This window comes from Parasteatoda tepidariorum, chromosome 2 (genome assembly GCF_982258835.1).
Source record: "Parasteatoda tepidariorum strain Cologne lab strain chromosome 2, Ptep-v5.0, whole genome shotgun sequence".
NCBI classification, from domain to species: domain Eukaryota; kingdom Metazoa; phylum Arthropoda; class Arachnida; order Araneae; family Theridiidae; genus Parasteatoda; species Parasteatoda tepidariorum.
In genome coordinates, this window is record NC_141756.1 from 97,444,725 (window position 1) to 97,568,495 (window position 123,771).

A 123,771-nucleotide genomic window follows, 5' to 3' on the forward strand; every position below is an offset into this window, starting at 1 on the left:
AGGGGGCACAAAAAGTGCCAAAATAGATTTTGTTAATTAACCGGAAGGAAGTTCTTTAAGCCATATATTCGTGGAAGCAACGTGTGAGTCGTGGTGTGGATGTAAGCGATATGGGTAAAGAAGTTTGTAGACTCGGTGGTCAGGGGTTCGGTCCTAGTGACGCATTAAATTTTTTTCTTTTTTTTCTATTTAGTTTATTTTATTTTTCAAAATTTATTTTTCGATATTTCAACGTGAATAAAGTGTGATATATATAAAAATAATTATTTTTCTTTGGGAGAGAGGGAATAATAGCTGAAAAACGGATAAATTTCGACTCTGGAGCTACGCACACGACTCAGTCCGTAACTCACTTTAATATTAACTTATAATTTTCAAACTCTGCCAGAAATTAGACTTTTATATGCTAAGCAATCGTAACAAAGGGAATTTTTATACACTAATTAGGGGGCACATAAAGTGCCAAAATAGATTTTGTTAATTAACCGGACGGAAGTTCTTTAAGCAATATATATTCGTGGAAGCAACGTGTGAGTCGTGGTGTGGATGTAAGCGATATGGGTAAAGAAGTTTGAAGACTCGGTGGTCAGGGGTTCGGTTCTAGTGACGCATTAAATTTTTTTCTTTTTTTTCTATTTAGTTTATTTTATTTTTCAAAATTTATTTTTCGATATTTCAACGTGAATAAAGTGTGATATATATAAAAATAATTATTTTTCTTTGGGAAAGAGGGAATAATAGCTGAAAAGCGGATAAATTTCGACTCCGGAGCTACGCACACTACTCTCTTGTATCTCCCTTTAATTTTAACTTATAATTTTCAAACTCTGCCAGAAATAAGACTTTTATATGCTAAACAATCGTACCAAAGGGAGTTTTTATACACTAATTAGGGGGCACATAAAGTGCCAAAATAGATTTTGTTAATTAACCGGAAGGATGTTCTTTAAGCTATATATTCGTGGAAGCAACGTGTGAGTCGTGGTGTGGATGTAAGCGATATGTGTAAAGAAGTTTGTAGACTCGGTGGTCAGGGGTTCGGTCCTAGTCACGCATTAAATTTTTTTCTTTCTTTTTCTATTTAGTTTATTTTATTTTACAAAATTTATTTTTCGATATTTCAACGTGAATAAAGTGTGATATATATAAAAATAATTATTTTTCTTTGGGAAAGAGGGAATAATAGCTGAAAAACGGATAAATTTCGACTCCGGAGCTACGCAAACGACTCAGTCCGTAACTCACTTTAATATTAACTTATAATTTTCAAACTCTGCCAGAAATTAGACTTTTATATGCTAAGCAATCGTAACAAAGGGAATTTTTATACACTAATTAGGGGGCACATAAAGTGCCAAAATAGATTTTGTTAATTAACCGGACGGAAGTTCTTTAAGCAATATATATTCGTGGAAGCAACGTGTGAGTCGTGGTGTGGATGTAAGCGATATGGGTAAAGAAGTTTGTAGACTCGGTGGTCAGGGGTTCGGTCCGAGAGACGCATTAAGTTTTTTTCTTTTTTTTCTATTTAGTTTATTTTATTTTTCAAAATTTATTTTTCGATATTTCAACGTGAATAAAGTGTGATATATATAAAAATAATTATTTTTCTTTGGGAAAGAGGGAATAATAGCTGAAAAGCGGATAAATTTCGACTCCGGAGCTACGCACACTACTCTCTTGTAACTCCCTTTAATATTAACTTATAATTTTCTAAATCTGCCAGAAATAAGACTTTTATATGCAAAACAATCGTACCAAAGGGAATTTTTATACACTAATTAGGGGGCACAAAAAGTGCCAAAATAGATTTTGTTAATTAACCGGAAGGAAGTTCTTTAAGCCATATATTCGTGGAAGCAACGTGTGAGTCGTGGTGTGGATGTAAGCGATATGGGTAAAGAAGTTTGTAGACTCGGTGGTCAGGGGTTCGGTCCTAGTGACGCATTAAATTTTTTTCTTTTTTTTCTATTTAGTTTATTTTATTTTTCAAAATTTATTTTTCGATATTTCAACGTGAATAAAGTGTGATATATATAAAAATAATTATTTTTCTTTGGGAAAGAGGGAATAATAGCTGAAAAACGGATAAATTTCGACTCCGGGGCTACGCACACTACTCTCTTGTTACTCCCTTTAATATTAACTTATAATTTTCAAACTCTGCCAGAAATAAGACTTTTATATGCAAAACAATCGTACCAAAGGGAATTTTTATACACTAATTAGGGGGCACAAAAAGTGCCAAAATAGAATTTGTTAATTAACCGGAAGGAAGTTCTTTAAGCTATATATTCGTGGAAGCAACGTGTGAGTCGTGGTGTGGATGTAAGCGATATGGGTAAAGAAGTTTGTAGACTCGGTGGTCAGGGGTTCGGTCCTAGTGACGCATTAAATTTTTTTCTTTTTTTTCTATTTAGTTTATTTTATTTTTCAAAATTTATTTTTCGATATTTCAACGTGAATAAAGTGTGATATATATAAAAATAATTATTTTTCTTTGGGAAAGAGGGAATAATAGCTGAAAAACGGATAAATTTCGACTCCGGAGCTACGCACACTACTCTCTTGTAACTCCCTTTAATATTAACTTATAATTTTCAAACTCTGCCAGAAATAAGACTTTTATATGCAAAACAATCGTACCAAAGGGAATTTTTATACACTAATTAGGGGGCACAAAAAGTGCCAAAATAGATTTTGTTAATTAACCGGAAGGAAGTTCTTTAAGCCATATATTCGTGGAAGCAACGTGTGAGTCGTGGTGTGGATGTAAGCGATATGGGTAAAGAAGTTTGTAGACTCGGTGGTCAGGGGTTCGGTCCTAGTGACGCATTAAATTTTTTTCTTTTTTTTCTATTTAGTTTATTTTATTTTTCAAAATTTATTTTTCGATATTTCAACGTGAATAAAGTGTGATATATATAAAAATAATTATTTTTCTTTGGGAGAGAGGGAATAATAGCTGAAAAACGGATAAATTTCGACTCCGGAGCTACGCACACGACTCAGTCCGTAACTCCCTTTAATATTAACTTATAATTTTCAAACTCTGCCAGAAATAAGACTTTTATATGCTAAACAATCGTACCAAAGGGAATTTTTATACACTGATTAGGGGGCACATAAAGTGCCAAAATAGATTTTGTTAATTAACCGGAAGGAAGTTCTTTAAGCTATATATTCGTGGAAGCAACGTGTGAGTCGTGGTGTGGATGTAAGCGATATGTGTAAAGAAGTTTGTAGACTCGGTGGTCAGGGGTTCGGTCCTAGTCACGCATTAAATTTTTTTCTTTCTTTTTCTATTTAGTTTATTTTATTTTTCAAAATTTATTTTTCGATATTTCAACGTGAATAAAGTGTGATATATATAAAAATAATTATTTTTCTTTGGGAAAGAGGGAATAATAGCTGAAAAACGGATAAATTTCGACTCCGGAGCTACGCACACTACTCTCTTGTAACTCCCTTTAATATTAACTTATAATTTTCAAACTCTGCCAGAAATAAGACTTTTATATGCTAAACAAACGTACCAAAGGGAAATTTTATACACTAATTAGGGGGCACATAAAGTGCCAAAATAGATTTTGTTAATTAACCGGAAGGAAGTTCTTTAAGCTATAGATTCGTGGAAGCAACGTGTGAGTCTTGGTGTGGATGTAAGCGATATAGGTAAAGAAGTTTGTAGACTCAGTGGTCAGGGGTTCGGTCCTAGTGACGCATTAGAATTTTTTCTTTTTTTTCTATTTAGTTTATTTTATTTTTCAAAATTTATTTTTCGATATTTCAACGTGAATAAAGTGTGATATATATAAAAATAATTATTTTTCTTTGGGAGAGAGGGAATAATAGCTGAAAAACGGATAAATTTCGACTCCGGAGCTACGCACACGACTCAGTCCGTAACTCCCTTTAATATTAACTTATAATTTTCAAACTCTGCTAGAAATAAGACTTTTATATGCTAAACAATCGTACCAAAGGGAATTTTTATACACTAATTAGGGGGCACATAAAGTGCCAAAATAGATTTTGTTAATTAACCGGAAGGAAGTTCTTTAAGCTATATATTCGGGGAAGCAACGTGTGAGTCGTGGTGTGGATGTAAGCGATATGGGTGAAGAAGTTTGTAGACTCGGTGGTCAGGGGTTCGGTCCGAGTGACGCATTAAGTTTTTTTCTTTTTTTTCTATTTAGTTTATTTTATTTTTCAAAATTTATTTTTCGATATTTCAACGTGAATAAAGTGTGATATATATAAAAATAATTATTTTTCTTTGGGAAAGAGGGAATAATAGCTGAAAAACGGATAAATTTCGACTCCGGAGCTACGCACACTATTCTCTTGTAACTCCCTTTAATATTAACTTATAATTTTCAAACTCTGCCAGAAATAAGACTTTTATATGCTAAACAATCGTACCAAAGGGAATTTTTATACACTAATTAGGGGGCACAAAAAGTGCAAAATAGATTTTGTTAATTAACCGGAAGGAAGGTCTTTAAGCTATATATTCGTGGAAGCAACGTGTGAGTCGTGGTGTGGATGTAAGCGATATGTGTAAAGAAGTTTGTAGACTCGGTGGTCAGGGGTTCGGTCCTAGTCACGCATTAAATTTTTTTCTTTCTTTTTCTATTTAGTTTATTTTATTTTTCAAAATTTATTTTTCGATATTTCAACGTGAATAAAGTGTGATATATATAAAAATAATTATTTTTCTTTGGGAAAGGGGGAATAATAGCTGAAAAACGGATAAATTTCGACTCCGGAGCTACGCACACGACTCAGTCCGTAACTCCCTTTAATATTAACTTATAATTTTCAAACTCTGCTAGAAATAAGACTTTTATATGCTAAACAATCGTACCAAAGGGAATTTTTATACACTAATTAGGGGGCACAAAAAGTGCAAAATAGATTTTGTTAATTAACCGGAAGGAAGTTCTTTAAGCTATATATTCGTGGAAGCAACGTGTGAGTCGTGGTGTGGATGTAAGCGATAAGGGTGAAGAAGTTTGTAGATTCGGTGGTCAGGGGTTCGGTCCGAGTGACGCATTAAGTTTTTTTCTTTTTTTTCTATTTAGTTTATTTTATTTTTCAAAATTTATTTTTCGATATTTCAACGTGAATAAAGTGTGATATATATAAAAATAATTATTTTTCTTTGGGAAAGAGGGAATAATAGCTGAAAAACGGATAAATTTCGACTCCGGAGCTACGCACACGACTCAGTCCGTAACTCACTTTAATATTAACTTATAATTTTCAAACTCTGCCAGAAATAAGACCTTTATATGCTAAACAATCGTACCAAAGGGAATTTTTATACACTAATTAGGGGGCACATAAAGTGCCAAAATAGATTTTGTTAATTAACTTGAAGGAAGTTCTTTAAGCTATATATTCGTGGAAGCAACGTGTGAGTCGTGGTGTGGATGTAAGCGATATGGGTAAAGAAGTTTGTAGACTCGGTGGTCAGGGGTTCGGTCCGAGTGACGCATTAAGTTTTTTTCTTTTTTTTCTATTTAGTTTATTTTATTTTTCAAAATTTATTTTTCGATATTTCAACGTGAATAAAGTGTGATATATATAAAAATAATTATTTTTCTTTGGGAAAGAGGGAATAATAGCTGAAAAACGGATAAATTTCGACTCCGGAGCTACGCACACTACTCTCTTGTAACTCCCTTTAATATTAACTTATAATTTTCAAACTCTGCCAGAAATAAGACTTTTATATGCTAAACAAACGTACCAAAGGGAAATTTTATACACTAATTAGGGGGCACATAAAGTGCCAAAATAGATTTTGTTAATTAACCGGAAGGAAGTTCTTTAAGCTATAGATTCGTGGAAGCAACGTGTGAGTCGTGGTGTGGATGTAAGCGATATGGGTGAAGAAGTTTGTAGACTGGGTGGTCAGGGGTTCGGTCCGCGTGACGCATTAAGTTTTTTTCTTTTTTTTCTATTTAGTTTATTTTATTTTTCAAAATTTATTTTTCGATATTTCAACGTGAATAAAGTGTGATATATATAAAAATAATTATTTTTCTTTGGGAAAGAGGGAATAATAGCTGAAAAACGGATAAATTTCGACTCCGCAGCTACGCACACGACTCAGTCCGTAACTCACTTTAATATTAACTTATAATTTTCAAACTCTGCCAGAAATAAGACTTTTATATGCTAAACAATCGTACCAAAGGGAATTTTTATACACTAATTAGGGGGCACATAAAGTGCCAAAATAGATTTTGTTAATTAACCGGAAGGAAGTTCTTTAAGCTATATATTCGTGGAAGCAACGTGCGAGTCGTGGTGTGGATGTAAGCGATATGGGTAAAGAAGTTTGTAGACTCGGTGGTCAGGGGTTCGATCCTAGTGACGCATTAAATTTTTTTCTTTTTTTTCTATTTAGTTTATTTTATTTTTCAAAATTTATTTTTCGATATTTCAACGTGAATAAAGTGTGATATATATAAAAATAATTATTTTTCTTTGGGAAAGAGGGAATAATAGCTGAAAAACGGATAAATTTCGACTCCGGAGCTACGCACACTACTCTCTTGTAACTCCCTTTAATATTAACTTATAATTTTCAAACTCTGCCAGAAATAAGACTTTTATATGCTAAACAAACGTACCAAAGGGAATTTTTATACACTAATTAGGGGGCACATAAAGTGCCAAAATAGATTTTGTTAATTAACCGGAAGGAAGTTCTTTAAGCTATAGATTCGTGGAAGCAACGTGTGAGTCTTGGTGTGGATGTAAGCGATATAGGTAAAGAAGTTTGTAGACTCAGTGGTCAGGGGTTCGGTCCTAGTGACGCATTAGAATTTTTTCTTTTTTTTCTATTTAGTTTATTTTATTTTTCAAAATTTATTTTTCGATATTTCAACGTGAATAAAGTGTGATATATATAAAAATAATTATTTTTCTTTGGGAGAGAGGGAATAATAGCTGAAAAACGGATAAATTTCGACTCCGGAGCTACGCACACGACTCAGTCCGTAACTCCCTTTAATATTAACTTATAATTTTCAAACTCTGCCAGAAATAAGACTTTTATATGCTAAACAATCGTACCAAAGGGAATTTTTATACACTAATTAGGGGGCACAAAAAGTGCAAAATAGATTTTGTTAATTAACCGGAAGGAAGGTCTTTAAGCTATATATTCGTGGAAGCAACGTGTGAGTCTTGGTGTGGATGTAAGCGATATAGGTAAAGAAGTTTGTAGACTCAGTGGTCAGGGGTCCAGTCCTAGTGACGCATTAAATTTTTTTCTATTTAGTTTATTTTATTTTTCAAAATTTATTTTTCGATATTTCAACGTGAATAAAGTGTGATATATATAAAAATAATTATTTTTCTTTGGGAGAGAGGGAATAATAGCTGAAAAACGGATAAATTTCGACTCCGGAGCTACGCACAGGACTCAGTCCGTAACTCCCTTTAATATTAACTTATAATTTTCAAACTCTGCCAGAAATAAGACTTTTATATGCTAAACAATCATACCAAAGGGAATTTTTATACACTGATTAGGGGGCACATAAAGTGCCAAAATAGATTTTGTTAATTAACCGGAAGGAAGTTCTTTAAGCTATATATTCGTGGAAGCAACGTGTGAGTCGTGGTGTGGATGTAAGCGATATGTGTAAAGAAGTTTGTAGACTCGGTGGTCAGGGGTTCGGTCCTAGTCACGCATTAAATTTTTTTCTTTCTTTTTCTATTTAGTTTATTTTATTTTTCAAAATTTATTTTTCAATATTTCAACGTGAATAAAGTGTGATATATATAAAAATAATTATTTTTCTTTGGGAAAGGGGGAATAATAGCTGAAAAACGGATAAATTTCGACTCCGGAGCTACGCACACGACTCAGTCCGTAACTCCCTTTAATATTAACTTATAATTTTCAAACTCTGCCAGAAATAAGACTTTTATATGCTAAACAATCGTACCAAAGGGAATTTTTATACACTAATTAGGGGGCACATAAAGTGCCAAAATAGATTTTGTTAATTAACCGGAAGGATGTTCTTAAAGCTATATATTCGTGGAAGCAACGTGTGAGTCGTGGTGTGGATGTAAGCGATATGGGTAAAGAAGTTTGTAGACTCGGTGGTCAGGGGATCGGTCCTAGTGAAGCATTAAATTTTTTTCTTTTTTTTCTATTTAGTTTATTTTATTTTTCAAAATTTATTTTTCGATATTTCAACGTGAATAAAGTGTGATATATATAAAAATAATTATTTTTCTTTGGGAAAGAGGGAATAATAGCTGAAAAACGGATAAATTTTGACTCCGGAGCTACGCACACGACTCAGTCCGTAACTCCCTTTAATATTAACTTATAATTTTCAAACTCTGCCAGAAATAAGACTTTTATATGCTAAACAATCGTACCAAAGGGAATTTTTATACACTAATTAGGGGGTACATAAAGTGCCAAAATAGATTTTTTTAATTAACCGGAAGGAAGTTCTTTAAGCTATATATTCGTGGAATCAACGTGTCCGCCGTGGTGTGGTCGTTAGCGCCACGGGTAAAGACGTTTGTAGACCCGATGGTCAGGAGTTCGGTGATGATCACGCGTTAATTTTTAATTTTTTTTCTTTTTTTCTTATTTATCTTTATTTATATTTCATTTTTCGATATTTCAACTTGAATAAAGTGTTATATATATAAAAATAATTATTTTTCTTTGGGAAAGAGGGAATATTAGTTATAAAACGAATAAATATCGACTCCGCAGCTACGCACACAACTCACTTCGTAACTCCCTTTAATATTAACTTTTAATTTTCAAACTCTGCCAGAAATTAGAGTTTTATATATCAAACAATCGTACCAAAGGGAATTTTTATACACTATTTAGGGGGCACATGAAGTGCCAAAATAGATTTTGTTATGTAACCGGAAGGAAGTTCTTTAAGTTATATATTCGTGGAAGCAACGTGTGAGTCGTGGTGTGGCTGTTACAACATTAAAAAGATGTTTGTAGATTCGGTGGTTAGGGGTTCGGTCCTGGTCACGGATTAATTAACTTTATTTTTTAAAAATTTTTTTTTGATATTTCAACGTGAATAGAGTGTTATATATATAAAAATAATTATTTTTCTCTGGGAAAGAGGGAATATTAGCTAAAAAACGAATAAATATCGACTCTGGAGCTACGCACACAACTCACTCCGTAACTCCCTTTAATATTAATTTATAATTTTCAAAATCTGCCAGAAATTAGAGTTTTATATATCAAACAATCGTACCAAAGTGAATTTTTATACACTATTTAGGGGGCACATGAAGTGCCAAAATAGATTTTGTTAATTAACCGGAAGGAAGTTCTTTAAGCTCTATATTCGTTGAAGCAACGTGTGAGTCGTGGTGTGGTCGTTAGCGCCATGGGTAAAGAAGTTTGTAGACTCGGTGGTCAGGGGTTCGGTCCTAGTAACGGATTAATTTTATATTTTTTTTTCTATTTACTTTTTTAAAATTTATTTTTCGATATTTCAACGTGAATAAAGTGTTATATATATAAAAATAATTATTTTTCTTTGGGAAAGAGGGAATATTAGCCAAAAAACGAATAAATATCGACTAAGGAGCTACGCACACGACGCACTCCGTAACTCCCTTTAATATTAACTTATAATTTTCAAACTCTGCCAGAAATTACAGTTGTATATACTAAATAACTAACCAAAGGAAATTTGTATACACTAATTAGGCGGCATATAATGGGCCAAAATAGATTTTGTTAATTAACCGGAAGGAAGTTCTTGAAGCTATATATTCGTGGAAGCAACGTGTGAGTCGTGGTGTGGTTGTTAGCTCAATGAGTAAAGAAGTTTGTAGACTCGGTGGTCAGGGATTCGGTCCTAGTCACGGATTAATTTTTAATTTTTTTAAATCTCTAATAGAGAAAAAAAAATTGATAATGTTTAGTTAGTCCCCATAATTAGCAAAAATTTGAGAGATTTTTCGATTCGATTACAGAGGGCGGAAAATGAAGTCTGAAATTGAGAATCTCTTGCAAAATGCAGCAGGGTTACACATGAGAGTCAAAAATCCTTACCACTGAATCCTTCTCAGTATACGTAAGTATTTCATCAAACATGTAAAACAAATGGTGTTTTTATACACTACAGACCGGCGGTACGCCGAAATACAGGGTGTTTCATATTGAATGGGACAAAAAGAATAGTGCAGTGTGACTGCCGTAATGGATTTATGCAGCCGAAACAAATTTATTCTGCAACTGCAATTATACACGTTTTATTTGGCAACAGGGAAAAATCATCGAATGACGAACTCGCCGCTAGAGGCGCTGTTAAACAAAAATCATCCATGCAGGAGAAAGTGTACTGCGTTTTCGAATAAGCCAAAACTTCCTCGGTAACTGTTGTGCAAAGACATTTTTGCACGAAATTTAATAAAGAACCACCGCATTGGCATATCATAAGCAGGTGGGTGAAGCAGTTCCTAGATACTGGCTGCTTATGCAAGAACAAAAGCCCAGGTCGAAAAGAAACTCCATCACAGGGGATATGCTATCACGAGTGTGGTAGGAAGCTTGATTACCGTGTAGACATTTGTCGTGTCACCGGAGGAGCACATATTGAACACTTGTAGAAACTTAAATAAATGTAGTTTTTAAGTAAATTTAAATTTTCTAAATACAGTGGAACATCGTTTATACGATGCCGAAGGGACCACCGAAAAACGTCGTATAATCGATTTTTACTTCTAAAACTGAAACTTACTCTGTTTTCAGTTAATTTTAATGTTTAACGTGTTGATTTACATAAATTTCTAAATTAGACAAAGCAAAACAAACAAATAACCAAAGAAGAATAATTGCAGTGAGCAATTTGAATGTATGTTAGCTTTAATTATATTTTCTTGCTATTAGTCTCTACAATGCTTTGAATAGCGAATTGAACTTATTGCTTTCTACTTGTATGATGCAATTGTAGATTTCTAATCACGGCTGAAGTGCACTTGTGCAATTTGCAGGAAAAAAGAGAGCTTTAACATTTTCCAAAATAATTAGTATCGATGGGTGCGCTGGACATTGGTTGATGAATAGCAAAATTTCTCGTTTTTACCTCTTCATAACATTGTTTAGTTTTTTCAGTCATCTAGTAAAAATTACGGTCGTCATTCAAGCATTCTTGTTGGCACCCTTTTCTGTATCATTCATGTTGGCAAGTTAAGCCCTTTTTCAAAATACCCAAGAAAAAAATTAAATAAACGTGAACTAAATCTAAAAACCGACGTATAACCGATTCTGTGCGTCGTGTAAACGATATATTTTTACATTAAAATGAATAGGAATGATTTGGGACCACACTAAAACGTCGTATAAACGATGCTCCACTGTATATCAATTATAACGTTTACAATCATGTTTTCTTTTTGTCCCATTCAATATGAAAAACCCTGTAGATTGGGGTTGAGTTAATTGTGAAAACGTTGAATAGGAAAATGTCTTTTTGCATAATTTGTGGCAAAAATCAAAAAGCACATTTAAGGGCTTTTAAAAAACGAAAATAAGAACCTTTAAAAGTTTTTAAAAAAGTTACGCACCCTGTCTACAAGTAAAATAATTGATGGCGACCTTTTTCAAGTTTAGGGGTAAAAATCGATCGGAAATAGTAACTCGAAAGTCTTGCGAAGAATTTTAGCCCCTAGCGCTATTTGTGCTTAGCTTTATATGGTTAACTATCCTTAAATTTACGGGTAGTTTTACCATTCATAAGAGATTTTTGTAATTTATAAATTCTAATAGGTCTTGAGACTAAAACAAACTAAAAAAAAATAAATGTCACAGTTTAAATAAAGTGTAAGATTAGTCATGATTAGAATATTAAGAAAAAGGGCTTTAAATCTATTAAGGAATGTTACTAAGAAATGAAAAGCTTCAAATTTATTATTATAAATGAGGCTTAGTTCAAAAATAACTTCAGAAAACAATAAGTAAAAAATGCATTTTAAGAAATAATTTATATTTTTAGAAATTTCCTCAATTTTATAAAATACACAAAAACTTTGATTTCAAAAATCATAATTTATAAATGAGAATCCAATAAGTTTGTCAGCTTTGTATATGCTAGTGCAATAAAAGAAATGGCTTTTTCTTCCATGTAAACTAAAAAAAAATAGCAAGACATTTTATACAGTAGGGAACCGATTATCCGGAACGATCGGGACCATCGCTATTCCGGATAACTGATTTTTCCAGTTGTCTGAATCGCTGTAAAAAGCCGTTTTTTTTATTGTTAAACCCAACTAAAAAAAAAACTTTTTGGAAATAATTTTAAAAAGAAGAAAAAACGATGAAGTAATACACTAATGATTATTTCCGAAATGATGGTAAGGTAAACATCTTTCAAAAAAGAAAGAAAAATACTAAAATCTTATGAGGAAAAAAAAAATTCTTGAAAAAAATGGCGGGAAAATTTATCGAATTTCATTCCGGTTTTCTGATTTCCGGATAACGGGTTTTGTACTGTACAATCAAATTTGTGTAAGTGGTAATAATTTTAAAATGAAAAAACTATTTTGAGTGATTTTTAACTTTATTTACAAAAATATAGTTCTTTTGTATACACAGTAAAAATTATTATCTAGAAACACATGCTAAAACATATGTTCTAAAGTTTGTTGATACACAGCACGTCGAGGAACAGCTACCATAAGCAAAAAACTTTTAATACAAATTATATAAATAATTTTAAAATATCACTATTCGAAATAATTACAAAAACATGGCTTGACAATTATTTACAGAAAAACAACTAACAACTGATTTTATTATAACATAAAAGATGATTTGGCAAAACCAATGAGCAATGACAATTGAATGGCACAACAAAATAAAAATGCATTTTAAGTACGAAGTCGTTTCAGACAATATAAGTCTTGAGTTGTGCTGATTGATACATGTATATATTTTTTTTTTGCCAGTAAAGAGATCATTTTGTTCATATCCTTACACAGCAAATACTTGATACATTAAAAACACTTACACAAGTAAAAGAGCACTTCATCCAAGTTTTATTTTATTCATATATAAAAGAGGAAAAAAAAAAAAGATATATATTTTTTTAGCAGATTTATCTCCATTAATTATCTTTATACTGTAGAAAAATATTTCTAGAAATTCAACTCTTTAAAAGTGCATTATACTCTTTAAAAGTGCATATATTCCTTAACAAGATATCTTATTTTCATTTCATAATTTTTTTTTTTTTTTTAAATCTCAGAGATTTTATGCTTGGAAATCATAGATATTTCTTTTATCATTATTTTGGAAGCATTATTTTTGGAAAAAAAAAAAAACAAGAAAATTTTTCTGATAAAAAAATTTTTGTACAAAAATAATCTTTAAAATTTGAAAGTGACACAAGATCTAAATCTTAATTGCTGAATTTCTCAAATTTTAAGATATGTTTTTATCAACTTACAAGCTTTGCTGTTTACTTTTAAAAAAACAAAGTCTTAAAAAAAAGTAGTTTTCCTTTTTAAAGCATTGCTTTTAAATGAGGCAAACCAAAACAATTTTTTCGTCATTTATAATTGTACAGAAGTAATCTGTAAAATTTGAAAACAGACAAAGGTATAACAAAGGTACATTTTTTTTAAAAATCAATTTACAAACTTAGTTGTTTACTTTTTCAGTAAAGAAAACATAGCAAATTTAAATACATTCAACTTATGACAACTTACATCTGATTAGAAGATATTAAAACAAAAAATATAATTTTGAGAAATATTTTCAACCAAGCATAATTACAGGCTAATTGAAAAGTCCAGCTTCACAATAAGTCTTTATTGTAGGCTAATTACAAACTGCCCAAAAGAAATCGGGCTAATTGAGCAATTAATATGCATTGAAGTTACCATTTAAAAAGTAGTTGCTTCAGTAACCACTAACGTCATAGTCTTAATACAAATCAAATTCTCAGAAATAAATAGTCGTCTAAACAGGATCAACTGATAAAAGAAAAGTAGTACACAAGGTTAAAAAAACTCTAAAAGTGGAAAATATACAGGCATAGCTGCCAACAAGGATAGGGAAAAAATCCAGTAGATTTTACGAAATAATATAAATTTCATGATAATAGTTGCATAATATACTAAATATTCTACACATAGGGAATTTTAAGGATTTTTATAGTCATAAAAATAGAGAAAACGGCAATATTTTCCAGTTATGATGGACATTAAACATGCTTGAAATGTTATGTATTGTGTTTACTCATAATTTTGAATATTCACAGGCATTTAATTTATCAAAGACAGTTAAAAGATTTTTTTAAAATTAATTTTAAAAGAGAGCTATGAATAAAAAGTAAACTGAACATTTGAGAACAAAAAAAAAAGTTTTGAACTGATTTCTATAAATGAGCGCTTCATTATGTATTAGTAATGCATAAATATTCAAGCAATAATCTGTTAAAAAATTTTATTTCTATAGGGATTTTTTTAGGAAATTTAATCAATTTTAGGGAATTTCCTGAAACCAATAGATCAAGAGAAACTGGCAAAATCCAGTAGAGTTGGCAGCTATGTCATTCAACACGGGGCTGAGTAGTATCATTCTACAACCTGCTGCCTTTTTTCTCCTTTTGGTAAAAAAAAAAAAAAAACTTAGTCTCATATGCTTTTCAATCCTTATATATATAAAACAAATGGTGGTCCACTTGTTTTTTTTAATCGCACTTTCAGTAATTGCTAGGTCTAGTATCAAATTTTGATATTTTTTATACAATGTCATCACAAACATGTAAATTTTGAAATTCGTCGTGACTTTTTTAAGAATTTGATTCTCAACTATTTCATTGTCAGTACACATGGATTTTTGATTTTGCATACGGCAACAGCAATTTTTTAAGGTATCTGCCTTTTTGCAAAATTAGTCTCCACTTTTCTGAAAATAGTTGCTACATTAACTATAGCCAGTCATCCCAATGCCCTCCTCTGAAGATTTCTCCACAACGACTTCTGATTTATCTTTAATTTCCAATTATTTTCATTAACTGAAAGAAAATCAGACTCCGCTGAATCAGCCCATCTTAACTGCGACCTTCCCCGATAATAGCAAAAATAGTGATCTCAGTCGCCTTGCCTCAATTGTAGTAGCAAGTAATTGCAATTTAGTTGTCAATAAAGGCCCTGCAAAATATTTGTATAAAAGGTCAGAAGACTTTTCCAAATAGCCTGGCATATTGTAAAATGGTACCAACTCTTTGCAAAGTTTAATTAACCTGAGACATACATAAGCAAAAAATATCCATTTTTAAAATTTGACTATGAGTCATTTTCCTTTATAATCCATCTTTAATGCATATTTTAAATCCTGAGGTGCTATTAAAATATTTTCACTAAAAAAAATTTCTTTATTAAATTTAAACCATCACATGTGTCAACATCAGTAGGATGACACATAGGAAGGTTTTTGCAATAGATCAATATTTCCTGTATTAATTATAGAAAGTATAAACTTTTCATTCAATACAAAAAAGGAAGAAAAGCTAAGTCTAGAAAGTTTAGAAACTAGCTAAAAATGCAAACTTTTTCTTTCAATAAAATTATCTTTTAAAATCCATGTCCTAAATTAATAATTAGGAAATCAAAATTATCATGATAAAACAAACATTGTGATTTATCTTTCATATCCACAATGAATTTTTAAAAAAGCAGTTTAATTTTGTAATGTCTTTTAAGAAATAAATTTTCTTAAAGTTTTTTCTCCACTTTTTTTTAGAAAATAAGAAAAGAACTTTTTACTGTAAAAAAGTTAATCAATAAAAAACTTTTAAACAATTGAAAATGAATGCGCATATTTTGTAATAGTATATTAACATTTATTTAAAAAAAAATAATAGAAACGTAAACAAAAATGTTAATTGTAAATTGTAGCAAACATTAAGAAAAAGCCGACAACCACCATGTTGCAAGAGAGATTCAAAGAAATTAATATGTATTTCATCCAACAACAAAAACATATCATAAAAACAATTTCAACAATTACTTACAAAGTATTTACAAATAGCTAAAATTTCTTTCCGTAAAAATGTACATGAAATATAATCTGTAACATTCATATCCAAAGAAAAAAAAAATATAGTTTTTATGAATATTTATGCAGTTCACATGAAGATGAAAGGAGTGACAACATTCAAGACGTCAAATGTTTAAAAATTCGTTCTTTTTTAAGCTAGAGAGATAAGTGATCACAGATATTTCAAACGTCAGCTGGAGATTCTGAACACATTTCGATGTTACCTAAAACAGCAAAAAATTTAATAAATTTTTAAACTAATACTGCACATTCTGTTGTAAAGTAGACTGCTGAAAAATTTCTAAAATTAAAAAGTCCTGCAGTGGATTGATTGCAAAGAGTAGGACATCGAAGTCAAGCAACACTGGCTGCGGTCAGTGAGCAGGTTGGTGACTACTTTGACCAGCCTGAGTAGGGACTGAGGGTGTGCGGTATCGATCCTCGTTAAACTGCTTGACCATAAAGCGCTAGACTTCATGCGCAGGTCGTTGGGCATGCCTTCGAATCATCCTCTGGGAATCATATACAAATCTTTTGCAGCAGTGTACACAATGAGTAAAACAATGTTTCACTAACAGGGTGACCACAAACACACAGAAAATAAAAATCTTAATCAAATTTTTCTGATTTTTGTAACAGGTGACATAATTGCTATTATTTATTTTTCAGTTAAGCCTCAAGCTTGAATGAAGTATTTTGCAAAAATTGTTTTGTTTCTATTACAATTGAAAACAAAACCTTAAAAAAAAGCTACAGAAAAAATTATTTTTTTAATATATATATAGAAGTTATAGGTACCTAAAACTCAAAGTAATAGATTTTTTCTAACTTTTTGGGTATTTTAATTAAATTACCTATTTTTCGGAAATTGATTATAGTCTATTTTTTTCTGGCCACAATGTTCATCTTTTTGATTCATTCTTCATTTTCACCATTCTGTTTATATCAATAGCGTTTTTGTCATCAATCGTAATATAGATTTCTACATAGATTTAAAAATGTCTAGGTTTTAGTTTTAATAAGACATTAGGTTACCCTGAATTTTGACTCACAAGCCATGATTTCACCCTAAATCAACAGAGTTTTCACTGAGCAAATTTTCAAAGGGTTTTTTAAAATTTCGATGTTTTAATAATACAATATTACACTTTGAAACACGCATTTTAACTCACTTTTTGGACATGAAAGAAAAATACATGAATTTTTCATACTTTTGTGAAATGTCACTGTAGTTTTAAAACCTTAGATATCACTTTTGTCGAATCCAAATTTTGATATATAAGTGGAAATTTAATAAAAAATCATGCAGAACGTAGAAATAGGGAAAAAAATCACAAAAAATAATAATAATAAATAAATAAAGAAGAAGATTTAGATTCCTATCCCTGTTAGTTTTTTTTATAGACCATTTGTACTTTCAGGGTTCCCACTCTATGATGAGATTGAAATTCAAGGACTTTCCAGGACTTTTCAAGGACCTCAACAAAATTTTCAAGGACCTTAATCTAAGACCAATTTTAAAAACTATTCTCTTCTATTTTACTAGAAGCAACACTGCTTGTTGTGGCAATAATTAATTTCAAATGTAATACCTAAATGCTTTGCCTAAATAGAGAGAAGAGAGTATATGTATTATGGACTAAAATTTATATTTTTTTAAAAACAACCCTACTGGTTTTACATATTAATTCACAAAATCATTTTCAGCACAATCTATAACAAATGGTAATGAGGTGTTAATGATGAAATCCTTTAATCCTGTATATTTCCATGTGAAGGCTGCATGAAAGACAGAGCTAAATCTTAGGTATTTCATATTCCATGACTATTCCATAACCCCCCTCCTCTCCTCTATTAAACATCATTTCTGAAATTATTCATCCCTAATTTACACAACCTTCTCTAAATGTTATGCAGCAACAATTCTTTCTGAAAATAAAAATTAGAAGGAACATATCCCTTTTTCACCATGTTTAAAAGCATTATTCGTTATGTGTAATCCCCAACTGCCAATGAATATGACCTGGTGGGAATATTTCTCTTTTAATTCCCACTGAAGCTTCTAATAGAATTTCCAATTGACATAGGGTCCATCCATGGATAATTGAAGTATTTTAGAGAGCTTTTAACCATCATCTATGCATTTGTAAAAAGAGGACAAAATATTTTCTGCAGTTCCATGACCCATAAATTGGGAGGTAAGATACTTAGTGCAAACTTTATTATCAATTCCTTACCATAATGTCCATCTGCTCAGATTGTAGAGACTGATTTAACGTCTCATCAAAGAGTACAGTGTAGCAATCAATATTCTTCAGCTCATTTATAAGAATCCCTTTGAAGTATAGTGCCAATCCAAAGGAGCCCAAATAGGCTCACTTTGTGGCACTACAAAAAAATTGTCTCGCTATACAGCTATTAGCAAACATTTTGGAGAACAATTTATTAATCCCTTCACTGGAGTTACATGAATAATTACTAGTGATGCACTTCAGACTCCAGAGAATTTCAGCATCAAGAACATTTCTTTTGACCAGATAAGAAGACAATGTTACCTCGGCCACTAAAGTTTCTGTTTCACATGGGGCACACGATGTTGAAGGAGTATTTACACCAGATGAATTAGATGTTGATGTCTTTGGAAAAAGAGAACTCAGGGCATGAGACTGCTTTTTTGTTTTACCTTTCTTTCATGTGTGATTTCAGAGCAGATTTTTCCATTTTTGCGATATCGATCTCCTTCATGCATAATCGGCACTTGGCTCGGAACTTCTTTTCGGGCATCGATAAAATTCATTCTTTATAAGCTTGATTATCCATCCATTGGGGATTAAAATAGCACTTCCCAGGCATAACTAGTCTAAACTACATAACACAAATACGAAGCCGTGCCTTTGCGAATATGCTTTACAATAAAGTTTTGAAATGACGCAAACGTAAGGACAAGTGCGGATGGTAAAACGGCAAATTTATTGAAAACTACAAGGTACATATTGTTACGAAATTCGAGAGTATTCCAGTTTCGATAAGAAAAAGAAGATCTAAGCATATGCGACAGAAGATGAAGTGGAGTCTCGCCCTGAAAGCATTGATTGTCTGCTGTGCTCTGCGCGCTTGACAGACACCAAGACGCTAGGCCTTGTTAGAAACGGTGGCGTTAAAAACCACGTGAGAGAGCTCGGGAACAAAACAGAAAGAACGAGAAAGATCTGCGGGTGTTTTATAAAAAGGGCCGCCAGCAGTATTGGACAAATTCAAGGACCTATCAAGTTTTTCATGGACCTAAGACGTTTTTCAAGCACTTTCAAGGACCTAAATTTAGCAAAAAATAATTCAAGGACTTTCAAGGACTCTCAAGGACCGTGGGAACCCTGACTTTAAATTAGAAACAATTCTTTACATTGTATTAAATTTTACACTTTCTTGCTCTTCCCTTATAAGCTAGGGTAAACAAGTTAATCTGCACATCTCTTTTTTAACTCTGCCCTCCCCTTACGTTGGAGAACAAAAAATTGCAGCAAATTTATTTTTGGAAGCTAATCGGTATTAAATATACTAATTATTTTGTCCTGTAGAAAATGAGGACTAGAAAGTACTGGGTTCTACACTAATTGTTGATACAAAAATTAGTGAACTCCATTTCAAATCAAATTGTAGTCAGTCGAAAAGCACTGATTTCTTCCATAGAATTGATTGATTATTTACTTCATCAGTTAATAACTTATAATAAAATTATGTGCCATAGCAATCACAGTTTCTAATAATAACCACAGTCATATGCTAAAAAATCATTTTTCAAAGAATTTGGATGTAGTGATTATATTTATAGACAATTTGTTGCTGGGTTTGCTGACAGTTCTCTATCATTGGGTTTTACTACATAAAAAATATAATTAAGAGATAAAAAAAAACTATGCTTACTTGTCGATATCACAGAAGTTATTTTATCAATTTCACTATTGATGTTATTACGATCCCTTTCAACATCTGAAACACATATATAAAAATTCATACAGAAATGAGTTACACATTGTATACATTATGAACATAATTCATACATTAAGAATTACAAATGAATTTCACAAAATTTAGTTACAGCATATAATTAAAAGTAACTAATAATTCTTATTCTTGGAAATAGAATAGATATAGATAGGCAGAATAGATATTTCCCAAGAGATTATAGAGCCTAAATTAAAAAGGCTTTATTAATATTCATATAGAAATAGCATTATCAATTACAACATTAATTTCAAAATTTTTTAATTCATAGTTATTCTGATTAAAATAACTACACAACAGTCCTTGCAGTTTTTTTTTTTTTTTATCGACGATTTAATTCAAAGGATATAGGCATTTTATCTTTAAAAAAATATATATATACAGTCAAACCCCGCTATAGTGAACACGGTTTATAGTGAACTCCCGGATATAGTGAACGAAATGTTAGGTCCCGTGCCTTGCTATACACGTATAATGTTATTTTTTGTGGATATAGTGAACTAAAAGAGTGAGGAAGTTGGATATAATGAACTTTTTTCTGTCTTCAACTGATTTTTTTCTTCTTCTTTTTTGTAATAATTTTGAAATTTTTACTTTAAAATAAATATATACCGATTTTTAAAACCATCTATAGAGGGGAATTTAGCGATAAGCTTCTTTTATCTCACTTTCCCATCCCTAAAAAAACCAAGCAAATAGTGCACCTGTAAGGTGTCAGTGGGATCAATATGAATTTTCTGTCAGAATTGCTCATCAGCTAAAGATTACTAAATTTTTTTTTTTTGTAAGCAAGACGAAGAAGAGTAATGAAAAATAACACATTTTTCGCTACTAAATAATATTTTTCAGTCATTTATTTAAATAATGTGTAATAAAAGGGAGGAGTATGGGAACCATTAGTTAAATTGCCTGCGGAACGGATATAGTGAACTCCCGGTTATAGCGAACCAAAATTTCGGTCCCTTGAAGGTTCACTATAGCGGGGTTTGACTGTATATACATAGTTATTTTCTACTTTTTACCTCTGACTGCTTCTAAAATTTCTTGATTTGTTGGAAATGCTGTCTCATCCTTACTATCGATATGGCTAGTAGTAAGAATATTTGATTCGGAACGTTTTTTCCCCCCGATATTAGTATTATGGGAAACTTCTTTTCCTGTCGCTTTCCAGAAAAAAAATCTCTGACATCGCTAAATGTTGTCGATTTCCATCTTATTTCCTTTTTGGAATGCCGCCTTGAAAAATCAGTTCTCAAATTTGTTTTAACTATTGTGGCTTCACAATTGCAACAAATAACCTTTTTGCTAGACATGATTTTTTAAAAAAAAGAATCTCTTTACGCATGAAATTTTCCACATAAGTGCAAAAAATATAAAATGCTCTGTTCTCATAAAAAAACACAAAGCAAATTACTGCGCCAGCGATAGAGGCCGAAGTTGGCAAATTTCCAAAAATAGCGTAATAAAGGGGGAAAAATTCTCCCCTTTTTTGTGTTGGAGATTAACGGAGAATTACGAGCGCTTTCTCCTTCCGTGGTAAGCTAGAAAAAAAATATGTAAAACAATTCTGTAAGAATTTTTTTTTTGCAGAACCATTATTGCTTCTGCAGAAATTTTTTGTTTCTGTAGAAAATGTTTTTTTTTTTTTTTTTTGGCAAAACAGCTTCTGTTTCTGCAGAATTTTTTTGAGAACTTTTGTTTGTGGCAAACCAAAAATTTTTATTTCCCAAATAAAAAAAATCTTTCTGCCAGAATTCAGTTGCTTTCTGCGACAATGTCGCTGTGTCGCCGTGTTTCTGCCACGGGGCCTGGCAGAAATGTGCAATTAATCGAATGCAATACGTTTAACACGCATTACATCAAATTTTCTGATCCGGTAACCTTATAAAGCAATAAATTGTTCTCCCGGTCAGATGGCCAGATGTGGTAGAAATAGGCATAAGACAAGTATTATTATTCGGAAAAAAAAATACAATAATAACAATAGAATATTAACTGTATATAATTGTTAGAAAAAGTCATAAAGTCAATTGATAAGCACATTTTCGATGCATAAGTTCTTAAACGGTCATTTGACTGGTTATGGTATGATTAGTGTTAATAATTCTTATTTTAGGACATATAATAGATATTTGCCCAGAGACTAAAGAGCTTAAATTAAAAATGTCAGATATTATGAAAAGTTATTAATATGCTTGATTTAATAACCACTAATTGTTATTATAAACAGACACACAACTAACGAAGCAATCTTAAGCAAAACATACCATTTAACAAGGGCTCTTCTTGAGGGCCGGAGCTGATGTTGAACGTCTGAAGTCTAATAATTTCATTATTATTTGAAACAATATCCTCCAACTGAAAAGATATTTCATTTTAATTAATCTATTCAGCCTTCTCAATTAAAAAAAAAAAACACTTTAAATTTATTTAGTAAAATATTTCCTACTGTAAAAATTAAATAACCTTTCTTAACTAACAGTTATTCTGAAAAAATACAAATACGCTATTATATAACAGCAGGGTTGAGTTTTTGACGTCAAAAAGTGGTTTTTGACATGACAAGGGTATAATACTGGTTTAAGCCGTCAAAAACCCGTCAAAAATGTCAAAAACTAAAGTTTGCCAAAAAAATATATAAACTTCAAAACTACCAACAGTTGCCATGCATTATATGGAAATTTAATTATACTATAGGTAATCAGCAGGTTTTAAAATATTTTTTTATTAAAATTAAGGTAAAATAACAGATTTAAAATCTTAGAAATTTATATTCAAATGCATGTGCAGAAAAATTTTGCACAAATAATATAAATATTAGTTTAAATATAAATATTAGTTTAAATATTTATATTTTGAAAAAAAAAAAATTTCTTTTTGATATTTAAGAAAATTAAAAGTTTATTACCATGCATTTTTGACATAAAAGGAACATATAACTAATATTTATATTTAAAAGGAGCTTACAAGTTATGTTGTATAAATACAAACTTGATACAAGTGTATAAAATTTTTTTTAAATGTTAGACTGAATATCTTTATTATCCAGTATGTTAATTTGAATTTAAAAGTAGTTATATTTATGAATAATGATAAATATAATTCATATTGCTTATTATATTTATTTATAATTATTACACTTATCATTTTAAAACAATTTTTATCTCTTAATTTTTTTTTCTCCACTTGTATTAAGAATACAAATAATGTATATCTTGAAAGTAAGAAGTAATTATCAACAGCTGAATATTTAGATATTCAACAAAACTATATAGTATTCAGCAAAATGAAATTCACAAGTATTTGGATAAACAAAATTTTCAGCATAGTAAATGAATAGGCTGAATATACTGTAAATCGACATTAACTGCTCTGTGTATTTAACAGAAAGCACTTAAATTTGTATTGTCTTATGTTAACTATGAATTAAAAAAATTGAAGATTTAAAATTCAGAATTACTGATTTTTCTGAAAAACTAGCAACCAATCACAAAAGTCAAACTAAACAGAAGAACATTACAGTCACTGATCCATGAAATATTTAAACAAATTATTATGGAAATTTTTTAATTATCCTAATTAAATACATAATTTTAAAAATTAGAACATGCATCACACTACATAATCAAAATGAAAATGATGGAAGTAGAAATTTAATTCAAATTTCAATAGTCTAGTTCATTTGCTCCTCGCAGCATACGGTAGCACATAACTAGTTTTGAAAATTTTTCCACCACCAAACAAAGTATGTTGAAAGCAGTTCACTAATCTCCCTCCCCCCAGTTTGCTTTAGAAGAGCTAAAAATAGACAAAAATTCCCTGATTGTGAATGTTGCATGTGCCCAACTTGTTTAAAAGATTTTTCTTTAAAAGATGTCTAATGTACAAAACTGCTAATGTTTATCTTTAAAAATGTCTAATTTTTAGTATAATCTATATTATACACTAAATTTGGTTTTAAATAAATTTCTTAATAATATCACTGCAGATTTTCAATAACACATGAAAATGAAAACATAATATTACAAAAGATGTGAGCTTTCAAAAGTACAAGATTTTGGTTACTATTCAAAATATAAGTGTTTCTTTAAAATTTTAAATTTATTTTTTCTAGAACATATTTAGAAACACTATCCTTTATAAAAAATATATAAATTTTATGTATTAATTAAATTTCACATATAAATATAGGTTTTTGACATTTTCGACATATTTGACAGTGAGGTTTTTGACGTGACGGTTTAAACCATGGTTTAAACCGTCAAAAACTGTCACATGTCAAAAACCTGCCAACCCTGTATAACAGTTATTTTTTCCACCGACAGTAATGTAAAAAACATTTTAAGTTATAACTAGAGCCCGGAAGTTCAGGCAAAATGCCATAAATGCCCTTTTCTGCCTTTTTTAAACGTTTTCTTCTGAAAATGCCTTTTTCTTTCCTTTTGTTCATAAATGCCTATTTCTGTCTAATTTAAAAATTTTCTGCAAAGCTTTTTGTGCTTTTGACCGAGCATAAACGCAAAATGACGAAATTTTGAAGTACAGAAATGGTTGACTGTCATCCGACGTATTGTAATGCATTTATGGAGAATAGGACTTTATTCCTTTTGTCTTATTAATATTTTCTCTCCGTCTCTTCGTGGCGTCACCTTCGCCCGATGCGCTTTGCAAGGAGAGAGAGAGAAAGGGAGTGAAAAGATAGGAGTTATTTTTACTTACAGTCAATAGAATTTATTCTTACTTACGGCCCATATAGCCCCATATAGCATACACCATCGAATAACTCGTATGCTCTCTTATCTACAAAACGAATTCACCAAGCTGGTTGAGCACATTGTAGCAGGAGCACGAAAAAGTTTTCTAGTACTAGTTATTTCAAAAATGCCTAAAGTAAAAGCCTGTACAAGCAAAAAACTGGACAGTTTTGTGAAAGAGTTTGGGTCGGATGTGTTTTCTACTGATGGGAGCATTCTGTTTTGTAAGGCATGCGAGAAGTCAGTAAATTTTGAGAAGAAGTATTTTATATCTCAGCACTTGGAGACATCTAAGTATAAAACAGCAAAAGATAAAAAAGATGGGAAAACACCGACTCTGATTCCCACCTGTTTTCAATTATCTTCTCGCAAATCGGAATTTGCAATGGATTTATGCAGATCATTTGTAGATGCCGGCATTCCGCTGTGGAAACTTGAAAATAAAAGCATACGAGCTTTTTTGAAAAAATATACGAATCAAAGTGTGCCCTGTGAATCAACTTTAAGGAAAACTTATTTAGATGACTGGTACACCGAAGTTCTTAAAACTATTCAAAATGAAATCGGAACGAAAAACATATGGCTATCTATAGATGAAACGACAGATGTAACTGGACGATATATTGCGAATGTTATTGTTGGTGTTATGGGCCCATTTGAAAAACATAAAATCTTTTTGTTGACATCTGAACAGTCGCAAAAGACTAACAGTACTACAATTGCACAGTTGTTCACTAATGCACTGGCTTTACTTTGGCCAAATGGTACTGAGCATGAAAGAGTGCTATTATTTCTTACAGATGCAGCCTCCTACATGAAAAAAGCTGGAAATGCCTTAAAAGTTTTATTTCCTAATATGATCCATCTAACGTGCCTTGCTCATGCATTGCGCAGGATAGCAGAGGAAGTAAGAGGTCTCTATCCTGAGGTAGACTTGCTTGTTTCTAGTGTGAAAAAAGTATTTGTGAAAGCCCCTTCAAGAGTTCAAAGAAATTGCACCAGACATTCAATTACCTCCTAAACCGATCCTTACGAGATGGGGAACATGGATTTCAGCAGTCTCATACTACTGCACAAATTTTGAGGAAGTTACTCGAGTCCTTACCAGCTTTTCGGATGAAGAGGCAATATCCATAAGAAAAAGTAAAAATCTGCCTAACCGTTCTAAAATAAAAAATGAACTGACTTTTATTTCAACTTATTTTGGGAAGCTCCCTGGAGCTATTGAACACATGGAAAAAAGAAATATGTCTTTGTCCGAGTCACTAAAGATTTTCTACGACACTATTGAAGAACTAATGTCTGCCAGCTGGTGACAGAATAAGGAAGAAATGTGAAAACGTCATCTCTGCAAATACAGACTTTGCATCAAGGACATTGCAAAAGTAATTTCTGGTGATAGTACAGTTGAACTTACCATATCTCCTACCATGGCAAGTTGTTTTAGGTACGCGCCCATAACCTCTGTCGAAGTAGAAAGATCCTTCTCTTTGTTTAAAACTATATTGACTGACAGGAGACAAAATTTCTCTTTCGAAAATTTGAAAAAGCATCTAGTTGTGATGTGCAACAACAACCAATCATCAGAATAAATCTGCATACAATATTATTGTAAGTACGGGTTTTCAATTTTTATTTCGCACCTACGCAGTTGAGGTTTTTTTTTGTGTGCAATTAAGTTCACTTCTTTTGTACTATTGCTACGACAGTCGAGTGAAATGAATATGTAGGTATACCAGATACTTCTAGCAACTTTTTTTATACCTTGGATACCTATATGGGCTTTTAGGCATTACCAACTACCATTTTGCTCCAATTTTAAGTGCCTTTTTTAAGTGCCTATTTCAAGCTTTTTAAATGCCTTTTTGCCTGCCTATTTTTGCATTTTTTATTGCCTGAAATTCCGGGCTTTAGTTATAACTGTTATGGGTTATTTAACCTTGAAACAAAAAACAATTATTTCATATTCAAGGGTATTTTTCTAACCTAACTACAGAAAGCCTGTCAGTGCTATTTTTACTGTGGACATATACCGAAAAATACTTAAGTAAAATATGCACTAATTTTTACTACAGTGCAACCTCGAAAATCCGGACTGCTGGGGGGTTTGAAAGGTACGGATTTCCGAAATTTTTGGATTTTCCGATTTCGCGATTAATCACGCATGTGTAGACCTCCGACGTCAATTTTAACATAAATAAACTCCTTAAATAATAAATAAAAGACATTAAAAATCAAACTTTCGTCATTTTCCCCCGCAATCGATCGTTTAGATAACATAATATTAGCAATTAAAACTAAAAATATAGGTTTAAAACGCGAGCTGAATTTCATCTTATAACTGAAACAGATGCTTCTAGACTAGACTGTACCAGCTGATACTAATCCTTTTTTTGTTGGGGGATGAAAGAACTTGTCCTCGCCTTCTAAGCTTCAAGGTTAAGAAAGAACCAGTTTTCTTTCTGTCACAAGGGGGAAAAAACAAGGAGATGGAAGAATTCCTCCTTCTGAGGGGATTCCCCTTCAGGAGAAGGGGGATTCCCTTTTATATTCTTTGTTATCTATACAGAACTGATAAGAATGACTGGAATTTCCTTATCAGCTATGAGCTTTCATTCACACCTCACCTCTACCTTTTTATCTACTGCTTCATTGTTGGAGAAGAGTTGTGGTTTTGCATTAAAATTTTTATTTTAAGTAATTTTTTAAAAAAAATTTTCTGAGGAACTGGACGTATGAGTCCGGATTTTAGAGATTTCCGTATTTCGGAAGTCCGGATTTTCGAGGTCGTACTGTACATTATTATTGTAGGAAAAAGTAAAGAGAGTTTATAAAGTGTCAATAAAAATTTGAAGCTAAAGAACGTAGGCTACAGAATAACCTAAGCCACAGAAATTAATCCTGGTTTCTGTAGCTCAAGTACAAAAACTGAGAATACTTTTTTAACTACAGTACAGTAGTTATGAATTTCTTTTTATATGTAATATTAAGAGTAAAGAATATTATTTTTGGATGACAATTTTTGTATGCATTACATGTTACATTCTTTAAAACACATATACAGTAGCCCATGTTTATAGGTTAGAAAACAGTAAAAAAATAAGAATAAAATAACAAACTATCATGAAAAAATTTGTATTGCTCATTTTTTTTATGTCCCAATACTTATTCAGGAAAATTATCAATTCATGTAAGTTTCACAAATCAATCATACTTTTGTATCAGAAATGTTACTGAATACTTTTTAATACAAATATACAGTTATTATACTGAAATATGTTTATGAGTCTTTTTTTTTTTAAATTACTTTTCCATTGTGAAATGTTAACTAGTTTTCATACATTTAAAAAAATTTACAATAGAAAATTTACGGTACTGTGGATATTTTTCAACATCCTTAAAAACATTAAAAAAATAGGTAAATAATTAAAAAGAGAAGAAAGTGATAAAAAAAAGAGGAAAATCCCAAATCTATTGAACAGTCTCATCACAACTTGCCTCCACTAAATATGGTAAGTTAATTTCAGCAATATGAAACTAATATTGTACAGCAACAGCAAATACTTAAATAACAAAATATGGACTCTTATAGTTTCTTTACTTACTTCTTCGGGTTTTTCTGAACTATCTAAATCAACATGAGACAGAGGATTTATATTGATGTTGACCTTATTTCCCACGGATATGTACCCATTTGAAGTGACACGGCCATTTACAATTTTAAGAGGTTCTTCTCTGTTTTTACTATTATCTGTAAAGGTTGAAAATAACAATCAATGTATTGCAATTATATTTAGTTTTAAAAGTCATACAAATGTAGTACATATCACATAATCAAAAACACACAAAGATGCCAACTACTTTGCTTTCTGCAAAAGAATTTATAAAGTGGTAGAATTAATTTTAAATGCATAATTTATATTAAATTTGCTAACACCTTGAAATTCCTAGAAGGAGATAACTTATAGAAAGTGATATTTGATATGGATATTTGTATTACTTCTATGTTGTGGTGAGGACTGGGTCATATATCAATGTATCTCGAAACATCGATTTAACGTTTATGTCGCCACGCCCCTAAAGCCTCTTTCATTCGTGGTGAAGCATCAGAACTCACACTTAAGCTGCTGATCTAAAAACGCAAACGTGATTTTACGATAGAACAAGTGATAATTTTAGCATATACTATCGCTCTTATTACGCATAGCTAACTTCACTTTGATTTCATCTAGCTACGATGATGACGCTGATTTCTTCTAATCACGAAGATGATGTTCATTTTGTGATGTTGAATAGCAAAGAGAGAGTCGCCGTTTCATGCTAGGTTTAGTGTCAGAATCAGAAAACATAATGCACTGTTTCTTTTAGCAGTTTTTTCTTGGGATTTTACGTTTCTTGAAACTTATTTTCAATGGGACTTTTGCTACTTTGTGATTTCTGTTCATTATTTCACCGGTAAATAACATTCATTGTAAATTGCTTTGGTGCGACTTTTGATTTATAGCAATCCCAGTTCATTATTTTGTCACTTTTTTATGGGGATTCAACGTTTCTTGTAGATCACATTTAAAGAATCCCTTTGTCACTCTGTTCGTGAGAATATGCTATATTTGTCTATGAGTTTAATATGTTTTTAAAATAAATCGTTTACTATGGAAACTTCGTCTTTTATTTGTCTTGTTGACATACAGATACAATGATAATCTTGCGACAATTTTGGCTGTCACCATTTCTGTTTGGCGCAGTTGTTCTGTGAGGTTTAAGAGATGCTTGGTAAAAGATTTAAAAAAAATTTGCTTTATTAATTTTCAAAATTCCGTCGGTCCTATACTACGCGTTGGACATCAGCCTCTAATGGGTCGGAGCGAGCGAAATGCAGATATATTAAGTGTGATGAGCGTACACTGTTCAAATGACACAGTAGAAGATTATATTTAGTCAAGTAGTAAAAGGCAATATTTAATGTATCATGAATAATGTGAAGTAAGCACCGTTTGGGAATTGACGAAGTGAGTGGAAGTTTATTATAGTTCTTGTTTGCAAAAGTACATTCTAACAGAATTATCCAATGTTGGACAGATTCAGGCTCTAAGTAATACCATGGATCTCGGGCTCGAATTAAAATTCTAAGGGCTTGGGCAGTTCGGACCTCCAAAAGTGAGCCTTAACTCATGTCTGATACATATGGGTAGTTTTGATGGCTCCCAAGGTTGAATTCAACACCACCAGTTTTTCAAACATCAGTGTGGGTGACGCCTTAACTAACTGTGCAACCAGAGTGGAAACACTGTGAAAATCAACTCATCTCTAATACACATGGGTAGTTTTGATGACTTCCAAGGTTGAATTCAACCTTGCCTTAACTAACTGTGCAACCAGAGTGAAAAAATTGTGAAAATCTTCTGACTTAGTAAGTTTATGAAATTTCTATATATAATATTCAATTTTAAATATAATTTATTATTATTAGATTTAAAACTACATAAACTATAAAATTTCATACATTGATTCTTCAGGTTTTTCAATTTAAGAATTTTTTTCTTCCTTTCGTATATTACTTCATCCTTTAGGAAACAAAATACAGCCTACCAGCAAATAAATTACAAAAAAAATATTTTAAACATTTTCTCCAATCTACAGCATGGTTAAAAAATTTGATTTAACAAATAACTGAGTGAAATATAATTTTATTAATTTTTTTTTTTAATGGCAGGCACTTGGGTCTATTATTCATTGGCCTCATAAATGCCAGAATTGCTCCTCTCTTATCGTTACCCAGAAGGCACTTGTAGCAAAGCGTCATGAACATCATACAACCGCAAACCTGTTTATAGGACAACCACTAGCCCGTAGTCCAGTACAGTGACCACTAGGCCAGTGATCAGCAAATAAATATAAAATTTAATATGGATTATAATGAAGCAAATATGAATTGGCTCACCACAGTTTTGAGAGTTGCTTTGCTTCTGGCGACTAACTCTGACAATACAAATGCAGATCACTATAACTGAAACACCAATAACTACACCCAATATGATGTACAATAAATCATAGTCAGAATTTTTAGAAGATATCGATTCTGTTATTGATGGGATTTCGTCATTGTAGTAAGTCTTACTGTTTCTATTTCGAGTGGCCGGAATCTCTTTTGATTCTGTAAAGGGAAAAATCATAAAAATTAATTAGGAAAACAGTATGTACAGTTTAATTCCTTTAAAAAAAATTAGTTATTTTTTTTCCAGCACAGTGAGTTTTCTAGCAACAATCTTACCTTGGCCCCAGTTCGGCTTAAAATTAGCTTAAGAACATACATCGGTCCTATAAGAACATGCATCGAGGGACCGAAATTGGGACACCTAGGTTTTATTATATTGTTCCTAGAATGGCCTATATAAGGCCTACATTGGCTAAATAATGGATATAAAATATCGGGCGAATCTGACAATTCAATATAGGATATCGATGTTGGTCGTAAAGTGGCTGTAAAATATCGGGTGAATTGGAAGACTCTACATAGGGCCAATATCAGAAAAACAACGGCCCTTTGGACCCTTTTTGAGCCAAGGTTTATAACTAATGGCCCAATGAGGACCCAAGTTATTTTGCTGCTAGGGTTGTTAAACTTTATAACAGTAGTTCCCAATCTTTTCCTATTGTGGAACCCATAATTATATTAGCAATTGTAAACATATTTTCCAAAGAAAATTAGAAATCATTTTGAAACATTTAATATGAGGAATTAATTATTATTTTTATCGTTTTATCAATAATAGTCTTAAAACTATGTGTTATGTCAAACAACTGAATTCACAGGCTCAAAGCCTCTAACTCAGAATTTGTTTTTTGGTGTATACATAATCTGAAAATGAACAAAATAAGCCGAATTACGGCTTTCACTGAAATGAAATCAAAATTGAACAGTTATAAAGATTGATAATGGTTGTCAGAGAAACACATTTCCTTACGGTAGAATTTGTTTATTTCTTAATGAAAATTTTGGAAATGAGAAACTAATGCAAAAACTATTTTTTTATAGATATTTTACTAGAATAATTTTGTAAAAATAACCAAAATATGAAATAAATAATAAGTAGACACAAATATAAATACAAGTTTCCAGGGCTCGAAAAAACTCAGAAATTTTACCTGTCCCCGAGAACGGCTTGTCCAACAATGCACCCGTCCTCCGTTGAAACTAACCCGTCGCTTTTAAATAAATAAAAATATAATTTTCTCCTATTTATTACAAACATGTATATAAATTGCACAATGAATTAGTCGTTACTAGGATTACATTATACAGTAATACTAGGTTACTAATAGTAACCTAGTATTTCTTTTATGAAATAATTTAAATGACAAGGGTCAAGTTATCTGGAATGTCAAGTTATCCGAGGGTACTGCGTTTTTTAAATGAATCAAATATGACGTTTGCCAGTTCCACAATCAAGCCAATGATTTACAGAGGTTTCTGAACAGAAATCTGAAAGGGGTTTTCCATTTAGGTAGATGTTCATAATTGCTTTTAAAGCTTCTTGTTTAAGACCAGTACTGTGACATTAGGTCACAGCCTAATTTTCTAAATATCCTGTTTTTTTTTAATCAAAATTCTAATTTCTTTCGACTTAATTTATAATTTTGTAATACATTTTTTTATTTCATCATCTTTCTTTAGCCCCTTAAGCGGTAGCGCAATTTGGACATTCTCCCCCTAAAATTCCTTACCAGCTCCTTGCAGAGCCCCTTTATTTCCAGAACATTCCACCCTTTTTCGTTTCTGAGAATTCGCACTGGTTGTCGGCATCTTTCATCTCCGCGTGTATGTTGTGTTTCGCAACCGTAACTGTTAACGTATAATCAATTTTTCGTCTCAACTCGTAATTTTTAGATAATTTAACTTTAACTTGCACAACATGGAATACGACTTCAACTTTAAGTTTTTGTATCATATAAAAAGGAAGAGCGCGAAAGACGAGATGCATTCAATATTTTGATGGTCAAATAATTTGCAGCCCTCCGCTTAACGGAGTTTTGATATTTTTGCTCCCACCTCCGTAAGGTGGAGAAGCTTTTTGGAAGAATGGCTTCCTTGCGCCATCTTTATTTGTTGTTTTGTTCTCTGTAACTAACTCATCAGCTGCCATGCCTCTTCTTTTTTGATGTGGAAGAAAAGTTTGCACATAAATAAAATTTTGAATTATGAACCAAATTGCAAAAAAAAAAAAGATCTTCAAAAGAAATATGAACGTTCTCCTCGATTTTTAGAAGAGAATCCCAGAGTCTGGGATGTGCTTCAACCGCTGTTATGTGCTGAGAAGGTCCTTGCTTTAGGTGGCTGCTCAATTTTCCACTAAAAGATGTACTGAGAATAATTTACTGCCAACTTACCGTCCTCTGGATTGCACGTGGAATTTTCTTTTCCCTGAATGTCTTGCCTTTTACCCACTACTCCACCATTGGACACTATGTTATTTTGCCAGTTTTCTTTCAACATGGACCCGCCTAAATAAAAAGAACTTTTGTTTTTTTTCTGAAGTGACTACCTTGTTGACTTATTTATTCATCTAAATTTACTAGAAGATAACTCCAGGTAAATACTTGTTTTCATCCCTGTTTCTCTTTTAGATCAATATATGGGTTATTGTGGTAATTATGCAATGTTATTTAATTCGGCCATATTTTCTTCTAAGTTCAGTTGTTATTTTATCTATATAACTTTTCATTTCGTTTTTTTTTTTTTTCTATACCCAACCGTAATAGGGCATCTGGTGCCGTTCCGCTTTTCGGTTGGTGTATATAGTTTTTAATTATATTTATTTTGACCAGTGAACGAGTAATATTTCAAATTAAATTTTTACTATGAGTAAAGTAAGATATTATTATTCAATGTTTAATACAATTAATTTCAATAAATTTCTTTAAGTTTGGAGTAGGAAATGAACTGTTTATTTCAATAGTTTTTGATATAATAGCCAAATAAACAATAATAAATTATGCAATGTAATCAAATTTTTTTAATAGACTTTATGTTTTGATTAGTATCTTGTTTTGGTTATTTACTAATTTGTTTCATGCAATAACCAAATAGATAATTTTTTAAGTTGAATAAATAATAATTATTTGTCATAATTTCTGTAATTGAATATTGCAATTGTTTTATAATAGTGATTAAAAATAACGATTTTGATTAGGATGATTAATATAAATATCTTTGATTAAATAATAAGTAGTAATTGGATAAGATTTGGTAAATAATTTTTCATATAACAATTTAAAAATAAGATTCCTTTTATTTTATAAAATTGATGTTTACATAAATTGTTTGAAAAAAAATTTTTTCACAGCAATTGGTTAAAATAAGAATCATTATTTAATATTTGGTAAATTTTATGTGAACTAAAATTTTGCTTCTTATGCTTTTGAAATAGGTCATATTTGATAAGTTAATTGATGAATTTTGTTGAAAGGTTATTGAATTGATTTTTTTAATATGAATTGCCAATGTCTTACTCTCCTATATTGATAAATTATTAGTGTTCTAATCTATTATACTACAATTACATATTTATGATTGATTGGTTTTTGAAAACTTTTGGGTATTTATTTGCACTTTGAAATAATTAATGACAATATTGTTTTTTTCTAATGGTTGATATTTCTTGTTTATGCAAGTATATCGTTATATGATTAACAGTAATTTGAAGGATAAAATAATTTTTTAATTGTGTTTTTCTTGATACTTAAGTTTATTATGTTTCAATGTTTACATTATTTTCATGAGGTTATCAAAAGGTTACAATTAGTAATAATACCTGTGTAATTGATACTATCATTAATTAATATTTTTCATTAGATGACCCCAATTCAAACCCGCAATAGAACTTATTCTAATCCAATAATTATGCCTGACAACGTAAATAACATAGAGGCCAATAGGCAAACCCCTAAATTCAATTTCAATAGTCCAGAATTTTCTGGAAATTCTCAGAACGTAGAGTGGTTCCTGAACCAAATTAAAGATCTAGTAAAATTAAATCAGTTTGATAATGCGGCTGCATTATACTTGTTAAAATCAAAATTGTCTGGGGCTGCTCTCACTTTTTTTCAGAATTCACCTGAATGTAGGGTGGTCACAAAGTTCGAGGATGCATGTCAGCTGCTTCAAAATTTTTTCAAACAAGAAGATTCTTCCTCGGCTGACTTGGCAAAATTTCAGGCAATCAGCCTTTTGCCCTCTGAAACTATCAAAAATCTAGAATATAGGATAGATTCTCTTGCCCATAAGGCATATAACTTTATTAATGACCAATCAGCTTTGTCTCGGATAAAAGCCATGCAGTTCTTATCTGCAATCCCTTTGCACCTTAAGGAGACTATTCTCATTGAGGGAATACAAGACTAGAGAGATGGTCAAAAGGGCCAATCATATCGTGACAATACAGCAATCGTTAGCTGGATCGGCTACTCCTTTAGTCGCAGCTCATGCGGTGACTCAGTGTGCTTCTGCTGCACCTGATCAGCTCACCTTAATTTCAAAACAACTCGAAATGCTGACAACTAGAATTGAGACTATGCAGTCTAATTGTAGTATATGTCAGAAATCCCACAGCACTAAATTATGTCCCCTTTTACTTCACCCTGTACAGAACCAGGATCGGGTTGGACATGAACAACCTCGCCCAACTCCAAACCTTCACTGTGTTTTCTGTAATAGGTCTGGGCATATCATGAGTGTGTGTCGAACGTATCTCAGACATTTAAGACAAAATTCAATTGGGCCATTGGCGATGCATTCTTTTCCGCCACAGTTCCCCATGGTTTCTCCCAGGTTCACTGCACCGCAGTATCCACCGCCACCGATTCCTAGTCAAAATGAACAATTTAGACCGAGGGTTAATAATACTAATTATAGAGGTAACAATCCTTTAAACTCTCGCAGGAGGCAGTAGGGGATGGCCCTGTCTTCTCATCCACCAAACCATCCAAAATTTTTGATATAAATGAGTTTATGTCAAAATCGATGCATAACTCAAATGTTACCATAAGGGAGTTTTTGACTAACTGTAACTATAAAGAAAATATTGAACACATAAATATTGTTTCACATGAAATTAATCTTCCTACAAATGCTTCTAGCTTTAAAAATGTTAATGTAAATTTTCTACTCGATAGTGGGTCGTCAGTCTCATTATTGACATTAGATACTTTCAATGCAATCAGGGCTCATAATAAAGTAAAATTCTTATCAAGAAAAGTCCAAATAAGAACAGTTAATTCTCAGCTTCAATTCTCGGCTTGTGCTGAAATTTCCTTTAAAATCCATAATAATTTTTTTTCGTCATCAATTTTTTATTGCAGATATTAAGAGTGATACTTTTCAGGGAATTCTAGGTTTTGATTTTCTAAGAACACATAATGTTCTTATTAACTTCCAAGAGGAGTCGGCGCAATTTAGTAATTTTTGTATTCCTTTAAATAATTTTGATAAGTTAGCTTCTAATCATACCAATAATGAACAGACTGATGTTGTTTTAAAAAATAAACTCACAATTGAGCCAGGCGAGACTGCCATTGCCCATTTAAGAATTAATTCTTTTGCTAATCAAACAAATAAAGAAGTGTATTTCACACCTACTTATAATTCAAAGATATTAATTCATCCTTCTATTAATGTTGTTGATAATAAGTCTTTTAATACAATAATCCAAAATAATTCTGATAACACTGTTCATTTAAATAAAGGCTTGAATATAGGTAATATTATTTGTAATTTTGTTGTCCAAAATAGTAATGATGGTAATAATGTAGATTTAAATGATTGTACTCATCTAGAACAGTGTAATTTAATTACTGCTTCTCAGGATATTTTAAATTTAAGAAAAGATGAACTAAAATCTACTGATTTTGATTTAGCACATTTAGACACTGATCAAAAATTAATTCTTCAAAACATTTTATTGGAGAATTTTGCTGCATTTTCTAAAACCATAAAAACTTTAGGATGTACTGATCGTGTGGTCCCCTCTTTGACATTGAAAAATGACAATGCAATAAAAACCTTACCATTTGAAATTCCATATGCTTTAAGGGATGACATTAAACAAGAATTAGATGAATTAGTGGAAGCCGGTATTATTCATAGGCATGTTAGCCATTGGGCTGCTCCACTAGTCTTAGTCAAAAAGAAAAACTCAGAAAATAGTCAGGGAAAACCTAAGTATCGTTTAGCTTTGGACTTAAGATTACTTAATGCAGTGGTAGAAAGCTCCACTTACCCTTTGCCTAAAATAAGCACTATAATTAATGAAATTTCTTATTATAAATTTTTCACTAAGTGTGATATTCGAGAAGCCTATAGGCAGGTTATGCTTCCTGAACACCTACAGGACATACTAACTTTTACTACTCCTTTTGGATCCTTCGCTAATAGACGACTTGTTTTTGGCCTCAAAACGGCAGCGAGTACTTTCCAGGCTTTAGTAGACCTAATTATTGAGGAATTAAATACTGTGGGTATTAAAGGTATCCATGCTTATCAAGATGATTTCCTAATCGGAGCAAATTCCTTTGAGGAAATGACTAATAGAATATCAGCGTTACTTAAAATTTTAACTAAATATAACTTAACTTTAGCTCCTAATAAATGTTCTTTCTTTAAAGATTCTGTTGAATATCTCGGTTTTGTAATTTCCCATAAGTGTATAACCCCTACTTCATCCAATATAGCCAAAATTACTTCATTTGCTACCCCTCGTAATGCCAAACAGGTTAAGAAGTTTATAGGTGTGTGTGGCTTTTATCGCCATTTAATTCCAAATTTCGCCCAATTAATTGCTGTTTTGACTAAAGTTGCTACTAAGCAATCTAAATTTAAATGGACTGACGAACAACAGCGGGCATTTGATGCATTACAGAATGCATTTTTTTCAAAACCTTTTGTTCAGTTACCCGATTTCAGTAAACCGTTTTTCCTAAATACTGATGCGAGCAAATTAGGCATTTCAGCAGTTTTGATGCAGGAGCATGAAGGATCTCTTCGCCCTGTCTCTTTTTTTAGTAAGGCTTTGTCCAAGTCTGAGAAAAACTATCCCGCCATCAAATTGGAGCTATATGCAATTTTTAAGGGTGTTACAGCATTTAAATCTTACCTCTATAATAGAAATTTTACAATTCTGAGTGATAGTAAACCCCTAAAACACTATCGCAAGGTTACATCACCTGCTGATATTATCACACGTTGGTTGCTTGCTTTAAGTGAATATACTTTTGAGTTTATACATATACCTGGTCATGAGAATGTGTTAGCCGACTGGTTTAGTCGTTCTCCTGATCCTAATTTTTGTCAACCTGCTTTAAATAGTAATGATTCTGAACTAATTTTACCTTTCACTGATATAAATGAAGACCATGTAATTCATGCCTTAACTAATAATGACTCCCCTCTTGAAATTTCTTTAGACACATTTAAATCGGAACAATGTAAAGATCAAAATATTCAGGAAATTATTTCTCTTTTAAACAATCCCACGTTAATTAATCAATCTAAGACTGAACATTTTCTTTTTAAATGATGGTATATTAATGTATGCCACTGAGGTTTTTCCTCATAAACACAGAATTGTAGTTCCAAATTCATTAAAATCTAAAGTGTTAAATATTTGTCATGTTTCCCATTCTGGTATTCAAAAGACGTATGAGCTTGTGTCAAAAAGATATTTTTGGAAAAGTTGTTACAGTGATACCTGTAATTATGTTAAGTCTTGTGAATTATGTATTAAACATAAACAGTCTGCGAGCAAGCCTGCTCCTTTAAAATCAATGTGGCTACCTCAGAGGCCTGGACAATTTGTCTCAATGGACATTGTAGGACCCATTAAGAATTGTGGATATATTTTAACTTTCATAGATCATTTCTCTAGACATTTAATTTTAAACCAACTAGTCAATTTAACCACTGAGACTGTTTCTAAACATTTAATGAATTATATTGCTCATTATGGTAGAATGTTATACCTATTAACAGATCTAGGCACTCAGTTTAAAGCTGAGGTTTTTGAATTAATCAATAAAAAGTTAGGCATAAAATTAGCCCATAGCAGTGCTGCTCATCCTCAAAGTAATGGAATGAGTGAACGCATTAATCAAGCTATTAAGTCTTCTGTTTTAACTTTACATGAGAAAGGTGTGTCATTTGCAACCAGCTTATTAATTCACCAAAATATATACAATGGTTCAATTCACTCTTCAACCAAATTCACCCCTAACTTACTTCATTTTGGTCGTAATTTGGCCTTAATTTTTGATTGTTTTGAAACTAGTGTTGAACCAATACATTTGGATAAATCTCACTATTTATTGGTGACCTTAAATGAGCTCAATATTGCATATGAAAATGCTTACCATAATTCTGAACGAGCTCAAGTCAAACAAAATTCGAGACAAGGTGCGAAAGCAAAATTAAGATCACTAAATATTGGTGATATTGTCTACTTAAAACATACTAATGTGTTTAAACCTAAATTTGATGGTCCGTTTACTATTTTGTCAAAATTTAATGATGTGGATTATGTAATCCAACTTTTGGACAATACGAAGGCACCTAAACTAACTGTTCATATAGACCGCTTACGTCTATGTCCTCATAGGAGGCAAAATTTGCTTTTTCATCCCTCTTTGGATACCTCCCCTAGTGTAATTGATAGTGATATCACTCTCCCTAAGGCTTGTCCTTACAATTTAAGAAGTAAATAATTTTTTTCTAATTAAATTTGTTTGAATGTAACATGGATATGTGTGATGGGTGTTATTTGGGTATCGGTGTATATGATGCTGGCCGTCATATCCGCGGAACATCGGGATCCTGTAGTACTTGTCAGGCAATACCAGTGATTTTTTGGTTAAATTTTTGGTAAAATTTTTTTGTGATATCCAGTTCTTGTAACTAATTTTGTCAATGGTTCTAACATTTTTTAATTGAATGAGGTATTCAAATTGTGATATGGTTTTGTATGGTGGATGATGAGCAGTGCCCTCCTTTTTGCGACTCTACAAACTTATAACTATGGGTTCGTGTTTGTGGTTGTTCATGTCTAACTGTTTGCAATTTTTTTAACAAATATTTCATGGTAATATTTGTTTTTTTAAATTACTTAAACACATAATTGTAATTAATTAATGATGTCTGAATTCGAATGCCAATTTTTTTTGTTTTTCGACCCTGTAGTTCTGTACAGTATAATTTTTTTTCCTTTTCTAGTATGTCATAAGTCACTCTTATTACATACAAATTTTTTTGGATTTTTGCAGAGTGTGAATTCTCTTTGCAAAAGTAAGGTACAAAAATACACCTCATTGTACATCTCAAGGTGTCACAACGTTTGTTATGATTTTTATTGTTTTGTGTTATGTTGTTTTATACAAATTGTTGATGCTGAGTTTGTTAATTGTATATTGTTCAGCAATTTTTTAGGTAATGCTTTTTGTAAGCAATGTGTCAAGGCCTTGTTTTTTTGTTTTGTTTTAGCAGTTTTTTTGGTCAAAGTTCTGTGAGTCAATTTGTTGTTTTTTTTAAGTGTTAAAATTCCTTGCAGTTTTTGTTAAGTTTAATGTTTTGCCTAGGCTTTTCCTGTTACAACTAGTAAATTTAATTGCAAATTTTTTTTAACTTTCTTCAAGTCTAAAATTAATAATTTTTATGCACTTATTGCTCTCACTAATGACTTTGATTTGTTTCAGGTATACATTTTGATGTGTACTAATTTTTTTTGTCGTTTTAACTCGGATTACTACTTATCAATCTTGTTTGATTGGTCTCAATTTTTTTTCTCAAAATTCACTTAATGGATTGATGTACAAAATGTTGTACAAAGTTTTTTTTTCGTTTAAGCTCGGAGTATTGTCAGTCTACAATGGTAGTCTGATTTTTCGTTTGTTTGCAATTTTTCAATTTTTTTTTCCTAATAATTTCCAGCAAACAAATCAATTTTTTTTCAATTCCTTCTTACAAGGAATAATTTGAGTTAATGTCCTTTACCTCAAAAATTGTTTTTCCACTATTACTAAGTGAGATTTTTTTGAATAATCAATTATCCATTTTACCTCCTTAATGTTATTTTCTTTGGAGAAGATTTTCTCAGTCTACTTCATGTAGCCTGAATTTTTTTATACGGGTGTTATTGCACTTATAGGCATTCACATGCATCAAGGCATATGTTGTTTAATTTATATTACATGTGTTGACGATTCGTTGTCAAAATGTTTGTTTTCATGTAGCGAACAATTAAGATTGTTTTGTGTTTTTCGTCCATTTATCAAACAATTGACATTGTTTTACCATTTCACTAATCAAGATGCAGCCATGTAAAGCTGCTTATATGTATGTGTCATTATGTGTTACTAGTTCTTTGTATGTCTTATGTTTGAGGCACAGCTTTTCTCATTTCAGACTCTTACTATCAAAAGTTTTGATATATAGATTGTTATGTAAACATCTGACTATTTGTAAGTGGAGTAGTGGTGAACTGGAGTTGCAGGCTGTTAGAACTTAATTTCATTTATAAAAATTTTTTTGGATTAATATCTTTTTTTGGCAAAAAAAAAAAAAAAAAAAAAAAATTTCTTCAAAATTTTTTTCTGCAGTGGGGGGTATAATGTGACATTAGGTCACAGCCTAATTTTCTAAATATCCTGTTTTTTTTTAATCAAAATTCTAATTTCTTTCGACTTAATTTATAATTTTGTAATACAATTTTTTATTTCATCATCTTTCTTTAGCCCCTTAAGCGGTAGCGCAATTTGGACATTCTCCCCCTAAAATTCCTTACCAGCTCCTTGCAGAGCCCCTTTATTTCCAGAACATTCCACCCTTTTTCGTTTCTGAGAATTCGCACTGGTAGTCGGCATCTTTCATCTCCGCGTGTATGTTGTGTTTCGCAACCGTAACTGTTAACGTATAATCAATTTTTCGTCTCAACTCGTAATTTTTAGATAATTTAACTTTAACTTGCACAACATGGAATACAACTTCAACTTTAAGTTTTTGTATCATATAAAAAGGAAGAGCGCGAAAGACGAGATGCATTCGATATTTTGATGGTCAAATAATTTGCAGCCCTCCGCTTAACGGAGTTTTGATATTTTTGCTCCCACCTCCGTAAGGTGGAGAAGCTTTTTGGAAGAATGGCTTCCTTGCGCCATCTTTATTTGTTGTTTTGTTCTCTGTAACTAACTCATCAGCTGCCATGCCTCTTCTTTTTTGATGTGGAAGAAAAGTTTGCACATAAATAAAATTTTGAATTATGAACCAAATTGCAAAAAAAAAAAAGATCTTCAAAAGAAATATGAACGTTCTCCTCGATTTTTAGAAGAGAATCCCAGAGTCTGGGATGTGCTTCAACCGCTGTTATGTGCTGAGAAGGTCCTTGCTTTAGGTGGCTGCTCAATTTTCCACTAAAAGATGTACTGAGAATAATTTACTGCCAACTTACCGTCCTCTGGATTGCACGTGGAATTTTCTTTTCCCTGAATGTCTTGCCTTTTACCCACTACTCCACCATTGGACACTATGTTATTTTGCCAGTTTTCTTTCAACATGGACCCGCCTAAATAAAAAGAACTTTTGTTTTTTTTCTGAAGTGACTACCTTGTTGACTTATTTATTCATCTAAATTTACTAGAAGATAACTCCAGGTAAATACTTGTTTTCATCCCTGTTTCTCTTTTAGATCAATATATGGGTTATTGTGGTAATTATGCAATGTTATTTAATTCGGCCATATTTTCTTCTAAGTTCAGTTGTTATTTTATCTATATAACTTTTCATTTCGTTTTTTTTTTTTTCTATACCCAACCGTAATAGGGCAAGTACGTAGTGTGTTTTTTTGTAAGTTTATTGCTGCAAAGCCCCTTTCAACCGCTGCAGTACTCCCAGACAGAGAAAACATCAATATATGAGCAGTATGTTGCTGTATTGTGGGTCATTTTGCTGCCGTGTAACTTACAAGACTCTTGTAAGATAACAAAAATTGAAAATGTATCATGAACATTAACGGGAAAATGGCCGTCCGCGCGGACGTCGGATTCGAGAAATTTGTTGTCCGCGGAGAATTTTTGACCGTCGAGGACGGGCGGACGGGCTGTTTTTCGAGCCCTGCAAGTTTCATAAAGCATTACTGGTTTTTTAAAAAAAGCTCTGTTGGGAACCACTATGATTTTTTCATGGAACCGTAGACAGAGCTCATTCTAGGCAGAAAAAAGGGCAGGGTGCATAAGTTTAAAAAAAGGGCATTATTATTCTAAAAAGGCAATAATTTCACGTTCTATTAAAAACACGAATTCGTTACAAGTTCTATTAAAAAATATTGTCAATTAGTAAAATAATTTTTTTTTTACTTAACTAAAAGTAGCAAAGCAATCATTAATTACTTATTTTCATTAATAAATTAACATATATATCGAGTTAATGAGCTAATTAGCTTAGTAATTTATTTAAAATGCATGCATATATTAATAAAATAATAAATGTATGTTTTTAAGTGTCTGTAGTTATGATTAAATAATTAAAATGATTAATAATAATTATGATTTAATGATAGTGGAAGTAACTGCAAACTTTCAAAGACAAGTGCAACAATGGGTTGTGATGGCTATTTTTCCTTTCTCATATAAATCTATGTATTGACAGCAATGACAAACTAAATAAAAAAGAGTTAAAAATAACAGTTCATGAAATCCATTGTAGAGTTTGGGGAAAAAAATAAAGAAGGGTTGAGGAAAGAAAGGGCAAAAAGTGTATGGAGTCTATTACATCAGGGCACTAATTTACTTCAGGGGCAACAGGGTGAATTCTTTTGACTAAAAGGGCAGCAGGGTGCTGCGCCCTGTTTACCCTGCCTAGAATGAGCTCTGCCGTAGAGTTCCACGGAACATCTTTTTGGAATGAACCGCTGCTTAAAATTGTTGGGCAATTATTGAATTGGTTCCATTAAACACGCATATTAGGTTCCATATCATCAATTTTAAATAATACCAACAGTTAAAAGTGTTTGTTATAATCAAATATCCCTGTTTACTTAGCCCACAAAGAGTGTTACGTAGTAGCTAAGCGATAATTAATACTAAGTTCGTTTACAACTTTAAGTTATATATTATTTATTAAAGAAAACTTTCATTCTGTTAAATAAATTTAGGTGAGAAGCATACAGTTTATTGCTAAATCTAAAAGTTTAAAAGACATACCCTTAGTTTTAGCAGTGAAGATATTTGAGAAATCAGAAGTGCCAGCACGATTAAAGCTTTGCATCTTTATGTCATATCCTGTGTCTGGCAAAAGATGAGATATTATGTGAGATCGAGTGTTAGAGCCCAGCACTGACACTTTCAAATATTTTCCAGCCATGTGTGTCGCCCGATAATGTATGAAGAAACCATCAGTCTGAATAGAATCCACTTCCTGATACTAAAATGTATAGATTTATTATGAACAATATAGAAAAAAACTGTTTATACCTAATAGAAAAGTTTTTCTAAGAAATTGTTGAGAATATAAACTATTACAATGCTTAAATGATTTTAGATCAAAAAAGAGATTAAATAAAAAAGAAATTAACTTATAATATTTGGTTATATGTACTGTCCAATATTGAGCATGAAGGATGCTTAATCCCTCATCAGAGTAAAATCCCCGAGAGAATTCTGATTTACAAGGTACACACACAACTGAGGGACCTGGCCAGGCCTTTGCTGGTCTGATTATTAAATATTAAAATTACAATACAAAATATGGCAACAGATCAACGATAATCACTAAATGCAAAAAAAAATTTGGAGTTTAAACTGACAAATAATAGTATATATAAATAAAAAATTAAGTATGATAATATATTTATTTACCTATAAATTAACAACTTGATAACTTTGCAGAAAAAGTAAGCATTCAGACCATAAAAATTTAATTACCTAGCTCTACAGATTATTTGATAACCAAAATATTTTGAAGTAAAAAAAAAAAATATTTTAATCAAATAGTCATCTAAAGGAGCTGAATACCAAGTAATAGACTGAAGATTCAGTGCATCTTTGATTTATATAAGCTAATTGGTTTCACTATTATCAGCACATTGAAAAGAGGCAGAAAAAAAGCCCATCCTGACTTTAAAAAAAACAAGTGCCAAGTTTCAATTAATTGAAAAATGCAAAATTATACAAATGATAAAACATTTAATTTAAAACAATAAAGAAAAATACTGGGCTTCAGCACAGGAAGGAATAAATGCATAATTGATCAAACAAATGCATAAGAAATAAAATACTCAGATAGTAATTGCATTCAATATATCATACCTCCCATTGCAATGTAATAGCAGATTGACTAACTGCTTCAGCATAGGTAATAATAGGTATAACACAGGGTTTTTCCATTGGAGTGTCCTTCACTAAAACAAACTTATCAGATATCGGTCCATCTCTGTTGTCGCTGTTAGAATAGACTGCAGCTATACGAAAACGATAAGCTCCGCCTGTAATATGGAAACAAGAATGTCATATGGAAGTAACTTTGAAGAACTGTTAAATTATAATTACAACCAGAAGGAAAATTAAGATAACAATACTTAAGAATTTTATTGGATTAAAGCTTTCAAAACTTGAATTTGAAAAGACAGAGAATAAAATTTGACTTAATGTTGGAAGGTTGATTTTTAATTTATTTTTAAAATAATTTTGTTTTCTTGAGAGTAGGCTCATAACATTTAAGGATATTTTTTCGTTCTTTTAATATAGGCAAAGAAACATTCAGGGAATTTTCATACTTGCACTCAACATACTCTGAACTTTCCTACACACAAAAAGGCAGCGATGTTTGCAAGTTACAACAGGTTTGCGAATATAGATTACGAAATTTTAAACATACTTACTAAATCAAATATATAATCAGGGGTCTGTCCAGATATTTTGTGAAAGGTCCTGTTTTTGTAAAATTGTGAAAAAACTATTCATAATTTGTGAATATAAAATAAGCATTAAGTCACATTCTTTCAACCAGGATCCTTCTATTGTGAATTTGTGCAAATAGGGTCCTGCTATTGCAAAAATTGCTAAAAACCTTTTCAAGAAGTTTTGAAATTGTAAATAGATACAAGATTCTGCTCAACAATTGCTGCTACTATATTAGAGATGCAACATACAAATATTTGGTATTTAGCCTATACTGCTCAACACGGAATATTCATTTAGAATGAATAATGGAAACAAAATCACTCACATTTTTAATAATTTCAATTGACAGATTTTAAATAACACAACTTAGTAATGTATCACTTTTAATGTGTTACGCATTAAGTAAACTTAAACAATTCTTAAATTTATAATATTTTATTTAACAAATTGCCAGAAATTAATTTTTATTTACATAATATTCTAGTAATTGATTTTATGAATAAATATAATTTGATAAATTACTTATTTACAAAAAAATTATGATTTAATATTAATAAGAATGCACACACAATGTTAGTAATGGTAGAAATATTTTCTTACAATACTACATTTGGAATTTAAACTTAGGCAAACTTAGTTTGTCTCGAACAGTCCCCCCCCCCCCCCGGGAAGGCTTTATTCGATTAACAAAACAATAATGATGATAAACAAATTTGTGAAGGGTCCGTTTTTATGAAAAGATATTTTGTGAAGGGTCCGTTTTTATGAAAAGATATTTTGTGAAAGGTCCATTAACAGACCCAAATTTCCTCTAAACAGACCCCTGATGATACTAATTTTATTTTTATACAGTACAAAAGAAGTACTTAATTTTAGTTTGAACTGTCTCTTTGTTTTGTTATTGTTTTTTTAAGTAAGGCTCATGGCTCCCGAAAACATTGTCACCTTTAAAAAGAAATTTATTTAAAGATAAAAGAGTTAATATTTGATTAAGTTATAGCAAGTTAACTATAGCGCTTCGATAGATTATTCATGTACATTAATCATTAATTCATTTTTTTTTGTTATATTGAGATATTGTATTACAATAAGGAATATTTAGTAAACAATATTAATTCCATAATCCAATGATAAAAATTGTCTGGGTCAGCGAGATCCAAAAAATTATGAAGGAAAATTCTCTTTGAAATCATGAGCCTCCCCCATAAATTTTGCAATTGCTCAGGGTTGCCACTCAAATCAGGAAAAAAAGTTCTCTGTGTTTTTCCTGTATATATTATTCACAATATATTAAGGGGAAACAGTAAGTCTCAGTGCAAATGTGAGCTTTATTAGTATAACTAATACTAGTTCTAATAGCTGGAAAAAATTAGAAAAATAAAGAACAGTTCAACATACATAAAAAAAAAATAATAATAATACAGCAAATGAAATAGCATAGTGTAGCTGAACTATCTGTAAATAATCCATAATTTGCACTTTGAGAGTTTATAAGGAAAAATTCAAAATTGCCTGCATTTTTCGTTATTATAGATAATTTTTTAATACACTGTATTCTCCAGGTTTTCCCAATTCTCCCTGTTCTATTACATTTCAAATTTAACCTCAGAAAGTGCAAAAAATATAACAAAAATTAAAAGTTTTAAGGAGTGAACATTGAAATTAAATGAGATCCTTACCAGTTTTAAGATTAACAACAGCATAAGAGTGTATATGAGCAGCAATATCTTCATCAATCGTCATCCAATTTGTTTTACGACGTCCAACCTCCTTGTATTGCAGTTTATAAAAATTTATAGGAAGTCCTCCATCAGCAGCTGTCCATCTTACCATCACAGATGTATTTGACAATCGATTTATTTCAGGTTTAGATGGGGGGATCAACTTTACTGCATTAGAAAATAGAGAAATGACTATGCTTTAATTACAAGGAATACAATAAAAAAAATTCAATAAATATAAAGCCAATATTGGGAAAAATTAAAGGTCCTTCCTACAACGAAGTTTTACTATACTGAAATTTTTAAATCAAATTTGAAATAACATTCAAAATAAATTCTATAAAACAAAGAGGTTGACTTTCAATAAGAAGATATTTTCAGACATAAATATTTTCAATGAAACAAAAATACAAATAAAATAAGGATAGTTTTAAGTTGCATTTTATTTGATTAAACATTAATTAATAATAATAAATATGATAAATAATAATTTTAAGAATAAATAAATAATTATTTATGTTCAAAATAAATTTTTTTATAATAAATGCTGATCCGAAAATGAGGAGACTTTGTAACCCGGATCAATTCTCTGACATTTTTATGAAACCCGGATCTTAGGCCATTGGACTTTTCCTATTGAAAACATGGTCTAGAGCAGTAGCAGTATTTTTCTAACTTATGATTAGGGCTGCAGGTTTGTCGCGGCGCGAATTTTCGCGAAATTGTCATCTTTTTTCCTAAAATCCGTGAATTTTTCAATATGTCTTGACTTGCTCGAAAATTGCTTAAAATTTGAATTTTTTTCTTCCATTTTTTATTTATTATTTTTATTAAACAGAATTTTTTATTTTCCTGAAACTTAAATTGAACATGTAAAATTGATTAGATATTTAGGGGAGTGAATCAATAGCGAAATGACATGAAAATAGATAAGAGATAATCACAATCTTGTCAACTAAGGTGGTTTTTCTACACTTAGGGAGGGTAATTACCTTCCTGAAGTCAGTAAGAGTACAAAAGAAATTGGAATCACAAAAGAAGGAAAATGTTATAAATCAAATCTTTGACAGAAAAATTGTTATACATGCTATTGCACCTGGCAATGAAATTTCTACTGCCTTTCTACATATCCAGTTAATTTTTCCTAGGCGGCTTCTTCTGATTTCTTAAATATGGATCAGTTTCTTAGATGAGGGGGGGAGGACTAGTAGTTAGTAGGGACTTGTAACTAGTAGTTTGAATGTAGAATGTTTGAGTTTTCACAGCAATTACTTCTTACAAAGCAACGGTCAAGGAATTGCACGTTGGTGAAGGAAAATCGATCGAGTTTTGGAAATCAAAGACCGAACGCTCCAAAATGGGCAAAAGTGGCAATTCGAAGTTTGTTGGTTCCTAAAAACAGCGTTGATGCAGAAATATTGTTTTCTAAGTATAAAACCTTTTGAGATACTTTAACAACACAAAACAGGTTTTAAATTCATAAACACTATACATAATTTAAAAAAAAATTATACATCTTTATTTTGTTAACTATTATCTACTATTTATTTTATAAACATAAAAGAAATCTGCATGGAAAGCTACATACATTTTCAACCAAACAAAAAGCTAAATTTATGTATAAAATTACAGCTACATTTATTATAAAAGTAATTTTAAACATTCTTACCCCATGCGCTCTTAAGTTTAATTGTTACTGATAAAATCCATTTTGTCTGAGTTTTTCATTTGAAATGCAAACAAAAAGGGAAAGAGATTTTACTGCTTTTTTCTAAAAATTAAGTGGCTGCGAAAATCAATTCAAGGTAATTTCCCAAATAAAATGCATTAACATGTTTAAAATGTTCTGAATTATTTTGGGAGATAAGGAAAGTGGATATTAAAGAAAAATTCATTAAATACAAAATTCATGACGCTATTTGGAAGTTATTTTATGAAGAAATTTCTAAAATTTACTAGGTTCCTCAAAAAAATTGCAAAATAGAGAAATTCGCCAAAGGGAAGTCCGTTAAATCCAACAGTATAATAATTTTGATCCATAATAAAAATATTAACTAATGCTAATAATACATACTAATAGTTTCAGTGATAAGTTACATTTTAAAATTATTTAGAAGAATGTTAAAAGCACAATTTCCTTGTAAGCAATAAGGTGTACATTTTTTATGTTTAAATTATTGCCTAATATTACGGCTGAGTCTTAGTATGAAAAATAAGATCATTTGATCAAAAGTTAGTAATTAATAGTTAGTAATTAAAAGTTAGTAATTAATAGTTAACATACTAATTGAAAAATTATTTTGTGCAAAAACAAAAATAACAGAAATAGTTATTCTTCATTTACCTCCTTTAAAATGTTTCTTTTTGTGGTGTCTTTTTCCAATATCAGAATTGTGATCTTTGGATCTTTTGGAATCATCAGAATTTTGATCATCAAACCTTTCCCTATCAGAATGATATGGATTCCTGGTTTCCCTATCTATATTAAAATGATATAATAGTAAATGTTATGTTTTTATCGTATACATATTTACTATTACCTACATAAACCATTTTAAATAAAGCCTCGGTTAACAAAACAGCAAATTAACTATTTAAACAAAGTATTAACGATACATTTATGAAACAGAAATTCAACAATACACGAAGGTTTCTTAAATAACACAAATTTTAAAATAACAAGGCAGTAAGAACGCGATATAAAACAAAATACCTCTATTTACTCTTTTAACTCTATTTGCACTCGTTTTCATATTTTGTAATCTGGCAATCTTATTACGAAAATATTTTTATTCTTTCTAGAAAGATTTTGGCATACGTAAGTTCATTTGAATTCGTTACTCGCTTTATAGATTTCGTTTTTTATTTATTTTTTTTTTACATTTCATTATCTGTTTTTTAGTAATATATTTATTAATTAATGTGTTCTATTTTGCTACAATTTTCTTAGTGCTCCTTACATTATTATATTGATATATTTTGCTTTGGCTATATTGATACAATATTAGAAAGCACTCTTTTTTGCAGATATAATCGTGTGAGCTGATGAAGAGATTACATCTTATCAAATTTTTGTTTTCCGACAATTTAATATACATATAGATAATTTTTTTAAATATTTTATTTGAATAATTTTTCTTCTTCTCTTTTTATTTATCTTTATTATTTTCCATTGTTTTCTCGATTCTTAAGAACAAAGTACTTTATATCATCTAAACTTAAGCTTACTGAAATCTTTAAAAACTTTTATTAATTTACATTTTTCTAAAAATTGGAACGAGTGTAAATGACACCAAGACTTATTTTAAAAAATTACTAGAACTCCTTAAATTTCTTTTAACTGAGTTGTAAGGTTTTGAAGTCTGAAAATACAACATTCATAAATTGATCATATTCACACACATTCATAAATTATGGTATTGTAGAATTATTAAGTATTTGATAGCATTGCTATATTTTTTTTAACTTATTTTTATTTGAATGTTTTACCCAACTAATGGGAATTAGGCATAGTATTTATTCTCTTCTCTTCGTCAGCAAATTTTAACTTCACCAGCTTAATTTAAGTTGAAATCTACAAGAGAGGAAACTAAATTGCTTAGCATATTAAATTCGATTCAAATTAAAAAGTTTGCAAGTAAATTCATGATGTTTTTTTACTCTGTCATGTTTTGAAAAATAAAAACCCATTATATTAAAGTTATGTTTCAGGCAATACTATAATTTAATGTTGTGGTAGTACATTAAAAATGACATCTCAGTAATAACACTCAAGAAAAATAACAGTTACAAATAAAATAAATTAAAACCTGTAAATAATTCTTTTCATATACATACCTTCCTCCTCATCATCATAACCAAAATCAAGGGATACATTTCCCGATGTAACTGTAACAGTTGCTGATGCCATAGCAGTTCCTAGACTATTGGTGGCCATGCATTGGTATATACCAGCATGTTTTTGATGGACATTCTGTATTATTAACTGAGCTCCTGCAATCAGTATTGAATTGAATAAGTTAAATGTGGTAACACAATAAAGTATGGGGCACTATAAAGTTAACATTTTTATGTCTAAGGGTTACTTATATTCAGTTTGGTAATTTAATAGTTTCTGAAATTTCTATAATACAAAGAAATAACTTATTGCCAACATAAAAATTAAAATTTTCATTGAATGCACTCTCATAGCTACAAACATGGATGGGAAAAATCCAGTAGACTTTATGAAATAATGTAAGTTTCAAGATAATTGTTGCAAAATGTACTGAATAGGACTCAGAGGATTTGAAGGATTTTTATAGTCAATAAAATAGAAAAACTGCAATATTGTTGCAGTAATATTGCACTTTTGCAGTACAAGTACATTAAATGAACTTGAAATGTTATGTACCATGTTTACTCGTAATTTAAAATAGTGCATGGCATTTAATTCATTAGAGATAGTTAAAAGATTCCTTAATTAATTTAAAAAGGGAGTTCTGAATAAAAATAAACTCAATATTTCAAACAAAAAAAGTATCAAACTGATTTTTATAACTTCATTATGTATTAGTAATACTTATTTAAATATTCAAGCAAGCTACAATCTGTGCAAAAATTCTAAATTTTAGGGAATTTTCAAAAATGTACAAAAACCAGGAGAATTTTTATTAAACCAGTAGACAAGGAGAAACAAGTGAGTTGGCAGCTATGTACTCTACAGAACAATTTGAAATTATGCATCATCATATTGTTACAAGATCTGCATAAAATAATGTACATACAGGGTATCTGCTACATTTTAGATTTTCAAATTCATGACTTTCCATGACTAATTCCTAGAATTTTTCATGACTTAACTAACAAGGGAAACTAGGGAAGTGTGACTCGCCAATTTTGAAATTAACTAGTGGGATGTATGCCTTATGAGGAATAATTTTAAGGGGCAACATTCGTTTCGGCCCATAGAAGGTCCTGTGAGAGATAAAAAATAATTCAATATATAGAAAAATCGGTATTTTATTACTTCAATGCAGACTATTAGTTATTGTAATTGTCTCATACTCCAATTAATTTTGTGGTACTTTCACGTACTATATAATGCATATTTATTGTCAAAATTGATTTCGAAAATTTTATATATCTGTAGTTTTTCAAAAAAACCTGTTAGGTTAATTTTAAAAAAAAAATTTACATCAAATTTTTTTAATTTTTTTTTTCAAAAAACTTTCCTAATTAATTGGGAGTATGTAATTGCAAATCAATTAATTAATAAATTATAACTAACAATTAATTAATAATTAATTAATTAATTAATAATTAATTAACAATTAATTAATAAATCATTAATTAACAATTAATTAATATTTAATTAGCAATTATTTAATAATTAATTAATAATTAATTTTCTGATTAATTTATTAATTAGCAAATTAATTAATTATCCAATTAATTGGATTATGAGACAATTACAATAACTAATAGTCTGCAAATAAAATACCGATTTTTCTATATATTGAATTATTTTTTATCTCTCACAGGACCTTATATGGGCCGAAACGAATGTTGCCGCCTAAAATTATTCCGCATAAGGCATACATCCCACTAGTTTATTTCAAAATTGGCGAGTCACACTTCCCTAGTTTCCCTTGTAAGTTACTATTTTCTCTAACAAATACACAAGAAATTTAAAAACGCATTATAATAACATAAATTGAAATGATAGGTATAACCAAAACTGTTATACTCTGCATCCTCATATTTAAAGATTTTAAATTAAAAAAAACAGAGTAAAGAAAGAGCTGAAGCAATAAAATAGCTGGAAAAAAAATACAAAAGCAAATAACTTTTTTCTGTAGAATTATATTCCAAAGATACTTTTCTTGTTCATCCGAAAGGAAAGAAATACTCCTGATTTTTATGTTCTCATTTCGAAATAAAAAAAATTTGCCAATGACTGGCTTGCTTCAGCTAGAATTTTAAATTGATAAAATAAAAATACAGTACAGAACCTTTTATCCGGAAATCAGAAAACCGGAATGAAATTCGATAAATTTTCCTGCCATTTAAAAAAAATGAAATTTATTTTTTTTCCTTATAAGATTTTAGGATTTTTCTTTCTTTTTTAAAAGATGTTTACCTTACCATCATTTTAGAAATAATCATTAGTGTATTACTTTATTGTTTTTTCTTTTTTTTAAGATTATTTCTAAATATTTTTTCTTTTTTTTTAGTTGGGTTTGACAATAAAAAAATGGCTTTCTGTAGCGATTCCGAAAACCGGAAAAATCAGTTATCCGGAATAGCGATGGTCCTGATCGTTCCGGATAATCGGTTCCCTACTGTAATAACAAAAATTCTGAAATCACAGAAGTTTAAAAGATAATTTGCTCTAGAAATAATGCTTTTTTTTCTCCATTCTTTGAAAGAACATGATGAAAGCATTTTATATTTTAATAAAATATGACTGTAAGTGAGGATTTTATTACAAATTCAGATATTCGGAGCACCATGAAATGGGGTGGAGTATTTTTAAATTCCATTTTAAAAATTAGATTTTTCAGCTACCTAAATCCATGACTTTCCATGATTTTCTTCAATAAATAGTTAAAATCATGACATTTCACGACAAATTTTGTTCAATACCAAAATTCATGACATTCCATGATTTTTCATGACTTTACAGGTGCGCGGATACCCTGTACACAAAAAAAAAAGTGGACACCATGAATAACTTTTGATCAAATGATCTTATTTTTACATACTAAGACTCAACCATAATATTAGGCAATAATTTAAACATAAAAAATTTACACTTTATTGCTTACAAGGAAATTGTGCTTTTAACATTCTTCTAAATAATTTTAAAATGTAACTTATCACTGAAATGCTCTCCCTTCATATATAGAGAAAAACAAACCTTTTCTATTTTTTGAGTCTGTCATTTCTCTTCCATTGTGAACCCACTTCAGAGAAGGTTTGGGATGACCTCTATTTAGGCAGTGTAAAGTGAAGTTGTGGCCCACTTCAACAACAACATCATTTGGTGCTCTTGAAATCTGGGGTGTTTCTAAACAAAGGTAAAATTAAAACACTATTAACTATTTAAATTCTGTTTTTAGAGAAATAATTTTACCAACAAAGAAGTCTTTTTTGGAAGCATCAATAACAATAACAATAAAAAAAATTTATTCTAGGGTTGCCACTCTAATGTGGACAAAAAAATTCCCCGTACATATTATACATAATATATTAAGAGGTAACACACCATTACATGCGATTAAAATGGGTAAGCAATTAAGGGTAAAAGGATTAGTGGGATTATTTTAATTAGTGGGATTATTAAGTAATATAAAATCAGGGATAATTTAACATTATCAGTATAGGCAATTTTCATGGACAGGTAGAAAATGACGTAGGAGGCAGGATTACATACGAGATGAACAACATAAAACCGGGGTTCTACATTTTTCCTTGCATTTTATGCTTGACTGTAGATTTGATTCTTAGGGTGATAACCCTATCCTAGTTTTCCAAGAATACTATACATTTTTTATTCACCTTTAGACTTGAATTACTTAGACAGGGTACGTAGCCAAATCTCTCAACAAAAAATAAGCACCTTTAAAGTACTTTTTAAGCACTCTATGCATTAACAAAATGCAAAACAATTTTTAAAGACTTTACATGATCACAATAAAATAATTAGTTTCTGACTAAGAACGATTTTCTTCATTATATTAGCCACCATAAAATGATCAAGAGATTTTTTGGTTTGATTCCAGAGGGTGGAAAATGAAGCCTGAAATTGAGAATATCTTGTAAAATAAAGCAGAGTTGCACATGAGAGTGCAATAATCTCACCGGCACCAGCTCAGCAGACGCACATGCAGACCCGCAAATTTTTTATCGAACATGTAACATGATTGGCGCTATCATACAGTACTGACCGACGGTATGCCCAAATGGATTGTGTTTGAATGAATTGTGAAAACAAAGCTTTTGCATAATAAGCAGTAAAAATCTATAAGCACTTTTTAAAAAAGCTACACACTATGTTAGAGTTCAATACATAATAAAAAAAAAATTTTTTGGAAAATAATCTGAAACAAAAAAACTACAAAAATTAGTGTTACCTTGAATTTCAAGATTACAGCTTTTAAACACTTGATTTCCCATAGAGTCTGAAGCTTCACAAAAGTAAGTTCCCTCATCAACACGCTTTATGTTCATTATTTGAAGATTCCCTAAATGAACAGAAATAACATTGTACATAAGAAAATTAAACATATAATATACTCTTCCTTTTTTATCTTATTTTTTTAAAAATCTATTTATGTTCTAAATGAGAATTTATTTCAAAGAGAAAAATTTTACAATATAAAAACCGACCAGAAAACTTATGACATTCAGAATTTAGAAAATTTTGTTGGTTGTAAAAAAATGTGCTACTCGGTACAAACAATCATAAATCTTTAAACTAAACAGTCCTTGATTTGAGTACCAACTTTCTCAAACTCAATTTTTAATGCAGGAGCTACTGCATGAAAATTATGTAGAAATATTGGTTTCAGAAATCGACCGCCAAACTTTTTAGACGCCCTTTTTCGGCTTGTTCCGGCCTTTCTCTAATTGCTTTTTTTTTTCTCTCCTCCAAACCCTGAGCATGTACCTACGTTACGAAAAACCCTTAACCATATAGCCCAGGACTTGGCCACTAGTCCAGCTCTACTCCAGCCTAGGAACGGGTCCAGTCAGCGGTATTAATTTTTCTACTTAACATGATATTTAAAATAAAATAAAAACTTTTTTTTCCTTTCCTTTTTTCTTTTTTTTAACTGAAAGTGTGGAATTTAAGAAGAAATAAGGGAGGATGGTTACAAAAAAAATACAGTATTTGGATTACGTAACAGATGAGTAACACGAAAACATAAGCTGAAGATTTTGACAATAATCGGAAGTTGTGAAAACTCTCAAGGAGGATAGATAACAGGAATTTTGAAAAGAAATATAAAAAGAAGATTAAATGTCATCTGTAAAAGTCTACAGTGCTGAAATAAAGAGTTTTAAAAAAATTTCTTCAGAATAAGATGAAAAATAAGAGTCCCAATGTAAGAAGTCTACAGTGAGGAGAAAAGAGTTCATGAAATTTCTCTAGTGAATGATATATTCAACAGCAGTTTGTGAATAAATTAAGACGAGGCTGAGAAGTTACAGCTTCATGCAATGAGAAGAGCTGCACATGAGAGTGGAATAATCTCTCCGAACCCAGCTCAGGAGACACACGTGCGAACTCCCAAGTATTTCATCAAACATGTAAAATGATTGGCTCTTTCATACGTTATGGACTGGCGGTACGCCGAAATAGATTGTGGAGGAAAGAATTGTGAAAAGGTTGAATAGAACAATGTGAAAAGCACGCTTTTGTATAATACATGGCGAAAATTGGCATGATAAAGAAAAAAATCTCATTTTCGAAAAGGGAAAATTAAGCACGTTTTAAAAACTCTACGCATCATGATGTAAAATACATTTTATATTTATAAAGAGAGAGAGTATTGTTACCTCCTTGTTGTTGATATCTTTCATCAGAGAGTTCTTTATCGTCATCTCTTCTCCAACGTATTGTAGGTTTTGGATTACCAGCTGCTGCACACTCTAAAGTCAGATTTCTACCAAGGGCAGCAGAAACTTTGGAAGAAGGAGTTTTAACTAATGATACCGCCTTAAACTCAGTTGGTTCTGAAAAAGAAACAGGAAAATAAAGAAAAATAAATTCATTTTCTCCCCATAAGCATTATAAATATTAAACAAACTTTGTTATTTTGGTTACTAAAAATGTATCCAATTAGTGGTGATGGTTACATCTGCATTATTAAAATTAAAATTTTGAAAATTCTCTTTCCCCTCCCCCATTTTAATTACATAAAAATACATAAGACTCACCAGGAACACTACATCCCTGGTCATTACATAAAGGTTATGATTAAGCTTAAGCTAACACCAAGACAATATGTAAATGAGTTATTTATTATGAAATATGAAAATCACTGCGTAAATGCAATTTGTCTTAAAACTCTCAGCTGATCAAAATATCTTGAAATTAATTAATTAATAGAACAATTAAACACACATATTTTTAAAAAAGGAAAAATTGCTTTCATTCATTATACGGCTTTTGAGGGTAATATGGTGCGATTGGGTGTAGAAAACTAATGGATGAAAAGGATCTTAAAAATTTATTCTTATTCTTTAAATTGCAGGATGTTAAAAAACAGATTACTTAAGCTACACTTGGGCTCCATTTAAGAGTAGGCTTAGAACCATTAAACACTGTCTTTATAGCATCGCTGAGGTAGGGATAGCCTGGTTGGTAGGGCACTGGGCCCATGTCCAAGTGGTCGTGGGTTCGATCCTTGCCGGCTGGAAGAATCCCCATGTAGTAAATGATGACTGATGCACGTTAAATCTGTCGAGTCTCAAAGTCCTCCATAACAAATATCAATACCTCTGGGGGTACTGAATTGGAGATTGATCGTTCTCTGATTCCGATCAAAATTACGATCTGTGGATGAATGAATGAATGTATGAATGGGTCCGCCCTATAAATGGGTGTTACGTATGGGTGTGGCAGAAGTCGAATTTTTGGCCATAGATGGCGCCACTAGAAAACAAGAACAATCGCACCCCCTCTACCTTAATGGCATACGTCAACAACAACAGCATCCCTGGAGATGATTCCCTGGAGAGTTAAAAATTAGATTGATAAAGCAGAATTTGAACTAATGAAAATATTTTAGAGTGGGATTCAGAAGACGGGATGAATAACGTCTTTAAAATATCGGGTAAATTGTACAATTCTATATAAGGTCTATATTGGTTGAGTAACGGCTATGAAATATCGGGGCAATCGGACAATTTTATGTAGGGTTTATATTGGCTGAATAAGGCTATAAAATATCGGATCAACTTAACAATCTGTATAGGGTCGATATTGACGAAATAAGGGCAATAAAATATCAGATGCATCGGACAATTCTACAGCGATCCAATATTGGCAAAATAATGTCCCTTTAAAACCTTGTTGATCCAAGAATGGTGAATATTGGCCTAATGAGTTTCCAAGTTATTTTGCTGCTAGGGAAACAACATTGCAAATAAAAAAAGTTACTAATTTTCATAATTTGTACATTTTTTACTTAAAACTCTGTATTTATTAAACTATTTTTCATGCATATTTAGTTTAAATTTGAGAGCATTATCTAGGCATATTGTCTGCTATAAGTTTAACATAAGCCAATAAAAGCTTTTTTGCTTTATTTACGAATTATTACATAAATAAGGTAGTAAAAGACTCTTTAAAAAAAAGTGGTACTGAAATATCAGATAAAAATAAGTAAATTTTACCTATTACGTGCAGAATGATTTTTCGCTTTGACTTCACTCTTTCAGCCAAATACGGATTATTTGCAATGCAAATGTATTCACCCGAGTCTTCACGTTTAGCATCAAAAATCTGTAGATCTCCAGATGGCATTATATGTTTATTACCTAATATAAAACATTGACAAATCAATGATATTAATAAAATAACTACAAGAATTAATGACTCCTACAATTTCAAATAACAAAAAAATGTCAATTTATATACCTGTAGTTCTGTCGATGATTTTATTGTTGAAAGAAAATTCCGTCACAACTGTGGGAATACTATGAGGTGGATCGCATGGAATTACAGCTGTGTTACCAACAATTGCAGAGATGTGCAGAAGAGGTTGTGGAGGAAAGTCATCCAAAACTAAAATAAAAGTTTTTCTTATTTATTTCAAATAAAAACATGTGTAACTATAAATGGAAATAAAATCTCTTAAAAGAATCAGTATAACTATTTAAAAAATATAAAAGTAGTCTAAACACTTAAATAACTGGGTCTCTGAGGAAAAAAAAGCCTGGATTTCTTTCAAGTTACCTCATTAAAAATCAATTTTTAAACTTACAAATACATTGTGCTGCAATTTAGAAAAATTATGTAAGCCTGGTGGCAAAATTTTTTTGGGCTTTCTGTAACATACCTCACTAATATTAATATCTTTCTGCAAGATACTTAAAATAACAAATATACATGTTGCTAATTTAAAGTAAGCGAAGCGCTAACTTTAAAATAAATAAAATCAGATCAAATAAAAAAAAAATTTTAATTGAATATTTAATATTTTTTATGCTATTATTAGGGCGATACTTTCGCATTTTGTAGGAAGATAACACACTATTTCCTTTTTCACATTTTATAATTCATCATCACAAAAAAAAAAAATCGTGAAATCTGTATCAGTAACTTCTTCTTTTCCACATTGACAAGACAGCCCAGGATGGGCCTTGGCCTTCTCAACAAGCCTATACCAAGACATTTTTTCCTTAGCCAAGGTTCTCCAATTTATTGTCCTTAAAACCTGTAGGTCCTTTTCAAGGCAGTCTAAAAATATTAGGTTTGGCCGTCCTCTTTTTCCTGTACCTGTTGGCCTAGCACTGGAAACTTTTTTGGTTGTCCTGCTATCCTCCATTCCTATAATGTGGCCTGCCCATTTAATCCTTTGAATTTTGATAAATTTAATGACATCAGGTTCTTTATATGCTTTGTAAAGTTCTGTGTTTGATCTTCTAAACCAGGTACCGCTTTTACTTATTCCACCAAAAATGCTTCACAGTATTTTTCTCTCAAATCTAGCTATCATATTTTCATCTCTACGGGTCATTGTCCAGGTCTCACGTGCGTATGTAAGCGCTGATCGTATTAAGACATTTATAGAATAACACTTTCAGTTTTCTTTTTATTAGGTTTGACTTGTAGCAGTAAGTACAGAAAACAAAATTAATATCGTCGAAATCATGCAAATTGGACTCTTCTAAAAGGGGTTACTAAATGCGTGTTTTCATTTCGAGATTCAGTTGTTTTAATAAATAATATTGTATTAAAAATTTCGAATTTTCAAAGCTATGTAGAAATTAGTAGTAATAACTGTATGAAAAAATAGAATGAAAATTTCTACAATAATGAAAAAATTTTTTAACTTCATTATTCTTCATTTTTCCTTTTTCTCAAATGAGAATAGAAAAATCATAAACATTTTTTTTCTACTCCAATGTGCCAGAAAGGCATCTTTTGAATATAAGTCTGAGAAGATAAAATCTTTCAAAAATTTCTGCAGAAAAGAAAGCCAAAATTTTTTACTTCCCAAAGGAAAAATCTTTCTGCAAGAACTCAGTAGCCTTCTGCGACAATGTCGCTGTGGCACCACGATTCTGTCACGGGGTAAAACATCCTCAGTGGTAGATGGATCAGGGTTTAAAGTCCCCTTGCTGTCAGGCTAACAACAGGATGTTTTCCTCCTTATATAACACAAATGCAAGTCAGTTCCATCAAAAAGTACTCCACAAAGGAGAATTTCTTCCAATAACTTGGATCCAGGATTTCCCTTTCTTCTGGATTGGGTTCAAAATTACAAGGCTATATTTGAAACTGCTAACTCAAAACTTGGGTCAGCTATTCAACGATGGTTTCAAAATAAAAATCATTGCAGTTAACCCACCTTAGACTGGGCTTGCTTCTGATTCAAGTTCCAATAGGTTCAAAGTGAAAAACTCGGGATGTTAAGGTGAATAAGTTCACTTGGCAAACATGTCCAGCAAATTTAGCTCTGCATACACGCTTAATCCAATTCATTTTTTAAAAACAGACAATATTTTTTATAAAACCTTTTTAACAATGATTACCTGCAATGTATAAGTTTGCGGGAGGGCTGACTAAAGCTTTTCCTTTAAATCGGATTTCACACTGAAAATAAGCATCACTGAAGAATTCTAAGAAGTGTGCAGATCTCGATGAATTGTCCATTTTCCCAAAAAGAACGGTTAATTTTTGATCAGAAACTTTAATCCAGCGGTTGTGAGGAAGTGGTCCACCCTTAAATGACCATAGAATTTCTGCACCAGGTGGAGATGCCTCGCATCGAAAAACTGCACGACCCTCACTTGTTTTAACCAGGCGGGATATGGGTTCTTGGATAAATTCTAAATTGGAATCTGAAAGAAAAAAAAATATATATATAAGATTTGAAGTAACACTATAGGATTCAAAGATTACAAACAAATTTACACGAGCCACGATGGCTCAGGGGATAGAGCGTCTGCCTTCCAATGAGGTGAAACGGGTTCAAATTCCAGCGGCGGCTGGTCGGTATAAATCCGGATTTCACCTACCACAGTGCTGACAAATATCCTCTGTGGTAGACGGATAATGGATTAGAGTCCCTTAGCCCTCAGGCTAGCTGTGGGAGGTTCTTGTGGTCTTCCTCTCCACGTAAAGCAAATGACAGTACTTAACTGTAATGACAGTACAGTAAACAGTACTTATCAGTTGAAGGGACCATCTATAAGGCAACTGCTGTTTCCAAGAGAGTCGCCAACACGAATATTGTTTCGTAAAACTGATAAGTACGAATAATGTGTTGCTATGTGTTGTAACAATCCATCAGGATATTTTTTTCCAATGTTTTAACAATGTATGATGCTATTCTCTTAAAATTTACTAATTTACACTATATGTTTACATAGTCAACATTTTCGCTACCCGAATAAAATGTTTCAATTGTTATGAGAATGCCATTTTCAATAATTATCATTATGTTAATATTTGCGATATTATCTTTTTGAAATGTTATATGTTATCAGCATAATTTTAACATAATTAAAAACATATTTAAAAAAAATAGTTTTTGGTATAAAACCAGGTTTTTTTTTAAGTTTTTTTTTTTATTTACACTGTTTTTTTTTAAAGCAATATTTCGAATAATGAAATTAACCTAAATTAAACTTACCAATCCTTTACTGAAATTACAGCCCTTAATTGAAATTAACTGAACCACTGTAAACTATTTCATAATATGTAACTATAACATTCAACTATTATATAATGTCCCCAGTAATTATTCAAAACTATCCACTTTTGTTCTTTAAATATGATAACATAATAATAAAAAAAAGAATACTTTACATATGCTTTTATATTACTTTACAACTCAACTTAACATACAAATAAACACAAACATTTTAATTTTATTTCAGTAATATTTGTTAAAGAATGATTTCTTTCCTTGCTTGTCTGTAATACAATGATACAATACTTCAATATTATTTAATTAATATCATTATTTAGCTGTATACAATTTATTTTTATGAAATATACATTTCCTATTTTTTTCCTTTTTTTAAAAAATTTATTTAATCAATACAAATTTTAATATAATTAGGGCAATATATTGTATACATTTTATATTATAATAATATTTAAAAAAAAAAAAATACTCAAAAATAATGAAATGATAAAAAGATATAAAAATAACATAGGTTGCATATAAAAAAGTAAAAGTTTTAGTACTAATAGTTTAATAATAATAAGAGTATGGAATTGCTCTGATTTTCCTGATGAAAAATATTTTGTCCTTATTTGTTCATTATTTTCAACTATTTGTCATGCTATTTATGATTTGCACATTCAAAACATCCACTTTTCATTGAATACTAATGCAGTTCTTAAAATAATATGTTTAAATACTCAAAATATTTCAATTTTCAATCTATTATTCTTTTATTTTAATTAATAGTTCATCTAGAAAATTACTTTTGAACATTAATGCTAAGACGCATAGTCACTGTGTTTTCGCTTTCAAAATTATTGAAACCCCACTTTGAAATATTTGATTAAAGAACTCAAATTCGCTTATAATTTTAAAATATTGGTATGCAGGAATACCAACTAATTGATGTCGACTAATTTTTAATGAACAGTACTATTAATATTTACTAAATATTGTTCTGTTATGAATTCCTCAGTACTCTATTAATAAAACTCTGAATGTATTATAAAGGAATTCGCAAGTCATGAAAGTCTTAGCAGAAATTGAAGGGAAAATATAATTTTGATAAATTGGCGAATTAAACGGGCATAAAAACAGATTTTTTCGGAAGGGACCAAATAATATTTTAGTACCTATATTATACTTTTCACTAACATTGATTAGTTTTTATGTAACTTTAAATGACATTTATATTTTATGGTACTAACACAGTTTTAATTATAATTGTTTATTGATCATAAAACTGAGTTTATTTAATCAAAGCGTTATACTATGCATTAAATGCCATTGAAAAGTAAATTTCCACAAAAATTTTGAATTTAAGATTGAACATTGCAATGCCCTTCCTTTTAATCGAATAACCCGCTTAATTGCATAGATTTGGCTGGAACCGATGGTATTCCTTTAAGCGGGGTTGACTGTACCTACATTTATATGTTAAATTGTGATACTATTGCAAACATTTACTTTGTTAGGTTTATTCTCCACTGCTTAGATTTTACGAGGGGGATATTAATAAATTTTTAAATGATTTCAAATTTTAAAACTATTTCTTAAATAAATACTTTTTTTAAAAAAATGCACCTTTAAATGTTCATTTTCTGATTGTTTTCACTTAAAATTATAGAAAAAAGCTTCCAAGCTGTTTATCATGTAATCATTTTTTGTTAGTTTACTTCTTTTGAAGGCAAAACAAATATGCACAGAAATCGCTTTTTAGCAAGCTTTTAATTATTTTTTTAAACAACAAATTTTTCTCATCTTTTGATAATGAGAGAATTACTTTTTGAAATCTACTCATAAAATAGGGAAATTTAAAAATTTATAAAGATCAATCAAATGTTTAAATGTCAAGGACTTAATTTGTTATTACCTAAAAAGATACACCGATGCTAAATTACACAGGCTCATAAAAATTTGCAAAGGGAAAAAGAGTTGTTCAATGATTTGAATTATTTTCAAGGATGAGAAAGAAAAAAATCTCGCCAAATTGGCGATTAAAAAAAAAAAAAAAAAAAACGTTTCGTAACTTTTAAAGTTATTTTTCCGTTCTAAAGCTCAGATAATTCTTTACGGCATAGTTAAAAGTTATTGCTTGGTTTAAGGCGCTTAAACTTATTACTTTCGTTGGCGAATAGCTTCGAAAATCACTGATAATAAAGAGAATCCGCAAGAGTTATTGGGTGAGAAAAACCAGGTGCAAATAGAACATGCGAAGTAGTTACTACGTTAAGGCGGCACAACCGGTCGCCGGATGCGGCTAGCATGAATACCATCTATTTGAATTTAGTACCTTAAAAATGACATCGGAGAAATGTAACGATTTCAACAATGACTATTGCGCAATTTTTGTTTTATTATATGTTTCTTTCCGCACTTTTACATAAAAATTCCACATCCATTATTAAAAATAATAAGTAAGTCATAAAAAAAAAAATACCAATCCCCTCAATCTCTCCAATACGAATTCCAGGTGATGCCAATCTTACGCAAAAGAATAATAAAAAATAAAAATTCGTGCGGCCTTGTGTTTTTCTACGTGAACAAGTTGAGAAATGAGCCAAGAGAAAAAAAGAGGGAAGAAAAAAAAAGCTGCATATTAGGTTCCATGTGCGAAAGAACTTTCTTATTAATGCAATTTTAGTTTTCATTAAACTGTCAGGGAAAAGGCGTCTTAATAATCTCTCTCAACGCCGACATCAAATGTGGGCTCCGATTGAGGTCAAATCCAAGGTCCCCTTTCTTCTTTCCCCCCTTCACCACCGAAGAAAAAAGAGGCATAAAATAAAAACCAAAGATAACTAAGTTGGTCTGGTTTTAACATTTTTTTTTATTATCACAAGTATATCTGTTATCCATACGCATGGAACAAGTAGTGTGAGGTATGTCACTTATAGATCATAACTTACAATAAATTCTATAACTTTTTATAACCGTCGTTGAACAGGCGACCCAATTTTTGGGCTTATGACTATTAATGTTCCAACTCCGTAGCCTTGTAATTTTGAACCCAATCCAGAAGACAAGTGAACTCCTGGATCAAGTATTGGAAGAAATTTGCCTTCGTGGAGGACTTTTTGATGGAACTAACCCGCATTTGCGTTACATGGGGGGGGGAAGACCACGAGAACCTCCACACGGTTAGCCTAACGGCAAGAGGGCTCTAACCCATGATCCGTCTATCACTGAGGATATTTCACGTCAGCACTGTGGTCGGTGCAAGCCGGATGCAGAATTCTTATTGACCAGCCATCGCCGGAATTCGAACCCGGTTCACCTCATTGGAAGGCGAACGCTCTATCTCCTGAGCCATCGCGGCTCTTACAATAAATTTGTAGAGGATGATCCGAAGACATGCCATCACAGTTTTGATCCTCTGTAAAGGGAACTCTTGAGTTCAGTAACAATTTTTTTTTTTCCTTTCAAGAATTATCTATAAGAATCGAAATCGAAAAATCGTCGAAATCGAAGAATAGCTAAATCAAATTTTTTTTGCATACGATTATAAAGTTGGTTTATCTAAAGGTAATTATGTAGAAAATTTTGTTTAAAATTATTTATTATTATTATTTTTAATAATGATCAAAAAAAATTTCAACTATAAAGTAAGTAAATTTTCCGCATTGCGGCTAGCCTCTATATTTTGCTGATCCAAAATTCAAATCCGTCGACAAAAAGGTATGCTTATTCAGAGAAAGAACAATATTATACCTGATTTAGAGACTCAAAATATCGTCTGCACTAATTAAGTAACATATTTGAGGTCACCCGCATGAACCATTAAGTTTGAGTCCAAGTACGTGAAAATCCAATCATTAGGGATCAAAAATTACTCAGGTGTTCTATTCTTTTTACTTTACGCACTGTACATGAGGTCCAGAACGTTTAGCCTGTTTTTTGAACAATAAAGAAGTCCTTTACTCTACATTTGTTTGGTTTTCAAAATAGTTCGTTTCCCATAGATTGTAAAATATCTGGGTTTTTATAATTTTTTTTTTTTATTGCAAAAGCACTTGATGTAAAGTCAAGTGCTTTTGCAATAAAAAAATAATAATAATTTGGGATAAATACCAAAAATTCATAAATACCTGGGTATTTATCAATTTTATTGAAAATTCAATGGTTAAGTTTTTCTTTATACACGATTATATACATTTTAGACACAAGTTTTGCTTACATTGTCATTTACTATGAAGAAAAATTGATTCAATTGAACAATTGAGTTTATTAAAATCGTTATTTTTTAATTTTCTTTATTAAGTTACGGTTTAATTCTCTTTAAATTCACAATTCCAGTATTTGTGGTTTTAAAAGTAACATGTAAACAATGAGTTTCGGCAGAAATATATATTTTTAAAATGCTAAAAATTTATTCCAGTTTAATGTAATTTATTTCAATAAGTTTATCATACAAAACTTTTTCTGCATATGAATAGTACATAATTCCTTATTTGATTGTGATACGAAGATATCTTTCTGAATAATGATAATAATAATATCTAATGAGTTAAATCGGCTGTAAAAATTTTTGAGTTTTTGTTTCATTATTACTAATGAATTAAGAAATATAGCTTAATATATGCAGCGTTTTCAAAGGGGTATAAAATATATGCTAGCTTGAATGTTTTAAAATAAGTTTCACTGAGATTGTGAAACTTCTTTCCCTATGGAAGAAAAAAACTACTCTGGGAGGGGAAAAAAAAAAAAAAAACTTTTTTCCTCTATTTAAAATTGTATATCTTTAGCAGAAATTTAAAAAAAAAAATTATGAACGAAAAACTTTTAAGTTGTCTTTAAAAAGCTTCATCATTTCTGAACAAAAATCTTTCATAACTCAAAAAGTATTCCTGTTAACGCTAAAACATTATCACAGCATACAACAGGGTGAGTAGCCAAATTTTTCAAAGAAAAATAAGCACTTTTCAAGCACTCTGAAATATTTTTAAACACTTTAGAAAAAAATAATAATTAGGCAGGGTTGGCAAGTTTTTGATTATTGACGGTTCTAACCGTCATGACAAAAAAAAAAAAAAAAAAAAAAAAAACTTTGGCATAGTTTTTGACAGTTGTCAAAAATCATGAAATTTTGAATCATGTAAAACGAATGGCGTTTTCATATGTTACGACCGATGGTAGGCTGAAATAGATTGAGGTTGCAATAGAACAATGTATTTTTGCGTAATTCGTGGAGAAAATCAACATGGTAAAGGAAAAATTTCATTTTGGAAAAGGGAAAATTAAGTACTTTTTAAAAAACCCCAATGAAAAAAGCACCTTTAAGGGCTTTTAAAAAACGAAAATGGGAAATAAGCACCTTTAAGAACTTTTAAAAAACGAAAATCGGAAATAAGCACCTATAAGCACTTTTTAAAAACGCTACGCCACCCTGGATAAAATCTCAAATACCCCCCAAAAATCATTCTTAGAAAAGGTACATCGAAAAAGGCAAGTTTTAGCATTATTGATACTCCCCTTTAACTGCTTATGCAAATGAAAATATTTGTGTTCATTTGCATTCGCGTTATCTAATTGAACTTGTACTCTATTACAGCAAAGTTGCACTATATTAAGATTCATTGCACAACATTCCAAAACACTTCTAAAAGTGTATCTTGAATTACAATATTCATTCGTCGTTTATTTATTTCTCAAAGAAAAAGATAATGTGCAAAGTAGGCTGTGAGAGAAGTAGTTAAAGGGATAACCTAATGTTTAGAATTTACAAGCATTATAGCAGCACTGCCTTTTATTACATGTGAATCTCGTTGTGGCACATCCGCCAGGTCTACCTTTGACTGTTTTCCAATTACATCCCTTAATAACCTTTAATGGTTATTCCAAAAGACCGTGGGGAATCCATTTTCCGACTTTTATGTCCATGTCCCTTCTACGCCAATCGTTATCGGCGACTAGCGTGTGATTAGGGAACTGGCTAAATTAGAACCTTTGTACTTCTTCACTTCTAAACAGCTTTTGTTACTTTCTTTTTTTTTTCTTCTTTTTACCAAGGGTTGTTGCGAGAAGACTTCAAACTCGATTAGTTTTGCTTTTATTTCCTCTCAAGAATAGGGATACAATTCTTTTTTTTTTTTTTTTTATCCTAAATGGCTGTGGTAGGAAATCTTAAGATTTATTATTGGTAGTATTTCTTTTATGCTAAATATTCATGGTATAACCCTTTGAACTAAAAATTGAGATCTTGATATTTAATAGTTAAGGCTGTTTTTCCAAGGATCACGTGAAATGGCGCTTTTCAGCGAATAATTAAGTCATTTTCATAACTGCTACGTGTTTGTAAGAGTCATTCACGAATGTTAGGTCAAGTTTAGCCAGCGCTCTCTATGCTAATTTTGAAAATGGCGCAAAACGTCGATATGAAGAAAAAAAAGATTAAGAACTAATTGATTTTGATAGTTCTCATAAACGTAGATCTTACTAAATTAGCGAGTTTTTTTTTTAAAATTAATATTTTAAAAATATTTTTCCTTTTAAAAGCCCAGATAATTTTAATATTTATAGTTTAAAATTATAGCTTTTCTTCAAGGCATATAAACTACTTTTTAATTTACTTGCGTGGAAATGTTCCGAAAAACATTGTTCACAAATAATGAAACTAGGAGCTTTAAGCTGGAAAAAAAAGCTTTAACTTGAAACTCGAGAATACATGGTATATATTTGCATATTTTTTATGAAGAATCTGAAATAGTGGTCTAGTGGTAGATATTACACTGTTAGAAAATATTGCCAGATTAGATATTGCATTTATATATATTTTGGAATTTTCAGGGGGGAAAATGGTTCAATTAAAGAGTCTTAGAGTAAGGTGCTATCTATTTATAAATAAGTAAATAATCTATACATAAATAACCTATTTATAAATAAGTAAATCAGAGTTGGCAAGGTTTAGGACAGAATGGATTAATCCGCGGTTAAAATCGGGTTTAAACCGTCCTGTACAAAACAGCTTTGCCCAAAAACCTCTTTATTAAAATTATGTCACAAATCAGAGTTCGTGATTTTTTTGATTTTTTTTAAAAAAATCAAAAAATTGGATTATTTTGATTTAAATCGGATTTTTTTGATTTAAATCAGATTTTTTTGATTTTTATTCAAATACACTATAAGAGCTTTAATTTACGATTAAAAAAACTTTATAAATGTTTAATCAAAATTAAATTAATATTAAAACTATATTATAACAATATTTTAGAAGCTCTAACTTACTAAAATAATTTTTCATTATAATGCATAGCGACCATTTTGATACCAAGGTATGATTGAAATTAAAAAACAAGATAAAATAGATAATTTAAAGAATACTACTTTAACTAGTAACACAAAGTTTCAATTAGCACACCATAATTTTAATTTAAAATTGTGATCTCTTTTTTTTTCTCATGATTTATAAAATGGCAAAATAACTAAACTAGTAACTTCGTTTACTAAAATAGACTTTGAAAGGGAAGAATGACACTATATCAGGAAAAAAATATCTGAACTCAGCTTTTTTTTTCTTTCTATTTTTGGCATATTAAGGTAATTTCTTTTTAATATAACCTCCAGCTTTAGAAATATAGAAATTTCCATCAATAAACTATAATGTAGATTTGAATTCCATGCTTTTTTAATCAAAAGGTAGAATTTTAATTAACATTTGCTTTTTTTCTTTTTGAAAAAAAAATCATGTTTATTTACTTTTTACAGCTATGCAAGTCTATATTAAGACAGCATTAAATATTTACTTTCAATGTTAAGAATCAAAAAATTTCGAAACATGTAATTTTAAATGTGTTTAACACACACCAAGAAAGAAAGTACAGTCAGACTTCTATTTAACAAATCCGCTAAATCCCAAAAATAAGCTCGTTATACGGAAAATTCGTTAAATAGAAAATCACCATTTGAAATACCTAAGCAACACAAAATAGATTTTAAATTTATAAACACAAGTCATTATTAAAACAGCAATTGTTACATCTTTATCTTGCAAACTAATACCTACTATTTAATTTATAAATCTTTACCATAAAAGAAATCTGCTTGGAAAGTAAAGAATAGAGCAAAACATTATCCAGTGTTACACTATCATGCTACATACATTTTCAACTAAAAAAAGATATATTTATGTATAAAATTATAGCTGCATTCATTATAAAAGTAATTTTAAATATACATTACCTCATGAGTTCTTAAATTCAATTGCTGCTGATAAAATCCGTAAATTTTGTCTGAGTTTTTCGTTTGAAATGCAAATAAAAAAGGAAAAGAATTTTATTGCTTTTACTAAAAGTTAAGTGGCTTTGAAAATCAATTCAGGGTCATTTACCCACCATAAAATGCGTTAACAAGTTTGAAATGTTCTGAAATATTTTGAGAAATAGAGAAAGTGGATCTCAAAGAAAAGTTCGTTAAATAGAAAATTTACTTCGCTATTTGGAAGTTATTTTGCGAAGAAATTTCCAAAATGTTCTTAGTTCCTCAAAAAAAAAAAATCGCAAAATAGAGAAATTCGCAAAATGGAAGTTCGTTAAATAGAAGTCCGACTGTAATTTCGTTTACTAAAATTAATTAATGCAGCAATTTATTTAAAATAAATTTTAAAACTAAGACCCAACAATTTATTAAAGCAATTTATTAAAACGGACCCAAATTTCTTCTAAACCGACCCCTGATCGATAACATAATATATCAACAAACAAAAATAATAATAAAGCGAATATTTTATACTTATTGAATAATTATTGAATACGATATTGTTGCGTTTGATAAATTTTACTGGGGTCACAAAAATATTGACAATGTTAAAATAATACACAGATTATTTCGATTGGAAAAATATAGCGACATAATGTAAAGATAGATATTTTTTGACAATACATCTCAATATTTCAATTCGGCAGATTGGTTGTAGGTACGAACGTTCGAATTGGCGACAACTTGGAAAACCAACACATCAACAAGTCACCAACACATGGTCCCTATAATCGACAAGCATCATAATCTCTTTTTAAAATTTGTACAGCAGACTAAAGGCATTAAAAGTTAGACATTATTGCAATATCTTAGAAACAAAAACAAGTCAATGATGTGAAACAAACTTACTTGAAAATGCAACAGAAAATAAAGAAGCCAAAATTACTACAAAAGCTATTTCGTTGGAACACATTCTAGTCCTTTTATAGTCAGCTCATTGACACCTATATAAAAATAAAAACAATAAAAATTTGTTTCATAGACTATTAAGATGAAATTAAATCGCACAGTAAGTTTCTTAAGTCTGTATACAAAAAATATAGTACAATTAATTTCTTAGGATTTCTACGCAAAAATTATTTTGCTTAAAAAAATTTCCCTGATTATCTTACAAAAATATTATATCACACATCGTACAATTAATTTTTCATACTATTGATCAAAAAAAAGAAATTAATTGATTTCTCAGATTATATGGAGAAAAAAATCAAAATTACAATGATTTTATTTACAAAAGTTATCTACAAAAAGTTACTAAACACAATTTTCCAGGCCACCTTCAAAAAATTTAAAGCATAGCTAATTTTTTAGACTATTTTCCAGACTACCTACAATAAAATAAATAAATAAAATTCGTACGATCAATTTTACATAATTTAAAAATACAAATGTTTTTAAGACTTTCTGCACAAAAATTATTTTGTACAATACATTTTAAATCACGTGAAACTTTTTTTTCTTCGCTGCATTTTTCATTTTGCATTTAGAGAAAATTTCGAAAATAAAAGGATTTTAATATCTTACTTAAACATTGTTATCCACACTTGACAAACATAATAAGCAAATCACAACCCCCTTTCCTTGAATGAGGCTTCTTAATTATTTTGGCACTAAAGGTTACGTTTATGCATTTAATTTAAGTTTCTTTTATTCAAAATCCGTAAAAGATAACTTAAAATAACTTTTAAGAATAAAAAACTGAGACTAAGAATTTTAATAAATAAAAAACATAATAAAAATCTATTACTAGATCACTTTTTCAGTTCTTTATTGCAGTTGCAATTTCTACACTATTTTCTCTAGACAAAAAATATTCGAACAAAACAGATTTAAAAAAAAAAAAAAAAAAAAAAACTAGGAAGAGGTTGTCACCTCTTAACAACTGCCCCGCATGACAGACCTTTTAAAAGGACCTTTCTCTGCATTTTATTCATTGTTCAGTGAATGGGGGGGGGCAGGACTGGGGGTTGGGGTATTCTTTTGTTACTCTCAAGGCACACATTATTAAATTCCCAGATGTTCAAATTCTTTTGACAAGGAAGAATTCCACAAGCACTTCAAACTGGATAACATGCGTACATTTTCTTGTTTGCCTATTTCAACCCTAGGCTCTTTTAAGTTTAAAATCTGTGTGTTTTTTAAAGTTTGTCTCAATGAAATTTTTCGGAGTTCATCTTGCATATCTTTTTAAAGGTATAGAACAGAATTAATTTATAAACACACATTTATCTTAATTTAATATGCAGTTTTTTTTCTTTCCCAAAAGCAATTTCAGCAAAAATGAAATTCTTTCCTGCAAGAGAAAATAAAGAGATTCCCAAGTAGTGATCACAGGGACAGTAGCCAGATTTTTCAATAAAAAATAAGCACCTTTTAAGTACTTTTTAAACACTCAAAAAATATTTTAATCGATTTCCTAAAAAGAAAATCATAATTAGGATCTGTGCGGTAATAAAAATAATTTTTTTTCCTATCGTTTAAAGTTCTTAATTTATAAACATAAAATCAATAAAATTCATAAAAATTTTCCAAAACTTCACATTATCTTGATAAAATAACTAGTTTCTGATAAATATCGCAGAGAAAATTGTGAAAATCCCGAATTTTTTGCAATTTAGAAAAATTGACACGGCAATGAAAAAAATCTGTCTTTAAAGTATAGAAAATTAGGCACTTTTTATAAGCCCCGGATAAAGCAAAGCATCTTTAAAGACTTTTAAAAAATGTAAATAAAAAATAAGCACTTTTTAATAACGCTAAGCACTCTGGACCTATTTTGAACGAACTAAAAATTCAGGGATCATATCTTATACAAGAGGCGGTACAATGCGTATTTTAATTTATATATTACACACACGGTACAGCATAAAAATGAAAAGTATTTATATAGAAAGATTGAGGGTCAAGAGTAATGCATGACCAGCGGTCGAAAAAACTACATTTTCTTTGTGGTCAACTACAACTACTTTTTTTTTTTAATGTAGCGACGACTACTAATTACTTTCGAAATGTAGAAGACAATCATAACTGAGAACTTAATTTTCACCAATATTCAAAATGATTTTGAGTAAATAATTGGCTTAGTGAAATATGAGGAGATATTAAGAATATATTAAGAAAAGAATTCAAAATAATTAAAGCAATTAAAAACAATACTTCCAGTGGAAAAACGCGCTAAGCCGCTGAGAATCCAAAAGGAATTTAAACAAAAGAAACAAGGAAAAATGAATAAATATGACAACTGAAGCTGTCGTCTTCAGGGGGTACCAGCTTCGGAAGTCATAAAAGCAAAACCTTTTCTATCGAGAGAGTACGACAAATGTTTAAATTGCTCTTTCTGTACCCTGAAGGTTTTGCCAAAGTCCAGGAAGAGAATACAATATAAAATACAGAAGTATAAAATCAAGACAAATACATACGACGCTGGATTGAAGCATATAATCTAACTCTATCAATTCTAGTTTAAAACGCAACATTTAAAAAAATAAAGTTTACTAGCCAGCCTTACATATTTGATTAGTAATGGCCAACAGGCGTAATGAAAGAGGTTCAGGGTGCGTAGCCAAGTCCATCAGCAAAAAATAAATCATCAGCAAATCTTTCAACAAAAAATAAGCACCTTAAGTACTTTTTAAGCAATCAAAAAATATTTTTGAGCACTATATACATTAACAAAATGCAAAATAATTTTCAAAGACTTTACATGATCATGATAAAATAACTAGTTTCTGACAAAGAACTCTTTTCTTGATTATATTAGCAGGGGTCTGTTAAGAAGAAATTTGGGTCCGTTAACGGACCCTTCACAAAATATCTTTTCATAAAAACGGACCCTTCACAAAATATTTTAACTTAAAAACGGACCCTTCACAAAATGATTTTTCTTTTAATCGGACCCTTCACAAATTTGTTAATCTTCATTATTACTTTGTTAATCGAATAAACCCTTTCCAGGGCAGAAAACAAGAAAGATGGATGTAAACGAATTAAGTTTTGTCTTCTGCAGACGATTCTTCCATTATTCGTCCGAAATTAATATTCTGCGTTCAGCAGTATAGGCTAAATACCAAATATTTATATGTTGCATCTCTAATTTAGAAGCAGCAATTGTTGTTAATTTTTTAAAATTTAATTATTTTAATTATGATTTTACAGTGTTGAGCATAATCTTGTATGTCTTTACAATTTAAAAACTCCTTGAAAAAGTTTTTTTTTTTTGCAATAACGGACCCTATTTGCACAAATTCATAAAAGCGGACCCTAGTTGAAAGAATGTGAGTAATTTTTTCACAATTTCACGAAAAACGGACCTTTCACAAAATGTCTGGACAGACCCCTGATTAGACATTATAAAATGATCAAGAGATTTTTCGGTTCGATATCAGAGGGTGGAAAATGAAGTCAGAAATTGAGAATATCTTGCAAAATGCAGCAGAGTTGCACACGAGAGTGCAATAATCTCATCGGACCCAGCTCAGTAGACGCACGTACGGACTCTCAAGTATTTCATCAAACATGTAAAATGATTGGCGCTTTCATACGCTAAGGACCGAGGGTACGCCGGAATTGATTGTAGTTAAATGAATTGTGAAAACGTTGAATAGAACAATGTGAAAAGCACGCTTTTGCATAATACGTGGCAATAACCGACATGGTAAAGAAAAAAAAAATCTCATTTTCGAAAAGGGAAAATTAAGCACTTTTTAAAAACACCCAATGAAATAAGCACCTTTAAGGGCTTTTAAAAAGCGAAAATTGAAAATAAGCACCTTTAAGCACTTTTTTAAAAACGCCACGCACCATGAGTTAGTCTTCGTGTGTAGGTACCGTGATTTTTTAAAATAACATATTGGCATTTTAAGGAAACCATTTGATAAAATAGAGAAAGTATAAATGAAAGAGAACACGTCCTGCTGCATAGGTAAGAATCTCATGAAACCTCATAGCTCTTAACCCTTTAAAGAAAGAAACACACAAAGGTTCCGATTTCTGACAGTTCTCATCACTTTCAATTGCAAGAAAGTTTCTCTTTTGTTCCTTTTTCCTCACAAGTACCCCCTATGCTGCTTTCTTACTCATTGTGAGGATTCTATAAGGGGTGGGGAAGGAGACATCTGCAGCTTTCTAAAACATGCCATTACATAAATGAAATATCGTCTGTTCCCCCAAAAGAAAAAGAAGGGGAAAAAATCACCGCACTACAGCGTGATCCATTATTATGATTTTTTTTTTTTTTTTAACAACACACACACTTTTCGCAGTTACAGAAGTAACTGATTTATTCGAATAGAACACGCAACATTTTGCAGCTATTCAAAAGTAGAAAATTATGTAGTGGCAACGTTTGTTATTATATGTGTGTGCAAAAAAGTAAGAAGTGAGTAATTTGGGCAAGAATGCATTAACAAACGTTGACGTTCTAAAAAAAAGGAAAGTAGATGATATCATTAACAAGGAAATCAAATAAAAATAAAATAATCACAGCAGAATTTGTTTTTAAAGGGGGGGGGGGGAATAAACACGACAAAGGGAAGAGAAAAAAAAGAAAGCTAAAACAAAAAGAAAGAAAAAAAAAGTCATTTTTCGTAAATTTCACTAATTTTGTAAGTGAATAACTCCTATCGCAAATAAAGGAGCAGTTTTAACAGTTCGGATCAAATATATCAGGGTGCGTAGACAAATCTTTCAACAAAAAATAAGCATCTTTTAAATACTTTTTAAGCACTCAAAAAAAAATATTTTTATGCACTGCACACATTAACAAAATGCAAAATAATTTTCAAAGACTGATCATGAGAAAATAACTAGTTTCTGACAAAGAACTCTTTTTCTTGATTATATTAGCCGTTATAAAATGATCGAGAGATTTTTAGGTTCGAAATCAGAGGGTGGAAAATGAAGCCAGAAATTGAGAATATCTTGCAAAATGCAGCAGAGTTGCACATGAGAAGGCAATAATCTCACCGAACCCAGCTCAGTAGACGCAAATTAGGACTCGCAAGTATTTCATCAAACATGTAAAATGTTTGGCGCTTTCATACGCTATGGACCGACGGTATGATGAAATGAACTGTGAAACCGTTGAATAGAACAATGTGAAAAGCACGCTTTTGCATAATACGTGTCCAAAATCGACATAGAATGAAAAGAAATCTAATTTTTGAAAAGGGAAAATTAAGCACTTTTTAAAAACATCCAATGAATAAGGCAACTTTAAGGGCTTTTAAAAAATAAAAATCGAGAATAAGCACCTTTAAGCACTTTTTAAAAACGCTACGCATCATGTACATTAAAGAGAGCGTACTTCCGCAGTAGTATTCCCTTATTCAAGAGTGTAGAATTGAAAAACTTTCACCAAAATGAAAGGAGCAATTTTTTGAAATTCAATTTTTTCGGATCTCTGACCCCTAAAATATAAGTAGTAGCCTCAATCTGGGAAATATAGTCCCAATAGTTTGATCAGGAGAGTGCTTCTAACCTTTAACAGTCTAATGGTAATTTTACTTTATGCGTATTTCGCTATATTTCGAAAACTTTTTAAGTAAACTGAAATTTTTTTACACACAATTATAAAATTCATTTATCAAAAGATTATTCCATGCAAAAAGTAAATTTCAGTAAATATTTACTATTTAATTTAAAAATGGTCGAAAAACTTTTGAATTGTAAGGTTTGGAATTTTTGCATCGTGTTAGACACAATACAAAATCGGTCGAATAGTTGATGAGAAATCAAATTTTAAGTATCTGACTTTTTTTTAAAATTCAAATTCTCAGGAACTATTAGACCAATTTCGTTCAAATTTTAAGTTTTGCCATCTAAAATTACATTGTTTATAAATGATGCAAAAAATATTATACCTTTATACCTCACAATTCAAATATTTGTTTTTGATCATTCTTAAATGAAATAATTGAATGAAATAATGAATTTATTAAAAGTTATTTATTGCATTTAATTACCTTTGGATAAGCGAAATTTATAATTTTTTTGCGAAATTTTTTTAATTCGCTTAAGTTCTCCAAACATGACGTAATACGCAAAAAATAAAATTAACATTAACGTGTTTAAACTTACCATAGCTCTCCTGATAAAACTATTGGGACCATATTTCGTAAATTGCGGCTACCCCCTATATTTTGGGGGTCCGAAATCTGAATTCGCTGAAAAAAAGAAATGTTTATTCAGAGAAAGCACATATTTGTGCCTGTTTCAATAACTTAAAATATCGTCTGCACTTATTAATTATCATATTTGAGGTCTACCCCTCGAGTCATTAAGATTAAGTCCTTCTGACAGTTAAAAAATTTTCCTAATTCCTTTTTAAATTTTTTTTTTACGAGGAATATTTTAAAAAAAATATTAAGATTATGCTCAAGGCATATAGTCAAGTCTATCGATACAACTTTTTTAGTTACAAAGATTCCGCTCAAATATTACGTAAGCACGTTTTAAATTTTTGTTCTTCCTAGCAGCAGCACTTGATATAAATCATTCGCTGGAGTGTAAAAACACTCCGCACAGACCCATAAGGAATAACAACAAAAATATAATATAATATTTAAAAAAAATTAGGACATTGTCAGCATAAATCAGCAAATCACCATACCCTCGCTTTTTTTTTTTTTTTTTTTTTTTTTGCATTAATTTTGACACCTACAGTTGTTATCTAATATGAGGATTAAATTCAAATGAAAGATTTAAGTTAACATAAAATAAAATGTACGTTTTTAAAAAAAAAATGGAAAAAAAAGGAGAGGAATATTTTGTGTATGTCTTTTATGGCATTAAACTCCCTGAATTTTCGACTTATCTTTTCCGAAAACTGAACTTATATTTTATATTTCCTAAATCTAAGTTTTTTTCTTCAATTTTTTTGATAACTTTAGTTTAATAAACAGAACTACAAAATTGAGGAATTTAATCACCAACTGGAAGATTTATTATACTAATGTACGATAAAAACATGTGAAGAAATTGGAAAGTAGAGCCATAATTTTTTATGCAAAATAGCGCTCGTTGAAAAAAAAAAAAAAGAAGGCACGATACAATATAGTCTATCAAGTATACTTGAAATGACAAATAGAAAGTGGCAAATAGAGAAAAAGCTCGTGAATGACGTCACAAATACAAACTGTATAAAAATTTTAATTTAAGTATTTTATTATGCTTACAAGATGCTAGAAAACTACAATTTCTGACTTTATATCTAATTTAGTTAATTACAAAATAAGAAATTTTTTTATGGAGGTGTGCTATGAAATGTTAGAGTACCTATTTAAAAAAAAAAAAAAAAATTTAAATTATTATTATTTTTTTTATTATTGTTATTCACTTATTTATTTTTTGTTATGCTGTACTTCGTCTCATGAAATTGCCCCTTTATTCCTTTTTAAATTATTAATACAGATTACGATTTTAAATATAAAAAAGCTATTAAAAGTATGGCATGGAAAATATAAAGGGCATTATTTATCATTTTAAAGACTCTTCCGTTATTATTTTTTATTTTTTGCATTTTTTAATTATGTTATTAATATTATTATTTTTTGCATTTTTTAATGATGTTATTCAAGATTTTCTAGGTCATCAATATCCTAACTCTAGTCAGCAGGCATGGACCTCAATTTCATATACGAGTGTTCTAGATGAAGATCATCGAAAAATCTTCTGCAAGATTCTATCCTCACAGAGATGGAAATTAGTTAACAAAAACAAAATATAAATATACATTGCTACCACATTTTTTAAAAAGGGTTTTATGACTATTGCCCCATTTTAAACTTCAACAGTTTAAAACTTATATATTTTAATCTTAAAAAAATAAATAAATAAAGGAAATAAAATATAAGTGCGAGGGGGACTCAAGTAATGTCCATAAAGACCTCGATTTAGTATCAAATGCCAGGCGAGCAGAAGAACGATTCACAGATTAAAGGGATCCCAGAAACCGGATTTCGAACAACTGACTCAGCACCCTACTGTAACCCTCTGCCAATTTAGCAGAAGGGAAAAAGGCCACTCCTAGCAAATGGCCTGCAATCTTATCTTCATTTCACCTAGTCTAGTCACTCTCCAAACTATAATCAAACACCTGGCAACAGAGGACAAAATCGTTTGATCTCAAAAAAAAAAAAAAAAAAAGTATATAAAACGAGAGCAAAACTAAAGTAAATGAGAACTTGGAACTTACGAAATTAATAATTAAAATTAATGCATTTGTGTTAGAAACTTATATAGGGAAGTATGAGACATTGACATAGCTAATCGTAATTTATAATTCTTTTTTTTATTGAAATCAATTATAATTTACTTGAAATAAATTTTTAAATGTACAGTGCATAGGGAAGGGGGTGGGGGAAACGGACCAACCTGAATAGCTTTTGATCTAATGGTCGGATCTTCACGTTTTAAGACTCCATATTAATAGTTCGAGGAGGTGAAATTAAATATGCTAACGAGCGAATTAAAAAAAAAATGCAGTTAATTATAAATTTCGTTTATCCAAAGATAATTCCATGCAATAAATAACTTATAGTAATTATTTATCATTTTATTTATAATATTAAAAAAATGTAAAAATTTTTAAAGAATGGCAAAATACAAAACTTGGTCGAATAGTTCCTGAGAAATCAAACTAAAAAAATACGGCTTTCGTATAACTTAACTTCGCTTAATCAACTAGCAAAGATGCACAACCTACAGCCCGCTTGTCCAAAGTGGCCCCTACAGCCTTTCAACTTCGCCCCTGAGCTGATTAAAATATAAATTTTAAAAAAAAATTTGCATCTATGCTTTGAAACAATAAGTTGTTGATATATTTTAATTAGTTGTTGATCTATTTTAATTAGTTGTTGATCTATTTTGATCTATCTCTCTCAAAATATCAAAATGTGTTCATTTCTCGTTTTAAAACTTCTTTTTAAACATTGGGTTTGAGCCTCGATGGTTCAGGGGACATGGCGTTTGCCCTCCAAAGAGGTGAACCGGGATCGAATCCCAGCGATGGCTGGTCGATACGAATTCCGTATCCGGCTTGCACCGACCATAGTGCTGACATGAAATATCCACAGTGGTAGACGGATCATGTGTTAGAGTCCCCTTGCTGTCATGCTAACCGTGGGTGGTTATCGTGGTCTTCCTCTCCATGTAACGCAAATGTGGGTAAGTTCCATCAAAAAGTCCTCCACGAAGGCAAATCTCTCCTAATACTTAACCCAGGAGAGATTCGAGCAATTCAAAACAATCAAAAGTACTCTCGCATTCATAGTTAATCCTCTCAACACATATACAATTGAGATCAACACTGAGCCATTTGGAATTGATGCTGGATTGCTCCAAATGCAATTGCTGGATTTGAAAACCAAAGACTTGTGAAGTTTACAGAACTCAAGAGCAAGTTGGAAGTTCAGAAAGGCATGCAGCACAAGTGGACAGCTCTAAAAGAAATTCCGCGAGTTGAGGCTCTCATATTCGGTGCAAGAAAAATGCTACAGTGAGGTGAAGAAGTTGACAAATGGAGTGCTGACGATCTTTGGGTCGACATATTCGTGTAAACTAGCGTTCTCTTGCATGAATACAATCAGGGGTCTGTCCAGACATTTTGTGAAAGGTCCTGTTTTTGTAAAATAGTGAAAAAATTATTCATAATTTGTGAATATAAAATAAGCATTAAGTCAAATTCTTTCAACCAGGGTTCTGCTATTGTGAATTTGTGCAAATAGGGTCCTGTTATTGCAAACATTGCTAAAAACCTTTTCAAGAAGTTTTTAATTGTAAATAGATACAAGATTCTGCTCAACAATTGCGGCTACTAAATTAGAGACGCAACATACAAATATTTGGTATTTAGCCTACACTGCTCAACACAGAATATTCTTTTCGGGCGAAAAATGGAAACAAAATCACCCACATTTTTAATAATTTCAATTGACATAATTTAAATATCGCAACTTAGTAATGTATCACTTTTAATGTGTTACGCATTAAGTAAACTTAAACAATTCTTAAATTTGTAATATTTTATCTAAAAAATTGTCAGAAATTAATTTTTATCTACATAATATTCTATTAATTAATTATATGAATAAATATAAATTGATCAATTATTTATTTACAAAAAAATATCATTTAATAAGAATGTACACACGATGTTTGTAACAGTAGAAATATTTTCTTAGAATACTACATTTGGAATTTAAACTTAAGGAAGCTTAGTTCGTTTCGAACCGTTTTTCTTTGTTTTTTCGGGAAGGGTTTATTTTATTAACAAAACAATAATGAAGATAAACAAATTTGTGAAGGGTCCGATTAAAAGATGAATTATTTTGTGAAGGGTCCGTTTTTATGGAAAGATATTTTGTTAACGGACCTAAATTTCTTTTAAACAGACCCCTGATAATAAAAAGTTAGAAGTCAACTAACAAATAAAAATCTAGAGTCGTGCTTGAAACTAAAAACAACAAGTTATTATCCAGATTTAATTTAACTTTCAAAAGGCATGCAGAGCCAATGCTCCCATTGAAATAACTATCCATATTTATGCTTTTATATGAATAAATATTATTCCACATTTAGAGCCGTTTATTTTAAAATCAAAAGCCAAATATATATAAGCAAATACTGTAATATTAAATTGAAAAATTTTAATGGCTCTTTAAAAACAGGAAAATTTTGTAAATTGCAACTTTTGTTTCTTCCATTTCAATAGGTTGCTGATCCCTGGGTAGGCTGTCCAACAACGATTATAAAAATAAAAAATTAAAAAAAACATTGGGTTTAAAGTTTACTGAGAAAGATAATTACTTAGTCGGTCCGTAGCATATGAATTAGTGCGAATAAACTAAAAGAGAAGAAAAGATAACTTTGCAAGTAGATAAGAAAAAGAAAAATATTATTTCGAAATCATAGCATCAAACATTCATCAGATTAACCTGATACTGTATTAGTAACTAACTTTTATTTTTTGGATAATAGTAAAACCTCAGAATAAATGTAAATTTAAACTACTTTTCGTGTTGTATGCTTATAAATTTACCATAATTTGCTTTGTAATTTAATAAGAATATTTCTTAAAATTTATTTACATTTATTAATTTTATTTTCTGCAAGCAAGAAAAAGATTAATTACACATGTGTAACTCAGTCATTATGACTCTCAAACATTTTAATTATCGCAGCATTATGTTAATATTTGCCCCTAACACTTTATTTTGTACTTTTTGTGGCTCATCGCTTGAAAATGGTTGCGTATCCCTCATTCATATCAAGATAAATCACCATGCATTATATTTAACCCCTGATCAAGGTGCGTAGCCAAATCTTTCAACAAAAAATAAGCACCTTTTCAGTATTTTTTAAGCACTAAAACAATATTTTTAAGCACTATGTACATGAACAAAATTCAAAATAATTTGCATGATCATGATAAAATAACTAGTTTCTGACAAAGAACAATATTAGCCACATGGTTGGGTTTTTGCCGTCAAAAACTGGTTTTTGACATGACAGTGGTAAAAACCACGTTTTTACCGGTAAAAACCGTCAAAAACCTACTGTTTTCTTTCATTTATGGTATATAGCAGACAATATATTATTTTCACTTAATTGCCTTTATAAATGAATGTTGTAAATGATTGCTATTGATTTTGCAACTATATACACGTATTCTTATAGATGGATAAACATTCATACAGATATATTGTAACATACTTATTGAAAATAGTGATACTTAACTTTTATCATTATAGCTTGATTTGCAAAGGATTCAAAATTTTGCACTTCTTAATTGTTAGAAATAAACAAACAAACAAAAAAACTTGGAACTATTATTAAATTCAAGAACTAAAAAGAAGAATTTAAAATTTGGCATTTCTTAAATATTAACAAAACTTTAATATAGCTAAACAAAACTTTCAAAACTTGTAATTGCTAACAAACTCTAAGTCAAGAATGACTTGACATTCTTCAGTAATGTAATACGCCAAACAAAATGATGCTTGGAAATGTTGAAAATTTTGTTCAGTTTCCTAATATTTTATTTCAAATAGTATGATTTGATATAATCATGTTGGGAAAATGCAAAAATCTGTTCTTAAATATCTTTTAACAACTTTTTTTCTAATTTTATTGCCCAAAAATCAATTAATTTTAAATCATAAGCAGTTAAACTCAAATTAAAATACAGTTTTTATCAAAACTATGGGTTTTTGACGTTTTTGACAGAGGGGTTTTTGACATGACGGTAAAAACCATGGTATAAACCGGTAAAAACCGTCATGTGTCAAAAACTTGCCAACCCTGATTAGCCACCCTAAAAAGATCAACAGATTTTTCGGTTAGATTTCAGAGGGTGGAAAATGAAGCCTGAAATTGAGAATATCTTGCAAAATGCAGCAGAGTTGCACACGAGAGTGCAATAATTTCACCAAACGCAGCTCACACATTTTCAAGCAATTTCCCGCAAGTATTTCATCAAACATGTAAAACAATTGGCACTTTCATACGCTGCTGACCTACGGTACGCCGAAATGCATTGTTTGAATGAATAGCAAAAACGTTGAATAGAACAATGTGAAAAACACGCTTTTGCATAACACGACATGGTAATGAAAAAAATCCCATTTTCGAAATGGGAAAAATGAAGCACCTTTTAAAAACACTAAAAAAAAGCACCTTTAAGCACTTTTTAAAAACGCTACGTACTATTACTGATGGTTTGTTTAATCGGTGAACTCTAGATATTTCATAAGGCAACAGAACCTTAAAAGAACCAGTTTTTTAAATCTAGCATGTCCCTAAAAAAGAAAAGCTGGGGACCCCTCACTCTTCTCTGCTTAACTGTACAAAAAATTAGTAGTTAATAAATTATTTATCCTAACTGCACATTAACTCAGTCAACGTAAATCTGTTCCTTTAAATCAATTGTATAAATGGAACGTTGCATAAACACCAGACATCAAAGAAGACCAACCATACAATGAAAGAAAATTAAACTTTTTTTAAAAATTTATTTATTTTTATCGTCTGCGCGTCTATATTTATTAAATCGGAAAACTTCAAACGATATTTCACCACGGGTGTAATTATTTCGCAATGCGAAAAGAAAACATTTGTTTCTAAATCGATTCTACTAAATAATGTTTCTATTTTCCCCCCATATAAGATGAAATCGGAAAAAAAAGGAGAAAAAAAAAACATAGATGCTTCATGTTTTTGGTCGACTGGTTTTGCGGGTAGATAAAAATAACAAAATTCGAACTAAGAATCTAATTCTCATGAAATTAGAAAAAGCTGTACCAGAAAAGATAAAAAATTCCAAAAAAGAGTGTTTTTTGGCGATATCTAAACACGTGATTTGGCGCTTTCCTTTTAGACAAATGTTAGGCTATACCAGGGATGGGCAAACTTTTTTGGTGGAGGGCCATAAATCGAGAAAAAAAATGTTTGGTGGGTGAAGTAAAAACTTCAAAATTTAAATGGAAAAAAAAAGCGATATACAAGTTTTAATTTAAATATTTAGTGAGATGAATGAAATTGCGATTTCATTTTCAAAAGTTCCTTACATTGAGGGTCGAAGTGAGATGCACTTATTTTAAGGTAAGAGGCTAAATGCTTTTCTGTTAGTCTACTTCTGAAAAGATTTTTTCTACGGTTCATAATTGAAAACTCCTGTTCACGTATATAGGATTAAGCAAACATAGCTAGCATGGATTTTCTGGGCATGGAATATTAGATTTTGGAAACTAGCTTTTGGTAATGATTTATAAAACTCAAACTTTGGCATATTTAGAAACAACTGCTTCAGATGATCGTTAGATTGTCTGCTCGTTGGAGCTAGAAATGCGCAGTCTGCCACATGTGAGTACAATTCACCTACATTAGATTCCATAAGTCTGCTCCTCGAGAAAGACAAACGTTATTTGGAGCCAATTTACGGCTATTCTATAAAGAACTTCTGCTTTCAACATTTTACCAATTGAAGCTGTCAGTGCTAACTATTTCCATCAATTTATGTTTTGTGGAACGAAAAATAGAGAAAGTAAAAAGGTCACCAGTACTTTGTTAAAAAAAAAAAGAACATAAATAGCTTTCAACAAAGTCGACAAGAAAATGTATGTACGTTGTTTATATTTGCCACTGATCAGCAACTTAAAAATTCTATCCGCGGGCCGGATAAAACCTTCCGGTGGGCCACAGTTGGCCCGCGGGCCGTAGTTTACCCATCCCTGGGCTATACGTTCTAAAGTCCTGGATCTCTAAACATACTTTCAAATGAAGGTAGATATATATTATGATTCTGATTTCTTATGTCTCCGAAATACATAGCTTGTATTGCATTTAACGCTTATGATAAGTATTCGACTATTTAACACACTTATCCACGATTTCCAGGTAAGATACGATACCCTTAAATTCAACCAATAAACAAATAATAATAAGAAAAAAACTATAAAAATCATAAATTAACTCCGCTTAATCAACTAGTCCCTAACATCTATTCCCTAAAATGTATAGAAAACATTCAAGCAAAATTTCAAATAGTTTGAACTGAAATAATTTGAGATACTGCATTTAGAATGAAGGAAAATATCCGAAAAAATAGTTTTAAGAAAAAAGACACTATTATCAACAATTAATTCATTATAAAACTGTAATTATTACTAGAATAATATTGCAAAACATTCCTAATTCCAAAAAAATATTATTTGTATTTTTGTAAATGCTTAAAAAGTTTTTTTAAATTATTTGTATCAACACAAAATAACAGATAAAATTGCGTTTTTATTTCCGTCTGTAAAAAAAGGACCGCTTTGAATCATTTTTCCTTCAATGATCCGATGTTTGCGTTCTAGGGCTCAATGTTCGAAGGGGTGACCTTCGAACATGGGTTTCAAAAACTGTCTCAATTGATGTTTGTGGTCTGATTGGTGTTCAAATCCTGCCTATGTACGTGTTTCAAGACGTCACAAAATACTTTTCCTTCTTCAGCATTCATATTTATATTAAAATCATTGTCAACACAGTAATTATAAGTTAATAATAAAAAGAGTACAAATTTTTTTTAAATTATTATTATGTAAATACATTAAGAATGACTGCTGGTGAAAATAAAAAGAAGAAAAAAAAGCGTTATAAAAAATTATCAAACAGCGACGGTCGCCATAGCAACGCATGCACACTGTTTACTATTACTCTTGAACACAGATGAAAAGTGCGCACGCCATCAAATCCAAAACAAGACCCACTTTGCCAATGGGTAAAATAATAATAATAATAAACTACAAACATTTGATAACTATTCACTATTGAGATTGTCAGGTTGCACAATGCTTCAGAGAAAAATGCATCCGAGTTCAGAGAATAAATATTTTTCGGGTTCATTTTTCGGGTTCATTTCTCAAAATATTTTATATCTTTTCTTTCTTTTTCTAATAGATAATTTTCAATGAACTTTATACATGAAAACACTATTTTTTTTTAATGCAATGCTGAACAATAAAATCTCCCACCCTTTATTTAAATGTATACTACTTCGATCCAATTTGCGATTAATTTTGATTAAGTAATTAGGCTGTAATGGAGCACATATTATTTTAACTTAAAAATAAGTAGAACAAAATAATATTTTCTATGAACTCGAACACCACTGATTAAAACCGAAAAGAAGTGTTGATTCGCTGTGAAGAGCTACATAATCATTCCTTCGGCTATTCTATTATTAAATAAAAAATTTGAAGTTCTAAACATCTTTCTTCCATTTAGCACACACTATTCAAAGTCGTAAATTTAATTAACAAAAATTTTACTAATAATAAAACAAAGGATATTCAGGCCATATAATTATATATTACTGAGTGATATCAAAACTAAAAGAGCGTTAAAATAGCCTTAGTGGATAGAGGCAGCACGTTTCCATTGAGCACATGCTACGTCATAACCAATTAGGGATTGTTTTGGATTGCATCACCTACGGAGGCCATTTTGGGAAATTAAAATGCTTAATAATCAAATAATTATACATTTGGAGGGGGGGGGGAAATCGGATTTTTGGATTTAGGAGAGAATTTCCAATAAGTTTAAAATAATTCAAATTAAAATAATTAATAGAGGTTGTAATTGTCCATTGGCAGTTTGAAAATAACTTAGATGTTTCTTTTCAAAGAAAAGATGAAATCAAAGTTTCGTTTTCTCTACAGTCAAATGGTAAAAGGCGGGTTCAAAAACAGAATATTTATTTTGCTGCGATGAATTACTTATTTTCCAGCTGCATCTCATAAATTAGTCTAAAGTGGTATTTGATCTGTCAATAATTACAACATGGAAACGATGCGTGAATGGAAAGAGGCACTTTTTTGATGTAAAACATAATCCTTTTTCGGGATTTTCTAAGTGATGGATGCCCCGTATTTACATCTGAATGCCATGCAATTTATCTTGTCCCCAATATATATATATTAGTTTAAAAAAAAAAATGGTTAATATATTCAGATTGAGGAAGTAGCATCGATGCCTTACAAAATAAACAACTAAAATCACATTCCATTATAAATAATAATTTAAACCTATACAGCAATTTACTCCTACGAATATGAAATAATTTTCCGTTGAGTAGCAGATCATGATGGCATTTCGGGTAATGAAACAGCAGATAACGTGGCTAAGTCAACAAACAATATAACAAACAACCCTCTAACCTACACAGATATCAAAAATGCGATTGCCAGTATTTACACTGGGAAAATAAAATATGTAATAAATTGCGCATTAAACTTTCGATAGAATCTTATAAAAGTCTAAATTCAGTCCCTGGCCAAATTATTAGACGCACTATAAGATTCTATGTAAAATCTTAATTATCAGTATATACTATACAGCTTTATTGTTCTTACGAGACTGAAACCTTGTATAAATTGGTTAACATTATAATGCAATACCGTAAAAATAAATACAAAAGGAAGTACATAAAAAAATCTCTTGAATAAAAACCCATTACATGTATGTTTGAATATAAAAATATTGCATATAAACTCGTGCAAAACATGTCATTATTAAAACACTACAGTTTGTTTAATAATTTGGTCTAATTATTATAATATAGTAATATAATAAATACTCTATATTTATATAATATATATTCAAATTTGATACAAGAACGTAAATAAGTGCAAACCGGTTTCAGGCGCATAAAAACAATAAAGGTGTAAAGTATCACCGGATAATTAAGATTTTACAAAGAATCTTACAGTGCGTCTAATAATTTGGTCAGGGGCTGTGTAATTTGGTCAGGGGCAACCCCTGGAACTGCTTTCGCAGTTCATTTCGGATTGCTTCGCAATCCGATGCTCGCTTTCCTCGCTCATTGGATACGTTCTTAACGTCTAGCTTTTGTATACTTTTTTGAACACTGAAGTTCCGAAAACTTTTCACTGTAGAAAATTCTAAACCTGTGCATTTCAATATTAATTTGAAATTGCAAACAGTTCACATATTTTTCTTAATCACACTATTCTAAATTTCAGTTGTTGAGAAAAGTAACTGTTGTAAGTTTTGTTTTAAAGTCTTTCCCACCAGAGGACTAAAACCATGTGTTGTAAAACAATATGAAATAGTACTGAACGCCGGATGTAAAGCATCGGCTTCGATGAAGATAATTTTGTGAGAATTTTTTTGATAATTCGGTGAGAATTCACCCGACTAACCATATAATGCTCACTACGTGCTCTTGCGCGCCGAAGCCTATCAATTAAAATAAAAACTGTTGCCTACGCGAGAAAAGAAATATCATCGGTTTTATTGATACATACGTACGTATTAGCGTAAAAAACATAAAGCTGACATTTCCTAACAAAATGCGCATTAAATTATAAATAAATAAATGAAAAAAATCCAATTGTTTGGGGCCGCCAAAGGGGCCACAAAAGTTTAAAAACACCTCTTCACTTATTCTTTTTCGCGACGGCTCTGATTTAAAGCATTGACTAAACACTCTTGACTTTCACAATTGTGCATATAAAAATAAAAAGGACGTGCAATAATCCCACGTAAACAACGCCACTTAATTACGCCGCTCCAATATGCCGCCTTTGAACATGTGCAAAAGGAATAGGAATCTAGTTTCATCTTAAAAGAATTTTTTATTCAACAACAAAAAAAAAAGAAATTGAAGAACAAGAAATCGATGACGCCATTACTCATCTTACACGTCACGCCCACCCTATTAATCACATCTCTTAAAAAGACCAGCGGTTTCCTTTCGTGCTATCCCTAAGATAAATAAAATTTAAAAAAAAAAAGAATGAAATCTGGCAACTACACGTTCCACACATTTTTCGTTCAATTTGCCAGGCACTAGTTCATTGACAATTAAAATCAAGTTCTTCATCTGTCTGCCCAAACCAAAATGCTGTCTCCCCTCCCTTAAGATAGTAGGGCGTCATCCTTCAAAAATAAGTTTATTTACCTTATAGGTTTCTACATTTTATCCAATACTGCCAGAGATTTATTGATGAAAATTTTTTATCCCTACGAACCTTTTACAAATTATGTTAACGTAAAATCGAACCTTCACATAATTCTTCTTTTGGAAAATTAATATGCAAATTAAAAACTAATGTGTCTGAAAGGAGACCAACTGAAATGTATGAGATTCCCCACTTTACAAAAGAAATTTCACGAAAACAGTTTTTTTACTTAGCACCTAAATTGTATAATAAATTATCATTTCAGTTGCAAAACATCAAAATATATTCTTCTTTTAAGCGTGCTTTATTTCAATTTGTTATGAACATTGACGATTTAGATCTCTATTTTTCACTTTAAAGGAAGCATTTGATTTTTTATACCAGTCTTGTGCCAATCCAAATGAATTTCTTATGTTACCTTTGATATATATTTTTTTTTATATAGTTTCATGCATTATTTTTTTTTTGTTTTCTATTATTACAGTGTTCAAAAATATATGACGTCTTATGATGAGCAAAATAATTTGATTGTAATACCCCCTTTTTTTTTCTTTTTTTTTTTTAAATTTCTATTTTAAATTTATTGTATTACTTTTCTTTGTCGCCTGGACAGGATTTTCCTCTTGAAGACGAATATATATTCTTCGTATTTATGTGTTTTTGTTCTCAATAAAGTTATATTTGTTTGTTTAAAAAAAAAAAAAAAAGATAGATGATGACGTTATTATATCAAAATTTAAATACGGTAATTCCTTTAAAAACAAGTTTATTTATTTATTTATTTTGCAAAATCAATTGTTTTATCGTAAAAAAGACTCTTGACAAAATTCTTCCTTAGGAAAAAGGAGTTTACATAACGTTATTATTTCAAAATTTTGAAACGACTATTTTTAAGACACGTTTTCGGCAAAAGCAGGACTTAACTTCGACACATTTGTGAAAAACCGAAAAAAGCACGTAATTATGATAAGTTTAAATCCAGAAAATTGTGGGTAAAACTTTTTTACAAAATTTAGAATAGATTTTTTAACAATTTTAGATAACAGGAACCGTAAAACTAAATTAGGATCGACCTCTGACGATCGTGCTTGAATTTGCCGAAACTTTCTACGTTTTATTCTACTTCTTTTAACAGGAAATCAAATTAGTTTCAAAAATACCGAGACCATTTTGTATAAAGACGCGATGTTTAGTATTTAAAATATAAAAAAAAATCTCATTTTACGAGATTTGCCATCAGTCATATACCCTGGTTTAAGAAATTAAGAGAATAATAAAAATTATTATTTTAATAAAAAAAAACTTAGTATGGGTATGCGTCTTGTATATGCACGGCAACTTGTCTGAAAAATGTACTCTTTAATATAATGTGAAATTGCTGACATAAATCTTAATATTTAAAATTTCGAAAATACTCCTATTTCGTTTCCAATTTAAGTTTTTCATACAAACCACGACGGATTTTTTGAGAAATTGGGGTTGGTTAGAAACTAAACTGGAAGGTTAATTTCCAAGATAATTAGTAAAGATTAGATATTTATCAAGATCTTAATAAATTTTATGTTAGAAACTAGAAACATGCATTCAGTCTTACAATATTTCACACATTTAATTGTTTGATATGTATTTAAAATAGTAATTAAAAGATTTTCTGACAGGCAAAAGACTTCTTTATCTCAAGAAATAATTGGTAATAGCGAGCTTAACAACTTCTTTATTCATCTGGATTATCTAAACGTTTATTATTGTTGTAATTTTCGTTGCACGTAGGATTTTATTCTATTCCTACCAGGGGTCTGTCCAGACTATTTGTGAAAGGTCCGTTTTTGTAAAATTGTGAAAAAATTACTCGTAATTTGTGAATATAAAATAAACGTTCAGTCACATTCTTTCAACCAGGGTCTACTTTTCTGAATTTGAGCAAATAGGGTTCGTTATTGCAAAAAAACTTTTTCAAGGAGTTTTTAAATTATAAAGACATACAAGATTATACTCAACACTGTAAAATTATAATGGAAAAATTAAATTTTAAAAAATAAACAGCAATTGCAGCTACTAAATTAGCGATGCAACATATAAATATTTGGTATTTAGCCTGTACTGCTGAACGCGGAATATTCATTTCAGACGAATAAAGGAAGATGCGCCTGCGGAAGACAAAATTTAGTTCGTTTACATATGTCTTTCTCCCCCCCCCCTCCTGGGAAGGATTTATTCGATTAACAAAACAATAATGAAGATAAAACAAATTTGTGAAGGGTCCGATTGAAAGATAAATTATTTTGTGAAGGGTCCGTTTTTAAGTTAAAATATTTTGTGAAGGGTCCGTCAACGGACCCCTGCCTACTATACACTTTCCCCTCTTTTTCAAATTTTTATTCAAATTCAGTTCAAATAAATTTTTTTGATTTTGTAGAGGATGACACTTGATGTTGATACAGCTTTTTTCAAACATTAATTCATTAACTAAATTGGGATGAGCGGAAAACGAAATGGAATTTTCTGATTGGTTAAACGTTAGTTATTGTTTTCAATCTTACTACAAGCGATTCAGTTTTTTACATAGTATTTTAAAAATAACATCAGTGATAACTTCTAACTACATTGAACAAAAAAAAAAGTTTATTGCGCGCGTTTAAATATTTAGTTATTTTATATTCGCTCTGTCAGATAAATTCAATTGGGTATAATATAAAAAAAAAACACAACTACTTCCACTTAGTAGGAATAACATTTACCATGACGCAATGCTAAATTCTATGCCACTATCCACATAAATCAATTATTAATCAAAAATCGAATATCAATTACTTTTCTTTATAATGCAATAAAATCTGGCGAGCAGCTATTTAAACGATCAAACACTTCGTTTGTTTACTTGTGGCTTGAAGTTAGGCTCGCTGAAAATGCCGTTCATGGGTTAAATTTAGTAGGAATAACACAACCTGTGACGTACGCTATAGTATACCCAATTAAGATCATTACGTGGTAGCACGTGTCGTCCACGTCACTAAATTTATACTTTTATAGTTGTCTGATACCACGGGCCTTTTTTTTTTTTTCCTTCTTCCCAATTCCTACCATTAGTTTCGCAATATCATATATTTATATAACTTGTTCAAATTTTCAATCGTTAAATACTTTTTATTCTTCCATTCAAGTTCAAATACTTCTTGTAGTGGATGACCCTTGACGTTAATACAGTTTTTCAAACATTAATTAATTAAATTTAGTTAATTAATTTTAGTTTTATATGAGAGAAATTTTTTTTTAATTATTTAATAAAAAGTAACTGAAATAAAATTTTTCTTTGCTGACCTAAGTAGGAATCAGGGTTGGCAAGTTTTTGACACATGACAGTTTTTACCGGTTTATACCATGGTTTTTACCGTCATGTCAAAAACCCATAGTTTTGGTAAAACTGTATTTTTATTTGAGTTAACAGTTTATAATTTAAAATTAATTCATTTTTGGGCAATAAAATTAGAAAAAAAGTTGTTAAAAGATAATTAAGAACAGATTTTTGCATTTTCCCAACATGATTATATCAAAACATACTATTTGAAGTAAAATATTAGGATACTAAACAAAATTTTCAACATTTCCAAGCATCATTTTGTTTGGCATATTACATTACTGAAGAATGTCAAGTCATTCTTGACTTAGAGTTTGTTAGTAGTTGCAAGTTTTGAAAGTTTTGTTTAGCTTATTTCTAATATTTAAGAAATGCCAAATTTTAAATTCTTCTTTTTAGTTCTTGAATTTATTAATAGTTCCAAGCTTTTTTGTTTGTTTGTTTATTTCTAACAATTAAGAAGTGCAAAATTTTGAATCCTTTGCAAATCAAGCTATAATGATAAAGTAAGTGTCACTATTTTCAGTAAGTATATTACAATATTTCTATATGAATGTATATCCTTCTACAAGAATACATGTATATAGTTGCAAAATCAATAGAAATCATAACATTCATTTATAAAGGCAATTATGTGAAAATAATATTTGTTTGCTACATACTATAAATTAAAGAAAACAGTAGGTTTTTGACAGTTTTTACCGGTAAAAACACGGTTTTTACCACTGTCATGTCAAAAACCAGTTTTTGACGGCAAAAACCCAACCCTGGTAGGAATTAACTTTAATTTTTTTACATTACTTGTTTATTGATTATATACCTAAATTAATCGGGGCAGAGAATATATAATCTTTCCCAAAAATTTTTTGATAACAATAACACTTGGGGCAAACTTTATGTTTCATTTACATAGTTGCCAACCTTATGAATCAAAAATTAGGAACACTATATGCGCCAAAATTATAAGCACCAATTACGAGAGTAAGACAAAAATTTAACTATTAAATAATAACATTAATAAACATATATTTGAATACCTTATGTAAATTAGTAAAACAAAACAATAAACACTATCTTTTGTGGGAAATTTATAATATCAATATTTTATTATTAGGAAAACCGGTATAATAGTTTAAAAACAACCATTACCTATTAATATATAATTATTATTTTCCAAATTATTAAACACAGGTAAATAATCTACATCATAAACAAATATTTCTGATGCAAGTGTTTAAATACTACAATACATTTTTTTTAAAATAATGATAGTTGTTTAAGATTCAATTTAGTGAAATTATCAGCAACAGCAATTGGAATAGTATTTTCCAATTAAAAGCTACTAAAAATTAATTCTGCAGAATAATCACAGGAAGCGCGCTTGCGGCGATCAGAACAAGGAGGGATTGGTTTAAAAGCAAAAATACTGTAATTTTACGAAAATTCGGATTTTTTTTAATAAAAATAACAGATGTGCAGATTTGATTTAAAAATTAGGAACAAATCCGAAAAATTCTGAACAGTTGGCAGCTATGTATTTATAACATTGAAATCTCCAGGAAAGATCACCTCTATTTACGACAACTTTTGGGATCCACTGAATTTTTTTCACAGACTTAAGTGTTGAAGGAAACCTCCAGGAGAGAACATTAAAACCTCTCCCAGCGACCAGCAAACATCTGCATCAAATTCGGAGAAGGTCAAATAAGAAAACACGAAAAAAAATATAAAAACAAAAAATTTAATAAAACAAATAAGTAGATTAAAATGTATTCAAGATATTTGAGTGAGGCTCTTATTCAGAGAGCTCTTCTTGAGGATACAACCTCACGTGGCAGTCAAGAGTGCACTGAAGATGCTGACAATGATTTACTTCTAGAATTAAAAGTTAAATTAGAAACAACTCTTCTCATCTTTTAAAGTTAATTAATTTTTATGATATAAAATTAAGTGCAAACTTAAACAAAAAAAAAAATTAATCCAGGGGTCTGTTTAGAAGAAATTTGGGTCCGTTAACGGACCCTTCACAAAATATCTTTTCATAAAAACGGACCCTTCACAAAATGATTTTTCTTTTAATCGGACCCTTCACAAATTTGTTTATCTTCATTATTATTTTGTTAATCGAATAAACCCTTTCCAGGGCAGAAAACAAGAAAGATGGATGTAAACGAATTAAGTTTTGTCTTCGGCAGACGATTCTTCCATTATTCGTCCGAAATAAATATTCTGCGTTCAGCAATATAGGCTAAATACCAAATATTTGTATGTTGCATCTCTAATTTAGAAGGAGCAATTGTTGTTTATTTTTTAAGATTTAATTTTTTTAATTATAATTTTACAGTGTTGAGCATAATCTTGTATGTCTATACAATTTAAAAACTCCTTGAAAAAATTTTTTTTTGCAATAACGGACCCTATTTGCACTAATTCATAAAAGCGGACCCTGGTTGAAAGAATGTGAGTAATTTTTTCACAATTTCACGAAAAACGGAATTTTCACAAAATGTCTGGACAGACCCCTGTAATCATTTTTAAAAAAAATAGCTTTATCATTCAAAATTAGCATAAGAAGCCTGGAAACAATGTCAAACACCGCTAGGAGTGCTCCCCTACTATGACCATAGCCTGACTAATGCAGGGGCATACAGGGCAGTTGCCCCAGGCCCCCACATCAGAGGGGCCCCCCAAATCGAATAGAAAGTTTATTCTATGTTTCCTTCCTTAATGAACTTTTTTTCTTTTTAAAAACAAAATATCAGTACTGTGAAAAATCCGTCAGTTATTTAGCTTCTTCATTAATCTATTGTATGAACACAATTTATAATTCGAAAAATCCATGGCTTTCTAGGGCAGAATTCAGCTAAATTTTCGCAATTACGATGGACAAATTTGGCCAATCAAAAGCCTGTATTTTTACATATCGCAAAATGCGATATGTTTACAAAAATACAGGCTTCTGATTGGATTAATTGAACCATCGCAATTGCGAAAATTTAGCTGAATTCCACCTTAATGTCAGCAAGGATATGAATTTTTTGCAGCTAGTTCACAAAGTTAACTATCAGAAAACTGCATTTGGTATGATAGACATAGAATTGTCAGAAAATCAATAAAATGAACAGAACGATATTTTGTCTGACCATTGGAGGGGGAGGGACTTTATAGCTACTTTAGGTTTTGGTTCTTTTTTTTTTTTTTTTTTTTTTTTTTGTTATCTATAATGAGGTGAAAACTTTAAACACCTATATAAAGTTCAGTTCTTTATTACTGAAGTAGTGAAGCAGAGGGGGCATCAAAGAAGTTTTTGCCCCGGGCCCCAATTAGGCTAAGTCGGGCCCTGATTATGACTTGTTTAGAGGTACATGAACAGTTCATAATAGCGAAGTTCCCTTAGAGGAGTATGCAGTCATTTCTGGGCATGGGTGGGTTACTATGCAATTTTAATCCTGATGATGTGCCCTAACTCCCCTAGAATTTTGTTGCAACATTTATGTGACCCTCTGTTATGTACAATGTTTTTAAACTGGTACATTATAACAAAAAATACACAAAAAATGTCATTTGAAAAAAGAGAGAAACCAATTGCAGTTAAAAAAAATCTTATGCAACAGGAAGAAAAAAAAAAAGGATTTTTATTCGAAGTTTGCTTTGCAATGAGAACAACTTTAAATAAAAATCAATTTAATTCAAATGGATAATAAAATCAATCAAATTAAATGGATCAATGAATAAGTGTATTGAAAATGCAAGGGTCTGTTAGAAGAAATTTGGGCCCGTTAACAGACCCTTTACAAAATATCTTTTCATAAAAACGGACCTTTCACAAAATAATTTATCTTTTATTCGGACCCTACACAAATTTGTTTATCTTCATTATTGTTTTGTTAATCGAATAAACCCTTCCGGGGGAGGGGGGGGAGAAAGAGGGTACGAAACGAACTAAGTTTTCCTAAATTTAAATTCCAATTGTAGTATTTTAAGAAAATATTTATACTTTAACAGAGTGGGCACATTCTTATTGATATTAAATGATAAATTTTTTTTTGTAACTAAATAATTGATCAATTTATATTTATTCATAAAATTAATTAATAGAATATTATGTAAATATAAATTAATTTCTAGCAATTTTTAAATAAAAAATTATTATAAACTTAATTGTTTAAATTTACTTAATGCGTAACACATTAAAAGTGATACACAACTAAGTTGTGTTATTTAAAATTTGTCAATTGAAATTATTGAATGAATATTCTGTGTCCGAAATGAATATTCTGTGTTGAGCAGTATAAGCTAAATACCAAATATTTGTAGGGTTGCATCTCTAATTTAGTAGCAGCAATTGTTGAGCATAATCTTGTATCTATTTACAATTTAAAAATTTCTTGAAAAGGTTTTTAGCAATTTTTGCAATAACAGGACCCTATTTGCACAAATTCACAAAAGGAGGACCCTGGTTGCAAGAATGTGACTTAACGCTTATTTTATTTATATTCACAAATTATGAGTAGTCTTTGCACAATTTTACAAAAACAGGACCTTTCACAAAATGTCTGTCTTCTGGACAGACCCTTGCAATGAGTCCACAATAAATAGCTGTGATGATGGCAAGTCATTGAAGGGCATTTTAGAGAACAGTCGAAGACAACAATTTTGCACTTTTTTAAATAATTTTTAATAAAAAGACGACACATTGACAAAAGACGACAAAACAAAATACAAATTTTTTTTTTTATCAAAAATGAAACTGCAAAAATAATTAATTTTGAAGAGTCCTAAAACAATTTGTTTGCCGCTGCCATGGGAATATTTCCATATATTTATCTGCCACGACAATTACAATCGCCAAAGTGCCATATGGATTTTAGACTTGTAAATTTTTTTTTAAAATAACAAAACATGTTAATGTTTGCCTGGGGGATGTCTATGTGTTATACCTTTCAAGTTGGTCCCTTTCTGTGATGTTCTTTTTTCTTTTTTTAGTTTCTAACAGGTCGCTGCCCGGAAGTTTCCAAGTCTTGGCAATTATTCTGCCACAGATCTTGATACGGAAATCTCCCCAAAAATATATCCTGCAATAAATATTTATTCTAGAAAAATTGAGGCGATATTCTCATGAACTAAACTAACTGCTTCTTTTAGCATGGAATGATTGTTATTTATCATGTTCCAATGTTTCCTAAATGAGCATTGTGGGTTGATATAGAAAAAAAAAAGATATAGATTAAAATAAGTAAGTAGTAGTTAAGAGTGAAGCCTTATGACTACACTGGCTAAACAATTTTAAGCTATTTCAAAAACAAAACAAAAAAAATCAGATTTTTTTTATTTTCAAAATAAAATTTTAAGGGTGCTGTTCACAGTATCACCCAGAAAGCGAAAAAGTCTTCCGCCGGCACTGATTTGGAAGAATAAAAAGTATTAAGAGTGACTAAGGTCCCTAGAGAAATGTTTCATAATGTATTATCAGAAAAAATGATGGAGAAGTAGAATTTCAGCAAAACACAAAATCAAATGAAAAAGTAAAAACAATGACATTGTTTAAAAAAAAAATGTTTTTTGAATTAAATACAATTTACCTCAAAAAATAGTTTTGATGTTAACGTTTAAAATGGCAATAGTTATTGGACTGAATTGTAAAGAAGTATTCAATATTCAATTAAAATATAAAATGTTTGGCATCTTGAATTTTTTATATCACGAAATTTTTAGAGTCTTCTTTCGAGTTTGCAAAATTGAGGTTTGTTTACATTAAAAACAGTGGTTAAGGGATAGGGGGATTTTTTCGTATTGTGATCTCTCATGCCAACTACAATCGTCAAGGTGTCAATTAGATTTTAAACTTGACAACTTTTTTTTAAAAAAACATGTAGATGTTTGCCCGGGGGAATCAAATCTTCTGAGTTGGTCCTCTTCTGTGATGTTTTTTCGAATGTTTCTAGTGGGCTGATGCCCGGAAGTTGCCAAGATTTGCCAATTATTCCACTACAGATCATGAAACTGAAACCTCCCCAAGTATAGTATATCAAAACAGTTATCTAATTAAGAAATTATTAAACATTTTACCAGCCACAGATATTTCCACATTTATAAGAATTCTATTTTTTATCTCACTTTTAAATATTTTAAAATGTCAAATAAAAATTTTGCCTTACAAATTATAAACTAAGATATCCTATTTTACAAATTACTAAATAACTTGGGAACCATGGAGTACAGCACGAAATACTTTTTGAGTAACAAGTTGTTTTGCATTCATTGATAACTTTCAAATTGATTAAAATTGAGAGTTCATTTTATCCCATTTCGAATTAAAATAAAAATTATTAAACAGTTTCCTTAACAAAAGTTTTGTTTTATCAATTAGTTTTCCTGACAACAGTAATAGGAGAGGGTGCGTAGCCAAATCTTTCAGCAAAAAAAATGCACTGTTTAAGTACTTATTAAGCACTAAAAAAATATTTTTAAGCACTATATACATTAACAAAATGCAAACTAATTTTCAAAGATTTTAAATGATCAGGAGAAGAAAACTAGTTTCTGACAAAGAACTCTTTTCCTGCCTTTAAAAAATGATCATGATATTTTTCGGTTCGCTATCAGAGGGTGGAAAACGAAGCCTGAAATTGAGAAAATCTTGCAAAATGCAGCAGAGTTGCCCATGAGAGTGCTAGAATCTCAATGAACCCAGATTAGTAGACACACATGCGGACTTGCAAGCATTTCATCAAACATGTAATATGATTGGCACTTTCATAAGGTTTGGACCAACAGTACGCCGAAATGAATTGTGAAAACATTGAATGGAACAATGCGAAAAGCACGCTTTTGCATAATATGTACCGAAAATCGACATAGTAAAGAAAACAGTCTCCAAAAATTTTCCTAAAGGGAAAATTAAGCACTTTTAAAAAACAGCATGAAAAAAGCAACTTTAAAAGGGCTTTTGAATAACGAAAATCAAAAATAAGCACCTTTAAGCACTTTTTAAAAACGCTATGCACCATCTAGAAATTACATAACTCAATATGGTTGCATTAAGCAACAAAATGCAAAGCATTACATAATCAGGGGTCTGTCTAGGTTTTTCTGAGCAGTACCTATTTTGTGAAAATTTAGACATAATCTGTGAAAAATTAAAAATTATATTAAAAAATCAACACAAAAAGATGGTAAAAATATGGATTTATCGTTTCTTACGCGACGCAAAAATGAAATTTTAAGAAAAAGTATTTTGTGAAATACCGTTTTTCCTAAAGTTGAATTTGTGAAGGTACCGCTAAACAGTAGTAAATTTGGCTTGGACAGACCCCTGATAATAATTGCATTTTTCAATCAAAAATAAATTTATAAAGTTGATATCTTTTACTTAATTTAAAAGGAATAATGAGGGAATTCCCATTCTCAGATTAAATCTTTCTATTAATACTTCCATTTTAATTGTAACCTATTGTTGTTCTTAAAAAAAATTATTGATAATACCATTAACATGTAAATTACAATAATGATAAAATGCATAATTATCATTATTAATAGCTTAATTACAAATTGACAAGGTATTGTATTAATCTGGAATTGTCAGGGAAAATTAGGGTTTGAAGCTCATTGAAATCAAATATTTTTTTAAACCCAAAAAATGGGTCTTGTATTTACAATAATTGTCCTTTTTTTTTTCTTTGTATTAATACAATAATAAGGCATAACTGAAAAAATAATAATTAAAAATTTATACTGTGGATTACAAATAAAAAGGAATTTCTTTTATAAAAATCAGGGAATTTTTTTTTTCTTGATTGATCACTCTGATAAGAGTAATTAATTTAATTAATTTCTTAATGCAGCAAGGTTTCATAAATTTAAAAAAAAATCAGATTCTTGTAAAATGTGTGAAGAAGTTCATTAAACTACAAAATTTTTTTGTTAAAAAAATGGGTCTCGAATTAATAATAATTATATAATTGTTTTTGTTTTTTTTCCATGTGTACAATAATAAGGCGTAACTAAAAAATATTAATTAAAAATTTATACAACCGATTACAAATAAAAAAGGGAATTCTTTTTCTTGATTGGTCACTCTGATAATGAGTAATTAATTTAATTATTTCTTAATGCAGCAAGGTTTTATGAATTAAAAAAAAATCAGATTCTTGTGAAATGTGTGAAAAATTTCATTGAAATCCAATATTTTTTTGCCTATAAAATGGGTCTCGTATTAATATTAATTATAGAATTGCTTGTTGCTTTTTTCTTGCATGTGTACAATAATAAGGCATAACTAAAAAATAATACTCTAAAAATTTATAACACTGATTACAAATAAAAAGGGAATTTTTTTGTTCTGGTTGGTCACTCTGATGAGAGTAATTAATTTCTTAGTGCAGCAAGGTTTCATGAATTAAAAATACATGCAGATTTTAAACTCATCGAGACAACAGAACGAGTAACAACAACAGCGCGAGTAACAACAACAACAGCCTACAAAAATCACAAGAACCGATACACAGCAACAGTTATTCAACAATAATACGAATACTTCAATATCAGAAAACAATTAAAAACACGATAAAATTACTCACCATATGAGAATTTAAAAGAATCAAAGAAATAAACTTTAAAAATCACATAGATCCTTAAGACATCAGGAGCACACACAAACTTTAAAAAAAAAAGAACACTCTTTTAGAATAGCCTGCTTTTGTTAGCGAGAAATACGATTTCCTTTGTTTATCGAGAAAACAAATTCGATTAAACTCCTAGATGAGTGAACGATGCTTATTTAGATTACTAAATAATCCATTTGATCTAACATTCCGAAAGTTTGTAATTTTTGAGGCATAAAAATCTCGAAAAACGTGTATCCATTATGCTTCCAAAAGCTTCAACCACAACTGTCTCTTTAACAACCGGACTAGAGTCTGAAATTCTCCATCTCATCGCCAAGCGAGAGGAAATATTTTTATTTTTATTTTATTATTCTTATTCTTCCTCACGTGCAGGAAATTATAGCCTTGGGCGACCCGTCTTTTCTGTTCAAGTCTCTCGGAGAAAGGGAATGTTAGGGTTACCGAAATATTCAAAAAGTGTTTCTATAATTCCATATTATTCGCCAAATCAGAGATTTTTCTGAACTAATTTTATTCACCGCACATTTTGGCTACTTAACAAATAAACATATAATTTTTTTTTTTAAAATTTCGAATAATTTTTATAGAATTCTCGTTTTTAAATAAAAAAAGAGGTGGCATTATCTTAAAATAACCCCGTCGCAAAGATACAATTTTTGAGGGGACGAAATTAAATTATATAAAGTTATCTAAGCTTCACGTATATAAGAAGAAAAAAAATCTTATTCTTAATTTATTCATTTTTTAATTTAGCAGTTTTAAAAAGGCTCAAATGTACAAAAAAAGATTAGAAATTTTTTTTTTATCCTTTTCTTGTTTTTAACTTTGAGGAATCCATCGATGATGATTCTTGAAAGTTTTCCTTATTTATCTGGAACATTGAGGGAGACTTTTAAAAATGTCTAATCATTGGGGGGCACAAATACCCAACGCACCCCCCCCCCGACCTCCATGTATTGAAAAGAACTTTATTTAATAAATTAATTTTAGGGGTAATCCATAAATGATGTCATATTTTTTCCATTATTTTTTAACCCCTTCTTCCCCTTAGTTAGAAATTTGCTCCCGGCTTTGCCCGATTACAGTGAGAATATAGTAAATCCTCTGTGGTAGAAGGACCATGGATCAGAAACCCCCAGCCATTGGGCAAACCATAAGAGATTTTCGTGTTTTTCGTTCTCATAAAATGCAAATGTGGTTTAGTTTCTTCCAAAAGTCCTCCACGAAGGAAAATTTCTTCCCATAAATTGTTCCAAGAATTCTCCCTTCTTCTAGGTTTGGTTCAAAATTACAAGTCATAGATTGAACATTGATAGTCGTAATCACAAAAACGGGTCTGGTGTTCAACGCCGGCCATAAAATAATATAGTTTAAATAATATAGCTATATTTAAAGTTAATTAGTAATAAAGTAAAAGGATAATTTGCATAAAATGAAATTAATTAATACAACTGCTGGTTTAAAATTATTAGAATATTAAACATAGCTAAACTTGCTAATTTATCAAATTTTCTTTATAGACCAGAAGTCAAGATTTCGATTTTAAAAAATGCTGGAGACGACTTTTTTTTAACTGCTTAATTAATGTCTGGATATGAAAATATATATGAATAAATAACGCTCGGCTCCCATTGAAGTGACCTGGGTTCGAATCCCTGCGATGGCTAGTTGATACGAATTCCACACCCGGCTTGCACCGAATGTGCTGACGTAAAATATCCTCAGTGGTAGACATATGATGGATTATAGTCCCTTTGCCTTCAGTCTAACCGTAGGAGGCTTTCGTGTAACGCCAGTGAGGGATAGTTCTATCAAAAAGTCCTCTCACTTGTATCCCAATAATTGATACTAAAGTTCCCTTGTCTTCTGAATTGGGTTCAAAATTACAAGACTACGGCGTTGAACAGTGGTAGTAGTAAACTCGAAATTGGGTCGGCTGTTCAAAAAATTATAACCAGCAAATCTTAAATGAAAATAATTAATAAATTTTTAAAAAAATCTTCTCCTAAGTTTCCTCCCTCCATTTTCTCAAAAAACATAACCTGAAATAGTGTGCTTTTTTTCTTTTAGAGTTTTTTTTTCCCTTCCAAATATCATAAAAGTAATTTTCTATATTGAAAAAACGTCAATACAAACGTTATAGAACAATAAATTTCGCAAAATATGAAAACCCAATATGATTTAATGGTTACAAAAATACGCAATTGACTTTTTGTGAAAGTTGAACCAAATTTTTTAATTTTTAAAACAGATTTCATATTTTGCGAGAATTAATGCTGGGATGTAATAAAAACATTTTGTTAACACTATTGTTTGAATAACGGCTAGTTCCTTAATGTTTTGGCGAAACTTTTTCCACAAATAAGTTTCGCCCCAATTTAACCTCAATCCTCCCCCCCCCCCCACACACACCTATTCCAAGGTAGGCATATGTCGAAAAACTTGATCTGAAACAATGTTTTTGCAGACTTGTGAATTAAAAAAATAGCAATTATTATTATTATTATTATTATAACATTATAGATTATACATAAAAGTCGAAAATTATATTTAATATATTCCGTCAACACAATAGGCCTGTTTTTGCTTCCTAACTTTGTTTCCTAACTATTACATATAAAAAAAATCGGCATATAAATTTTAATTCCTGCCATGCTCTTAGAATTTGAAAACTCTAAAACGAAAATTAATATATTTAAAACAAAAAAATACAACAAAAATTGACAGGAAAAAATGTATTTTTGAAATTTATTATAGTTAATAAAAATAATTATCTTTATCAATATTTTTTATACTGTGTCAAAAACTGCACTCAATATCAACATTTATTCACTAGTAACAGTGAATTTATTTTGTTTCATTCATATAATTGAGATCGAATTATTACAATTTGTTTCTTGTTAGTTGTTTTTTGTAAATTTTTTTTAAAAAAATAATTTTACACAAATCTTATAATTATGAAAAGAAGAAAAAAAATTTAAATTATGAACGAACAATTTCAAAATAATAAAATCACTTTGACAAAATTGTTTACCTAAAAATAATATAGAAAATAGATAAGAAGATGTAATATAAAATTTAAGAGCTACTTTCAAGAAATCTAAGAAAGATTTTTAAAAAAATATTTTTAGTTGACGTGAAATGAAAAACGCTAGAACGCTACTTTCGAAATACTGAGGGGAAATTTACATGGAGAAATTATATGGAGAAATTTTCGATGGTGATAGAACTTCATAATGAAAGTAATGCATCATTATGTTTTTGTCTTTTCTCAACAAATGGAAAAGCGTATAGTTAATAAATTTCAATTTTATTATTGCTTCTTTCAGTTTTTTGTCAGTTAATTTGTGCTGCGGTTAAATTTTCTAGCATAATTTGTGAAATAATAACTGATTGTTATAATCATCAAATAATCAACTCCAAGGAAATTAGAACTCTCCAACTAGTCAGGAAGTGGTCAAAATTTTGATTGATTCTCAAAATATGCTGTCACCATTTCTAAAACGGTTATAGCTTGTATAGGCTTCAGGCTCTGAGCATCAGTGGAAATAAGTGCATTTTAGCTAGTCAGAAAATGGTTAAAATATCATATTACTATAAATTCCTATAGGTGATAAAGTGAGCACTAATTCCTCTGGTAGCGGTCAGGAAGCAATTGAAATTCGCATTGACATCCAGTATAGGGCAAAATAAGCTGTCGTCACCGGCCCCAAAATTTACCAAATGGAGATTAAAAAATTGGCTGCCAGCCGCCCCTTTTTTCTTCGAAAATGCATTTAATATGCATTTTATTATTATTATGATTTTTAATTAATATGGCATTATTATTAATATCTTATAATATTTTGAAAATCGCTTTTTCTAAAAAAATTTCTTTTTTAAAAAAATTAATTTTTTTTAAAAAATTTTTTTATCGCAATTGGTCAATCTTTGAGTTACAAAATTTTAAAAAAAAAGCTGAATTTGTAAATCTTTATTTCTCAAGAAACATTCAACCAATTTCATTCGAATTTGCAATTTTTTATTAAAAGTTGCACAGTTTAAAATTTAAAAAAAAAAAATTTGAGCACCCTAAAATTAAAAACATTTTTCGACTCTTATTAAATAAAATAATAAAACAATAATAAATAATTATCAATATCTATTACACTAAATTATACATAGATAAAAGAACTTTATAATTACGTGTAAAAAATATTCGATTCGTTTATTAACTTCCCGAAACATGCTCACGTGACCATATTTCCTTTTGGAATCATATTTTCCTGATCGTGGCTATCACCTTTATTTTCACACTTAAAACTCGAAATTTTTATATAAGAAATAATTTTTATATAATAAACATATAAGAAAAACTCGTTTTTTATATGATTATTCAAAGGAAGTAGGTTTTTGTGTCCGTTTTCGTCACTTAAAATATTGCCTGCACTACTTAATCAGCGTAATCGGGGTTACCCCTTTGAACCAATAAGATCAGTATTTTGTTTGAAAATCCGATCATTCGAATAAAAGTTATTTAGAGCAATATCTTTTTTATTTTGCCCACTATATATTTTATTTAAACATAAGCTATTTTGAGCTAGTTAAAAATTTTGTGATAATCGCTAGCTTTATGTGGTTTAGTTTTACGTTATTTATAAAAATTAATTTTCTTCTTAATTAATTTATTAGATACGTGGAAAAAATTGATGTCTTATTGGAAAAAAAAAGTATGCCGCAAAAGAAAAAAAAATTCGTTAATTTTTGAGTAACTTGAGTAAAAAAAAGCTATAGTAACTTGAATTGTCAATAATTAAGTAGTATTCTGTAACGTATTCATTCAAAGGGCATATTGTGAACGAAAAAACGCCTTAAGTTTTTTTTTTCAGGAGGGGGGGGGGAGAAGTAAAAATGCATATTTCAATTTCATAGAAAGTATAAACAGTCCCTGGCCAAATTATTAGACGCACTATAAGATTCTATGTAAAATCTTTATTATCAGATGATACTATACAACTTTATTGTTTGTACGTGACTGAAAAAGGTTTGTACTTGTTTACGTTCGCCTATCAATTAGTTAAATTAAACGATATAAGATATAAATTCGACGATAAAATATTTATTACATCTGGTATTATATTAGTATATTATAATAATTAGTCCAAATCATTAGACGCACTGTAGTTTTTTTTAATAATTACATGCTGTGCACGAGCTTATATGCAATACTTTTATATTTAAGCACACATGTAATGGGTTTTTATTCAGGAGATTTTTTATATACTTCCTATTTGTATTTATTCTAACGTATTGCATTGCAATGTTAACTAATTGATACACGAGCGCAAACAAGTGTAAACCGATTTCAGTCTCGTAAGAACAATAAAGCTGTATAGTATCATCTGATAATTAAGATTTTACATAGAATCTTATAATGCGTCTAATAATTTGGCCACGGACTGTAAAATAAAAATTAATATACTAAACTGTTTCACAAAATTAAATAGGAACTATTTAAAATGCTTTAATGTTTTATTAAGTAAAAAGAGTTTTTTTGGAGTTAGAAACAAATACTAACTGGAAAAAAGGAAATATTGTCGCATTAGAAAAAAATGTGGTATATATATATATATATATATATATATATATATATATATATATATATATATATATATATATATATATATATATATATATATATATATATATATATATATATATATATATATATATATATATATATACAGGGGTCTGTTTAGAAGAAATTTGGGTCAACCCTTCACGAAATATTTTAACTTAAAAACGAACCCTTCACAAAATGATTTTTCTTTTAATCGGATCCTTCACAAATTCGTTTATCTTCATTATTATTTTGTTAATCGAATAAACCCTTTCCAGGGCAAAAAACAAGAAAGATGGATGTAAACGAATTAAGTTTTGTCTTCGGCAGACGATTCTTCCATTATTCGTCCGAAATTAATATTCTGCGTTCAGCAGTATAGGCTAAATACCAAATATTTGTATGTTGCATCTCTAATTTATGTAGAAGCAGCAATTGTTGTTTATTTTTTAAAATTTAAGCTTCTTAATTATAATTTTACAGTGTTGAGCATAATCTTGTATGTCTTTACAATTTAAAACTCTTTGAAAAAGTTTTTTTTTTTTTTTTTGCAATAACGGACCCTATTTGCACAAATTCATAAAAGCTGACCCTGGTTGAAAGAATGTGAGTAATTTTTTCACAATTTCACGAAAAACGGACCTTTCACAAAATGTCTGGACAGATCCCTGATATATATATATATATATATATATATATATATATATATATATATATATATATATATATATATATATATATATATATATATATATATATATATATATATATATATATATAATAATTACGAATCGGGTATGGTATTATTTGGCATCTCTTTTATGGGATTGATTTATGAGTTGGTAACAAGAATGCTTATCACCCACAAAGAGAGTGGTTTTAAAATTTATGTGTTATTACCCTGTGTCGGCATTCATGTGGTGAAAAACCATTGGACTGTCACAAAGATTTGTTGTGATTTTTGTTGCTTATCTATTTATTGTATTCGACTATAAATAGAAGATCTCGAGGGGGGGGGATCAAGATAGGTTTCAAAATCTTTTTTTTAAGAGTTAATTAACCTACAATCTCTTACTGGAGACCCTTTTTAAAATATTTCCACTTTCATGAAAAACGGAGAAAAGTATAGCAGTCGGTTAACTCATTATTGGGCAATGTTAACTATTTTATTTTTTTATTTATAACTGTCTCTGAACAGCCGACCCAATTTTATGGGTTTACGACTACTAATGTTCAACTCCGTACCCTTCTTATTTTAAACCCCATCCAGAAGACAAGGGAACTTCTGGATCAAGTATTGGGAGACATTTGCCTACATGGAGGACTTTGTAATGGAACTAACACGCATTTGCGTTACGTGAAGAGGAAAACCATGAAAATCTCCAATGGTTAGTCAAACCAAAGGGAACTCTAACCCATGATCAGTCTACACCGAGGATATTTTACGTAAGCGCTGGTGTTGGTGCCAGCCGAATAAGGAATTCTTATCTACCAGCCTTCGCTGGAATTCGAAGCCGGTTCGTCTCATTGGCAGGCTCTATTCCTATTGGTAGGCAATAGGCTCTATTCCTATTGCCTATTGGCAGGCGAACGCTCTATACCTTGAGCCATCATGGCTCCCTCAAATTAATTGGAAAAAATAGTTATTTTTGACAATCGTTTTGTTTCTTCAATCAAACTTTAAAATGCATTTTTTTTGTTCCAAACATTGTAAATACGCTGATCACTGGTCTAGAGGTTACTATACTGGACTACGGAGCCAGTGGTTGTCGGTTAGAATCCCACCGTAGGCATGGATGTAACTTTTTTTTCTCTCTGTGTGCGTTCTATGTCCTTTCTTCTGTGTGATTATGCGAATGTAATCCGCCCCATAAGCGGGTTTGTGGTGTATGACGTAGGCGACGTTACTCCACCTCCGTGGATTATCCACAAGGTAACGATAAGAGCATAGCAATTATGGCATTTTTTGTAAATAGACCCAAGCACCCTACAAAAAATAATAATAATAATAATTGCAAATACTAACGTTAATAAAATTCAATATACTTAAAAAATAAATCAGCAATAAATAAATAATAAACTAACGATACAAGATCAAAGTTGGCATAAAGATGAGTCCCCAACCCTATTTGGATCATAAAAATGTAATTTTTTACGTCTTTTATAAGGTTTAATTTACCTGCCGAATTGCTACTAAAAAGATTTTTTGAAGCAAATTTACCACTTGGCATGAGAAAAGTTTATGCACTCTGGATAATTCAATATCGGCAAATATCGGAACTTATTTGCGCAACTGCTTCAACGGAATTAAAAAATCACAATAAGAAAAAAAAAATTTCATATTGGGGGGGAAGGAGTTAACTTTTAAAAGGCCATATTAAAAATTAAGTATTAAATATCTTTAGAGTTTTTCTTCAACAAAAAAATATATATATATAGTCTGAAAATTTTCATTGAGGATGTTCTGGAATAAGCCTGTGTCATCAAGGATCTCCAATCCTTTTAAGTTCCTCAAATCCTTATATACTTTAAAACGTTTATTTTTGAAATCAAATTAGAATTTTAAAATTTTTCTTCGTTAATTTTTTAATATTAAATCTTTAGGACCATTATTTCTGCTTTCATTTCAGTTCTATAATAAACAAAGGAATTTTTATGCCGAACCACATAGAAAACGGAACCATGGCTTAGAATGGAACAAAAAGAAGCCATACTGTTCGAACATTTGTATAAAATCTCGCCTCTCTGCGGAGTTCGAATTTTTTTTTTTAATAATGTTTATTTTCTGCGAAAGAATTTGGTAATATTACGCAGAACTTCGAAAAAGGAAAAAATGTATATATATATTATTTTGAAATCAAACGTTAATATTATCGATCGTTTTAATAAACATTGAGATATTTTTCTACCTTCAGCGAAACAACAAATTTCAAATTAATAAAAAAGAAAAAAGAACGTTTTTATCTGACGATAATTATTATTAAATCTGGCATTGGCGTGTGAAGCATTTCATTATTTAGATTTCGAAGAGATTTAAATTTGCGAAACCTGTTGGCGGGGGAGTGAATATAATACTGTGTTATTAACGGGAAGCATTTTCGATATATTTTCTGCTATTATGCCGAAAATAAGAAATGGATGATTTTGGCTCTTATTTGTTTTTCTTTGTATATTCTCAGAATTCTGAAGACTGAACTACAAAAGCTATATTTAATGGAATTTTAATTCTATGTATTACACTAAAAGCAAACTTGATATCATTGGCGCCGCCAGATAAATTTATTGTGGGGGGAGGGACCACCTTATACCGCCATTTTATATATATATATATATATATATATATATATATATATATATATATATATATATATATATATATATATATATATATATATATATATATAAAAAGTTAAAATATTGAGAAAATATGGAAAATAATAAAAATATTTATTAAACAAAACAAATAGTTATTAAAAATTATTTAATGCGTGGAATTATCTATGTATAAGCGAACTTAATTGTATGCCAAAAATTTTCTATTCGATTTGATATTTGGTAAAACACACAAAAAATTAAATTAATATTAAGAGGCCCAAACTTTCGTCTGCTCTTCTGAATATATGTATATATATGTATATACTACTTACATGCAATGGAAGCATTAAACTTAAACTTTATGAAATTGAATAAACATAAATAAAGTCATAAATATCATTAAGTACATCTTGCTAATAATAAATGCGCGTATAAAATACTATTCATTAGAACGGATTTTAGGTTTTCGAAAACATCAGTAGGCCGGGATAGTCTGGTCAGTAGGGCGCTGGGCCCATGTCCGAGAGTACGTGGGTTCGAACCCCACCGCCCGAAGACTGAACCGTGTAGTAAATAGTGGCTGGTGCACGTTAAATCTGTCGAATCGCAAAGTCCTTCATGTTACCATAACAAATCAATACCTCTGGGGGTACTGGATTGGAGATCGATCGTTCTCTGATTCAGGTCAAAATTACGATCTGCGGAAGAATGAATGGATGTGTGAATGGGTCCGCACTATGAAAAAACGGGCTGTGACGTGTGTGTGGCTGAAGACGAATTCTTGGCCATAGGATGGAGCCTCTGAAAAAAAAGAAACGCACACTCTCTGCCCTAAATTAGCTCGGCTTCACCAAGCTGCCTTGCCCGTGTGGCAAGTAGCATTAGAAACAACAACAACATAGAAAACATCTACCCACAGTAAAATTTTCTTCACGCTTTTGTTTCCTTCTAAAATCAAGTGATGCATAAAGATTTAGTTATTAAATGAAAACAAGGGTGTTTTAGATACGTACAGTTTGGTGTTACAATTTATAATTTAAAAAAGTCTTTTCAGTTTTAAAAGTAAATAAAATTTGAATAAAAACCGAAGAGTTAAATATAAAATCATGAACTAATTTTAATTTACTGAATAAGTCAATGAGATACCTGCAGGTGATGTAGTGTGTGTATTTGGCTCCTGATTGTTTGTCGAAATGAGGCATTTGTTTACGTTAGCAACTGTTCTTTCCATTCTCCTTCAAGTAAGACAAGCACGTCAAGTATCAATTCTCTTAAGTGAAATAATCTATATTCTTTCACAAAGATTTTAATTATTTCACCACATATTTCTTATTTCACACAAACACAGGCACGAAGCCATGTTGAACATAAACAAATTAATTATCATTCTGCAATACAGTTTTTAAATGGATGAGCGAAATTATCGCATTTTCAAAATTTTGCGTATTTGTAATAATATTACATTAAAATAATGGAGATTTTAAGAACGATGTCAAAAGCAGTAGTAATAGCTGAGTCAGGTCCTGATTTATAAGTCCGAGGGCTTTAGGCACAGAACTGTTAAGGATCCATTAATCTTAACAGTTAACCCGCTGACCCCATTGGTCTTTAAATTTGCATGTTATTTACTGCAAAAGGTCTTTAAAATTTTTGCAGCATCAAGGTAAGTAAATTATAATATGTTAGTACATTTTTGCTTGTATTTATTTAAATTTTTGTTGACTCAAAATTCTAATAGACAATTCTTATAGACAAACACACATAATAAAAAAAATATTTAAACATTTTGGGGTGGGTGCCCTAGGCACTTCTCAGGCCTTATGGTATATCAGGCCGAAAAAGGGATCTAAAAATCAACCTTGAATTTACAAGAAATAGTCACAAAGCGATCAAATTAAAAATATCCAAGAAAGGTAGGCCTTACGGCAACCTTGTGTCGGAATTTTTTTTTTTATAGTCACGAAAATGTTTGAATTAGAAACCTTTTTTCAATAAAGCAAAAATATTGCAGTTCCAAACCTTTCATCCTAAGAGGATTACAAATTATTTTTTAAAGCTTTTTTTAAAAAGTATTGTCATTTAGGTCCATAATGACGTTTTAGCTGACGTCACACTGGATCAAATTGCATTGTCTATTGAAATTTCATGACAAGGTGGATTTTAGCTGAGCATACAAGACGTTGCGAGAAGAAACCTTATAATTACCTAGATTTAAGATTATTTTCATCTTGAGACTAGCTTTATTAAAGGTATTTTTCAGGCTTGAAAACCCGGAGTCCACCTCGATTTAAGGTTTTTATATAAAAGGTTGTTTTCCAAGGTTTTGGATTAGGGTAATGTGCGTAGAATAGAGCAGATTGTCACAGATCTCGTTTTAAGGTTTAAAGGTTTACACGTAAACCCCATTACAAGCGTTTTTAGGTTTGCATTAAAAGGTTTCTGCTAAGTGGAAATAAACCTTATTTTGCTATCTGGGATATTACTCGAATGCTCGAATCCAAATTTACAGGTACATATTATCGCATTTATAATATCGAGATTTTAAGAAGGATGTGGGAAATGGTCGTAAAAAAGGATAACCAACTGTATTAACTGTCGGAAAAAGTATTGGGAGATGAGAGCATAGTCACAAAATGAGTCCTTACTGAATTTTAAAATTCTCCTGCTGAAATAACATAAGTTTTAAAAATACCATGTGAAAGAAACCATAAGAACGAAAAAATTGCAGCGGAGAAAATGGTCGGAAAACGGCGTAGATAAACAATGGAATAATCAAAAATAAAGCACGTCAAAAGAGGATAATACTCATATTCTAAATTCACGGGTTGTTGTCATAACATTGTATTAAAAATGTTGGAATTCAGAAAATCACTCGAAAAACGTTGTAAAAACGAAAAATAACTGACGAGAGAATGGTTAGAAAAAGGCGTGGATAACAGATGGAATTGTTACGAATCAAACGCCTTACTCAAGTTAAAACTTTGGGTATCGCACTAACATCGTTCTAAAAATATCCGAGTATGAAAAATCATGTAGAGATAGCCGAAAAAAGCGATAAATAACTATCGACAAATTAACTAGAAAACGAGCTGGATTCACAACGTAACCATTGCGGAAGAATCTGGGTATTTTTCAAAGTTATAATTTAGGATGTTATTTAAATACGTTGTTAGATTGAAAATGGTGCATATGAATACATCAAATCCAGAGGTATGTACAGTCCGCAAAGATATCACCTTGAATAACTTTTGTTCTAATGATCGGATTTTCACGATCTAAGTGTCAATCTTAATGGTTCCCGGGGGTGATCTCAAATATGCTAATTAATTAGTGCTAACTATTAATTAAGTTACGAAATCAGACACAAAAACGTACTTTCTCTGAATAAACATGTATTTTTTTTTACATATTTGGATTCCTAACCTTCAAAATATAGGGGGTAGCCGCAATCTGGGAAATATGGTCCCCATAGTTTGGTCAGGAGAGCGATCCAAAGTTCGTACCCATTAATGTTAATTTCACTTTTTGCGTTTTTAGTCATATTTTCAAAACTAATAAAGCAATTTGAAAAAAATTGTATCCACTCATAAAACTCATTTACCCAAAGATAATTTCATGAAAAAAGTAATTTTTAATAATTATTAATTATTTTTTATTATTTAATTAAATTGAGGATGAAAAAATTTTGAATTATAAGGTATGAATTTTTTTATACCATAATAATCTACATATTTTTCAATAGAAAAATCTAAAGTTTCAACTGTTTTTATTCATTAGAAGCTGAAAAAAATTAAAATTAATTATTTTTAAAAAAATAATTTGGCGACAATAAAAAAATGATTAAATGGGGCGATTAATATTAAAATGTGATAAACTTGCGAGGAACTTGACTTCGCGCGCGTAGTGTAAAATTTCATTCATATTTTTTTCGCTAATAATCGTTTGCTAATCTTTTTATTTTTATTTCTTTCAAACTATAAAATACGATGTTTCTTTTTAGTCATTTAATAATTTATTTGTAATTTAGTAAAGAAATTATGAATAAAACATTTTGAATAAAAAACACTTTATTCAACGAATGTCTAGTTTTATAAAGGCGTGCTGCTGATAGAATATGATTATGCACTAGATTGTGCTTACTTAATGTGATTATTTTTTAATTTTTGATTTTCTTTTTCAATAACTGATACAATTTCAATAATATACATACGTATGCATAGATTTGGAATAATATATTTATCAATTTCTTGAATATATATTTTATAATTATTAATACGAATGCGTAGTCAACATTTTTAATCATCTTAAAACTTCGCCCGGTGGCTGAACGGTAGCGCTTCGCGCTGTCGTTCCTCGGGCCGGGCAAGGCTGACTCAGCCTTTCATCCCTTCAGTGGGTCGATAAATAAGTACCAAGCATGATTGGGAACTAAACACTGGGGGTTCCGCGTTCGGCTGACCACCTGACCGGAACATCTGCTCCTGCACCCCAGAGCCCTAGGTCCAGAAAACTGAAATGGGTACAGTAGGCCTTGGCCCTCCATGGGCTGTCGTGCAGCTGAGTTTAGAGTAGAGTTTTTTAAAACTTCTTTACATCTTATATATCGCCTTAATCTTAAAATAAATTTGTAAATTACCTGTCTGTGCGTGTTTCGCAGAATTATTTTTCTAACTTTTTTACTGAATTTTAATGCAATTTTTTTTTAAAATTCTATTATGTATATTTTTTTCCAATAATATACTAATCAATCGTTTAAGTACTTTAATTTATGTTTTTCTTTAAAATAAAATTACTTTTTTAATTATTGCTAAGTTCTTATTGAAAGAAAACTTAGAATTATTGCCAGCTATCTGAGAATTAAATCTTATTAAGAAATTAAAACTATTCTACTGATCACACACAATATCATTCGAAGCAGAACAGCTGACTATTTACTAAAAATACTATTGTTTACGAAAAATGAAGATAAATTATTAATTTTATTTTTTTATTGCTTCTTATTTATTCGAGTAATGAAAAGTAAATGCGTATGTGCGCACAGGGGAAAAATTTAACAGATTATTTTGTTTTTTAAATGAACAAAAAACTATGAGCATGCAATTTTAATTCAACATTCAAAGTTAATCTTGTGCGCTAACCCTTTTAAGTTACTCTTTTGTCTTAAAAAGTTGAAAATATTTGCTTTAAAAGTTGTTTGTATGATTTCTCAACTTTTGCACAGTTCAAAAAAAATATTGCTATATCAGGAAAATGTTCGATATGCCTTGTTTTGTTAAACAACTACTTAAATAAAAAATTGTAAAAAGATTTGAAAAACGTGCTATTTTTAGAATCATCATCTCAAAAATTGTTCTTTTACTCCATTTGACTTTTTTCTTCTTAAATAACTTATAATCATAGTTTTAACACACGTTTTGAAGAAATTATGTAAACAAATTTCTCCTAATATTTCGTAATAAAAAAACAAGAATATTAATGATTTATTTATACAGTGAAACCTGCCAAGTTGACCACACTTGTAAGTTTTACACCTGAATAAGTTGACCTCAATTATCAAGAACGGAAATTTTCCTACATAATAAAGAAGCAAAACCTTTGTAACTTGACCACCTGTCTATCTTCTATGTTGACCACTGAAATAAGCTAATTTTGTCTAGTAGTATTATGAAATTCTATTCTAAAACCCTCATAAGTTGACCAGAAAAAAAAATTCAGAAAATTTTCTGTCACTTTGCATGTATGTTAATATTTCACTTGTATGGTGAAATAGTGTAAAAAGCTAATCTAAACCCTTTTGTGAGTTGACCATCTGGGGAAACTGTAGGGAGTCAGCTTTTGACCATTTCTTTCATTCATTCATTGAAAACAGGTGTGTTAGTTGAAAAGTTACTCTTCCAGTTGCAATAGTGAGCAAATACGTTTGCATGTGTAGTAATAACAGAATAAATTTTAAAGTGTTAAAATAATTTTGTTTTGTTAAAGTTTTCAATGTTTTTGTGTTCTGATATTTTAAGAAATTATTTTTATTAAACACTTCACATGCATAACTAACAAAATAATTTTTTTTTAAAAGTTAGTTAAATATTAAAATTATTTCTGTGTAACAAATTGAAGTTCGTTTAGGTTTAAACACATTTCTTGAGATATTCATTTGGCCATTTGCTAAATCAAATTTTTAAACTCAGTGGTGCGACATCCCATAGAGGGCCAAGGCCTACTGTGCCCATCTCAGTTTTCTTGACCTTGGGCTCTGGGGTGCAGGAGCAGATGTTCCGGTCAGGTGGTCAGCCGAACGCGGAACCCCCAGTGTTTAGTTCCCAAGCATGCTTGGTACTCATTTATCGACCCACTGAAGGGATGAAAGGCTGAGTGAACCTTGCCCGGCCCGAGGATCGAACCAGGGACCTGTGGCACGACAGCGGGAAGCGCTACCGCTCAGCCACCGGGCGTAATCAAATTTTTAAGTCAAGTAAAAAAAAATTTAAATATATAGCAACATGTGGGTAACGAAAAAGTAAACAATGTCCCACCCCTTCTATAAGTTGACCACTTGTCTACGTTGGCCACTAAAACAATGCTCATGAAGTGGTCAACTTACACAAGTTTTACTGTTTCATTGAACCAGAGTAGTTAATTGTTTTCGTAATAATCGGCCTTACAACTATTTAACTTAGATTCTTTGGACTAGGCGTCACTTCATGCATGTCTTTCGAGATTAAAATTTCAAAGATAAAATGTAAAAATTACAAGAATGCGTAAGCTGGTTTCAACTAACAAAAAAAAAGGGACAAAATCGTTGGCCATATAACATTTATTAAGTTTTACAATTTTATTGAAAATAAATACCGTGATTTCTATAAAATTTTGCGATTATGCATCAGAATAGCTATCTTTTTTCAGGTCCACCTTTGCTTGATCACTTTTTTTTCCTTTCCTAAGAAACTCGAAGTGAGGGGCAAAAGCATTTAACCCTACAACTCTTCATAAATTTATGATAACTTATGAAAATTTGGTTTTAATTCAAAACTGTCATACAAATTACATTAAAACAGCTTTAAAAAAATAAATAATGTCAGATAAAAAGTCAAAGATTCTATAATCTTGGAGAATCAAAAATAATTTATTAATTTATTTAAATTTCCTTTTTAAAGGAGGTTAAAAAAAAAAAAAAAAAAAAGCCCAGAAAGCAACGCGAAAAATTCTTTTGGTTGCTTAGCAACTAGAAGCACTATCTTTTCCCATCTTGTCATTCTTCAGTTTCTTTATGGTTGTTATAAATTATTTCCCCTTCTATGGCGAGGAAATTTGGCATATTTTTAAACCATCGCTAGATATATAAATCCTTATTGCGACCTAATTTACAACCCATTTTTTTCGAAATTTTGTCTACCCCTCTTATTTCAAGGGTCAGGATTCCAAATATGTAAAAAAAAATACATGTTTATTCAGAGAAAGTACGTTTTTGTGTCTGATTTCGTAACTTAATTAATAGTTAGCACTAATTAATTAGCATATTTGAGGTCACCCCCGGGAACCATTAAGATTGACACTTAGATCGTGAAAATCCGATCATTAGAACAAAAGTTATTCAGGGTGATATCTTTTTTTTTTTTGCGGACTGTACGTATCAACCTGATCAGGTATGGAAGTTGTAACATCTCGAGGTGTTACAACTTCCATACGGGGTAGATATTGACTACATTAAAGTGTTTCTTATACAACCTTACGTTATTACTAGAACTGGGCGATATAAGAAATTTTATATCGTGATGCATCGCCAGTTTTGCGTCGCGATATAGTATTTTTGAAATTCATTTACTTGTAAAGCGCAGAAAGTCAGATTTCTAACAAAACTTCATACTCAGATTGACTTAAATCAATTTATGAATTTGATGTATATGTTTTGCTTGATAAAGATATTAAAGTCATATTTTCTAAAAATGATCGCGCAAATAACGAAAGATTTCTTAGTTTAAAAATAAATAATAAAAAAAGAAATAAAATTGAAATTTATCAATATATTTACCTAACAATATAGAAAGAAAATTTGAAAAACAAGTTCGTTAAAAATTATTTGTATGCTTAAAACAAAGTGCTAAATAAATTAAACAAAAAAAAAAAAAACACTTCTAAAAAAATTATGATATTCGATAATATATTCAACTGACAATATTGAAAGAAAATTAAAAAACACGATTATACTCTTTAATAAAAGGAAGTGCTAAATGATTTTGAAAAAAGAAGTCACAATCGCAAACATTGCTAATTTTTTTGAATAAACAAAGTTGATTGACTTAATCCAAAAGAGGAAAAATAAGTTTTGTTATAATTTTATTTATAAAATTGAAAACAACTAAAGATTTATAAATTTAAAATCAGTAATAAAAACCGATTAAATTATTATTTTATCCAAAAAGTTTTTAATAAATTAAAATAAAGTAAAAAATAGCCTAACAAATTTAATTACTTTTTAATTTAATTCTTTATGGGCACCTTAAATTAGATTTCCGTTTGTAATAAATTCAATCATGTAAAATAATACTTAAACATATAATATCAAAATTAATTTTCACATTTAAAAATAAAAAAGAAAGTTTTGTTCCAATACGTTCAGAACAAGGTAACGACGGCGATCACAAAAGGTCAGTCCCACTGAAAATAATCTACAAGAAACGATATCAAGTCGCGACAAAGTAGAAAAAAAAACTAAGAGGTGCTGAAACGAACATGCGAGATCACGATATATGTTCTCAAAACTGATTCTGATTCTACCACTCATCAATCAAGGCCGTTTCAATATAACGATATCATCGTCTTCCCCAGCGCGAGTTGGCATCGGAACGTAAGAGATCCTTTCGTGTCTTGTATCGCTATATCGTTCGCCTTCTTTACTCGACGGCTTAAATCAGATTTCTGATGCATCGCCTGGAACGAAAGTCGCTGTATCGGCCTGCCGATACAGGTGTTAAATCAATATGTCGAGATATATCGATTTATAGCCCAGTCCTAGTTATTACTAGGCCTTGGCAATATACCGTAATACCGTCATTTACCGGTATTTCTTTGATACCGCGGTAATGATATTCGGAAGTATATTCTTCGGCAATACCGAGTTATTGAACTTCGGTATGCCTGCACCTCTCGGTACTCACCGCTAGCCAATATCTTCGGCCGACCGGCGGCGAGGAAGTGGCGGTATGGAATGGTATCTAGGAGGTATTGGTATGGCACGTGATTGATTTAGGGGTGAAGAACTCAAAGGCTTGCGCGTAATATTTACGATACCTCCTCTCGGCAGCTAGAAATTTCTCCTACAATATATTGTGGTATCATTTGACTTTAAAGCGCATGCGTCATATCCGTGGTATTGGCGATATCGGATTTCAAACACCCGCGCGTTATATCAACCCTCCATGGTATACTTAGTTACTGATTTTGGTTTCATTTTGAGAATAGCGTGCTTCTGATTTTAAAAATATCCGAGATTGTCGGATCTCCTTGTGATGTTTATAATTGTGTTGATATTTATAATTGTTGATGTTTATAATTGTGTTGATGTTTATAACTGTTTTGATGTTTATAATTGTGTTGATGTTTATATTAGTAATTGATGTTTATATTAATAAAATTTTTCTGTTTTAAAATAATGATGCTTTATAATTAATTGATTCCATGGGATAATTATGCTGCGAGCTAATATAGGATAAGTACCCCATTTTTTTTAAATGATGCTCTTTAAACACATTAATTTTTAATTGCAAAATAGTCTTAGCATTTATAATATACATAACAATTTAATTACCGCGGTATATCATAATATCGTGATATGAAGCTCACAATATACCACAATATCGAAATTCTGACATTGCCCAGCCCTAGTTATTACTTATCAACCTGAAGTATACTTTTTACACCTGTGGAAGTATTTGTTCAACTACCTGAGGCGTTTCATTTAGCACTTTAGGTTATTCTGGATCCATCTTAAGTGTATTTTCTGACAGTTGTAAAGGTAATATGTTACTAACGAGAGGTGTTTTATATTCTACTTCAGGTTATTATATTTCAACCTCAAGTATATATTTTTATGCAGGTATATTTTCATCAACTTAAAGTTCTTCATTTTACACATCAAGTTATTATAAATCAACTTCAAGTGTATTTTTCGACCGTTGGATAGGTTGTTTTTTATGAATTTGAGGTGTCCGATGTTCTACTTTAGGTTATTATTTTGCAACCTCGTACAAATTTATATAGTTGAGGTATTTATTTATCTATCTAAGGTGTAGCATTTTACACTTCTGGTTATTATAAATCAACCATTTTTATGAATATGAGGTGTTCGATGTTCTACTTTAGGTTTTTATTTTTCAATCTCAGGTATACATTTATATATATAACAATTTTAGTTGTTGAGGTATTTATTTATCTATCTATCTAAGGTGTGCCACTTCTGATTATTATTAATCAACCTCAATTGTTTTTTTTTGACACTTGGAAAGATTATTTTTTGTTAACTTGAGGTGTTTCATGTTTCACATTAGGTTATTATTTCGTAACCTCAAGTATGTATTTTTACATTTTTCGAAGTATTAATTTATCAACCTAAGATACAACCTAAAGCTGTTTTTTTTCATTACTTACGAAGGTAATAATTCCCAAACGTGAGGTGATCTACGGTACACCTAGTTTATTACTTTTCAACCTCACTATTATATAAAGATATTATATATATTATATAAGGAATATAATGCATATCTTTCCCTTTCTCACTAGTAGAGATCGAGAGAGAAATATTATAATTTTTTTTTTTACGGAAAGCAAAATTATCTGTTTGAAAATATCACCTCTTAACCACTATAAACTGTTAACCGGTCTAACCGGAAAACGGGAAGGCAAGAAGCTCGAGATTTGTTTATGTTTATATTTGTGTTGAAACACCATACATTTACCTTGTGGCGTAACTACCACTATAAATATTAAATACCAAATCATTAGTATATAAGGCATATATTAACTTGATTCTATCTTGAGGTACCTTTTGGTCGATGAAAGTTGACATAGTCGACAATTGAATCCCCTCATTGGTGATCCGGACGTGATAAGAACTTGCCAATATTGATGGATGGTCCACATTAAACAGTTGATTTGCTTAAAAATATACTGCTCAAAGATAAAAAAAAATTCCGATGAAGTAAATGAAGACACCCGATCAATAAACAAAAAACGAGGGAAAAAAATAATGAGCGAAATGCTATAAAGAGAAAAAAAATGAGCAAAATGCTATAAACAAAAGGAAAAAAAATGAGCAAAATGCTGTAAACAAAAAAAAAATCGAAGAAAAAAAAATATAATGAGCAAAAAATTGATATAAATAAATAAACAGCATGAATCATTTAGTGGTATGGTTACCGTTCATCGAATTCTATCACAGATAAAATTCTGGAGTAATGTGGCGTAATGTGGAGTAATGCGGCGTAATTACCACTATAAATATTAAATACCAAATCACTAGTATATAAGATATTGTGGGGAGAGTAGTTACAGACCATGTCAACCGTCATCTATGAAAAGGTACCCTGACATAGAGTCGAGTTAACATGTCTTATATACTAGGGAATTGTAGTTGTAATTTTGTAGTGGTAGATACGCTACACATGGTTTATCTCATCCAGGAATCAGATCAACTATCAAACAGATAGCGTCAAGATTTATTTGGCCTGGAATTCGAAAAGATGTTCGAATTTGGGCACAATCCTGTATTGATTGCCAAAAAAAACAAAATTTCAAAACATACTAAATCCCAGTTTGGAGAATATCGACAACCCGATGAAAGATTTAACGAGATACATATTGACCTAATTGGACCGTTACCCCCATCCAATGGAAACAGATACTGTTTGACTTGTATTGACCGTTTTACAAGCTGGATAGAAGTAGTTCCTATACCTGATATCAAAGCTGAAACAGTCGCCAGATGTTTCTATGAAAATTGGATAGTTAGATTTGGAGTGCCATACAGAGTAATTACCGATAGAGGATCACAGTTTGATTCTGAAACGTTTAAATCTCTTACCAACTTATGTGGAGTAAAAATCAACAGAACAACTGCATATCATCCTCAGTGCAATGGCAAAATTGAGCGTCAACATCGTACATTGAAAACTGCAATAAAGGCACACAACTCTATTAAATGGTCTGAAACTCTTCCTACTGTCTTACTTGGTCTCAGAGCTGCTCTACGCGATGACACCAACTATTCAATATCTCAGATGGTTTATGGTAAATGCATTAAACTTCCTGGTGAATTTTTTGATAACTCAAAAGTGACAACATCCACGGAAAACTTTATTAGCAATCTTCAAAATCAAATGGAAACATTAAAACCTTTAGAGTCAAAATATTTCAAAAGGAACAAAGTATTTGTGCACAAAGATTTAAGTTCATGTTCACATGTTTTTATGCGGATTGATAGAGTCAGGAAGCCATTAGAGTCTCCTTATCAAGGACCCTATAAAGTGATGGATAAGTCAGAAAAGTATTTTGTAATTAGTTATAAAGGAAAAAACTTAAGCATTTCAATAGACAGGCTTAAACCAGCTTATCTACTGAATTCTGAAAATGAAAATCCAGATTACGATGAAAACCTAAAAGCTGCAAAACCTAACGAATGTTTAACATCAAATAAATTAAAAGAAAATGCAGCCAATTCCGAGCAAAATGTTAAAATGTCTAGATTTGGCAGAAAAATAAAAAAGCCTGTTCGCTTTTTA

The 123,771-nt window shown here is 30.4% G+C and overlaps 1 protein-coding gene across 3 annotated transcripts; it reads right to left on the minus strand.

The window, feature by feature from the left end:
- Positions 1 to 15,777: 15,777 nt before the first annotated feature.
- On the minus strand, positions 15,778 to 102,545 carry LOC107437450 (interference hedgehog). 3 transcript variants are annotated; one of them, XM_087157812.1, is made up of 20 exons: positions 102,040 to 102,545; positions 71,492 to 71,586; positions 61,248 to 61,556; positions 59,128 to 59,274; positions 58,884 to 59,027; positions 57,042 to 57,218; positions 55,613 to 55,723; positions 54,397 to 54,546; positions 51,333 to 51,488; positions 49,840 to 49,974; positions 47,454 to 47,663; positions 45,181 to 45,356; positions 44,077 to 44,296; positions 42,327 to 42,440; positions 33,229 to 33,342; positions 30,782 to 30,994; positions 28,446 to 28,591; positions 22,354 to 22,444; positions 20,006 to 20,071; positions 15,778 to 16,308 (listed from the first exon to the last, which is right to left on the minus strand). In XM_087157812.1, exons 2-20 carry the CDS (start codon positions 71,553 to 71,555, stop codon positions 16,268 to 16,270), a joined length of 2,784 nt encoding a protein of 927 aa, XP_087013938.1. In that variant the 5' UTR covers positions 71,556 to 71,586; positions 102,040 to 102,545; the 3' UTR covers positions 15,778 to 16,267. The 3 variants fall into 3 exon arrangements, with proteins under 3 accessions (XP_087013938.1, XP_087013939.1, XP_087013940.1); XM_087157813.1 differs by lacking the exon at positions 102,040 to 102,545 and adding an exon at positions 72,167 to 72,553; XM_087157814.1 differs by lacking the exons at positions 33,229 to 33,342; positions 42,327 to 42,440.
- Between the last annotated feature and the right edge of the window lie 21,226 nt (positions 102,546 to 123,771).

Excerpts from the sequence above, each read along its gene's own strand:
- LOC107437450 (XM_087157812.1), bottom strand. The coding sequence starts at position 71,555 with ATGTGTTCCAACGAAATAGCTTTTGTAGTAATTTTGGCTTCTTTATTT. Across the intron at positions 54,547-55,612 it reads CTGTAATCTTGAAATTCAAG|AAACACCCCAGATTTCAAGA; the intron begins GTAACACTAATT and ends ACCTTTGTTTAG. Across the intron at positions 16,309-20,005 it reads AACTTCTGTGATATCGACAA|GTAACATCGAAATGTGTTCA; the intron begins GTAAGCATAGTT and ends TTGCTGTTTTAG.